Source organism: Diadema antillarum, unplaced genomic scaffold (assembly GCF_040938485.1).
Source record: "Diadema antillarum isolate AM-2024a unplaced genomic scaffold, OU_Dant_1.0 seq00001829_RagTag, whole genome shotgun sequence".
Taxonomy (NCBI): domain Eukaryota; kingdom Metazoa; phylum Echinodermata; class Echinoidea; order Diadematoida; family Diadematidae; genus Diadema; species Diadema antillarum.
Genome location: NW_027272502.1, coordinates 305,121 through 449,299, shown reverse-complemented (window position 1 = coordinate 449,299; position 144,179 = coordinate 305,121). Strand labels below are relative to the sequence as shown.

The window sequence follows — 144,179 nt, the reverse complement described above, 5'->3', positions numbered from 1 at the left end:
TCCTTATATTATTTTGCTGCAAAGCTTCAATCAATAACACACCAGGAGGGACCTGACATCATTCTCCCCTGCTGCATCAGAGTCTTACGCCAAGAGTAGCTGCACCATGCCAGAATTATACTCTTTCATATTTTATAGGAGGTTTCTTATTATCTCAAAAAATAATCATCGAAAAAACGTTGGAAACCTCTAGACCCATCTCAGCCAAAAGTGTACCACTCATCTCATAGTCTACGCAATGTATTTAACTCTCAGTAATGAAGGGAAGCTAACGACACTAAAGATGATTGTTTGTTATCACTACTCTCACGAAATTTTCTGCATTCGTCCTGCAGCAGCATGAGAGGCAGGGTTGTCTCATTTTTTTTTTTTTTTATTTACTTCGGCTCATTTCTTTCAAACGTTTTTTCTAGTTTTCAAAACAGTTGTATCATAGACAATGACGTAATTGCATGAGATAGCAAGTCATTATTGTGTGTTTGTTTGTTTGTTTTTGTTTTTGTTTTTTGCCTTAAAAGCCCACTGCCCCCAGAATTAAGTGTTAGAAATGTTCGTACCCTCCTCTTGCAATCTCTAACCAAATATGTGCATTTCTGTCGGAATCAAAAGATTCAGTTATACTGGGTTTTTTTATTCTAGTGCAAAGGAAAATGCCAGAATATGAGTAAAATGTAAGGTATCATCTGTGGAATTATCAAGCACCACAAAGTGCCAAATTACTTTCCTATTATGTAATCGAGATTTTACTGGCAGTAACTTCTTACATGATGCACTATATCGATTTTGATCCTTAATTAGATCCGGCGAATGGAACTGCTCGGAGCTTCCATGTCGGCTAGTATTCTTCACTCCGTTTTACATCTACCATGTCTGAGTTCCCTTACTGTTCGAGATGTTAGGAACGAGGTAAGTTTGAAGAAATTTTACAAGGAAATCGGGTTTGCTTCAGGCCGTGAGATCCATCTGTAGTGAGATATTCGTCGGACCTTTTGTGACTGTAGCTGGACTGGCAATGTTTCTTTTACATATACATAATTATTATAGCTTTATGAACAATATTCATTTTCTAAGTAATTCTTCTTCTCTTCTTCTTCTTCTTTCCGTCTGGTACAGTCCGCCGCTGGCGTATTATCGTACCTTGTGCTTGTCAAGTGCTGAATGCCCAGTATGCAGTTAAAAATCCTCTACAATTTTGTATGTGCAGCTAAAAACAAAACAGAAACTCATCGGAGCTTTATGAGCTGCAACTTCTTCTTAAAGATTTCGAAGGAGGTGCAGCTACATTTTTACTTCACCTCTACTTCACTGTCTTGTACTTCAACTGTGAAGGGAAATGACTATCCTGCTCACTCTTAAAATAATGTTCTTTTGAATTTTACTATTGACAGATGCAAGCATATTTGCTGCCCACCATACTTCACTTTTGACACTGATAGGTGCAAGAGAGTATTATCAAATGTAGTTTACTAAGCTAGATTCTGTGATTTTCCCAAGAAGGGACATAGCGAAATAGATTCATACTTAGCCATCGCCAAGAAGGCCACTCAAGCTAGTTTAATACAGCAGTGATATTCATGTGTGCTTTGTTGTATAATGTATACTCTTTACTACTTAAATACTTCAGCGTATGGTATTTCAGCATCAGTTTACTTGAAGGTTAGCTGTTTTCTGTAAAAGTGCGTGAATTAAAGTGGGGGTCTAAATTAACGTTTATATTATATATGAATGATTGGTTCAGATAATGAGATTCAAGTGCCAATGCTATTCCTTATTGTCTGATTATGTTATTTTTCCTCATTTCTTTTTTTTTTTTTTGCTACTACAATGGTAATGTAAGGAGATGTTCGTCAACCTTCCACCCCACTCGGTAGCTGTTCATATATCTCGTTCTCTTTCCTCTTATTTGTCTTTTCCTTTCCCTGCTCCATTCACTTTTTCCCTAAACAAAGATGTTGCTCAATCTATCAGGTATTGCAACACTGTTTATAATATTTTGATTGTCTGGTTGTGATAAAATCAACATTTAGCTGACGGTATTTTAATTTGATTGCTGTTAATGTGAGAACAATGATTTTGCTACTTTAATTTGAACTTCAGATTTCCATGTCACGTCTTGGAAGCAACAAGGAAAAAACTGAAAATGAGGTTTGTTCTAGAATTTTCTCTCTTTCTCTTCGTCCTTAAAAACGACAACGAGAATCTTGCATGCACTTTTCCAAAACTGACTTTATCTACGTATATCAATGCTGCTCCCATGCGCCTTAACAAAGATCAGGAAAATAGATGTGTTTACCGTTGACTTTTAACAAATATAAATTCTGTGATGAAGGCAATATACTGTCACTAGTGAGGAAGAAAGGAATCATTTCTCTTTTGTGATCACCATCCATATAACGCTGGTGTGCAAAGGGTGAGATGAATATAGAGCAGGAATAGACAGTCATTACAAGGAATTTAATGACAATTACTACCCATTAAATACGTAAATATGTGTTTGAAAGATTGTATGTGCACTTCATACAGAAGTATTTATGACGGGAAATGCAGGATGTCTGGATTGTATGAATGTTCCATTTTTTGCTATTCAAGCACAGCGCTGAAAACAAGAGTTTGCAAATACATGTATTGTCACATTGTAGAATTCTATGTGGATCTGAATGATTTGTTATTCATAGTATTTGAAACATGAGTGCCCATTTGCGGATATACTTGCGAAATTCCTCAATAAGGGAATGAGAAGGTCAGGTTAGGAAGGATTGGTAACGTGGTATCCCCACTTTCATAACTTATACTTTTCATACTTTTTCTTTTATAAAAATGATAAACAGTTCACTGTTAGGTCGTCCTGCAACGTTTTCTGTGAATCTCATATGATTTGCAGGTAATTATCAAGGATAGGCAAAAACTATGTACACTGCAAAAACTAGGGTGTTAAATATCTAACACCAGCACAGAATCGAAAAATATTAACACTCTTGGTGTTGATTTTAGGTCCCGTTCAGAAAGAATCACACCAACTGGTGTCGAAATATTCAATTACAGGTTGATGTTAGAGTTTTGGTGTCATTAATTGGTGTTGAAATTGCACATGCGCATAAGTCAGAGAATTCGAGCAAAATCATTGGACGAAAGTTGTCATGTGACCTCGCTCTGCGCTCTCGGATCGCGCTGCTGGCCGGCATTTATGGCTAGCTAGCTAGCTGTGTGTGCGCGGTGCATGCATATGTTATGTGTATAGTATGCATTATCAAGGCCATTTTTTATCGATGAGGTTTCCTTCGCCTTCGGGCCGCGGGTAATGAAAATTCGACTCAATATTATCCTCATTAATCAGCAGTTAAACAGCACAATCATGATAAGTGTAAAGATTTGTTCTGGAGATCGCCGAATTAGAAAGTTGCTGCCATTAAATCCAGAAGACATTGTTGGATTCTTTGAACTGAGTAAGTGTACGGTACCTGTTTTTCAGGTGTTTGTCATGAGTCGACTGTACAATACTGCTAATGCATGTGGAGCATGTGGAGCTGCAGCTAGAGTGCGTGCGACAGACTAGACGCCATCTAGTAATTTATACAGAAACCGGGCGCTAGGTGCTAGCGTCCGGAGTGCGGTGCTAGCTCTTTCGAACCGTTACTTACGTAGCTGGCCTAGCTCTAGACTCGGTCTTATTCGTACTATACAACTATAACGAGTTAAGCTATTGGCACCCATGATATAGTCATTCTATTACCCGAGGTCTGTTCAAAATGACCACTTACCGAGACGTTAGTCTCTACTCATAGTCTAGTCGAAGTTTACCGGTACTCTTAACTCTAGTTCACTTAGGCCTACCGAGACGTTAGTCTAAACCTGTTAACTAACGTTAGACTTCTACCCTAACGTTAGTCGAAGTTAATTGCCATTTTGATAAACCGACGATAAACAGTGAGACCTAACGTTAGACCTACACCTAGTTTAGACTCGACCAGGTTCTAGTAACTTGGAGTAGATTCTAAAGCCTAACATTAACACGTTAGGTTGTTAATGTTACTTGTTAGGTAGCGTTAGAGTTTTCCTGTTGTTGGTCCGTCGGTGTCACTAGCTATTCACATTAACGCTGTCGCAAAGCGACAGCGTTGCACCCAAAAGTACTTCTCCTACTATCCTAGTCTACAGACTACAGGTAGTTTTCTAGACTTAGAATCTACGTAGGTCCTAACGTTAGAAACTAAATCATCCCATTAAATTTAGAGTCTAACTGCTACAACGAGCCTTGGGCTTGGACCAAGCCTTCTTGAACTTGAAGCCTTGAGCCTGGGGACCACGCAAAATACTTCTTTATAAGCGAATTTTGTTTGGCAAGAGGAGTTCATATCATGTGCAAATGTACAAAACTACAATTGAAACCTTATCTACTGGTATGTAATATGTGATACAATGCATAGATCTATAGATCTAGGCCTAGCCATAGAGTCTAGTGTTATGTAGTTTTTAGATGATAACTATTTCTCTATTTGTGGTAGGTGTCTATACTTTACGTTAGATCTAGACTCTGTAGTCTAGTCCAGGTCTACAGAAATTACATTATCTTCTTGGATAATCGGTGTGCTCTCCCGATGTGCTCCGCTTGTAGTGGGTGCAACGCTGTCGCTTTTGCAATAGTATGTGTGTAGCTACTGTATAGTGTAGAGTTCTAGTCTGTAGCTAGTCTGTGCAGCTAGTCTGTTACTAGTGTTAGTCTGTTGGTCTGTTTGTTACTTTAATATTAGTCTGTAGTGTTGGTCTGTTACAAAAATGTGAAAGTTTTTGTTGAACTTGCTCTCATTTAATTCTTTCTTTCTACATCAATTTTGTTCTATCTTGGAACAAGTGATCCTTGGGCTTGGCCGGCCTTGGTAATACCAGGTGTAAGTTAATGAGGTCAAATGTCATCTAGGGGGTCAGAGGTCAAATGATAGTCTGTTAGTCTGTTACAAAAATGTTAAAGTTTTTGTTGAACTTGCTCTCATTTTTTTATTTCTGCATCAATTTTGTTCTAACTTGGAACGATTGATCCTAGTTGGGTTAATATCAGATTTGAGTTGATAAGGATATTGTCAATGGTCATCTTGGGGTCAAAAGGTTACTTGTTTTATTGATTGCAAAATCAGGCGAGACTTGTGCCGGCCATGGTTCGAGAACCACCTTGTTATTACAAAAAAGTTCTTGGTTTGAATGTTTTGAATGATAGGATTTGATAAATTTTATGGACATCTTCAGTAAAAATGTAGGGACAGCTTAAGCCCTAAGGGGGCCGCTCACTTGGTCTAGCCTATCCTGGTAAGCCCAATTCTCATCTCCACTAATACTGTACCATCCCTTTAAACTCAGCTTCATGGACGAGGTAGGCCTTAATACTGTCACAGCCGGGTTCAAAAAATTGCATGGCTATGTAATTCTTTCACCTGGGGTGGCAGTAAGGCCTACCTCTAGACCAGAATAGGCTAGTCCAAGAGCTAGTCTCTAGGTCAATAGGGTTAGAGCACCAGCGAACGACTCCTTTAGGCCTAAGCTTTTCTACATTTTTACTGAAGAAGATGTCCAAAAAATTTATCAAAACCAGTCATTCCACTGGCATTAATCGGGGGGGGGGGGGGGGGGATAAAGTATGTGATAAATGAGATATGTGTCATTGTATTAACATCATATACTTAAAAAATTGTAAATGTCTTTCCCAAAAACACTGAAAATTGCCAGAATGTTCAAACACACTAGCGGTATAAAAGTTATAATGCTACTACAACTGTAGCTATTATCCTGTCATGAAACCATACAAACTGCAAAGTATACTTAAGTCATTTTTTATTACATTTGTAAATTGTAATAGTTTTTCTCTCCCCACGCCCCCCCCCCCCCCCCTTACAGTCAGAAGAAAATTCAGCATCAGAGATGGCGAAGATCTTGTTTTAGTGGATGAACATGAAGGCTTTAGTATCGACGATGATGTATTGGGAGATATTGTGACCAGCCAGCCTGATGTTAGCCTCATGGTCCTGAAAGAAGATGAAGAATGGTCCAGTAAGTTTTTAATAAGAGCATTACATTTCTGGAGAAGTAAGCAGTATGCGAACAATGATAGGAATGTTCCTTTGAACATTCTCTGTATTTGCAAAAGGTGCTACTGGATACAGCCACTGTGTTAAAATGAACAATTCATTGCAAATTAAAGACAAAGGAAGCTAGTCTTCAGCATTGCAAACTTGCATTTTTGCAGAAATGTTTTCAATGCGATCATCTTGAAATTTGTTGGAAATTTCTATCTATATGTCCTACCCATTCAAGGATGGTATTTATTCATGAATGTACGGCTCACAGTTTCCTGGACCTTCATGTGTCTTGAAGACACCTCAATATTGTGAATGTTTGATTTAAAAAACATTTTGGTGTGATGTTTGAGTTGAATGATACTGTCCAAAGGATTACATAAACAAGAATCTACAAAAGTCTGGAAACTTATCATTGTTCTTCGGTGTTGGGTATTACCAGGGAGGTGGCCATCTCCCTGGTATCACCAAGTCCCTGGCTGGTGTAAATTTACTCCTAATTCAAGAAGATCTAGTAATTGCAGTGTTTCTAGTATAGTACGCCTTTTTAGTTATTTGTTGTGCCTAGCATTCTTATGCTATAAATGTATGATTACGTATTTCAAATCTGGGCGGACAACTCTGTCAAAGTTTACAACAGTAGCATATGACACGAGTGCTGTTTTTCCCATGGTTGGCCCCAGCTGATAAATACTGTGGGGTAAATACTGGTCTTTGCCGGATATTACCGTCTCGCTATTTATGATGAGAATGGGAAACACAGGGGAATAATCAATAAGTCATTTCATGAATTTTGTTAATAAAGGAATACACAAATCATTGTACATGAAGTATGATTAACCAAAATAAGAATAATAATAATAATAATAATAATTTATGGCAGGAATTCATTCTTATTGCTGGGACAAATTTTTGCGCAACGTTTTCTGATCTATGTATCTGATACCATTTTTGCTGTGTACAAGAATTCGAAAATTGTAGCAGTCACTTGGGAAGGAATTGCTTCTATTGTAAATGTTTACTCCAATCATTCCGTATTCATTTTCATCAATTGTGAATTTCAAATTTCAGACAACTTATTGTAACATACGTCTTGTAATGGTACACTCAGGTGGCATTTTGAATTTAACAAACTTATGTCATTTTCCCCACAATGATTGTAGTAGAAGCATTTTCTTAATATATTGTGAATTATGAATATCATGCTTGAAGCTTACAACCTACATTCAGAAATCAATACTTTTCATTGTATCCCCCGAACAGAGTTCGGAAGATACTTTGGATTTGGCCTCGTTGCGCCGCCGCGTCCGCTGCAGAGATTTTCTTGTGAGCGCTCTAATGGCTGCAGTTCTTCTTATATCATCAAATTTGGCATGAAGGTGTATTATGGTAGAACAAAGACACCTATTGTTTTTGGTGATGGCACCCTTGCTTGTTCCGCTTTTATACATTGTACATGAAAAGGTAAATTTAACGGGGTCTGCTTGTGCCCTCACTTTTCCACCCTTTAGAGGGTCAAGGGTCACCCTGATCATGTCGATTGATCAGAATTTGCAAAAGTGCTTATTTATGCAATGACTTGATTGTTACTCAACAGATTGTATTCAGACTTGCTAAGGAGGTGTATGGATGGTCATTCAACATATAGGACACAACAGTTTGTGGTGACGGCGCCCTCAGTGTTCCGACTTGGATGCAATGTTACAATTCTTGTGTGCTCTCTGTCAGCCCCATTTCTTATCAGATTTTCTTCAAATTTGGCAAAAAGGTGCATTATATCTCTGTAGTGAAATGAAGATGCCAATTGTTTTTGGTGGTGGCGCTCTTGCTTGTTCCGTCTTTATACACGAAGCGGTAAATATTTCAGGGACTGCTTATGGGGTATGGGGGGGGGCGGGTTCGGGGGATACATGTGCTCGATCGGGTCCCCCGGCCGAGTGCTCTAGTTTAGAGCCAATCTCAAAGAATTTAGAAGTATGGATTACATAGTTGATGTGCAATAAAAAAAATCTGAAGATACATGTATCAGTATGTACCATGAATACTTGTGAAACTTTCCACTTTCAGAAACTAAGAAGTTGATGCTTTAACAATTAATGTCCATGGTCCAAGTAGTAAAAAAAGTCATGTAGTTTAGTGAAATAAAACAAAATGACTGTTTTTTAGTTATGCCTTAAACTTAATTTCCTTTATTAAAATACAAAAAGAGGTTTTAAACATCTATTTTCACCAAAAATTTATCAGAAAGGTAGTTTTGTTGAATAAAATACTGCCAGTGGAGGGCATTAATGACTGTTTGCACTTTAGGTTGAACTCATACAACTTCCACATATATACAATGTACGCAATTTGGAATTGCCAAGGTATTTCCCAGTATTTCCCGGTATTTCCCAGTATTTCCTGCCTGGGGGGAGGAACTCATTACTGATATTTGCCGGGAAATTGCAAGTTACCCTGGTTTTCCCACAAAGCAGGGTATTCAATTCTAATTACCCTAGCTGCTACTTGGAATGCATTAAAGTGTTTGAATACATGCTAGTATTCATTGTGTAAAAACTGTAAGTCGTCTTCTCTCTTTCATTGCTAAAGGTTCAGATGTACATAGCATCGCTAGTGCAGACACTGTCAGAGTGGATACCAGCTCCTCTTCCCAGAGTAGTACAGAATCTGAATCAAGCATTGGCTTCCGTAAAAAAAGACCACGATTAGATGCCATCAAAGAGTCAGATACACTGACTGACTCTCGTGAGGTAAGGTTGGGGAAAAATAGTTTACCTTTGCTTTATTTCAGTCTGAGCTACATGCATCAGAACCAACGGTTAATGTGAGGGACTCATCAGACGAAGAATGTTATTATCACCCAAACAGATTTCATATGTCAGTTAAGGTAGGGCATCCCCTTTGCAAGTCACTACAAATCTTCACCAAAATTCTTCTAGAGATGGCTTTATCTGACCTCAGAACAACACCTGTGATTTTTTAACTGCCAGTATTTAACAAGTCAGGAATAAGAAACAGAAATGTATCCCAGAGTAGGTACTTTTTGTTTTTATTGTATCCCCCAGCATGTAATGCCGTTACGCCGCTGCTGCTGAGTCACATTCTTGTGTGCGCTCTAGCAGCCACAAACCTTGACGGATTTCTTTGAAATTTTGTACGGAGGTTTATATTGTTAATAACGCCCCCCCCCCCCCCCATACCCTAAGGTGATGCTGCCCCAAGTGTTCCGTCTTTTTTTGGTAAAATGCCGATTTTTGTGCATAGCTTGTGTGCGCTCTAGAGGTCACATTTGTTAACAGCTAGATTTTGTTCAAATTTGGTATGGAGGCTTACCATGATGTAATCTACAAGCCCATAGATTTTGGGTGTGCTTCCCCCAGTGTTCTGTCTTTTATAGGGTCAAAGGTAATTTTGGTTAATTTTCTCATGCCACATTCTTGTGTGCGCTGCATTTGTTTTTCATTTCTCTCAAATTTTTATGACGTGTATCTTGGTAATTAAATCTACCCACCTAGCTTTTTTAGTGGTGCTGCCCCCAGTGTTCCGTTTCTTATAGGGTCAAAGGTCATTTTGGTTGACATTCTTGTGTGCCGTCTCTCATCAGCTTTTGTGGATGGATTTCTTTCAAATTTTGCATGAAGGTGTATCTTGGTAAAATCTACCCACCTAGGTTTTTTGATGGTGCTGCCCCAGCGTTCCATCTTTTAAAGGGTCAAAGGGCGTTTTTGTGTGTGCTCTAGTCTATTAGCTATGTATCCCCAAGGGGAAAAACATTGCAAAATTCAGACATTTCCAGATCTAGAAGTACAACAGTCAATTAAGTTATATCGCATGTAGTTAACCTTTAATTATACTAAAAGTGACAAATATATATGTAAGTTAATTGTTATGACAGTTGCTGGGATGGCCCCCTGAGGCCCCTGAGGGGGAGGGGGTAACAAATGTGGAGGTGGGGCACTCCAAGGGAGAAGCACTAGCTGGTATTTTCTCTGTTTTAAATTGCATGGTTAAATTTTATCCAAACTGTGTAGGAATGGGTAGGGGTTGATATTTGTTTGCATGGTGCCTGCGTGGCTTCCATGGGCTGCTAGGGGAGGTTCCTCCAAGGGTAAACCTCTGGGAAATTTCGATCAATCATCTTCTTTTCCAGATTGAGATGTACATGTAGAAGACGAGATGTATTGATTGTTAGATGTATACTATTTTTTATTGTATTCATTATGACAATTCCTGGAATGACTCCTTTAGGTGGTGGTGGGGGGGGGGGGGGGGGGGGCACCCAGCAGGAAGTGGCACTTTTTTCAAAATGCGCAAGGTTTCATGTTATCCAAACCTGCTAGGAATCTTGCCAGTGGGTATGGGATGGAAACCTTGTACAAATAGTACCTGTGGCCTCCATGGAGACTTGTGCGGAGGGGGTGCCGGGGGGCCGGGGGGCCGGGGGTGAGATCCAAAAGTTAAAAGTTTTAAATTTCACGTGCTCACCTTCTTCTTGATCCTAAAGGGTAATAGTTACATACTGCCTTGTTGTATCAAAAGTTATATGGTGTAAAAAGTGCCTTTATAGGTCTGGAACGGAAACTGTTCATGGCACTTCAGAGGGTCTCCCCATGGCCATGAGGCCCACATATAGGTATGTAAATCCTGAGTAGGATGTCACAGTTCTAACCTTGACTTTGTTTCCAGTTAGCCCATAAGGAGCTTGCATTAAATGCGAATTTATCCTCAGCTCAGGTGAGCATTAACCCCCTGAGGCTCTTTTTATGCCTCCGCCACGAAGTGGTGCCGGAGCTAGGCATTATGTTTTCGGGTTGTCCGTCCGTCCGTCCGTCCGTCCGTCCGTCCGTCCGTCCTTCCGTCCGTATATAATGAATTTTGTGGACAGCGTAACTAAAAAACCTTTTGAGGTATCCTAATGAAACTTGGCATGTATGTGTATTAGGGGGTGAAGTTGTGCCTATCAACTTTTTGGTGCACATGCTCAAGGTCAAAGGTCAAAAGGTCAGGGTCAAATACGGAAAAATTTCACTATTTCCACCATATCTATGTAATGCCTGAAGATATTTTCTTGAAACTTAGTGTATACATGTATTACCCAATTAAGATTCTCTGATGAAAGTTTGGGGTCATGAGATCAAAGGTCCAAAGGTCAAGTAAAAATATCAAAACTTCACTTTTTTCTCCGTATCTTGGAAATTGTTCAAGGTATCTTCATGGAACATACTATATATACATGTACTGACTGGCAGTGATTATCCAGAGAATTTAGGGTTCATGGGTCAAAGGTCAGGAGTCAAAGGTCAAGGGCAACACTTCAAAATTTTACTATTTCCCTCATATTTATGCAATGCCAGCGGGATTTTTTTTTTTTTTTAACACTTGGTGTACGCGTGTATAACCTAAGATTTTTTGGAAGCTTTCTTTTTTCTTCTTTTTTTTTTTTTGTTTGCCTCAAAGGTCAAAGATCAAGGGAAAGTGCTGAACTAACTTTTTCCTCCATATCTCAGAAGTGGCTCAAGTTATCTTGAAGCTTACTACGTATTTATGCATGTTGTGCCTGACAGTGATTATTCTATGAATTTTAGGGTCAAAGGCCAGATGAAAATGGTAACAATGAACTTTTCAATACAGAAATTGCACTCTTTCTCCATACCTTGAAAATTTCTCAATGCATAAACTTATGAATGGGTCAAAGTCAAGTTAAAGTCCTTAAATCCCCAAATACATGCTCTCCTATTCATCCAATTAAACCTAAGTCAAGGAAGGTGAACATTCAACACATTTGTGACAAACTTGTCATTTTAATATTTTGCCAATTTTGTGAAAATGTAATCACACATTGTCTACATGTACTATAGACCTATTAGGAGAATCATGCATTATGGCGGAGGCATACCAGTCGCCTTAGCGACATTTCTAATTTTTTGTGCAATTCACTTATGGAAAAATTGAAGGTATAATATGTTACAAGTGTACATTAAAATTGATTTTAACAATATTTAAACCAGGCGCGTTTTTTTTTTTTTCTGGAACTAATTTTCTTTTTTCGTTTCACTGATCTCAATAGGGGTACATAACCGTACATGATGGGTCACCCTTCTGCCGTAGATGACAAGCTAAAAAACAAAAAACACAACAAAACAAATCAAAATAAGGCTAAAACGGGAATGGGGGGAGGGGTTGAGCGATTTTTTTTTTTTTTTTTTGGGGGGGGGGGGGGGAGTTCAACCCCCAAAGCCCCCCCCCCCTTCTTAGAACTGCCACTGATTTAAACCTTACAACTATACAACTATCAATGTATTCCATCGCCTTAACTCCATGATATACATATATACTTATGCCTTCTTAATTGATTTGATTTCATGTACCTTTCACAGTTTGTACGTGGAATTTTGCGGAACAGAGGTGATGCCATTCTCCAAGAATATGAACTGAACGGATCCCTTCAGGATAAAACAAGACGGCAGATGGTTAACGTATTGGTAGCCCACATGCAAGAAACCTATGGGTATGTGCCAGCAAAATTTCCTTTCTCATAATGTAAGCCCGTAATGAAACTTCAAATTCACATTTCAAGATATTCTACTTTTTAAAAATCTCTTTCATCATTATGAACCATTGAATTCAAGAATTGCAATTGATGATTAGTGATTACAAATCAGTTTATTTTTACTTTAAACTGTTCACAAGTAAGGGACATGAAAGTAGCAAACAATTAGGGAATTGGCACATGATTCCTTAATCATAAAGAAACAAAAAAAAAAAGCTTGTATCGTGCAAGTGCAACAAAAGTATCATTTTTATGATTTCTTTACTTTTCTCAATTATCAAAATGAAGAAAAACATTCAAATTAGAAAATTTATGAATGTCTTATTTTAACAACAATGAATGAGCAAATGTGAAAGAAATTCTAGTCGAGTGAGAGGAGAGGGCCTCGAAATGCCCTAATGATTAAAAGATGCAACTGGCTCTGTCAAAACAGATCTTACGTCAAACAATATGATATTTCAGATTTGTATCAACTTAAGTTCTGTTTTGACAGAGCCAGTCACATGTATACGATTGTTCAGATCAACTGCAGATGTGCATCCTTTGCATACTCTTAATTCTTAGCAAACATCCGAAGACAGGGACGAAAACCAAATACGCCATGGGGATAGTCACTCTGTTTCCAAGCCTTAAGGATCCATTTACTAGCACTGGTCATGTAAGTATTATAATGTGGTCTTTCTTCTCAGATATATTCAAATATTACATGTGGGAAACAGGAGGAAAAACAGGGCTTTAAAGATCTAATAATTATATGCTTAACCTATAAACTGCTAAGATTTCTGACTGTTTCATAAATGTGCACTTTATGATGAAGCTAATGGTTAAACCTTCTCTTTCCTGGGTTCGCAAAGGTGGCCCGTGTTGGGCAGGTATGTGTTAAGCATGAAACTTCATTCCCAATTTTTTTATGCCTCTGCAATGAAGTGTCGCCAGAGGCATTATGTTTCCCAGTTGTCCGTCCTTCCGTCCGTCCTCCCGTCTGTCCGTAATCAATTTTGTGGACAGCATAACTAAAAATCAGTTGAGAGTATCTCAATTTTGGCCCATCAAGTAAACACATTGACCGAGTTAATGTTCCTTTAAAAGTCATGTTGGCTTGTGCAAAAGTAGTGAGAAAACTGTTTAACTACACCCACGCCAAATGAAGTTTTAAGGGGGTACATAGGAATCAGCATGATGTCGGGCGGTCCGTTGCAAATCTTGTGTCGCGAACTACCTCATTTTTTGACCGACTTCCATGAAACTTGACACAGATGTGTGCCTTGGGGTGTAGGACTCTGTGCATGACACATTATTTGACTGTCTGGCAGAAAACTTGGGTTGCCATGTGCACAGCATACTTTGGGCAAAATGGGTAAAATATCTCGTGTTGCAAACTTCGTCCTCAGTTTTTGACTGATTTTTATGAAATTTGGGTTAAGGCGGGCTCCCACGATGCAGCTTTTTATGATCGTGGTGCTTGCGGATGGTTGTGGTCACCCAGTTGGAATTGTCAAGTCACATTGTGTGAAAGCAGCGAACACAAGGCTTGTGGAAATCAGCTGATCACAAGCACTGCAGCAGATGACCGCAACGTTATGAACATGTTCAAAATTTGCCGCTTGCGGCAGTGATCGCTTGCGATTTCTTGAACCGCAAGCACTGCGATCTCAACAACCTATTGTGGGAGCTCGGCTTTAGATGTATACCTTGGGGTGAACATGTGGAAGACATATTGTTTTGTAATGGGAGAAAGTGTGTTTGCCATGGTAGCTGCATGCATACTTTTGGCAAAAAAGCTGGGGTTTGTTTTGGTTGCAGTTATTTCTTTGCAATGTTGTGGATTTTACAGGGATTTTCTGCATTGCTTGGCATAAAAATGAATACTGTTTTTGGATAATTTCGCAAAAAATGAAGACTGTTGATGGATAATTACGTAGCTGTATTGTGGTAATTACATGGATTATAAATAAAACCAATATCAATATTTCTCCTCCAATTGCATTTTGACATGCATTTTCAATACTTACTTTTTGAAATTTCCCGCTGGAGGGGGGAACACCCACCTCCCATACCCACTCTTAGGAGGGGTACAGATCAAAGTCCACAGAAAAAAATCAGCTGATTCCAAGATTTCCCAATCTCATCCTTGCAGCATACATATTATGGGCAAAGTGGGAAAATATCTTGTGTTTTGAACTTTATCCTCAGTTTTTTGTTTTTTTTTCTGATTTTCATGCAATATTGGCAAAGATGTTTGTCTGGGGATGTATATAATGTACAGGACATATTTTTCATTAGTGGCAGAAAGTGTTGCCATGGTAATGGCATACTACTTTGGGCAAAAATGGGGAAAAATCCTGTGTCACAAACTACTTCACCAGTTTTTGACCAAATCTCTTGGAATTCAGCGCAGATGTTTGTCTCGGGGTATACAATGTAGGTGTACAAAACATATTTTTCAACAGTGCCAAAATGTGTGTTGCCATGGTAACAGGATACTTATAATGGGCAAAAATAGGGGAAAATCTTGTGTTGTGAACTTAAGTTTGTTTGTTGGTTTTTTTTTTTTAGATTTTCATGAAATTTGGCATGGATGTTTGCTTGGGGTGTACATTTTATATGTTTTCAATAGTGGCAGAAAGTGGTGCCATGGTAACAACATACTACATCATAAAGCAATACTGCCGGGCGGGGGTATTAATCACTTTCAGTGATAGTTCTAGTTGTACTCTCGTGTCTGATTTCTGATGCATTAAAATCATTAATGTGAAAATATAACTCCAAACCAACCCGATAGCTGAGAAACCAATATAAATTAACATGTAAACAAATGGAAAAAGTGATGTAGCACAAAGTTCACTCTCAGGCAGAAAATCTTATCTTCTCTGTTTCTCTCATGATTTTTTATAATTATTTTTAATTGATTGGTGTTTGTGCAGTCAATGGTAAGGTTTCATCACTGTTCTAGGTTACTATTTATAACCACAAAAGGGGGGATCTGCCCCCCCCCCCAACATTCTGTGAGATAATAGTGCGTAATTTGCAATGAATTCACCGCAGCGTTTTATTACTTTTTATGCCTCGCCACGAAGTGTCGCCGGAGGCATTATGTTTTTGGGTTGCCCGTCCGTCCGTCCGTAATCAATTTTGCGGACAGCATAACTAAAAAACCGAGTAAGGTATCCTAATGAAACTTGGCATTGACTATGTATGAGGGGGTGAAGTTGTGCCTATCAACTTTTGGGTCCAGATGCTCAAGGTCAAAAGTCGAGGTCAAATGCTCAAAATTTCACTATTTCCCTCATATCTCTGCAACGGATATCCCTGGAGGTATTTTCTTGAATCTTGGTGTATACATGTATTACCAGACAAAGATTCCTTGAGGAAAAAATTGGGCCATGAGGTCAAAGGTCAAGGGTCAAAGGTCAAGTGAAAGTGCTAAAATTTCACATTTTTCTTCATATTTTTGAACTGGGTCAAGATATCTTCATGAAACTTAATGCATATACATGTATTGCCTGACTGATTCTTTTGAGGGGGCTTGGGGTCAAAGGTCAGGGGTCAAAGGTCAGGTTAAACTGCAAAAATTCTATTTAATGTAGAAATGAGATTTTTTCTCCATGTCTTATGAGTGCTCAATGCATATATAACTTGAGTCAAACTAGGTGTAAATAAGCATTGCTGTACAATGATTCTGTTCAGAAAGGTTTTGGCTGTGGGATCAAACATCAATTAAGGGCCTACATTGTACTATGAAAGTGGAAATTTTCGCTTAATTCCATATGTTGAAAGTACTGGCTCTAAATATACCCCTAAAACTATATAATTAACAGATCCATGTAATGTTTATATGCCCATCATGTCAACTTGTGGTCTCTAGTTGGCAATATATTCACTGTACTTATTTGGAGAATAATGCGATATGGCGGAGCCATACCAGTCGCCAGAGCGACATTTCTAGTTTCTTTCTTGCACAACTTTTATACCAAATTTGCTATGACCTTACCAATACAAAGCCATGGCCCTTTTTATGAATGCATAGGGGGGGGGGGGGCGAGAGCACTTGTGTAGATTATAGTACTGGGATGTGCTGCTTTGACCGCCTCCTTTTGTGGGCTCTGATACACAAAAATCACCATCTGTTCTGGTCGGCTTCCGTGATGACCGTTCCCAAGATACCTGAAATTGACAACCCAGCTTCTCTGTGTACTGTCCTAGCCCCGGGACCGTCCCGTGATTAGCGAGCTCATTTGGTGAGCTGCCTGATCACAGCAATGTTCGTCTGATCTATAATTGCTGTTCTCACGATTCCCGAACTTCTCTCTTCCTTTCTCTCTGTTTCCTTTGTTCACTCTCGGCTCACTCACACGCACGTACGTCCAGCATGCACAGAGTACATGCACTCATCGACTACGCTTGCTTCGTAACGTGCAAGGCATTGCCAGACCGGCCGGGAGGGGAGTCTTTACTGGCCTACGTACTCGAGTGATAGTGATACTCAGTGACAGTGCCTTTTGAATTGCGTGTGTTGATTGTAATGTTATGTTCATCGGGATAGTGACATCATGCTAATCAAGGGATCTCCAAAGGGCAGGGTGTGGGGTTAAAATGATGGATTACAGAATTCTCCGAATTAATTAATTTGGAGCTCTCTAATGATGTAATTGAGGATTATTAGTTGGCAGCTCTGGATATGGGTCTTAATAAAGAACTGCTATTTTAGGGTTAACACTTGAATTTTGATGCACATGTTCCCTAGCTAGTTCACTGAAAAAGTTCTAAGGGCCAGTGAATTAATAAAACTTCAGAAACATTCACGTAAAAGGATTAACAGACTATTTTTCTTTCTGAATTCTAAGTAAGATGAGGGTATTCATCTCAAAATATATCTACTTTTCAATGAATGTTGTACTTTTCCTTTCACTCTAGGAAGCTTTTTTTGATGCACGAAGCAATACAGGGTTCCTGGCTGCTAGAATAAAGAATGTGAACCGCACAACAGATGAGAAAGCATCCATACCCAAGCCGTCAAGGACAGATGGTGGTCCGGGGAAGGTCCGAGAAGGTACCCAACAACCTGCTGCAGGCTGCAGCTATGATGAGGACCTCAACTGGCTACAACACTGCCCGACATTAGCACGTGATTCTAGCCTGGTTGTAGAAAAGATGCAGTCTACTTTCCCTGTCAGACAACATATGGTCAAGGAGGGACGCACTGCATCAGACATCTTGGAACAGTTTCCTTGTTTTGAAACTGTTCCTGGTTTGGTATGTATTTCAAAATATTTTACCTGTCTTTTAACACTATCGGGCCCATGGGCAATCTAACATGGCTAGCACACAAAATATTTTATTTATAAGCCATTGATAAAACATAGGCATTCAAAGAATTAAGACATTACTATCATAATCATTATTGTTCATATAAAACACCTCTCAGCTGGACTGCTCCACTTTTACATTGCCCAGCAATTAGGTTGAAGTAAACACTAAACAAGGTACTTAAAAGCTAATGAACTCCTTTGTAGCACCTTGATTGTAACTCTGGCTAGACTTGACCTAATGAATAAAGTGTGAACACTTCTTTGTGCATGGCACTTCTCAATACAATGGACAATGTAAGCTTGGTTAGTGAGTGGGCATCTTAATACAATGCCAATGGCTTTTACATAGGTTTAGCATGTAATGTATATACTGTACAGTAACATATAGCAGAAACCTGTTTAAATAAGATACTTCTGCCCTATGTAATCAAGATGGAATACTAAATTTGCCAAATCAACTTGAATTCCCAAACTTATCAATGTCGTAAAATAAATGAAATGTGCAACTTTGTCAAGTTTTGTAATGCAAGAGTGACTATGATTTGGGGCATTACAATAACAGCTACACTCTCTGTGTCGAATTAAACTTTATGTGTACAGAAATTTCATAAATTTCCTCAAGACTGGCAGGTACGTGGGCAAGTACATGGACTGTGATTCTCCTGTTGTGATGGTGCCTCTTTCCAAACGAGGTGGTCTTAAAAAATGTTATGCCTTTTCTAGAATAGAAAGTTGTGTTGTAACAATGGAGTCTGCTTTTTAGACTGCAGTGTCTTACTTGCCCTAAAATCAGAATCAGGCCTGGACTAGAATATTCCTGCTGTGAAATTATGGATAGCTGTTGATTTTTTTTTTCCTCTCTCCCTTTCCCCTTTTCCTTAAAATATATTCCGGCAGATTGAAGAAGATTTTCGAAAGATGTTTCCTGAGAATCACTCACGTTTCCTGATCAAGTGGCCTGAATTGAAGCCCAGGGTTGTGGCACTTGCTCGACAACTTCTGAAGCAGAATGGAAACTTGACAGTCATGGAGCTCCTGTCATCTTTTGACAGTTCTGACCAGAACAAAGAAGGTATTTTTGCACATTCCCTGGAATGCACCCTCTAATTTCATAAAGAGTCTGAAGTGTCATCAGAAGTTAAAATTAAACCAACCTTATCATTGAACATTCTAGTGATGGTCAATTTTTCATGGAGCATAATCACACTCCCACATAAACACAACACAAATGTGGGCCAGGAAGCTTATTTTCGAGTAGCCATACAAAATTTTCCCCATCCTGAGAGGGGACTCCCTCCCGGATCATCCCCTCATCTAGTTATTTCACTCCATAGGATTTTTTTTTACAAAAAACAATTTCCAATACTCTGAAAGTATATTGTACTCACATAAATGTGCATCAGAAAAAGTTTATTTCTAAGATGCCAATTGCTAAATTTTCCCTACCCTTAGATGGGGCAGTCCCTTCCAAACCTTCCCCTGCATTTTTACCCATCTAACTTTAACTTTTAACATTTTTAAGTCGTCCAAAGGAAAGATCCCTTATGCCGTCATATTTGTCCGTCTGTGTCTCTCCGTCTGTCTGTCAACAATTTTGGTATCCCACTTTTTCATCGATCTATATCTTGGCTCCGAGTTAACCAAACAAGTTCATATTTGGTATCGGTATCCTTTAGGACTTTTCTGATATTAAGCTCATTTTTGTGTTGAGGTTGAGCTTAAAGGCAAAGATCAAAGGTAATTCAATGTCACATGGGTTATATAAAACAAATGAAAATAGCTCTTTCTCGTAATATCTCAAGAAAGGTTTGGAGAAACAACTTCAATCTTGGTATATGTATACCTATGGACGTGGCAATGATCTGTGACATCAAGCTTTGACCTTGACCTTTGACCTTGATTAAACATGAAAATGGCTCTTTCACGTAATATCTCAAGAAAGGTTTGGAGAAACAACTTCAAACTTGGTATATGTATACCTACGGACGTGGCAATGATCTGTGACCTCAAGCTTTGACCTTGACCTTTGCCCTTTGCCCTTGATTATTTGTAGACAACATTTTGAATACTGTCCATATTGGCACGGTTTTCAATTACTCGACATTGGACGACTGCTTTGGACGTCGTCCATATTATTATACACTTGGCTTGATTTCTGCTATTCTGATGGCAGAACCCCTTCCCACACACTCCCCCTGCTTTGTCCCTTCACTCCCTCACTCAGTGCCCCCCCCCCTCCTTTTTGTCTCACCTGAACAAAGTTCTGGCAGAGATTGACATAGTAATCGCTTTTCCTGTTGCTGTGTTAGAAAAATGTTAAAGGCTTTTGTTGAACTTGCTCTCATTTCTCTATTTCTGCATCAATTTTGTTCAAACTTGGAACAAATAATCCTTGGGTATTACCAGATGTGAGTTGATGAGGATGATGAGGTGAAAGGTCATCTAGGGGTCAAAAGATCAAATGATGCGAGGCCATGTGCATCATTTTTAGCTCACCTTAGCCGAAGGTTCAAGTGAGCTGTTGCCATCCGTTTTTGTCTGCCGTCCCTTGTCCGTTGTGCGGTGTGCGTCATCTGTAAACTTTTATATTTTCATCTTCTTCTGCAGAACGAATGGTCGGCTTTTAGTCAAACTTGCAGAGAATCATTCTGTTGGGTAGAGTTGTTCAAATGATAACTGTAGCCCCATGGGGGCCCAGGGGGAGGGCCCCCAGGGTGCAAAATTCTCAAAATTTCAAACATCTTCTTCTCCAGATCCACAAGAAGATCAGTCAAGTTGTTTTGTGTGTAGATACCTTTATAAGTAAAGAATGAAAGTTGTTTATGACAACTCCTGTTGTGCCCCCTCCTTGGATTATTCTGTGTCAGTTTTCCTAAGAGTTTTCCCATTCAAATCTCAAAATAATTATATTGCCCTAGCGCCCTCTAGACAACTACTGAAACTCCCCTTTAAATGAATGTTGAGTAAAAGTTGCCTTCAGTGAGTTTGTACACAAATTACCAATGAGATTGATAACTCAAAGTTTAATTCATGTCAAAATGAACAGAGCCCATGGAAGTACAAGAATTGTATATTTATTAAAGGAAAAAAAAATATTTTAATCTTTTACAAAAAGGGAACAATTAAGCTGTGATCATTCAGAGCATTACAAGTTACATTTCAATGATCACAGCAAGTTCCTAAAATGACCACAAATTACTCACTGGACCATCTCTTCATGCATGAATGATCAAGGTTTTTAATTATAGACAATCAATGACTACTAATCTGATACATGTGATTGTAATAAAGTATCTGCTCACCATGCACTTGTAAGATTTAGGAATAATCTGCATGTGTATTGTTACTAATTGTTTTGCCAGAGTGTCCAAATGGGGGGGGGGGGGGGGGGGGGGGGGGGGGTAAATGATTTTACATGCAACTGTAGTAACTCAGTGAGCAATCATTTCAGGTGTTCACAGTGAATTTGACTCTTCAGCACAAGGTGAGTATTGATGGAAAACTCACAAAAAAGTGCATGTCCTACTTTTCTCCTACTTTTACTGAAATTTAGCTCCTATTTTTTTTCTCCTACTTTTTCACCATGATCTACTAGAAAGCTTGCTTGATTTTATTATTTTGCATTTTGAAATACAGGATGGAATTCTGGTACATCTTCCATCCTCCTCCTCTTGTGCCTGTTGCCTCCTGCAAGCCAAGGGAGGTCTAAAGCTGCCTCAGCAAAAGTATCCATTTCCTCAGCAATCTCAAGGATTATTCAGTTTCAGAAGGTATGTAGCTTTTCAGTATAAAAGTGGACTATAAATAAATAATGTTATTAGTACCCTCGTCACACCTTGCATGTTCTCACTGCATTCTAGAAAATGTTGCGAAAACTGACTAAATGTGTGTACACAGGGAGTAGATGTAGCAATGGTCTATCTAAGAATTTCATGAATGTGCTTAGACTGGCTTGGACTAAGAGGGTGCTCAAGAACTTTGGGCCTGTTCAAAAACTGAACCTATCCTAAGATTATTAGGAGTGACAATGCGCTAGAACGAGATGGACCTACTGCAAACAGGGTTGCCATACTTCAATCCTACTAGGAATATGTTTCAGCGTGACATTTTCACAGCCCTAAATGTAGAGTTATATCAATAAACAAAAGGTCAGTACTTTTTGCCTCGATATTGGAAATTGATTACAAATTTGCAGCAAGAAAATAATTGTGAAGGAAATTTTAAAATCCTTATTTTCACAGTGTCTCCTTTTGTGTGAGTTGAAATGACTCAACCATATTAGAAAGACTCTTCTCAATCAGATACTTAAAACCTGCTTTGAAAATACTTGCATTTTTTACCAGGCCTCTACAGCCTACCTCTATACGTTTATAAAATTTTCTGTGCAAAGTCCTGGTTGAAGAATGTAGCTACAGTGTATATCTCTGTTCAGTTCATTAACCATAAAGTGAATTGAGCGAGATACAAGTTATAGGGGAGACTACGCTGCACATGGATGTCACCATCATGTACAAGCCCTGTGATTTATGCACTTTTCCTATTTGCTCAAGAGTTATGATGGAGCATCACTTGCAGCCAAGCCTTGATAGTCTGCAACATGCAGCCTGAAGGCCACTGCATATCATACAAATCTTTGGTCGCACAACTTGCCGACTATCATATGTGACCGTGCACCTCAAAACGAACATAAAGTCGCACACCCTGATTTTTCGTGAGGACTGAAAATAAGTGAAATGGGTCAACCTAGCCGAACTTGACTTTTTCATATTTTCTGAAAGAGCGGGTCTTCTTTTACATTATGCTAAAATTTGGTATCATAAAACGGGCAGGAAAGTGTGTGTTTTTTTTTAGCAGTTTATCTCCAACATTTTTGGTAGAGTAGTGTGATTAGGTGTGTTTTTAGAATCCCTTTTTCATTTCTGAGAAACCTTGTCCACACTCCTCACTTTCAACTCTAATAACTTTTGAAAGGATAGTGCTACTGCTTTTAAAGTTGGCGTTAATTGTGGACAGAATGTGTTAATGAGGCATGCTTAATTTCAGTTTAATCTGATAATCCCTTCATTGTTGTTACTCTGGCGGTTTACTTCCCGTTTTTTGTCCCATTCATCGCACAGCCAGCACGGTTTGGTAAAGATTAAGCACTTGAATAGACACTGTACTTCAGAGCCTCTTTTCTCAATTCACACTTCTCCTGAGTTTGTGCTTTCTTTCCAATATTTAGATATGTTAGGAGAGTCCATTTGATTTGAATCATACATCATTTTAAAGCTTAAATTCTGCTCTTTCAGAATATGGTCTTAACTAAAAATTAATGTCTGGCGACTTTTTGTTTGTTTTGAGGTGCAGGGTCACATATGAAATAAACAGTGCGTATTATTCTGTTTTATTTCAGATCTTAAGTCGCTGAGTTGTGTGACAGAAAGTCATATCGAATGCGGTGGCCTTTAGTCTAATCAGGCCTCTTAAATTGAGAAAAAAGTCAGAAAACGTTGTGCTACTTTGCACATTGCAGACATTTTCCACAAAACATCCAGATCCCCCCACTATATATGTATGTATGTATGATGATGGTAACAGTGATGATAAAGATAGAGTTTTGATAGAATTAACAAGTGGGAAAAGGGTAACTGCTAGTTTCATCGTTTACTAGTACATGTAATTTGTTTCAAACACAGAGTGGAGGGAGCATTCAAGATTTTCTGGATGGCACCAAACAGACCCAGAGCCAACCGTTCCTTCTTGGAATTGGAAATTCTAAGGCCTGTATCAGCAGTGACTTGCTCATTGTCGATCACAAGGCCATTCCATGTGGTGCCCGTACGGTGGAAGGAGCAGTAGATGAACTCTTCAAGACGCACTTTGTCTTTGGCTTGCATTACTGCCAGTCTCTTCATCAGTTCTGGACCTTCATCCAGACAGCTGTTTTCGAGATTGATGTTGGAGTTTCCTGCGAATCACCGAGAGTGCGTGAACTAAGATCCAAATTATTCACACCATGATTTGCTTCAAATGCAAGAGAAATTTTGCAATACCAAAGTTGGTGCAACATTTAAGATTAAGTCATGGACTAAGTGAAGGAGGAAAAGAGGTGTTAATCTGTGGACAGGGAGCTTGTGCAAGAACATTTTATTCTTTTCGTGGATTTCGAGGGCATTTGCAGACTCACCTTAAATCTGGTTTGCCAGATAATCAAGAACAGTTTACTGAAAATGAGAAAGCTGGTGAATCATTCGAAGAGAGCTTTGCAGGAAACAGTAATGATAACGACGACAGTGATCAAGATCAGGATATAAATGCAGAAGATGACATTTTATCCGCTGAAGATTTGAATAGGCAGTGTGCAAAAGTAATTTCAAAATTTTCAGCAAACAGTGCAAACTCTGGAAAAGTTGTAAATGACATCGTGGAATCAACCAGTTTGATTGTAGGTGATGTAGTAAAAAGTGCATCAGCGGCAGTTAAGGCTACTTTCTTGAAACATAAACTGCCCATTGAGTCCGAAGCTTATAGAGAAATACAGACGCATTTTGCTATGCTTGAAAAGCCATTTGAAAATTTGAACTCAGAATATAAGCGGATGAAATATTGTGCAACACTTGGACTTGTTGAACCACAAGAAATAAAGTTAGGCATCCGGTATGAAAGTCGTCTAAATAAAAGAAGTAAGCAGTATGAACAGATTGCTATTGAAGATACCTTTGTTTATATACCCATTTTAGAATCTTTAAAGCAACTTTTGAGCAATGAAGATAAATTGCATTTTGCTACTCATGACCATAGGAGCACTGATGGTGTAATGAGAGATTACTGTGATGGTGCACAATTTGAGAAAATCCCTCTTTTCCATGAAGATGAAAATGCCCTACAAATTCACTATTTTTATGATGACTTTGAAACTGTAAACCCCATCGGTTCAAAAACAAAAATTCACAAGTTAGGTGCCTTTTATTTCATTTTGAAAAATCTGCCACCAAAGTATAATTCTATTCTTTCCAATATCAATCTTGTAGCTCTGTGGTATGCTGAAGATGCCAAAAAATATGGATTTAATGCTATTCTCAAGCATATTGTGAAAGACATTAACATTCTGTCAACAGTTGGCATTACTCTTCCTAATGGCATTGTGAAGAGGGGAACCATTACTCAAATTAGTGCTGATAATCTAGGTGCAAATGCCCTGTTTGGTTTTGTACAGAGCTTTTCTGCTAATTATTACTGTCGATTGTGTGTGACAAGCAAGGAAGAGGCGCAGAACACATTAAAAGAGGTGTTAATGGAAATGCGCACCATGCAGACTTATGAGCAACATTTACAAGAAGCTGAAGCTCAAACTACACTGTCACATGTGTTTGGAGTTAAACAAAAAACTGTATTGAATGATTGTATTTACTTTCATATCTTGACAAATTTTTCACTTGATATAATGCATGATCTGTTGGAAGGCATAGTTCAGTATGAGCTGAAACTTGTACTAGAATATTTCATCTATGAAAGGCAACCACCACTCTTGACCCATGATGAACTGAATCAGAGAGTTGCCAGCCATTGCTTAAACCGTACAGATAACAAGAACAAACCATCCTACATTAAACTGAGAACAGCTGGCAATGATGTGGGTCAAAAGGCAATGCAGGCTTGGTGCTTGATAAGAAATCTTCCATTCATCATAGCTCATGACATTGAAGAAGGAAACGTCTACTGGGAACTGCTGCTAAGATTACTAGATTGTATGGATATTATTTTTGCTCCCCAATTAACAGCAGGCTTGATAGCCCAGTTGTCTGTTCTCACTGAAGAACATCACACACACTTTCAAAAAACATTTCCTGCCAATAGGTTGTTGCCAAAGCATCATTTCATGGTGCATTATGCTACATGTTTGAGAGAAGTTGGGCCACTCGTACATGTATGGTGTATGCGGTACGAAGCGAAACATCACTATTTTGGCCGTGTTGCAGAATCTGTACGTAATTACAAAAACATATGTAAATCACTTGCAAAGAAACATCAGACAGCACTAACGTTCCATCTTCAGTCAAACCATCCTTTGGAGTGTCTCGAGGTTGGGCCAGGTACTTCACTTTTATTGTCAGATTTAGATGAAAATATTAGACAGACTGTGCAAGAGAAACTCCAAGTAGAGGAACTCTCTTCTGAAGTCTTTGATGCCAATTGGGTTAAAGTGTATGGTACACATTATCAGTTGTCTCTTTTGGTCTGCCATGATGTCGATGAGCTTCCACTGTTTGGTCAAATAGAGCATATCATTGTACACAACAATGACATTTTTTTTTTTTTGTACTTCTCTTGCTAGATACATTGCATTATAATTCACACTATCATGCCTTTACAGTAGAAATAAGTTTTCCACGTGGTCATGTTGTCAAGAATCAAAAGGAACTTGTTGACTACAAACCACTAGATTTAATGACAAACTTGTCAAACACAGACTCGAGGAAGTACGTGGCACCAAGGCATGTTCTTTTCAAGTAATTTAGACCTGTAGAGCCGATGTTATGTATGGTTTTGGTAAATGGTAACAAAATGTTCAAAAATAACTTCAATCAATAAGATATTGTGGACTCTTGTTAACCCTATGTAGCCCGGGCTATATTTATCTGTAGCCCCCCCCCCCCCCCCCCCCCCCCCCCCCCCGATCTTGGCCGCCGATCATTAATTTAATCTTAAAGAATGCTAATTTTTGGTACATTTTTCCTTTTGAACATCTGACCAAGTGTGCACTGAAAAATTTTATAATATTTTTGTAATGTAATATATGTAATATTTTCCATCTTTTTTTCTTTCGGGAAAAGCAAATTTATGATGCATGTGCATGAAAGCCAAGGATTTGGAAATGCACAGATTGATTTGTTGTTGCTTATTTCCTGGAGGAAAAAGAGAAAGGAAAATGCATGTTTTGATGTACAAATAGCTTTTTGTTAACTTGAATGACAAATTTGTCAAACACAGACTCGAGGAAGTACGTGGCACCAAGGCATGTTCTTTTCAAGTAATTTAGACCTGTAGAGCCGATGTTATGTATGGTTTTTGTAAATGGTAACAAAATGTTCAAAAATAACTTCAATCAATAAGATATTGTGGACTCTTGTTAACCCTATGTAGCCCGGGCTATATTTATCTGTAGCCCCCCCCCCCCCCCCCCCCCCCCCCAGATCTTGGCCGCCGATCATTAATTTAATCTTAAAGAGTACTAATTTTTGGTACATTTTTCCTTTTGAACATCCTGACCAAGTGTGCACTGAAAAATTTTATAATATTTTTGTAATGTAATATATGTAATATTTTCCATCTTTTTTTCTTTCAGGAAAAGCAAATTTATGATGCATGTGCATGAAAGCCAAGGATTTGGAAATGCACAGATTGATTTGTTGTTGCTTATTTCCTGGAGGAAAAAGAGAAAGGAAAATGCATGTTTTGATGTACAAATAGCTTTTTGTTAACTTGGTTGAGGAAAAAAAAATGAGAAAGAGACTCAAGACAACCAAGTACCTACATGGGTATTTCTTTTCATATGGGTACCAGGAGTAATTGTGTGATATCATGTGATGTCATGTTCATGTTACACATGAAACATTTAGGGGCTAATTGTGAATGAACATGTTACCAAAGAAATATGCGAGTGTTTGTGAGTGTAATGATTATTGGCTTTTATCTTAGGTATAACACAGTACAAAACAGCTTAGTTTCATTACGTATTAACCAATTTGAGGTCATACTTTGGTACCCATATAAATAGAAATACCCACATGCATATTTTTTGCCTTTAACTACTTTAGTATACAGGGTGGCTCCCAAATTGGGCAAAACTTTGTACATTTTAACATTTTCTTCTCTTGATCCAGATGTAGAATACAAGTTGTATTCTTTAGGTGTAAGTTGTGTATTGTTCATCATGATAATTCCTTTTTCCAGTTTCTTGAATAAACCAGAACCAAGTTTTGTTTGTCAAGATAATTTGGTTTGTTCCTTTTCCCTTCTCTATGTGTAATGTGTAATGAATTTCTGTGTTTGATTCTAATGCATTGATAGAGTGAGTTGGATTGAATTGTTGGTGCTAAATCGTTGGTTTTTGTTTTAACAACAATTTGGGGTTGAATTCTGCATATCACTGTTGTTAAAATAATGGTGTTAAATTTTATCACCGAAAATAGAATTGAATTGCAACACCAAAGATTGGTGTTGGAATCTTTCTTTTTTTTTTCTTTTTAACACCAAAAATAGAATTGAATTGCAACACCAAAGATTGGTGTTGGAATCTTTTTCTTTTTAATACCACAAATAGAATTGAATTGCAACACCAAAAATTGGTGTTGGAATCTTGTTTTTTACACCAAAAACAGAATTAAATTGCAACACCAAACATTGGTGTTGGATTTTTTTTTTAACACCAAAAACAGAATTAAATTGCAACACCAAAGATTGGTGTTGGACTCTTCTTTAACACCAAAAACAGAATTGAATTGCAACACCAAGAGTAGGATTGAATTGTTTAATTCCAGAACTTGGTGTTAAATAACACCAACCGGTGTTTTCCGATATAGATACCGGGAAAGTGTTAAAATCAACACCCATGGTGTTGGATTTAACACCATTGTTTTTGCAGTGTAGTCAGTTATTTGTCATACTACACTCTTCCTAGTATAAGATTTCAGTGACATTGGGCTGCAGCTGAAAAATGTTGTTATTTGGGCACTTTATGTCTACAGTATCTAGACCTACTGAAAAAAAAAAAAAAGTGGAGGGGGATATGTAGATATAGCAAGCCAAATAAAGTTCTCTCTTGAATTGAATGTGATATATTATTAACATATCTGTGTATTTCTTTGTGCGTGTTTACAATATGTTATAACACCAAAGCATGTCTACTGCATTGATAGATGAGCGACCAAACAGAATAAAGCAGGATTGATAGAGTGAGAAAATAATGATCGATGATGCCTCTCATACAACCCACATGTATCACTGTTAGGATGGTGAAGATAACTGGCATTTTGTATAATATACATGTTTTTATAGACCGTAATTTGCTTTGTGTTCCTATGACTATTTAAGCACTGTGGGTAAAGTTTGTAATTTCTTGTCATTTTTAGTTCGAGGTGTAGACACAAACAATTGTGACATAAGTTTTATGGGAGCATGCTTTGCATGTTTGCGTCGCATCGAATTGATACGATTCGAATATATAATTAGGCTAGGGATGTATGCAATGCTTACATTGTTTTCTTCACATTTTCTTTGAAATGACAAAATTTACGACTACAAATGTATAAAATTCAAAAGATCGTTCTAACTGTCATCTCATTATGAGACCTGTGACTAAAGCAGCAGTGAGTGCATGTAAACGCATCCATTCTTCTCATCTTTTTTCCTTCCTTTTCTTCAGAGTGGCTTTGTGAGGAGTCCTATCGTTCATCTTGGTGGAGATCTCGAATCCCTCTCACTTCTCAAACAGCTAAATGTGGTCTCCCTGTGCCCCAATGTGGAGAAGGTCTCTGTTTACATAGATGGTAGAAGCTCTACCTCATACATAGACAATGCGTGGCCGCTCTATTCTCACAACTTGGAGCTCAACCTGCAGGGTGACATATCAGAGTTTCTAAGCAACGGTTATTTAAGCCATTCCTTACTCGCACCACCTACAGTAATTAGGCTGTCTGTGACGGACGATTATGTGGGCAATGAAAAAGCCAAGAAGTTGATCAGATCTCTGAGCTCTTACCCTCATCTCAAGCATGTATCGTAAGTTTTAATAAAACCTAGTATCTCAAGCTTACTTTCATACAGTTGTTACGACCAAAATCACTCTGAGAATGATCGCACAAAAGAAACAATCAACTGATGTTCAGGCGGTTTATTAACAGTAATATTGTGGGTACAGACTGGTAATCGGCGTCACATCAGTACAACAATGATCAATAGAAACAGTTATTAATCGATAGTGGAATCACTTACACGTATTAAATAATCCTTTGAAAGTGTCCAAATACGATGTTCGATGCACAGACGAATGATCCTTGACGCACCGATGAATGATTCCTCCGACGTAACTCCAGAGGCGCAGGTTACGATAGTCCACGGTATAGATCCGGGGTAAAATCCACGATATATGTCCACGGCGAAACGTGCAGAGTCCAAACGTTATGACGACCACGTCCAGTTGATGCGTTGAATGATGATTCACTTAATATTGTCCAGCTAGGAATCCAGCCCGTCACAGCATTTCCGTAGCAATGTCCATTGACCCAAAAACATGGAGTCTATCACCAATGAAGGCAAATTAATTATCTGCAGGCAAAATGTTTCCCAGGCCAAGTATCTCCACAAACATAACAGGTCAGCAGGTAACACAGGACTGGCTATAACAAGTCGCTTCAGAGCCAGAAGTGACGTAACTCTCAGAGCAGAGGTGTTGGGTACTCTGCCTACTGCAGAGTTTCTCTGGTTTATATACTATCCATTCACCCCTTCTAGCACATTCTGTAACTCTCTCCAACCTGGGGCCACACATTCTAGCTAGTCCAAGTTCCAGGAATCCTGGATGACTCACTGCCTAACTATGTACAAAACATCATTACCACAAATAACTACCAATCACATTGGGCTACAGGGACAGTGCCTCACTCAGCCAAACATGTAAGCACTTCCCATAACTTTCTGGAATGGGTGAAATCATTCTAAATTGAGTGAGCTATAATGTATTTCCTGTTACATGCATGCACTGTATAGCTACATTGTATACCACCTAGAAAATTCTCCACTGATCTGGTCAGCCTGTATGTACTATATCTATACCACATAGAATGTTCTCCATTAATCTGGTCAACCTGTGTACATACACATTAAAACAACCATGCATACAGTACATCATACATGTACATAACTACTAGTGTGTACATTTGTGACACAGTTTATTCACTTGACTTCAACTGTAATTACTTTCCATCCCACAGAAGGGTGAAATGAAATACAGAGCATGCATTACGCAAATGATATCAATTTGTCAATTTCCAAGAAATATGTGTACATGATATAGCTTTGTTAAAGTTGTATTCCTCAAACTATTTCCATCTGCACAAACTTGCTTCGTTGGATATCACTTGTGTATGATAGATATCAATTCCACTTTTAAAATCTGATCTGAAAATTAAACACAAATTTTATATAATCATGCTCCAGAGAATTCTGTGTTACATAATTTTGAATGGAGTATGTCACTTTCTGCGGAGGAACAATCAAGGGAATAGGATGGAAAAAGTAAGAATTCATGTTGCGTTCTAACATATCTTTTATGTATTAAAGAAACTACAGAGAAACCACGATGTTGCATGTGTTCCTTTAAAATAGAGTTCCTTTAATCAAGGAACATATAGCTGGAAAGGTGTGAACTTTTTTCGTCTTTTGGGGAAGAGATTGGTTTTCGCATTAAAAATAATGTTTTAACAAACAAGAAAGAAAAGAGCATACATGAAAAAAGAGGGATTGCCATTGGATATTGATATAGGTTTGTGATGCATAAATATTGTTACGAAGCAGTTAAACGAGCGCATCAATATTGACTCGCTGGCTTCTTGTAGACACTGTTTGCTTATCATAAATACCCAGCATCACACGGATCAATGTACACATTGCTTTTGTTGTTTCTTTCTTTGTTTGTCTTAATTCAGGCTGATCAGGTGTGATACCTCAGAGGATCTTGACCCATTCTGCAGAGAAGTCAACGCAGAAGGGAGGCTTCTCATTTCAGTTGAGCACGGAGAATCAAGTATGCATCCCAGCAAATATACAATGTGTATATAAAAAAGTTAATCCAACTTGGGAAGGCTACCATTTCATACGTGTCAGTTATGGAGAGCATAATGTTAATTGTGAGGAAAGAGGAATTCTTCCTCTTTCCATTGATACCTAACTATGTTGACAAATGTCATGTATGACGAGCACATGACCTTTACAGCAAATAATGACAAATTGCTCCTTTTCCAAGTTTGAGTGCCACATGAAGAAACAATGCAAGTCTCACTGAATGGATGAGATCTGTCAATGAAAGTTACCAAGTAAACAGGCTTGCCTGTCCGAATGCAGGTTTGTGTTTAGTGTTCCTTCTAACATGTTTTTATTTTTGTGGTCCACAACCTTTAACATTGTCACCTGTCCAATAACGTTGTTACTCCCACTTAGGCCACACAACACAGTCCATTTTTCTCTGTTTATACTCAACTTATACCTTGCAGCACAAACCGTGTCTTAAATATGAAGAGAGATAATGGATAATGAGTTAGCCTTTGTGAGAGTGACCAAGATATCTACAACGGTGGCCATGTTGAAGGTTATGGGCCATAAAACATGGGCGTGACCAGGGGGGGGGGGGGGGTGCACTGGGTGCGAACGCACCCCCCTTCAGAACCTTAAAAAAAAAAAAAAAAAAAAACGCTTCAGTTTGCGAGCGATCTCAACGCCGGACGCTAAATAATTGTTCTTTTTTTATTTTTCTTCTTATCTTTTTTATTTTGCACCAGGAGGAAAAAAGAAACAACAACAAACCAAACCAAAACCAAAACAAAACAAAAACAAAAACAAAAAACAAAAACAATCGCACCCCGGCTCAGGCAGCACTGATGCTATACATACATCACGTGTTTACTATCTATCGCCCGTTTACTGTATACGTAAGGTATATTTCATTCATTGTGCAACGGATTATCAATTCAGAAAATACAAAAAGTCCGTCGCATGGGAGGGAGATACCCCGCCCAAACCCTCCCCATTTTAGGTCTCCAATCAGTGGCGTAACGGGGGGGGGGGGGGGGGGGGCACCCCCCCCCCCCCCAATCCGCTGGTTAAAAAAAAAAAAAGATCAGAATGGTAATTCAAGGGTTGGTAAACTGCTTTTGAAATTGACATGAAAGGGTGAGCAAGAAATTATTTTTTTTCTCTCTCTAAGATTGCTTTTAACCATAATTAAAGAGGCAACAAAAGTGTGAAACATTGTTCAAAAAGCCCGGAGCCGACAACAGATTGTGATTCAGCGTGATTCCTGGTTGGCATTCTGAATGATAAGCAGGATGGAGCAGTGTACTCAGAACATCCGAACGGCAAAGAGTCGCTGCAATGTTGCGCCATGTGATGTAGAATGTACACTTCTGTACCTTACACTTTGTTATATCAAAGCTAGATCACTGAGTGTTGCTTTACACACTATAGTTTATATAGGGCTCACACCCATAAATATTTCCCCATAGGGATGTGTGTTAAAAATCAAATTTCAAAAAATTCTGTAAAATTGCTGGGAGAAATGAGTTGTTTCAGCTTCACTAACCTGGATAAGTTAGATGTACCCTTTCATCCATCAAATTCTCAGGGTGGATAATGCAGTTCAAATTCCGTCCAGGGGTCCGAAAAGCCAGACTACGAGTTCTTGTCAGTCAAAAATCACCCATTTTCCGTACACGTATGTTACGGTCTTAAATTGTAACCCGGTCTTAAAGTGCAACTCGATGCCTAGGCTTCTGAAAATGTGTCAGAGCGATGCGTATGCAGCGGTCGAGCACACATTTCGTTGTGCCAATCTCCCATGGGAGAGAGGCTCAGTGCCAGTGGTCCTGTGGTGCAGACTCATTTACGACCAACAAGGGTGTGTGCCTGCAAATTAGCGGTATATCATGATAAATAATACATTTGTCATCATCAAGCACGTTCATTTCAATTCAATTCAATTGAATTCACTTGTTCTTCAACATGATATAAATGAAATCTTTAAAGAATATAAACTACTTAAAGGCAAAGGACCTTACCTTGTCACCAACGAAATAACAAAATTCATGTCAAACTATTACAGATTAATAACACGTTCTGAAGAACGTAGGAGTTCACTAGAAAGCAATAGCTTGACATGTACTCCTCAGAGTATAACCTTTCTAAAGAAATAGATTAGAGGGCAACTGGAGAGAGGAAAAGAAAGGAAACAAACTTCTTCTTTTTTGCACAAAGAACTAAGGAATGAAAATACAACTGTAGTTACTATACAACGCAGCACACCACATCTCGAGACATACGAGCACGGACGATATTAGGACAAGATGCCTGTACTTCAGAATATAATAGGAAGGGGGATGCAGACATGAGCTATAGGTTTGATACATTAAAAGAAAAAGAACAAAATGAAGAAAAAAGTGCAAAATCAACGATAAATAGAACAATTACGATTTTTTTTCATAATGTATTTCTTATTTTGTTTGTAAGATTTATTAATTTTTCTTCAACATATTTTGCTATAAATTATGAATCGAAATCATTTTCAGCGTTCAGCGAAATCTCAGAAAATATCAGATTACTATGTACATGATTTAAAGGGAAAAAAGAATGAATGTGCACAATAATTCTATTATCAAAATATATTGCATTACCAAAATTAATGTGCAAATAATTACATAAGAAATCATGGATTTTTTTTTTTTGTATACCTTCTTCAATAACAAGAACCAAATGATAGAGCTAGGCAAATAGTATAGTTAAGTTAGAAGCTTCATGTTTATATGGCGGTATCCAGGCGTGTCCATGGTAGGGGGAGGTGGAATTTTCACATTTCCATCTTCTTGAAAAATATGACATATACATCTCCACTAAACTTAAATTTGGGAGGATAAAGGAATCCCACTTTGTTTGAAGGGGCACCGAATCCAAAGACCTCAACATACGGGACTGTTTGAACAAAATACACCCAAATCTTCTCCAGAACCAGAAGTAACAGAGCTGATGCAATGCTATATTAGAAGGGGAATGTATGAATGATTTCTTTTTATTTGCTATGTCGGATGGGGGGGGGGGAGGAGGAGGGCGGCGTAATGTTCATATTTTTGACATCTTCTTGAAAAGATTTTTACTTTACATGGCAGGTAGCATCCCTAGAGTAATTCAACACCTAACACTGTATTGTTACATAAACAATGTAACGGTTTTGCTGGCTTGTAACTCTTTTTTTTTGTGGACTTTTAATATGTATCTGCTCAAATTTTGCCTATAGCACATTCCTGACTGTTTTACATCCCAAGTTGAGGAAGGTCCTCTAGGGTTTTTCACTTTAAAAACCACAGATGGTGGCCACTGATGAAGCGAAGGAAAGTGATTTCATCATTTTTATTGCCTTTCTTTTTTTTCTGATCGGTGAGGTATCTACTGCTTGTATGGTAAAATCCACAATTTTATCTGGAAATGCAAACTTCATTCCCCATGCTTTCACTTTTCTTTTTATTTCATCTCTGCTTTCTGTCTTGATGATTTCCTTATTTCTCATTTGCAAAATTAGCCATGATTAATGGTGAACAAATAAGTATGTTTTCGAAGGTGTTTGTTGATACATTATACCAAACAGAAACAACAATAAATGATATGAAAAGAACTGCTCACATGGGACCTGACGTGCAGGCCTACATATTGGTATCTGCTCCACGTAATGTGCGGTTTATTGCACATGATTGTTCTCGAAAACACCCCACAAAATATCTTGCATACAGAAATGATCATCCCTATTGTGATTTTTTAAGTGAGCAAACATTTTACAAATCACTATGATAAGGAAAAGTTGCTTGGTATATCAAGAGGTTTTAACATCTACAAGACTAGTATATCATATTGCTGTTTAAAGTCATACAAGACACTCGCACATCACGCGTTAACAACACACTGACACGAGACACTCACATATGCAAGTTATACAAAGATTAGCTACCAAACCAAATTGTGAAAAGATGGCAATTTTAACTTCTTGAATTTAGGTTGCCAGTATGATGGTTTGCACACATACTTGTCATTCCAACCCCCCCCCCCATTTCAGTGCTATTCAATCCGTCATCTCCTCATCTGTCATCCACCTCTTCATCTACAACGCCTCTTAAGAAATAAGCGCACTTTATATTATAATGATGGAATCTTGTAAGTAGGGAAGAAAATGATAATATTTCTTTATCTATGACATGTTGAAATACAGGCATACAAAATAAATGTATTTTTTCTATTCTAAAACCAAAGCAAATATAAAAGTTCTGATATGAATGAGTTGGTAAGCTTTGAAAATAATTATAACGTGATTCTGCTGACAGTCGCTTATACACACTGCACAGTATACCAAATCCTTTCCGAGCAATATCTTGACATGACGTGCATCATACATAAATAAGGTTGGTCACCTCAGAGTGACAATACATGTGTATGTACGTTTTACAGTGTGCAATAATCTACTTGGATAGTTCAAGGGAAACATTGCACACACGTATGTTATGGAGCCCATTTCACAGTCCCCTCCTGAGCATTGTTTGGGAGGGGAGGATTACCACACTATTCTTTTGAATTACACATCGACAGTATTGCGTCATATGCCATCACTGATAATGCCCTTTTCGACAATGCAATGCATATTATATGTTTCTAAATCTGCCCTCAAAGACTCTAATGTGTAAGATTCCATTATGATTACTCAATAGCTGAGAAAATATCTTTAGCGAATATCTATTAAGGCACTGAGAACAAAAAGAGCAAAAACCCAGCCTATTACAAATTCCGAATTTGCTTGTGTCTAATGGTAACAGTGAACATTTACATACAATATTTTTGCACACTAATGCATCAAATGAAAAAAGGAATTATATGAATAAACAAATACTTGCTGATAAAAAGCTGAAATACCCGTGAAATCGTGAAATAAATGACTATAGAAATGGCAAGATTGAAACCTTGTCACACTCCCAGGTACAATGACTCTCCAAAGTAGATAGTATTTTATCAAATGTTTAAATAGAAAACCTTTCATGGAGGATACTTTGGCAACTGAATGCAACTTACATTGTAAATTTTGACGATCATAGAATATGTACAGATTATTAGTTTATTTAGATACCGTCACACATTGACTACAACAAATACAATACTACAGCTTGGAATACCAGAATGCTGAATAGGTCAACTGGCAGTGGAATAGCTGGAATGTAATTAACATATACATGCATGTATACATCAGAAATGGCAAGATTGGTAGACTTGTTACAGTCCCAGTCAGAATGACTTCCAAGTCACAGAGGTTATTAGGCAACTGAAAACAACTCAAGTTGAACAATCATCGAAATCATCGATATGATTATAGTCCTATGTACAATCCATTGCTTTTTATATAATCACACACTACTACAACAAGTACAAAAAATGAGTCTGGAATGCTAACGCTGAGTAGGTTGGATTTGAAATACTGCAGCTGGAATGTCAGCATCACCACTGCCTCGACACGCAAATGACTGTCCATCTTCTTGCCATTCGCCGAGCCTTTCTTCGCCATCATCATCTGATTTTCTGCCTGGACGTGGTTGACACTGACACTCAAATAGCGATGTAAACAGGAACAAACACCACAATAACAATACTCTGCAATTCATTTTCGAAACTTTCAAAGTGCAATTGGTAGCAAGCGAGCGGAAGACGGAAAGAACTGGCTGATAACGTACTCAAAACCACGGATGGTGTGTGAGCAGACGACAGAAAGAACTGGCCTATAAACTTATCCAAAACCACAGGTGGCGCTCTATATGCGAGACACACTTTCAGAAGCCTAGGCACCGAGTTACACTTTAAGACCGGGTTACACTATAGGGCTCACACCTGTAAATAAAATGGACTGTCCCAGACCCCTTCACAAATTCGTACCAAAGATACCAAAATAAATGAAGAAAAAAAATTAATTAAAAATCAATGATGTAGTTTGGCAAAAAACTGAATAGCTGTAGATATTGAGTATGAATTCCTCTACAAACTGCATTTTGGTTGGAAGATGAAAGCTTTTCTGATGGAATTTGAGGGGACTATATTTCATTGGGTACATGTACGGAAAATAGGTAATTTTTTGAGTGACAAGAACTCGTAGTCTGCCTTTGCGGACCCCTGGACAGAATTAGAGCAGAACAACCCACTCTGGCAATCTGATGGATGAAAGGTAATATCTCACTTATTCAGGTTAGTGAAGATGAAACACCTCATTTCTCCCAGCTATTTTACAGAATTTTTTGAAATTTGAATTTTAACACACGTCTCTATGGGGAATTATTTACCCGTGTGAGCCCTTTAAGACCTTAACACACGTACCCAATGAAATATAGTCCCCTCAAATTCCACCAGAAAAGCTTTCATCTTCTAACCAAAATGCAATTTGTAGAGGAATTCATACTCAATATCTGCAGCTATTCAGTTTTAAGCCAAACTACATCATTGATTTTTAATCAATTTTTTTCTTCATTTATTTTGGTATCTTTGGTACGAATTTGTGAAGGGGTCTGGAACATTCCATTGTATTTACGGGTGTGAGCTCTATACACCCATAAATATTTCCCCATAGGGATGTGTGTTAAAAATCAAATTTCAAAAAATTCTGTAAAATAGCTGGGAGAAATGAGGTGTTTCAGCTTCACTAACCTGGATAAGTTAGATGTACCCTTTCATCCATCAAATTCTCAGGGTGGATAATGCAGTTCAAATTCTGTCAAGGGGTCCGAAAAGCCAGACTACGAGTTCTTGTCACTCAAAAAATCACCCATTTTCCGTACACGTATCCAATGAAATATAGTCCCCTCAAATTCCACCAGAAAAGCTTTCATCTTCTAACCAAAATGCAATTTGTAGAGGAATTCATACCCAATATCTACAGCTATTCAGTTTTTTGCCAAACTACATCATTGATTTTTAATCAATTTTTTTCTTCATTTATTTTGGTATCTTTGGTACGAATTTGTGAAGGGGTCTGGAACATTCCATTGTATTTACGGGTGTGAGCCCTATAGAAATGCCTTGCATTGCCAATAATAAGACTTGACCTGGCCTATATTTCCCAACTTTTCCATGTATAAAACACACACACACACAAACACAAACAATTAGGGGATGCTCTAAAGTGCAGATTTTGGACGTCCTTCCCCTGCTTGGTCACTTCGACGCCACCTCGCTGGTCATACCTCCCCTAATCATGAACAACCGAAATCCTTGACTATCAGTGGCGCACCCCCCCCCCCTTAATTTCCAAATCAAAAAAAAAAAAACCATAGCTACAAACGACAGTTTTTGGACTGTAAAATGTCAAAATCAGTTCAAACTTTATTTCATTTTTCGAAAAGAACATAAACATTTCACTTTCTTTGGTAGCATAGAATAAGGTTGCATAATCAAAACAAAGTAAATTGAGAAAACATAACTGCGGAACCTTGGGGTAACAAAAACGTTGTAAGGAAAATTGATTGACTGAAGTGATACAGACGATATAATCGTTATGCCATTCTCCTGATGTTGCTGCCAGTAATTGCCAGCAGTTGTGCCCGGTGCGCCACCCCCCTTAATTTCGAAAACGAAAAAATATAGCTACAAACGGCAGTTTTTTGACTGTGTCAAAATTTTCAAAGCTCACTCGTTCTGTTCGCTCGCATTTAATTTCATGCCATTCTCCTTATGTTACTGCCAGTAATTGCCAGCAGTTGCTCCCTGTGCGCCCCCCTTAATTTCAAAAGCGAAGAAATATAGCTGCAAACGGAAGTTTTTTTGACTGTAAAATGTCAAATTTTTTAAGGTCGCTCGCTCCACTCGCTCGCATTTGAATCGTTATCCCATTTTCCTGATGTTTTTGCCAGTAATTGCCAGCAGTTGCGCCCGGTGCGCCCTGCTTGATTTCCAAAGAGAAAATATAGCTACAAACGGTAATTTTTTTGAATGTAAAATGTCAACATTATTTTTCAAGCTCGCTCGCATGTAGTCGCTTTGCCATTCTCCTGATATTACTGCTAGTAATTGCCAACAGTTGCGCCCGGTGCCCCCCCCCCCCCCCACCTTAAATTTTCAGAACGAAAAAATGTAGCTAAAAACGGCATTTTGAAAACTGTGAAATGCCAACATTTTCGAGCCCGCTCGCTTCGCTCGCTCGCATTTAATCGTTGTGCCATTCTCCTGACGTTGCTGCCAGTAATTGCCAGCAGTTGCGCCCGATGCGCCACCCCCCCCCTTTAATCTCCAAAACGAAAAGATAGAGCTAAAAGCGGCAGTTTTTGGACTGTAAATTGTCAAAATTATCAAGCTTGCTCGCTCCGCTCGCTCGCAATTCCTCGTTATGCCATTATCCTAATGTTGCTGCCAGTAATTGTAAGCAGTTGCGCCCGGTGCGCCCCCTTCATTTCAAAAGCGCAAAAAATATAGCTACAAACCGCAGTTTGAGATTGTAAAATATCAAAATTTTCAAGCTCGCTCACATTTAATTGTTATGCAATTCTCCTTGCTTTTTCCTTTTACAAAAACTAAGGTCCCTCCGTGGGAGAGGTATCCCCCTCCTACACCCTCTCCCGCTCGGTTTCTTCGCTCCCTCGCCGAGGATCTCACACCGTCACATAATGTACCCCGTAATAGTCCTTCATAGTATTTTTATTTTCACCATGCTCGGTAAACGCGACCTTTACACTCTTGTTTTTTCAAAAAGTTCCTACCGTGGGAGTGGGTATCCCCCTCCAACACCCTCCGCACTGAAGGAGCGGAATGGATCATCGCCGAGGATCTCACACCGTCACATAATGTACCCCCGTATAGTCCTTCATAGCGAAAGATTCGTGCATGTATACAATCACATGTATAATAATATACTATATATAGAGTATGTGTAAATGTACATGATGACACAGGAGCCAATAGATCACATTAAAAAAAAATCTCACAGTTTACATTTACTGTCAAAACGCACCCCCTTTAAAAAAAGCTGGTGACGCCACTGTAAAAGGTTAGAACAACCCCAAACACAAATCTGCATTCATACAGGCCAGCCTGTTAATTTGGTCACTTTTATTGACAGATCTCATCTATTTATCAATAAGACTTCATTATTCCTTCATGTGACACTCAAACTTGGGAAAGTGCAATTTGCCATTGTTGTCTCTAAAGTTCATGTGCTCAATCACGCAAGGCATTTGTCAACATAACCAGGTAAGAGAAAGACTTCTTCTTTCTTCACAACCACCACTGCACTCTCGATTAGTGACAATTATGAAATGGGAACCCTCCAAAGCTGGGTGACTTTTTTTTTTCTATAGGCTCTGTAGATGTAGTATTATACCAAATGCAATTCTGTGCAATCTGTATTTATCATCATCTTCGAACTTTTTTTCTCCATCATATCTGCGTCCTTCAGGCAAACTGATTTAGATATTCACATAACCACTTCCCTAAATGTAAATGTGTATGCATACAATTGAAGACCTAAATATAAGAACGACCCAAGTGCAATTTTTGGTCAAATTCAGTTTGACATTGGAAATTGTAGCTTATGCAAGGACTCATCTTGTGTATGAATGATACGTCCTAATTACCCCCGGAAGTGCCTGAAATGAATGAGTAAAATCTTATATGAATGTAAGACTGACCCAAGTCCAGGACTTGGGGCATTTTTACATTCATATTATAGCGCCCTCTCTCATCGCTTCTCTCAACTGCTAGCCTATCATGATGATTCAAAGAACGACCCAAGTCCATCGCACGAAATGACATCTCCACAATTAATGTAAATGTTAATCGTCATAATTATATATATTCTAATTTGTTTATACAATGTTGCCTTCCCATCACAGTTGAATAGAATATTATTGGACAAATAGAAAAGATATGATTTTTTTTTTTAAGTTTACTCGAAATGGCCTTCCATGAACTTGGGTCGTTCTTTATGCAGATTTTCAATTACATGTTTGTGTGTGTGCATAGTGTTTACTCGTTCATACAGTAAAAAAAAAAGAAAAAAAAACACAAAGTGTTGTAGTCATGACATGACGGGGTGTGCCAGCTAAAACTTTGCTCTATTTGAAAATCTTTTATTTATTTATTTATTTTTTTGTAAAGTGTTGTCACAAAAATTCATAGAGAGCTTTATGCAAATGATTTTTTTTAATGTCTTCTGTAACTGCTGAGTAGAAAGTGTCAGCATTGATATAAATATAGATTAAGAAGTCAGACTTCAGGATACAATGACTCAGGTGCTTTGCATCTAATGTTGATATCGCAAACTAACTATCATCACCATGTAATTCAGTACTGCATCAGAAAAATACAGGTGCAAGTGGGATATCAAACAAATGTAGAATATTTATGTGTTTGCTTTGTGCTGCTGTATTCAGTTTAAATTCTAACGTAACCAAGCGAATCCTTGTGTGTGTGTGTGTTTGTGTGTGTGTGCGCGCGCGCGCCCGCTAGAAATCATTCAGGGCTCACCATTAGGTTTAGGTATGATCTATGAAGCATCCACATAAAGACAATTTGTAAAAAATCCCTGACTGCCCTCAGTAGATCATAGGTTCTCAAAGAAGACTTCATTCTTTCCCCCTGCAGACCATATGTGACCCTGCACCTCAAAACAAACAAAAAGTCGCCAGACATGAATTTTGAGTTAAGACCATATTCTGAAAGAGCAGACTTTGAGCTTTAAAGTGATGTGTAACTCAAATCAAATGGACTCTCCTAACCTATCTAAATATTGGAAAGAAAGCACAAACTCAGGAAAAGTGTGAACTGAGAAAAGAGGCTCTGAAGTACAGTGTCTATTCAAGCGCTTAATCTTTACCAAACCGTGCTGGCTGTGCGATGAATGGGACAAAAAACCGGAAGAAAACCGTCAGAGTAACAACAATGAAGGGATTATCAGATTAAATTGAAATTGAGCATTCCTCATTAACACATTCTGTCCATAATTAACGCCAACTTTCAAAGCAGTAGCACTATCCTTTCAAAAATTATTAGAGTTGAAAGTGAAGAGTGTGGACAAGGCTTTTCAGAAATGAAAAAAGGATTCTAAAGACACACCTAATCACACTATTCTACCAAAAATGTTCGAGATAAACTGCTAAAAAACACACTTTTCTGCCCGTTTTATGATACCAAATTTTAGCATAATGTACAAGAAGACCCGCTCTTTCAGAAAATATGAAAAAGTCAAGTTCGGCTAGGTTGACCCATTTCACTTATTTTCAGTCCCCACGCAAAATCAGTGTGTGCGACTTTATGTTCGTTTTGAGGTGCACGGTCACATATTTAACATCTCTTTGTATTGTCCGTTTAGACCAGGCGTCCACTAGGGCGCGGACAAGATGCGGACAAGCCCCGGAATGCAAATTTGGTATTCCGCACTCCTTCGGGAACCTGTCCGCACGTTCCTGAACGTGTCCGCTGACTGTCCTAAACATGTCCGGGCGTTTCCGCGCCTTCGGGAGAGAGAAAAATTTCCGCGTCCAAATTTTGATCGAGACCAAAATTTGGACGCGGAAATGAACTTCCTGACACCTTCGGCGACTTGTCCTGACGATGTCCTGACGATGTCCCGCCTGTCCGGAAACCTTCCGCTCCTTCCGCACACGCTCCGGAAAGAATCCCGCGGTGTGGGGAAGCTTCCCGAATGAAAGCGGAAGACACCAGGAATGGTTTAGGACAGCGCGGAGCCGATGCGGATCTAAATATGCAAGTGTCCGGAACCGATGCGGAAATTTTGTGATCCAGACACGAAAATGTCGACACTTTCCGCGAGCGTCATGCCAATGAAACGCAAAATAAGCAAGAAGGGAGGCGAGGCCCCCATGCAAATATCCCCATCACAGGCACGCCTTTCGTCTAGTGATGAAGAACAGGTAAATCTAAGGAATTTCCGGTCCCACAAGGCAAAGAAGAAGGTAGTAGAGACTGTGCCAAAAGCAACCAGAAAGAAGTGAAATCAGCCCAATAACTTCCTAGTAAGTTTGTTTTGATTTGATCTTTTCAGAAATTATTTTTCATCTGAGTGACTTTCCTGGTTCCTATTGCTTACTATAGTACATTTTCCTTTATGTTGTTTTCGTATTTTATTTGCAAACAAACTAGGTTGTCCCATGTGACAGCCCAGCTGAAAAATCACAAAAGTAGGTGGAAGTACACTCAGAAAAAAAGCATAGAATTTTTGGCTAAATGTTAATGTTATAAACATGAACAAGTTGTTATTCATACGTAAATGCTTTCTAATGATACAACATATTAGAATAAAAGACAAATTCATCACACTACAAAGCATGAATTCAATTGCAAAGATATACCTGTGGCCTCATTACAATGTAATATCTTTGAAGCCCAAAATAACAATGAAAGGTAAAGATGATGGAGGAAAATGAAGAATTTTCTGTCACTTCAAAACTCAAGTGAAATGAAAGAAAAAAAGCAATAAATCATGAACTCGAAATAGTGTTAAATTTCTGTCTTTCTTTTGCTTTGTTTTTTGCTGAGTGTATATATTTAAGTACACATTAAGCATCACAAATCATTTCAGAAATATTCTTTACCTGAATGATTTTCGTAGTTGTTATTACCTAATATTTTTTTTCTTCTTTTTGTTTTAGTTGCAAACAAACTCGATGGTCCAATTTGACAGCCCAGCTGAACCCCCCCCCCCAAAAAAAAAGTAAATTAAAGTAGGTTACAATTATTTCCCCATTTTTACACTTCATTGGCAATAGGCTAGTAAGCTCTTAGCATGAAAAAAAAATATTCGGACTTGAAACTGTTCAAAAGTGATCAAAATAAGAGAGGGTTAGAGAACGAAAAACAAATTTAATGATTAGGATCATTTTGGCATGCTCTACAGAAGTATCAGACAAAACATGTATATACTTCACGATGGATAAAGCACATGTCTAAAAAAAGGGAATAAAGAATATATATATATATACATATATATATATATATATATATATATATATATAGTAACATAAGTAACAGTTAGTAATATAAGTAACAAAACTGCAACAAAGTTCATGCTGTATTCACCATGGGTTTATTTCTTGTGAAGAAAACCGTTGGTGAATACAGCATGAACTTTACAAAGTTCATGCTGTATTCACCAACGGTTTATTTCTTGTGAAGAAATAAATCGTTGGTGAATACAGCATGAACTTTGTTGCAGTTTTGTTACTTATCTTTTTATCTTGCCCACACGTGGACTACCTTATCAACATGATTATGTATACATATATATATATGTATATACATTTACATTTTTATGTATATTATATTTTTTATGGTTCAAAATGTTTGAGAATATCATCCATGTGACTGTAGGCAGAGAAAAAATTGTTCTCCCAGATGAGACAAATCAAAAATAAAAAAAAATGAGTCGTCAGTCGACATGCAGACAATCCTATTCTTCGACTTTTGGTGGTCACATTTATCAAATGATATTGACCAATCATATTAATATAATATCAGCCGCTACTGCGGAAGCAAAACAAGGAGCTTCAATGACGGCTAGCAGTCAAATGAGGAAAAGTCAAAGTCAGCGCCAAATTTATACCTTTCCATTTTCCTGGTATTGTCCGCAGTTTGTCCGCATGCCTAACTTTTGTTGTCCGGAAGGCATCCTGATTGTCCGCGTTCATTCCTGGTGTGATCCTAGATGTTTCCGCGCTGCCCGGCTACGATTAGCATATTCCGAAGTATTTCGCGCTCTTCCGGAGTGATTCCTAGGAATGTCCGCAGTCAGTCCGCGGACAGTCCGCGGACAGTCCGCGGACAGTCCTAGGAATGTCCCAGGACAACTTGATTCACAAAGTTATTCCGCGCTTGTCGCGGACAGGATGCCGAAATAACAAAATTTGCTTCCGCAACCCTTCCGGGGCTTGTCCGCGCCCAAGTGGACGTCCGCCCTTAATAGTATTCAGCTCTTTGGGTTCATCAGTCTCTGATTTTAACCCCAATGCAAACTCTGCTAATAAGATTGCTAGACAAGATGGAGATTGTGGGTGAAATTGTATACAATATTGTGCTCCAAGCTCAGATATAATTCACTGTAAGAAATCAGAGATGAAAGACAGCTATACAGTGGCGAATCCAGGCATTGCGTAAAGGGGGTTGGAGTTGGGGGCGCAAACAGTTTTATCTGACATTGTCTGATGCTACTTCCGGGTTTCATTTCATTTTTTTTATACCCCCGCCAAACGAAGTTTGAAGGGGGTATATAGGAATCAGCGGACGGTCGGGCGGTCGGGCGGTCGGTCGGTCGGGCGGTCGGTCGGGCGGTCGGTCGGGCGGTCGGGCGGTCGGTCCGTTGCAAATCTTGCGTCGCGAACTACTTCCTCAGTTTTCAACCGATTCCCATAAAACTTGGCACAGATGTGTGCCTTGGGTTGTAGATGTGCAAGACGTATTTTTTGACAGTACCCAAAAGTACGTTGCCATGGTAACGGCATATTATGGGCAAAAATGGGTACAAATCTTGCGTCGCGAACTCCTCCCACAGTTTTTGATCAATTTTTATGAAATTAGGTACAGATGTTCGTCTGAATATGTTAATGTGCAAGACACATATTTCCGCAGTGGCAAAAAGTGCGTTGCCATGGTAACGGCATGTTATTGGTAAAATATAGGGCAAAATGCTTCATGGCAAAACTGCTTCATCAGTGTTCTTCCAATTCTCATGGAATTCATATTGAATGTTTGTCTTAGGATATAGGTCAGCATGACACATTTCTTGACAGTGACAAAAAGTATGTTGCAATGGTAACAGCTCACATATTATTATGAGCCAAAATGATGGAAAATTTTGTGTTGCAAACTACTTCCTCAGTTTTTGCCCAATTTCCATGAAACTTGGTACAGATGTGTGCCTTTGGTTGTAGATGTGCAAGACGCATTTTTTGACAGTACCCGAAAGTACGTTGCCATGGTAACGGCATATTAATGGCAGAAGATCAAGGAAAGATCTTGCGGGTTTAACTACTTCCTCAGTTTTTTTACCAAAGCTTATGAAATGTGGCACACACCTTGATCTTGTTGGGAAGATGTGGAAGACATATTTTTTGGACGTGTCGGAAGCTGCGTTGCCATGGTAACGGCATATAAATGGCAGAAGATCAAGGAAAGATCTTGCGGATTGAACTACTTCCTCTGTATTCGACTGAAGCTCATGAAATGTGGCACACACATTGGTCTTGGTGGGAAGATGTGCAAGACATATTTTTAGGACGTGTCGGAAGCTGCGTTGCCATGGTAATGGCATATTAATGGTGGAAGATCAAGGAAAGATCTTGTGGATTGAACTACTTCCTCAGTTTTTGACAAAAGCTTATGAAATGTGGCACACACAATAGTCTTGGTGGGAAGATGTGCAAGACATATTTTTCGGACGTGTCGGAAGCTGCGTTGCCATGGTAACGGCATTTAAATGGCAGAAGATCAAGGAAAGATCATTCCTTGGGTAAGACTGTCGTCACGGGGCGGGGGTATTAATCACCTTAAGTGATATTTCTAGTTTTCATTTTATTTCTGTTGTTTTAACAACAAACACAGAGGTGGAGCGTGCCAGGTGCGCCCCTTTGGATCCGCCACTGGCTACAAATTGTATGCAGACTTTTAAGTCTGTTTGTTTGTTTGTTTGTTGTTGTTTTTATAGATGTGCATACTGTTATATGTTGGAACACCTCTAATCATTTTCATTTTGCTTGCATACAAACTTTCAGAGCGCCCGAGGCGGTGGTGGGAATGGTAAAATTCAACGACGTAGATAGAATCTCGTCACGGACATTGCTGTACCGGACAGACGTTCTACAGCTGCTCTAGGTGAACTTTGGTAATACACCAGCTTGTGACATTCCTGCCTCCGATGTTGGCCAGAATCTTTCATTTCTTTATTGCTTTTGAGTATTATTGTATCCTAAGATGTAAAGATGTTCTTTGTAATGCATGTGCTATCATTGTGTGTATAATCAGTTGCTTTATGGAAATTTTCATTGCCCAGTGTAATTGTTATCAATTGTGGTTTTATATGTTTACAGTCAATCATTTGTTGACGATGTGTCTCATGTCGGTAAAAAAAGCAAAGAAAAGAAAAATGTGCTCAAAACAACTTATACGTTGGATGTGATGGTTTGATGTTGAATTATTCAAACCAAGACAAATTAAGACTCTGTGTTCGGCTTTTCTGCAATGGTGTTTGACTTGGTTCCATGATATTGCCACCGCTGTGCTCTCTTTGAACACAGAAGGAGATTAGACCTCTAACCTATGTAAATTGTCAGAACTCTTGTTATTGTTTCATTCTCCTATAGGTGAAAGTATGGTCCCTGTTTCATAATGTGTGTTGAGCATGACAATTAATATAATGGTTACTTGGAATGTGTCAGGGCCGGCGGAACCGGGGACCGGGTAGATGAAGAAACCCGGAAGTAGGAACACTTTTTTTTTTTTGGGGGGGGGGGGGTTGTGTGTGTGGTTTTTTTTCTTCTTAGCTGATGATTGCCATGGGAACTATTATTATGTTATTGTTGTTTTTTGTGTTTGTGTTTGTGATGTAATGTATTTTGTAAGGCAGCTCAGCACAAGCTCTGCTTTTTTGAGGTTCTGCCTTCCTTGTAAAATAATTTCATGCATGTGATTTCCTACATGAAAAAGATGGAAAATAAAGGTTTCACAAACTTGAAACTTGAACTTGAAACACGGAAGTGACATCAGAAATGATAAACTGTCCCCCCCCCCCCCCCCCCCCCACACACACACACAGACACGCAAACACTTACAAAAAAAAGAAGAAGAAAAACGTGGCGCTGGCCGTGTACAATTTGTATGTTAATAGTGTCATATGTTTTCGGGGGAAATGATTTCAGACATTCTTGAGACAACTGAGAATTTGATAATCTCACAATTTCCAGTTACATGCAAATGTACAGGGTTTTTTTTTTTCTCGTTCTATACATTATTTTCTTTTCTGTTTAGTCACACATTATGGAGGTTTGTTCAGCTTTTTGAAATGAAGAAATGAAAAATAAAAGCCCAATTTATCATTGTAAATTGACACATATATATCACTTTTAGCTGCACTGTGCAATGGTTTCACAGTATCATTAACTCTTTCCTTTATCGTAAGCACTTGATGATTTTAATATTCCAAATCTGTTGGAGACTATAAAAAAATCAAAAAATACATGTGTTTAGTGTGATCAACTGCAATCACAACGTTTACTGTTTGAAAGGAGGTCATCACCTATGATTCTTCTATCTATCTTAATCTATTTGACATTATGCTGCTTGGACGAAACATTGTGAAAGCAGTATCCCAGTTTAGGTGAGTTGGCAGCCTTTTGTTGGTATTGCTGAATGCTGCATGTTTCATTGTCATAAGACTTTAACGTTGATCATGTTAATATCTGAATGCAGAGCTGTAGATGGAGGTTTGAAATGGAACACTTTGTTTTATTCTCTCGTATACATCCGACACGAACTTGCAATGCACATATTACATGCCAGGTTGTAAACTATATTGTAATCTGATAAGTTTTCACTCTGTGAATATGCTAATTTTTTTTTGACATTTAAAGGTGTTGTCATGTGACATATTGTTATTGGCATATAATGCAAACTCCAACCATTCAGACTCCGACCATTCAGTTTACTCTGTAGCTTAGCTTTGTTCTGTGGAGAATGGTAATGTGTATTTTTTTCTCTGAAGATTGTGTACTTCTTTAAATAAAGAGTAAACAACTATGACTTGATATAATCAAATCATACACGTACGCGTTCATGCTGGTACTTAAAGTTTACACAAGTATAGGTGTAAATTTCTAAAAGCATCATGGCCGCAATATATAAACAACCATTCATAATACCTATATCTCCACTTCTGCAGAAATGTTTATTTCAATGCACTTATTACTGTACTGTGTGTTATTTGGATGAATGGATGGATATTGAAAGTGGCTGCATTTGATTATTGGAGGTACACTGTACGTCATCTCACTGTCTGTGTTAATAATGACTCTCTCACATCTCTGCTGCTCTGTCAATCCAGAGTGTCTAATGCATTATGCATGGGATTGGAGATCATTAAATTTTCATTATGGTCTATTTGAGTCACTTGTACATGTATAATATGTTTTGCTATTTCTCTTTGTTATGCAAATACTGTTATATAGTTACAACTGTACATGTGTCAAGTTAAAGACAACATTGAATATGTTTAGAATATCTCCCCCTTTGGTGCAAGTAAATGTAGGTTTTTGCACTAGACAGTGCATTTTATAAAGTCAAACTGGTGATGTGGATGACACTTGTAAATTGTGATCTACAAATTTTGTTGAAAGTTCTGACTCACTAAGCTGATAAGTAGACACTGAGAAATTATAGCCCATAGAATTTCACATTCTTCTTCACAATGTATGCATGATATGCCTAGGGTAATTTGAATAGGTTTTCCATTTTCATGATGTTGATATAATGTATTTTGTATGATTCAAAACTGAAAATATCAGTAACTGATATTAATCTGCAATGAATATGTATTATTCAAATTTATGAAGTTCTTCCGTCGTGATGTTTTCATTGCAACTGATTGACAAATTGCCCTTCGAATCCTGCTCGAGTATGTACGCCCATGATTTTTTATCATGGCTACTTCTAAAACACTGATCAATTCAGTGCTTATTTACGTCGATGTAGGGCAATTTGTCAATCAGTTGCAATGAATATGTATTAGTAAAAACTGAGCTGAGAAGTGAAACATGCTCTTTTTGGAAGTTGTTATTGTCTACTCATTGTCTATGCGTTGTTATCATATATAGTGGAAGTAGTTTGTAAGTTTACATCAAAATGTGTAAATAGCATATTAATCTACTGTAAAAGATTTTGATTAATGTCGCTTGAGTGAATGTAATTTGTAATACAATTTGTATAACTTTCTCTCTCTCAACGACAGCAAGAGGGAAATGTGGTAATAGAAAATACAAGAAATTGCAGTATGCGGCAATAATACCAACTCTGAAGTGGAGGTAATCGTAACACCATTGTAACATGGAATTAAGTTATTCTTCTTTGTATAATACCAGGTTGTGATACATACATGTATCATTTGGCGGTATACACATTTTTATTTGTGATCATTTAGCGATATGGGTTTGAATTTAGAAGTCCGCCGAATGGGAGGACACAGGAAAGACGTAATGCAAATGTGAAGTGTTTGTGACTTAGGACAGACAGATGCTGAATTCATTTGGTTAAATCCAGAGCTAGTAATGTCCTCTTGCTTACTTTAATAACACATTTTTTCCATATTTTTTCGTAGATTTCATATTTCTGGCTGTGATAGAATATCAGAGATGATCCATTGTACTCGTCAAATCGTCACCATGAGCTTTTAGCAATAGAAGATAATTGTATTTGAAGGATAGAATGGAAACGTTGCACTTTATTACAGTCTTCCTAGAAATTTAAGCAGAATGTGTTATGGAAATAATGATTAATGCCGTCATTTCCTTCTTATATATAAGGAGAGGACTGTGTTGTATATTATGTAAATGTGAAGTTACTTACGAGTAATTTGATGTTATAGAACAATCGGACATCATGTTGAAAATATCTCTCCGTGTGTCTGCCAGTTTAAAGAGGTATATCAAAAAAAATGTAAATGAATTTTGAGGTTGTAAATTACTTGTTATGAGTTAATGTGTTTTGTGAAAATCTTCACAAGGGTTAGCAATTATCAAATGAATTTAAGCAATGTATCCAATGTAAACTTAGCCTACCTTGTTCCATCACGTGAGGTTCATTGTAGTGTATTTTACATGATTCTAAATTGTAAACAAAAACAATGTTGATAAGTGATATCAAATGTCAATGATTATATATCAGCCGAAAACAAAATGAAACATCCTTTTTGTATATATATTGCTGTAATTGATTCAATGATTTTCTACACGTTTGTGAAGTAGTACACTATAGATTTCAATTTGCATGTTCATCGCTTTGTGTTGATAGCATCTAAAATAGCCATTGTATGCTCATTCGTATATAAAATTTCTATCATTGAACGCATAATAATCGGAGTTTTTTTCAGTCATAGTCATGTGTAATAATCATTTCAATAGGGAACAGTAGAATGACGAAATCAAGAGTAAATAATGCAATTCAATAATACATTTTCCCAGTACATGTAGTAATACGCAATCGCTAAGCTCATTAAACAAGATTGCTCCAGCTAATTACCTTCGTAGCATCTCTACGATATACGTGTGGGATGACACCATGAGTGAACGATGCGGATATTAAACCAATGTGTATGGTTTGTTCAACCACTATTTTATAGTAGCCATGGTGATACATTCAATTCAAGCTCGATATCTGATGGAGGGGCAGGAGGGTGTTTTAATAGTTTGACAAACGCATGACTATGAAGTGCATGCCTTATTATGCCACGGAAAGAAACACACAGGACGCCCTGCAAAGACGGACTTAATCCCGTATAAAGAATTTAACTCAAACACGTTCATTATGACTGTTTATCAGTATACTTCAACAAACTGGTTAGCATTTTAGGAATTTCCCTTGTATGCGAATATGACTGAATTTATCACTTTTTATCGACATACTGTAACCATTTTTCATTGTAACAGGAGATTTTATGTCCTTATATATGTATCGCGCATATTTGGGTATTACAAATTGAGTACATTTATACATGTAGTCACTTTGATCGTATGTTGTGAAAACGATGAAAATGCATACTCCCATTATTCAAGAGAATGTAGCGTAGTAGCTCGTAGTAATAAATCTTTTGATCATATATGTTGTGGTCAACTGGTTTTGATTATTAACCGAATCAGGTTTTTTTTCCCGTGATATTATTGTTTTATGACTTTCTCTATATTTTGTAAACCAAGAAAGTAGCCAATGTGTTCTTGTTTTGTCTATGACTTCTGTATACATAATCAGTCTACCAGTCTATTTACTGTGTTTATGGTATTGTGCATAGCTATTCATACAATCACTGAAAACTCACTAGTTAAAACAACTATGCTCAAGTGTTATTTGAAAGTAAAACTCAGACTTATACTTAAGTATCTATAGGTGTAAATTTCTAAAAGCGTCATGGCCGCAATATATAAACAATCATTCATTATACCTATATCTCTACTGCTACAGAAATGTTTATTTCAATGCACTTATTACTGTACTGTGTGTTATTTGGATGAATGGATGGATATTGAAAGTGGCTGCATTTGATTATTGGAGGTACACTGTACGTCATCTCACTGTTTGTGTTAATAATGACTCTCTCACATCTCTGCTGCTCTGTCAATCCAAAGTGTCTAATGCATTATGCATGGCATTGGAGATCATTTCATTATGGTCTATTTGAGTCACTTGTACATGTATGATATGTTTTGCTATTTCTCTTTGTTATGCAAATAATGTTATATAGTTACAACTGAACATGTGTCAAGTTAAAGATACCGTTGAATATGTTTAGAATATCTCCCTCTTTGGTGCAAGTAAATGTAGGTTTTTGCACTAGACAGTGTATTTTATAAAGTCAAACTGGTGATGTGGCTGACACTTGTAACTTGTGATCTACAGATTTTGGTTAAAGTTCTGACTCACTAAGCTGATAAGCAAACACTGAAAAATTATAGCCCATAGAATTTCACATTCTTCTACACAATGTAAGCATGATTATGCCTAGGGTTATTTGAATATGTTTTCCACTTTCATGATGTTGATATAATGTATTTTGTATGATTCAAAAGTGAAAACAATAGATTTCAGTAACTGATATCAATCTGCAATGACTACATATCAGTTGAAATTGAAGTGAAAGGTGGAATGCGGTCTTTCCGTAAGTTGTAATTACCTTCTTATTGTCTAGTCGGTATACTCATATCAGGGCCGGCGCACTGTTTTCAAAAGTGTGGGGGCCCACTTCCGGGTTTCATGAGCTAACAAGCAAAAAAAAAAAGGTCCTCAGCTCATCTCTACCCGTCCACTTCGGGTTTCTTCAGCTGACAAGCAAAAAAAAAAGGTCCTCAGCTCATTCTCTCCCCTCCCATTGTAGTGCCTCTTACGTACTTCCGGGTTGAAAAAAAGTATGGGGGCCCAAAAGTGATGACACCTTATGTATTCCTTTGTATGGTGCACAAAAAGTGTGGTTGCCCGAGCCCACACGGCCCCCACGGCTGCGCCGCCCTTGCATATACATGTATAGTGGAAACATTTTGTAATTTTTATATCAAAATGTGTAAATAGAACAATTTTCTGTTAAGATTTTGAACGTAATTTGTTATCGAATTTGTATGACTTCCTCTCTCTTCAGACAGCAAGGGGGAATGTGGTGAGAGAAAATATATAACATGATGAACATGAAGAATATGACAACAGAGCAACTCTAAAGTGCAGCTAATCGTAACACCATTGTAACATGGAATGAATATGTTGTTCTTTGTCTAATTTACTAGCTTGTGATACATAATGCATCGTTAGGCGGTCAACACATTTCTATTTGTGGTCATTTAGCGATATGAGTTTGAATATAGAAGTCCGCCGAATGGGAGGACACAGGAATGACGTAATGCAAATGTGAAATGTTTGTGTATTAGGACTGATTGATGCTGACTTTATTTGGTAAAAACCATAGCTAGTAATGTCCTCTTGCTCATATTTAATAACACAGTTTTATTTGCATGGTGTATGTGTAGATTTCATATTTCAGGCTGTGATAGAATATCAGAGATGATGCATTGTACTTTTGAAATCGTTAACATGAACTTTTAGCTAGAGAAGAGAATTATATTTGTAGGAAGGAAGAGAAACGTCGCACTTTATTACTGTCTTACTAGAAATTTAAACAGAAGTGTGTTTGTGAAATAATGATTAATGCTGTGGTTTCTTTCTTGTTTAGGTGAGGACTATGTTGTACATTATTTAAATATGCTGTGACTTATTTTGATGTATGATGTGACTTATTTTGATGTTTTAGGGCTGTTGTACATCATGCTGAAAATATCTCTCCGTGTGTCGTTAACGAGGTATATCAAAAAAAGAAGAATGTGAACGAATTTTGATTTGGTGAATTGCTTGTTATGAGTGAAAATGGTTTGTGAAAATCCTCACAAGGGTGAAACATTATTTCATCAGATTTTAAGCAATGTAACCAATGTAAACACATAGCCTAACTTGTACCATCACGTGAGGCTTATTGTAGTGTATTTTTGCATGATTCCAAATTGTAAATAAAAACAATGTTGATAAATGATGTCAAACGTCAATAATATCTCAGCCGAAAACAATTATGAAACATACTTTTTGTATGTTGTTGTAATTGATTGAATATTTTTTACAAGTTTGTATTATGGTGCATTATAGCTTTCTATTTTGTATATGTTATATAGCTTTGTGTTGATAGCATCTAAAATAACCATTATTATGCTCATTCGTCTATATACAAAGTATCTTTATTATTGAATGCATAATGATCGAATTTTTGTGCCATTATAATCAGGTAGAATAATTATTTAGTAGGGAACAGTGGCATGACTGAATTAAGAGTAGATGGTGCAATTCAATACATTTTCCCAGTACATATACGCAATCTCCAAGCTCATTATCTAAACAAGAGTGCTCCAGCTAATTCCCTTCGTGACATCTCCACGATAAAGGATTGACACCACGAGTGAACGATGCGGACATTCGACTAATTTGTAGTACACTGTGGTTTCTTCACCCATTTTTCTATAGTAGCCATTGTGATACAATAAATTCAAATTTAATATGTGATGAAAGGGCAGGAACGTGTTTTTATAGCTTGACTAAGACGTAACTATGAAGTGCATGCCGTATTATGCCATGGATTGCAACACACAGGACGCCTTCCTGTGACGGACTTGATCCCGTGTGAGGAATTTTACTCAAACGTGGTCATGACTGTTTATCAGCATACTTTAGTGAACTGGTAAGCAGGAATTTCCCTTCTGGGCGAATATGAATGACTTTATTACTTTTAGCGGTATACTGTATTGCCATTGTACATTGTAACAGGAGATTGCATGCCCTTATTATGGCGCATATTTGTGTAGATTACAAATTGAGTGCATTTATACACGTAGTCACTTTGATCGTATGTTGTGAAAATAACGAAACTGCATACTCCCATTATTCAACAGCTTGTAGTAATAAATCTTTCTAACATATTTGTTGTGGTCAACTGGTTTTGATTATTGACCGATTCAGATCTTCTTCTTTTTTCGGTGATATAATTGATTTTTTACTTTTTCTATATGTAGTAAACCAAGAATGTAGCCAATGTGTTCTTGTTTTGTCTATGACTTCTGTATACATAATCAGTCTACCAGTCTATTTACTGTGTTTATGGTATTGTGTATAGCTATCCATACAATCACTGACACTACTCTAGTTAAAACAGCCATGCTCAAGTTCTATATAGAAAGTAAGACTTAGAATTGTCAGATTTGATCACTGAATGCTGACGATCAAAGATCTTTATTTTTAATCAGCAATGTCTATTCTCGGTATGATTGATTACTGTACGAGCTGAAATTTTCGCGTACAGATATTTTCGCGAATTGCTACATGGAGGACATTTTCGCGTGTTGTTAATTTCGCGGTTGCGAGGGTCTAACTGAGCTTAGCTATTTGCGCGTTGTTATTTTCGCGTGTTATTTTCGCGGTTCAAAGGCGATTCGCGAAATTCGCGAAAATAAAATCACCGCGAAAATTTCAGCTCGTACAGTGTACGAGTATGACGGCGCACAATACATGTACATAGTCATGCACTTCATCTGGAAGTTTCATGCAGTGTGTAATGCTATCCATCTATTTGGGGGGGGGGGGGAGGAACCTAGTTGTAACTCTTCATAATTTTTGTTAACGCTACATGTGAATTAAAATCATTCTTTGCAGAACATGTGTAAATAATTATTCCTTTACACGTACATGTATATCTTAATTGTGCTTTTGACATTTCAATACGTTATCATTTCTTTCACTTTAATGCCATGAATGATTAGTGATTGATAATGATTATTAGCCTAATGGAAATACAAAATAAACAAATGTGTTAAATCACATGATGTGCATATCCACATGTATGTTTCCCTATGTGTGTTATATTTCGAATTTGTCTTTTGCATTGTTCAGTGGTAATGTCAAATATACAATATCAATTCTCATATAGACGTAAGTTTAGAGGAGCGGTGTGGCGTAACTAAATTCAGCGGGCACATGTATTTTTTGTTTTTTAATTTGCTGACCTTTGATTGATTTGATTTTATTGTTCCACATCTCAAACTCAAATAACATGATACAATCGATTGAACATTAAAGACGAGACATAGCATCGTAATTACAAAGAATATAAGAAAAGACAATTTTACAAACATGAAATGTGACGGACCTCCTAAAAAGCTGAGCTTGTTATAGGTCCCTATATTGATATATGTATAGGTCCATTTAGGCAAGTATATATATATTATATATATATATATATATATATATATATATATATATATATATATATATAAATATGTATATATGAAGAGTCTGTTCGCAAAAACCGATAAGTCCATATTTGCCAAATGGAGATATTTGCGATTAAAGGTCAAGAAAAATAGAGAGAATAATAAGAAAATTTGTGCTTCTTTTGACCATAACTTCAAAAATTTACTTTTATGTGTAGTGACCAATATATCATTTAAAAGATATTATTTTGTACTTTATGACAGAGACCATACTTCAAAATCTTCACAAATGGACTTATCGGTTTTTGCAAACAAACTCTCCATATATAGACAGAAGTATTGGAACAAGTTCACTCGGTTGACAGCAGGTTCAACCGTGTGAACTTGTTCCAATACTTCTGTCAAGCTCTTCCTTTGAGGATATCGAGCACTCTTCATAGAAGGATAGAATCACCAAGTGTATATATATATATATATATATATATATATATATATATACAAACATATATTATATAACACACACAAACACACACACACATACACACACACACACACACACACACACACTCTCTCTCTCTCTCTCTCTATGCTAACACAACACAAAGCAGATGGCCAATAGCCTAGTCCAATGCAGGTCATCAAAACATGCAAGTATGACTTTCTATACATTACACTATGCGAATGCGTGTGTTCTTTATTTTTTTTTTATTACTGTATACACTATGAATGGCATACTTGTTGCGTAGACGTTACTGAAAATATCACTGTCACAAGACATTGTATTTTTAGTGTCAGACCCCGTCGAGGGATTCGGGCCGAAAGCTTAATCTATACGAACTAACAGTTAGCCTCACCACAAAAAAAAAGAAAAAAAAATATATATATATATAAATATAAAAAAAATAATAAAATAACACACACCCATCATGCCCATCTGCCAATCAAGTACACTGTACTGAGTCAATTACACAAAGAAACATGAAGTTTATTTCCGCTGGTTGGTTACACTGTGTTATATGTTGTCTACTTTAGGTATATCCTCCATCATTTCATTATTATATAATCGTCAAAAGGTGCTATATTGTGTCTTCTTGAGATTCATCTTCCATCAATACATATTTTGTAATCTTGAAATATGTTTCAGAATTGTTAGGCTCAATCGCGTCCATTCCAATTTTCATTTTATTTATTCCATAGCTTGTTATCTCACTTCATATTCCATCCTATCCCATACCCCTCCGTCTGTTTATTCCTATACATAATTCCAGCGGATTTTGCACACCAACACTGCAAAAAGTCCGGTGTTAAATAGCGAACACCGAGCTGGTGTTAAATTTTCGGTGCTCATTTATGGTGTTAAATTAACACCTACGGGTGTCATTTCCAAATTTTAAACTAGTTTTTGAAGAGTTTCTTAGTAACTGCACTTCTTGTTGATTTTTAATTTAAACAAGACGATCAAGAATTTTACATTAAAATACTAGATTTTTTTTAAAATGTGAAAATAAATTTACACCAAAGTAACACCAGCTGGTGTGGTCCCTTACTGAAGCTGGACGGGTGTTAAACCATTGATATTAACACCAGCAAATATCAAATCAACACCATGTGGTGTCATTTTTTAATTAACACCAGTACAGTGTCAAAATAACACCAGGTACAGTGTCAAATTAACACCACGGAGTGTCAGGTGAACACTTTTCAACACCATCACAGCGCATTTTTAACACCTGTGGGTGTGGTACTTTATTGAAGTTTGATCGGTGTTAGATTTAACACCCGACGTGGTGTTAAATCTAACACCGATGTTTTTACAGTGAATAAAGCTGATATATCCGGCAACCTGCGACATCATTATTTTGTCATCATTGTGTCACCCATAATACGTTCCAAACATGACATAAACAAACGTCCTGTTCATCGGCATAATGTTACCACTATAATTACACATGTTCATTGTGATGTACCTTTATATTTACATGTGGCAATAACGCAAATCAGTTGAATTGCTGTTTGCAGCTTTATTTGGCTTGTGTGTTTTAGTTTTGATAAATTTACAGACACATTTTTAGCGCGAGAAAATGCACTTCAAGATCGAGTTTATACTAAGATCGAGAAAATGCACTTCAAGATCGAGTTTATACTAAGATCGAGTTTATACACATTTACTGTGTTTTGACTATGCAACCTTATTCTCTGTTACCAAAGAAAGTGAAATATTTATGTTCTTTTCGAAAAATGAAAGAAATCATGAATTGAATTGAATACTGCTGAAGCGGTTGCTGGTGTCTCGGGAAATGACATATCATCCCCGTGGGATGTAATGTTTATTTTGTTCTCTGGAATTCAGGAGTGTACCATGTCGAATGCCAGAAAAGCATGTTATTATTGCTGGGTCACGTTATTGTTACGTTACTGCGAATTCATGGCGTCTAGTACTTGTACTATCACTCAGAAATGTTAGCGTGTAATATGGGCACTCTGTGATTTGATGCGTGCATTTATCTCGGTATAGATACGGTGAAACTCTCTCCGATATATAGATAGGACCACTATGGTAGAGGGACGGTGTTAGGTTCTTCATTCAAAATGAATTAACACACATGCACACAGGCAGACAGGATGAAACCTGACTGATATCTAGTCCAAATATAAGTTAGTCTGATAAAAAAAGAATAAGATTTTACGAGTTCAACGTTAAGAATTTGACTGAAATCGGATGAAAAATAAGATATGTTATGAAATTTTCAAGTTTTGATAATTTCTCCCAAACAGTTCTTGTACAGTAGGTATGAATATGCAATTGAGTGAACTAACCATGTTTTACCCTCACAATTTTCCATTGAACGTGTACCCAAAAAAAAAAAAAAAATGAAAAAAAAGTCAATGTTTCTGTCATTGAAGTCTGAAACATGACGTTACTCATGGTTGAATAGCTTCGGAGTAGTGATCAGTTAGAGGTATGAGGATTTGAGCCTCGGGCATAATTGCGTTTGAATGAAAAACTACAAATTTCAAAACTTTATGTACAAAATATATGATAGGATGTAAGAGCATGACATGGTCACTTTGCCCTTTGCATATTTATATTGATTGTTGATGAACTGCCCCACCCCCCCCCCCCCAACAAAAGGCGAAACTTCTAAATGTCATAACCTCCTTATTTTTCATCCGATTTCGATCTAATCTACACCGTTGAGCTCGTAATATTTTGTTCTTTCTTATCAGACTAAATGATACTTGGACTGGATTTCCCCTTTAATACTTCAACGATATTTCATTGGTACCTTCCTCGGATCGTTACAGTTACCTTTATTGTAATCTAATTTATGTAAGTGGCATTTTCATTTGCATATCCTTCAGAGACACCTTTCATGGTTCATAGAATTTGGAGATATTCATATACCGTAATAACATTACCAATATCAAAACTTTTCAAGATATAATTACAACGACCCTTTTTCTATCCCTTCCCTTCATTGTTTGTTCTCTCTGTATAGAGAAGTGTGGGATTTCTGCGGTCTTTTCTCAAGGGTACATCCCAGTTTGCACTTTCAGAAAGTTGTGATGAATGTACTTCTTATAACTTCTAAACGAACTCATTTTCGTTACGTGTATGTCCTTTTCTTTCACGCAATTGAATAAACATCACGAATTGACTCCATTTGTCTATTTATTCAAAAGAATCATTATGATCCAATGTACGCCTTTATACGTGCTCGTCGCAACGCTTTAAAAAATGTTGTACAGTGTATTCTTTCTTTCATGTAAACATTTCAACTATATAATCACAAAGCAGCTTATGTAAACATTGTTTTCTCAAGCTCATTATATGATAATAATGTTGTTTTTGTTTGTTTAGAATTGTTTAAGAGAAATTCGTCCTGCAGATTGAGGCCACTTGATTTCCTTAAGATGTTCACAAAGAAATGGGTTTACGTAGTTAGTACTTATGAACGTTAGCTTGAAGATAAGTTGTCTCCAATATTGCATTTAGGTTGGCTAATTATTACGCTGTGAAATATTTCAATTATTATGAATGGAATATGTACAAAACAGCTTGATCAGTTTAAGAAAAAAAAAAGGAAGTATTGTTTGTGTAAACTGTAAAAATGAGAAATTACTGATTTTCAAGTTTTTGAACACTTCTGTAAAGACTCTGAACGAGTTGATTAGACCGAGGATCTTCACCCAGAAGATATGGAAGCATGGTGCTACTGACGTAGGCGAATCCAACCTGATGCCCCGGGTCTGCACAGCCGTGTTGTCCGCCAGCTCCTGGGTGCCCAAACATTGTCACCCCGTCCTACAAAAAGAAGAATAAATCAGGCTAGTTTATAAAAGACATGCAGTAAAACTCATTCGGCATTACAACACGGGGATGAATCCGATCCTGCATATACGTTTAGAAATACATGTAATTATGAACTAAAAGTTCTTACACGTATATATTCATTTCCTATAGCTATACATACAGGCTTTGTAACCAGAATGTTATCGTACGCCATGGAGAGCAAATAGGCTACTCTATAGGTGTTTGCCAATACCTGTCGTAATCAGGTTCAAGATTCAGTTGATATTCTTATATCCATGAAGATAATGAAACACTCAACTTCTTAAAAAAAAAGAAAATCATGTGTAATATCCGCTCCTCCACAGCACATTTTTTCTTCACTTCATTCCCTGTATGTCAATCGTAAATGATTACAGAAATATACTGAGCAATAAACTAATACAACAACATAATTATTACCTTACATAACAAGGAATAATTCAAGACCTAAATGCATGCATTTTGTTATTAATATCTCATTTCTCTAAGTTAATATCAACGCCTTGATAATATCAGGTCCTTGAGAAATAATATCAGGGCCTTGATATTATTTACAATGGTCATCAGAGACAGTTGTTTACTTGAAGGCTATTATTATAGCTGAAGTATATCCCAACTTTGACGAACCAATGTGCGGAAAAGCGTAGAAAATAATGTAAACAATAGATATCACTGAAATAGATAGGGTGCATTACTTAATGATTGACAAAATTTAGTCACTCTCGGGGGACATTACGTTCAAGCACGAAACTAGCAATAAGTAACATAAGTCATTTGCTAAGAACTGATTGACCACTCACAACAAACCTATCAATTTTGATCATCCCGCGACTGAAGGAGAGAGGAATGCCGAGAGTTCTGTCGACAGGAGGAGGCTCGAAATTCAGAAAATCGTCGATTCTCTCCTTTGACAGCAGAGTTCTGTTAGTAACTGGGTCTATGCCACCAGATGATAATTATTATTCCATAGAGCTGAAAACAGAACGTCATGACATTAACATATACAAACTGTACACATCAGTACGTTTTTAGATTCAAGGATTGAAATGGAGCAGATATGAGATTCATATACATTGTCCCTGCCGGAAAGAACACAGCGTCAACACAGTGTGTTCATAGAGTGACCACACAGTTGACTGTATGAACACATAGTGACCACAGTGTGGTCATACCTTTGCCACATTGTGATTACTCTCACTATGTGTATCATCATGGGTTGTCACATAGTTTTCATACAGTGGAATGGTAACAACTGTATGAGCAGCTTCGTTCACACAGTTTCACAGAGTCACCACAGGGTGATCAGGACTTTCACGCAGTGGAATAAAGCTAACACACAGTAGTCATAGAGTCTCACATAGTGTTCACTATGTGGAAGTCGTCGTCATACAGAGGGAATGCATGGACACACAGTGGCCACACTGTGGAGAGATCTGTCACACAGTGAATATGTAGGGACACATAGTTGCCACACTGTGAATAAATCTGTCACACAGTGGAAATGTGATGGACACATAATTGCCACAATGTGGAGAGATCTGTCACACAGAGGGAATACACGGACACATAGTTGCCACACTGTGAAGAGATCTGCCACACAGTGGAAATGAATGGACACATAGTTGCCACACTGTGGGAAGATCTGCCATACAGCGGAAATGTATGGACACATAGTTGCCACACCGTTGGGAGATCTGTCACACAGTGGAATGGATGGACACATAGTTGCCACACTGTGGAGAGATCTGCCACACAGCATATGGAAAGGTTGTCTCTTTTAATACACACAGAACACGCGCGCGCGCACCCTGTGTTATAACTTATGGAGACGCACAAGCAAAACCCGACTTATTGTCATTAATGGAAAAATATCATAAAGTAAGTAATGTCCGTTGACTTGTGGCTAGCGGTTTTCTAGTCTTAGGACATTTTTCTGTAGAATACTAAAATTAGAAGATAAATGGACTTCTAATTACGTCGGACTGGCTGCTCAAAAACAGCTTTGTGAGTTCACTTCAGAATAACTGCCCCATAGGATTGTACACACTTCCTGAAGTATTCGCCGTGTGATGCAGTGATACCTCCCTATTTGAAAGGCTGTATCTCCGCAACCGAATGGCACATGAAGCTGTGGCTTCTACCATATTACGCGCCAAAAAATTCTCTATCTTATATGTCAAACTCATTGTGATTGGATTGTAGGTCTTGTCGGAATTGGCAAAAAACTGAGAAGGTCCCGTCCTCAATCCAATCACAATCAGCGACTCAGAGAAGCTCATTATCATATGAAACATGACGTCACTGTTTATTCGTGGCTGCATTTGGACGAGTTATGATTTCATATACCGTGAGTTATAACGTAAATTGGATATGTATTTCTCATTTCTAAGTTTCCTGAAGTCAGCGGTGAACCCTTGTATTAACTGACCACCTACTGTACCAGTTATGACTTTATATGTTGCTGAGAAGATATAGAAAACGGGAATTTTCTTCTTCGATGATGTTCGATGATCATATCTTTCTCGGCAAGCACATATACGCAGAGTGCACCATTGTGTAATGGGGGTGAACGTGCCCAGGTAACCGCGAGTGGAGCATGAAACACAATGCAGTGCAGTGCCGGTGGAACTTGCAGTGGTCAACATTCCAACATGATTGTGAATCTACACTACATCAGCTTTCAGTTTCTATTCGTGCATCTTTTAGAGTGTACTTGGGTTTTGCTATTAATTTACTGAAGTTGCTGCACATGACCAGAAAGCGACTGTCAGCAATATAAGATTGATACCTCAGTGAGTGTGTGCGTATATGTGTGTGTGTGTGAGTGTGTGGTCAGTTAAAAAGCAGATGATGTAAACAATTTCATGAAAAGCATGTAATTCATGTTGTCAATGTAGATTGAACCCATATAATGCTATGTTTATGACTGCCCCTATGTTGTTTCTGCAGCATTTTACCCATATTGCGCGCCCGGTGGCTGCCCGCCAGCAGAGCTCTTAATTCTTCGCTTATTTCTCCTGTTGTAAGTTTTTCATTGAGTGTGTATTGTATTCTATCTCTGAATGTTTGTCTTCAAGCACTTGCTGGACAAATTGTAGTGATTTCTGTACTGTTTTTGCGCATTTACAGTGGATTGATTTTTCAGTACAGCTACAGTGTATACAGTGCAGACAACCACAGCCATTTTATACCTGTTATAGCATAGGCTTCACTGCACTTGATTCTGTGTGGTTCACTCTCACTGACACAATGTTACCATTGGCATTGCATTCTTTTGTATTTGTTGCCCTTCTTTTGTGTAATAGCACTCAGCTATCACAGACCTATTGTATGTGTGCTACCCAGCCTGGTATGTCCCATGGCTCTGCTGTACAACCAAAGGGCAAGTACATTGGGAGCCCCATACTGTACTACTCCAATACTGTATCAACTTATCGTGTAAAGTTGCTTATGTGTGGGGACATTAACCCGAATCCAGGCCCTTCTGAAGATGTGTCTGATTCTATAACTTTTGGCACACGCAATTCTAGGGTTCGATATTCTAGTGAGCTTCTTCACTCATACAACTGTGGCAGTAAATCCCCAAAATGGCGTGAAGAAAACAAGGAAGTATGGAGGAGTATTCTGTCCCTGGGTATCGGTCGGAGGTCGAAGACACATCGAGGGAAAAGAGGAGGTTATGACAAATTTAGTGATCATCTTAGATTCTGTACAATCAATGCCCGATCCCTTTGTAATAAGTCAACAATTTTTCAAGATTTTGTTGTTGATAACAAGTTTGATGTAGTTGCAGTGACTGAGACTTGGCTGACTCCATTAGATGATGCAGCCATCACAGATCTCACTCCACCCGGTTTTGTATTTCTGCACCAGCCCCGAGCCTCCAGGCGTGGTGGAGGTGTTGGGTTCTTGTACAGGGACAATCTCTCTGTAGTTCTCAATCCATCAGATCACCATTTAAGTTTTGAATCTATGTCAGCCGTGGTCTCTAACAGCACTACTAGTCTTGAGATTGTAGTTATGTACAGACCACCAGGATATCGTTCTTTTTCATCTTTTATTGATGAGTTCTCGGATTTGTTAGATGAAAAGTTGTATAAGTTATCTTCTCTCGTAATCACAGGAGATCTTAATATACACTTAGATAAGCTCTCATCCCAGTACACGCAGAAGTTCAACGACCTCGTCGATGGCCATGGACTCCGCCAGTTGGTGACTACACCTACACATGATCATGGCCATATTCTCGACGTCATCTTGATACGGCAATCTGACAGACTGCTATTTTCCAACACACGAGTTATTCCCGGCATCTCCGACCATTCCGCCGTAACCTGCTTGTTTCGTTTTAACAAGCCAGAGAGGAATGATGCTACGTTCTCATCTCGCAACATAAAAGGCATCAACAGGACTGATTTCGCCAACGACGTGTCTGACAGTAACATTTCGTCCTTGTCAACAGCCGACGTTGATGATGCTGTGAACCGCTACAATTCAGAACTTAGCAGGTTACTGGACATTCACGCACCAGCCAAGACTCGGAAAGTGAAGTCTCATCAGTACAGTCCCTGGTATGACTCTGGTATCTCTGAAGCAAAGAAAGAGCGGCGGCGACTTGAGAGGAGATGGCGCAACAATGGAAAGCTACAGACAGACAGAAAGTTGTTCTGTGATCAGAGAGACCGAGTAAACTACCTTGTGTCCAGAGCCAAACGCATCTATCACACCAGACTCATCGAAAACTGCGGAGATGATCATAAGAAGCTTTTCAACGTCGCCAATCGACTTTTGAACCGCAAACAGTCATCTCCATTGCCTAAACATGTCGATGGCTGTGCCATGGCTGAAACTTTTAGTCAGTTTTTCATTCGAAAGTCGAAAAAATCCGAGATAATTTCAATTGTAATGTTGTACTATTTGAATCTGAACCTGTTACCTCTTCCACACTGGAAACCTTCCAACATACAACTACTGATGAAATACTTCTCCTTCTTCGTAAGTTGCCTCCTAAATCCTGTCCATTGGATCCGGTTCCAACCATTCTCTTAAAGGACTGCGCACCCACGTTTGCCCCGATTATTTCTCAAATTGTTAACCTCAGTATCGATCAAGCTACCGTACCCTTATCTTTAAAGAAAGCTCTGATCCGTCCTTTGCTGAAAAAACCTTCATTGGATAAGGAATCATTGACAAGTTATCGTCCTGTATGCAATCTTTCATTTTTGTTCAAGATTTTAGAGAGAGTTGTGTTCTCGAGACTCTCAGACTATATGCTGGAACATGGTCTATTCGATCCTTTACAGTCGGCTTATCGCCCTCATCATAGTGTGGAGACCCTTTTGATAAATGTTTCTAGTTATATTTTAAGGGAAATGGATTCCGGATCCGTCACAGCAATGGTTTTGTTGGATCTGTCTTCGGCCTTCGACACTGTAGATCACAGAATTCTTGTCAATACACTTAGAAGTTTGGGTATCCAGGGACAAGCTCTCGAATGGTTTAAATCATACCTATCACACCATTCACAGTCTGTTCTTTTGAATGGTGTCACATCGTCTTCAAAGCCATTAGGCTGTGGTGTACCTCAAGGCTCTGTTGGCGGGCCCACCCTTTTTTCTATCTATTTGATCGGTCTGCGGAAAATATTTCAAAGGCATTCTGTTCGGTATCATCTATATGCAGACGACATACAAGTCTTTGTATCTTTTCCACCACATCAAATCCAAGCATCTCATGCACTGCGCTGTCTAGAAAATTGCATCATTGATATTGATGCTTGGATGAGGTCTAATTCATTGTTTCTAAACCACAGCAAGTGTGAATTTATTCTTTTTGGTTCTAAATCTCACTTGAATAAGTTGGATATTAATTGTATTTCGATTGTAGGTAATGATATTCCTCTGTCAAAGTCATGTCGCAATCTGGGTGTTATGTTTGACTCTCACATGGCTATGTCCGATCAAATCACCAACATTTCTAAATCAGTCCGTTATCAATTGCGCAATATTGGTTTTATTCGCAAGTATTTGACTCGCTCTGCCACGGAAAAACTTGTTCATGCACTTATTTCTTCACGCCTTGATTTCGGTAATGGTTTGTTTTTCAATCTACCAAACTCGCAAATTGCCCAATTACAAAAGCTACAAAATGCCGCTGCACGTATTGTTTCTTTGTCAAGTAAACGCAGTCATATCACACCTATCCTGAAGAGTCTTCATTGGTTGCCTGTACAGGAGCGTATTCGGTTTAAGATACTTCTTTTGGTTTATCATGTTATTGAGGGAACAGCTCCTGATTACAATGTTTGTTTGTTTCGTCAATACCAACCTTCACGAACTCTTCGATCCTCAACTTCAGGTCTCTTACATATTCCGTTTTCTAGGAAATCTTGGGGGGAACGAGCTTTCGCTCACGCTGGACCAACACTGTGGAATTCACTTCCTCGTGAGCTGAAAGACTCGAGCTCTATAACATCTTTCAGGAGTAATTTAAAATCCTATCTGTTTAGCAGTGCATTTTGAAGACCAGTGTCTTTTGAAGACAGACTTTCATGTCTTTTTTTTCTGCTTCTTCATCCTTCTTCTATTACTGTGATGTACTTGTATTTTCAATCTGTTTGCTTTGATGTACAATTGTAAAGCGCCTTGAGCATTTAATCAAAGTGGAGAACGGCGCTATAGAAATTGTATGTATTATTATATTCGACAATGGACCAGTCCGTATCACTGCTGTGTGCACGACGTGTGTGGCAGACCGTCTAGGCTCATGAATAATTCAAAGCGTGCACCTTGGCGTTCTGTGTGTGCGGGCAGCGTGCGCTCTCAGCTGTAGAATGATTTTAGTAGACTTTTGGCCAAAAACCTTTCCATATGGGAAATGTACGGACACATAGTTGCCACACTGTGAAGAGATCTGCCACACAGCGAATAGTGTGGACACATAGTTGCCACATTGTGGTAAGATTTTTCACAGAGTGGGAGTGGATGGACACATAGTTGCCACACGGTGAAGAGATCTGTCACACAGAGTCAGTGTCAACACGCTGTGTTCACATAGTCACAGTCTCCACCCTGAGGAGATATCTCTCACACAGAGGCATTACCTCGCAGTGTTCACATAGATACACACAGTCTCCACACAGAGGCAAAATCTCTGAGTCACGCAGAGACAATGTGTCTTTTTGACAATGTGTCTTTTTGACAATGTGTCTTTTTGACAATGTGTCTTTTTTGACAATGTGTCTTTTTTTGACAATGTGTCTTTTTGACAATGTGTCTTTTTGACAATGTGTCTTTTTTTGACAATGTGTCTTTTTTTGACAATGTGTCTTTTTGACAATGTGTCTTTTTGTGTCTTTTTTATCGTACACATTAAATCAACACATAAGATTTTCAGTAATCTTCAGGACTGAAGGATGCAGAATAAACATAAGAAGAAGACACCCAGGAAAATTTATATTACAGAGAAATAGCGTCAAAACTAGGGATTACTGAAATGGTATGATTCTGCAATGTAAATAATTTATGCCAGAATTAATCAATTGAAAGAAACAACACAAGCTTGCAATCGCACAACATTTAATGAATCTTTTGCCGGAAGGTGATTGCAAGAATAATTAGTCCGGATATAACTCTCCAACAGGTACGAGTATAGAATATTAACACAGATACAACATAATGCATTCGCGATTGTGTTCTTCAATATCTTTCTACGAGACTTGGAAGACATAATTGTGATTACAACTCAACTTGCGCTTTAACCTGAAGGCAATACTGCAGCCTGACTAGAAAACCTCATGGGATTTGGACGCACCGCACTCACACAGCAACACCCCTCATAGTCGTACTCACACACAGCACATACACCCTGCATATATAGCGAAGACATAATATCTGCATGATTACGGTTCTGGTGCGGTGGACCTTGGTTCTAGTTTGTTTGACCCACCGCTGACCTCTATGTACTTATCTCTACGCTGTACGCTACGTAGAGATCTTACAGTGGTTTGACCCCTTGACGTATTAGGAAACAAGCGGCTCGGCAGAGATTTAACCGTCATTTTGAACTGCGTACCTAGTCTAACCACTCCGTATACAGGGAGGTTGTCTTTCTTCCACCTCCCTGGTATGCGTACAGTGTACGTGTCGTCCTTGGCCATTGATGAACGCACGCGAATTATAGTTTGTTCATGCGTTTGATGGTTTCATCGTGTTTTCGTTCCTTTACAAACTTGGACAGTGTGCAAATGTGCAGTGCTAAAGCTAAAGAATCAAAAGTGAGTGGTAATTTTAACCGAGCAAAACTAAAAGCAAGTCATGTTGCATGTGACGTTCGGATACGGCTGAGCGACAGCGACAGGTATGCCAGGCAGCCTGGCAACGTATACAGGATGCAACCATGCGAGTGTTTTCATGTGGCCTATACATGAAATGGTGAGTCCATCAAACGTTAGAATTTATTAGTAATCTAATTAAGAACCCCTAGCTATAGTTCTCTACTTCGTCATCATAATATTGCCGAGTATATACTCGGACAGGTTTCAATAGGAAAACGTGTGTTATTACCAGAACGGTTTGATACGGGCTGTCACATGTTAATTCTGTAACATCTTTTTTTATCGGATTAGACTCAAGCTGAACCTTTTTTTTAATGTGATCAATCTAACTACAAGAAGGAAACTTGAGTACGTCTCAGGAAATATATGCTGCGATGTTAAGAAAATATTTTTTAGACTCTAGTGAAAAGACAAAAAACGGGGACGGGGGAGGATGATACCGATAAGTTTGATTAAAACCACTGTCAGAAAGTAATGGACAGAATGCCAAGAAAAATTAAGTAACCACTGGTGTTGTTATGGTGTGATGTACACCAGATACCATTGTGCATTGTGTGATGTGGCCTAACAGTTACGTATGAATGGAGGGTGAATGCATTAATATGTGTGTGGCTGCATAATCTGCAAGTGCAAGAAAAAAAAGCGATGTTGAGAAGATGGAAAAGAAAATGAGCCTCAAACCTAATAGCGCAAAAATGTGTTATTGTTATTATTTCAGTCCTGGAGGAAAATACTTTGTCTGCTCTGGAGAAAGCACAGCCGATAGAAGCAAAGAGATCACCGGTCTTCTGCAGCACGTACAGCACCCATACCATCAAAGAAAAGTAAAGATGATTTTGCCTTCTCCGGCTCAGCTTCTGTTCCGTTCTTCAGAATTACAATGACACCACCCCTCCCTTACTAGTACCATCACGGACTGTCTGGTTCTCCACAACAATGTTCTCACTCCACATATGCCTGCCTCGATCTCGACCCCATCTACGTCCCCAAATGACCAGGAGATGCATTCTTATGAGTCAGGTGGTGACTCAGTTAAGAAGGTATTGTAATTCAGATGGTTCATCATTTCATTTTCTCCGGACATATGTAACAAAAGAGGTCTCTTTTTTTATTGAAAAAAAAAAGATATTCATTACCGTGTGACTCTTGTAAAGCCAACATTACTCGTTAATGTGCTAAGTTTTGGTGATAATTTGTTTTGCTGTTTTTATTTGTGTAATTCAAATGAATTCCCGAAGGCAGTATACCATGTTCTACGGTATGCTAAAGCATTTCACCTCATTGGCAACGGAATGTCCAAGACAGGATTTCGAGACAAGTACTTCGAGGGAAATCGAAGTATTATTGATTGAATACTTGCGAGCAGAATCTTCAAAAATTTCAATTACAAGATGATAGCTAAGAGAGAGTACACCCTGGAAAGTTATACAAGAAACATCCATATGAGAGAAATAATGATAATACCATATTTAAAAAAAACAAAAAAAAAAAAACAACGTTGAACATTGTATCAGAAATTAAACTGCAATCTCCAAAAGTTTTAAATGACTTCTCACTAAATTGTTTGAGTCGAGTGTGGTACATATGCAATGAAGTTTGTGCAAAACATAGATACATTGTACATTTACTTTGACTTTGATTGTTCTGCCTTTCACTGGCTTTTTGAAAACGTATAAAGTTGTGATTGATTGCAGTTTATGGATATTGTTTGGTTGTTTGTTTGGTTGTTTAGCATTGTAAAGCGCTTTAAAACATTTATTAAGTGCTAAATAGATATTTCATATTATAATAATAATAATTATTATTATTATTATTATTATTATTATCATAATTATTATTGTTACTTTTACTATTAAAGAGGGTAAATACCCCTGTAGACTAGCAGCCATTGCAGTGCACCAAATATAACACCTGTGATTAAACAATTTTACAAAACTTTTCCTTTTCCTGTTGTAGTAATATGGTACATATTTTTATTACTGCTTTACATAACTTTATACAAGCAAATGAAATTTCGTAATAAGATTTAGATAATGAAACATGTAAACCTAATATCGATTATTTTATATGCTAATAGTACATGACACTGCGTGCGTTTATCATCATTAATACTGTCTTCAATCTTTCTTTTTCATTCTGTACAGAAGATTCGGACATACTGAGCGATGGCTTGGCTCAACTGGGAATGCTACAACCGCGCCAGCAATCCTGATCAAAGGTAGTCCTGGCCCCGGTGGGATACTCTTCACCCAAAAGGAAGTGTGATTTGTACGGCTTCGCGGCACATCCAAATCCATCGCAGTAGATAAACCAAATACAACTCGAATTTTGGTAACTATACAATATCTCAACATTCCTTCCTGGAACACCTATACAGTTCAGTGAGTCATACCAACCCTTTTGTTGAGTATAAGGTGATCTAGCATGCCTAGTACAAATGGCTTTTTTCCTTAGCGTGTTTTTTTTTCCCTTCTTTTTTTTTGGGGGGGGGGGGGGTAGATGTCTAGGGTGGTTATGAAGTCAATTTCTGGTTTCGGGCCCAAAAGTTAATAACATTTGTAGCCTTGACTAGGTATAATATCGCTAAAAAGAATGCATCTAGCCTAACTTTTTATTGATTATCAGTGATTCAAATTGTAATCATTAAACTTGCCTGCAAACAAAGCTGGTTACCAGTCATAGTACCTTAATTGGTGTTGAATTGTGCACAGATCTCAGTCTTACTGATAAGATCACACCTCATGTAGAAGTCATCATCTGTGATGATTTTAATCAGTCAAATCAAGCCCTATAACATACTTGATTGCACCAAGAAACCATCATTAAAAGGTTTTCGCTCGCCCAGATGTGGCTGTTAATGAGGTAAATGTACCAAAGATTAGTCTGTTAAATTGTTATTGCCCTGAAAGTAAGATCATTTTTGTTTGTTTGTTTGTTTGTTTTGATAAAGGAAATATGAAGATATATGCTGCGAGAGCTCGCTGCTGTAACATATTCCTAAATTGGTTTGTAATAACAGGAAATGAAGCAAACTTATATTTCATAATAGTCATGCAAATTGTCATTGATACATAGCTTTTTCTTTCATAAAACTGAAATAAATATTTTGTGGGCAATTACAGAATAAAGTACGTTTTGATATTTGATTATATTTTTTTCTTATTTTTGTGTGATATAAATTATCATAAAAGTCTTGTCCTGGCAAGTTTGTACCTTGAAGCTTAAAAAACTATGATGCCGAGATACATTATAGATATTACAGCGAGCTGTATTATTTTGTAAATCATTTATATTGTGATTGATTTTGTATTATAAGAGAAGTGTTTTTGATTTTGATATTAAATTAGTGTATAAATGCAGAATACATATTTTCTCACTTTTGTCTTCTCCTTTAAGGTGTAAGTAGTGCTCTACAAGACTGCATCTTAACAATCTGGGGGGTTTGACAACATGAAATGTCATTAATTAAAGGACAAGTTCACCTTCATATACATGTGGATTGCGTGAATGCAACAATATCAGTAGAACAAATCAGTGAAAGTTTGGGGAAAATCGGACAATCCGTTTAAACGTTATGAATTTTTAAAGTATCTGCGCAGTTACTGCTGAATGTGAAGACTGCTACAGTGTATGATGTCACAGCTTACAATACATAAAGAAAATAAAAAGAGAATTTCACAAAATTTTACTTTTTGAAAAAAAGTGTACATTTCCTCACCTTGTCACAGACGTATGTTAAGGGTAATATTATTCTTCTTGCCTTCTAAAAGAGTTGAATTTAAAAGAACTTTTATTAAGCGAGGAAAGTGAAAATATGATGAATTTTCTTTATGTTTTCTTTATATCGTTGTACTCATGAATGTGACATCACAAGCTATAGTAGTCTTCTCATCCAGCCTTCAGTGAGCAGAAACTTCAAACGTTCATAACTTTTGAACGGATTGTCTGATTTTCCTGAAACTTTCACAGATGTGTTTTACTAATATTGCTGCATTCACTAAACACACATGTCTGTGAAGGTGAACTTGTTCTTTAAAGCGGATCAAAGTATGCAGGAATCGCCCGGGCCATAACCAAGAAAGCTTGTCATTTTCATAAAATTTTCTGTATTTCTATTTCTTCACAACGAATGAATTAATTATTGGAAATAACTCATTCAGTAAACTGCACTAGAGCTACTAGACAATGTGACAGCACTGGAAGGAAACTCACCACGGAGTGTTCACAGTGTGAAGACTGGATGGAAAATCACATAGAGTGTACACGGTGTTGAGTCTGGATGTAAAACTGCCGCAGAGTACTCAGAGTGTGGTAACTGTATGGAAAATCTCCACAGAGTGTACACAGTGTGGTGTTTGTTTGGATGGAGAGCTCACTGAGTGAAAGATACCACATTGTGCAGAGAGATCACTATGTGAAAGGTAACGGTGTGGCAGTAGAGGTCACTGTGTGAAAGGTACCATAGTGTGGCAGGAAATTCACTGGGTGAAAAATACACAGTGTGGCTGAACAGTCATTGTGTGAAAGAAACCACAGAGTGACGGAAGTTAATGTGTGAGAGATAAAAAGTGACTTCTGTCATAAAACATATGGTGAAAACACAGTAAAGCATATAGTGAAACATACAGGGAAAACACACAGTGAAACATACAGTGAAACACACAGTAAAACACACTGTGAACACACAGTGAAGCATATATTGAAACACACAGTGAACCACGTAGTGAAACACACAGTGAAACACACAGTGAACCACGTAGTGAAACACACAGTAAAACACACAGTGAACCACGTAGTGAAACACACAGTGAAAACACACAGTGAAACACATAGTGAAACACACAGTGAAACATATAGTGAAACACATAGTGAAACACTTTCACCACAGTGTGAAACACACTGTGTTCATACAGTCATTCCACTGCGTTGAATTGGAACACTTTTTAATACAGTGAACCACACAGTGAAACACTCTGTGACTACACTATAAACCACACTGTGGTTGATCGGTTGAATCACACTGTGGTAACAGTGTGGTTCATAGTGTTGTCACACTGTGTTCCACTGAGTGGTTCACTGTATTAAAAAGTGTTCCAAATTAACGCAGTGGAATGACTGTGTGAACACAGTGTGAACACAGTGTGTTTCACACTGTGGTGACTATGTGGTGCACTAGATTAATATCCACCTAGATATATCCAACCAAGTGATCATTTTGGCAGGGAATCCAGTGCATCGAAAATCAGATCGCAAATTTGAAATACAGCACTGTACATCCTGATAACCTACCTCCGCCAATTCTATAACGAACACAAATCATTTAAGGGCATTATGCATTTTATAACCATCATCTAATATAACTGGTAATTATTAGCATTTTGATGAGCAGGATTATTAGGTTATCATTCTCCTTTTCATTATCTTGACAACATTATAGTGATAATGATTACAGTTATTAGTCGTCATCGTTACCTTTGCATGGCCAGCAGCAGACCCGATCCCATTTACTGACGGCAACTCGATGGCTCTGTAGGCGGGATCGTTAAAGACTCCCAACTGTTCAAAACAACAGAAACATTTATAATGCAATATACAGAAGAGCGTGTGTGGATGTGAATGCATACTTCGTGGAATTATAGTTTCATAGGCGCACCTCTCCAGAGTAGATATGTCATGCAAATTACTTTCTTCATACTTTAAAAGTTGACGCAAAAATTAATTCTCTTATCGTGGCTAAAGTGCAACGCTAACGTGGCACACTCTCTGTCAGTACTAAGTCATTATAACAGTACATGTTTCATCGATATCTGACGGAATATGAGAAAGATGTCAATTGCTAGGCAGACGTTGTATTCACATATTTGTACGAGACTGTTTTGAGTAATTGAGGTTTTCGGTAGCACGATACCCTGCTAGAAAGAACAGTGTCCCACAGTGTGTTCAAAATGTTTTCATAAAACGCTCAGATTTAACAGTGTGAAGATAATTTCACGTTGTGGTCTCGTTTTTCACACCGTGTTCACGTAGTAATGTTCTGTTTCACACTGTGACTTGATGATCCACAATGTGTTCGCAATGTTAAAACAATCGAATTTAGCAGGATGAAGAGATTTCACACTGTGTTCGCAATGTTAAAACAATCGAATTTAACAGGTTGAAGAGATTTCACACTATGTTCGCAATGTTAAAATGCTCGAATATAATAGTTTGAAGAAATTTCACACTGTGTTTCACATAGTGTTTCACGTTGTGGGACACTGTGTTCTTTTCAGCAGGAATATTCTGCACAAAAAGAGAGATTGACGGAAGAACAAGCTGTAAAAATACGAAGTTTCCTCAGGAGAGATGGGGCTGCCTAATATAAGTTTGTGATAGTAAACCACTCCTAGCCTCTGGTGTAATTGTGGCATGTATACCCCATTCAGATTTCTGAAATATACATTTCGTAACTTGAAATACGATCTGTCATCAAGTTTTTGAGAACAGAAAATGGATTGAGAAAAGTGAAAAAAGAGTGATGTCTTACCTAACGATGGCAGACAGCGCTTGTAAACAAATCGCAAATCATTGGCCTTCCCTACTGCAAAAAACACTGTCCCACAGTGTGCTTACATAGTTGACTAATAATGTCAAAATGCTCGAATCTTACAGAGTGAAGATGATTTCACACAGTGTTTTTTTTCTCAGTGTTCACACAGTAATGAGTTGTTTCACACTGTGAATTGATTATTCACAATGTGTTCAAACTGTTAAAATGCTCGAACTAACCGTGTAAAGAGATTTTGCACTGTGTTTTCACTGTGTTTAACACTGTGTTTCTGACACTCTGGGACACTGTGTTCTTGCCAGCAGGGTTTCCAACAATGCATAATGTGTGTTTGTGTTTTCCGCAAATTTATGCTTTCAGTCTACATTCTCCCTACTCACATCTTCCATTTTGTTTGCATTACTCATCATATTTCCAATGGCGTTCTAGTTTATCATATGAAGTATAGTTTGTCTTCCAGCCGAGATTTGTATACTGTCCAGGAATTGTAAAAACATCGGGCGACGGTCGACGAGAAGACGGGCTACACGGTGGTTCCTTTCGAATGGAAGACCGATGTGGAAATCTATGCCTGCAAGAAAATAATAATTACGGGTACGGATCATCAAGAATTGTGCATGTATGGGAGAGAGGGTGCGCGTGTGCTTGTGAAGGCATAATTATAGACATTGTACTTTTGAATGCCAGGAATTACAAAAACATATATAGGTCTAGATTAAAGTTTGATTAGTGAATGAATCCCGAGGACTTAACTATAGGTATGAAACGCGATCGCATTTACGTACGTCTACTGCACAATGGGGAATTTGGCACAAATGGCAGCGGGAAATCACGAAAGACCTTTTTCATCTCAGAGATATAATGAGCTATAGGATAGCATGTTCTTATGATACATACAGCTGGCTACAAACACCATAAATCCCCCTTTCTTTTTCATTGCCTTTTTTTTACTAGTCTTGCTTTCTTTTCTTTTTTGTATCATGCACGGCATACTGTTCTTCGCCCTCATTAATTTCCTCGGTTGCAGTTGCATTATTCCGATGATTCGTCATTCTCTAAATGAAACAAAGAAAATGTAAATCCGAAGGTTCGTTATTCAGAAAATTAAACGAGGTTCGTTATTCCGAACGTTAGTTAATCTGAAAAGGAAACAGAAATAATGGCTAGAAATTCTGAGGGTTTGTTAGTAGGCACTTTTTTTTAGAGTTAGGATTGACGAACTTTATTTCATTTTCGCAATAGCGAACCTTCAGAATAACGAACCTTATTTCAAAATCGACATTACCATTGATTACCGAAAGGTTCTGCTATCTCCTTTTTGAAAAACTGTCCCAGAGTTCGATGTTGAGGGTCAACTCGCCGCAAAAACTAATTGGCTAGTGGTCCAAATGTGAAACCATGGTAACCATGGGTGTAGCCATCATACTCCCATTGTGGCCCTGTTCTTGCCTTGAGTTCACCCGCCTTGGCAACGTCTTATACGAAGTCCAGGCTCAAGCCAGGTGGTGCGGATACGGCAAGCCCCGCCTGAAGGATGGGTGAAACGACTTTAATCATACGTCATCACTAATTTCATACATGCCATTTTTTAAATTCATCCACGTAATTAAGTATCGGTTAAATCATTATAATGTGATACAGTAGAAAGATCAATGCGACCTACCTTATACAATCTAGTGCTCCGTTCCATGAATATGTTCATAAAGTTGCGCATGACTTTACGAACGAATGGAATATGAAGTACAAATATGTGTACACATTTCCCCCCTTACGTTTTGACAAAGTACAACTGTACACCTGCGTGTATGTGATAACGATTACACCTATAGTTCATCTCATTGGGGCAAAAATCACTCAAACTAAAAACATGTTTTAACATGTAGGAATAATCATTATCATCCGCAAATTTCAACTTTAGCTATTGAAAGTCACAATGATAAGGAAACTCGCTTGGCTTGCCATATTCCTGCCGTTCGTAAATTTGTGCGTAACTTTAAAGACATTTCTATGAAACGCAGGGCCTAGCTGGCCTCTTATTTTCAATTGAGAGTAATGACGGAATGCCGAATTTGTTTACGGCGTTGTCACGACGTTATCCGTTCTTACTGTGAGGAAGATTCATCAAATTTCGGATTTTTCACGGAATTGCTCCAAGTGCTTGCCCTTCAAACATGAGGAATGTGCTGTGGTGACTATTGATACTGTCTGTGATCAATTTGTGGACATGATGAGATCAGGAAATAGGACAGCAGGACAGAGAAAACGGGCAGAGGTAGCTCATCAAAAAATGTCGGCAGGTACGAGCCTCTAGCGTCCGACGATGGGGAACCCTCCGGCTGCCGAGACGAGGATGAAGAGGGTACCAAATTGGGTGCTCAATCTACCATGGAAACGGACAAGGGTGCAAGCAACACAATAGATGATGCGACTCCGGAATGCGCGTCATTCAAGTTCGACGAGAGTCACACAGTGAAACTCAAAGACCAGATAAAAGAAGTGATTTGTGCCGAGCCAATCCTTTCAACGTTGGTTGACCTCCTCGCAACGGCTCTGATAGACCGGGTATCTCAAAGTGTGTATGCGGCAGTCAACCTGGACGTCGAGAAAAAGCAACAAGAAGTGAATGAACTTGAGAAAAAAGTCAAACAACTGGAGAAAAAGCTCTCTGACAGCGGAAACCACCAGGAGGAACAAGAGCAGTACTCCAGGCGAAACTGCCTTCGAATATACGGCGTGCCGGAGAAGAAGGACGAAATCAGCGATGACGTTGTGCTCGATCTTCTCAACTCCAAACTCGACCTCAGTTTCAACGTGGGGGAAGGCGACCTGGACAGAACACACCGGATTCAACCGAAAAGACCTCAGACAGGAAGAGCTGATCAACCACGGCCACTGATTGTCAAGTTTGCGCGGTACAATGTTCGTCAAAAAGTCTATGCCGCCAGAATGAAGCTGAAGAGAACCCCGATATACATTCGCGAAGACCTGACATCATCTAGGCAAGAACTCGTGCGTGAGGCTCTGAGATGCGACTCGATCACCAAGGTGTGGACCAATGACGGCAGAATTCGTGCACTGACAAGGGATAGCAAGATAGTGAACATTCGACATCGGGCAGATCTTGAAAAGTTGTGAGGTATCAGAACACTTGTGCATATCATTTTCGTATATTGTTATATAGATGGCTGTTAAATTTCCGTGTTTATCATGTGACAAGTCAGTCAGGTCTAACCAGAAAGGTATACTTTGTGTCTCTTGTTTAAAATGGGCACACTTTCGCTGCTCAGGAGCTTCTCATGAACTTTTCAATTCTGATGTAGATTGGATGGGCAATGCATGTTTAATGAATGAACTGCCTCAAAACATAGATAAGTTGAATGATAATGACGATGAACATGTAAGTATCAGTCAGGAAAGTTTTGATAAACTGTCTCCAGATACATATATCAGTCATCAAAAACCTGAAGTTATATTTCAGCACGTAAACTCGCATCCTGGTTTTAATATTGCACATTTGAATGTATGCTCTCTTTTGAAAAATTTTGATGAAATAGCACATGTAGTGAAAACAAATAAAATTCATGTTTTGTGTCTTTCTGAAACAAGATTAGACCAATCTATTACTGATAATGAAATTTTTATTGAAGGATATGCAAGCATTAGAATGGACAGAAACAGAAATGGTGGAGGTATTTTGATATATATTCACGAGTCTGTAATATACAAAAAGAGACAGGATATATCTGATGATAAACTGGAGTTATTGTGTATCGAAATTTGTCTACCAAAACAACAGCCATTTCTTGTGCTTTACTACTATAGACCCCCAGATTCTTATATCGATATGTTTGATAAAATAGAAAATCTCTTAGAGAACATTGAAACCCAGAGCATTGATTATGTTTTTTGGGGTGACATGAATTGTGATCTTAGCAAAGTGCCATCAGCACATCACACCAAACGTTTATTGCAAATAGCGGAAGAACATGAGCTGAAACAATTCGTTGGATTGCCAACTCGGATTACATCTAAAACCTCAACTCTAATTGATGTTCTGTTTTCCTCAAATCATGAGAAAATGTCGTTTTGTGATGTAATACCCCTGAGTTTAAGCGATCACTTTATGGTCATGGCTACTTGGGGTAATACCAAACCACCGCCAGGTAACCATAGATATGTAGTCAGCCGAAGTGTTAAGAAGTTATGTGTTATTGAAGACTTACAGCAGGTGTCTTGGAGTGACATGCTTGCGGAAAGTGATGTAGAAAAAGCATATGAATTATGGGTCTCTAAATTCAGGGAAAAGGCGAGTCAAACAGAAAGAGACACCATGGATGAATAATGATGTATTAAGTAAGATTCGAGAAAGGGACCAGATGAAAAAGCAAGCTAAAAAGTCTGGATCTGAGCTTCACTGGGACATGTATAAAGACAACGAAATAGAGTTACATCCATGATAAGAACGGCCAAACGATTATACGTGTCTAAAATGATCGGAGACAACAGGGGTAATCCCTCCGCTATGCGGAAATCTTTGCGTTGTGTTTTTGCCGAACAAAAAGAAGAATACTTCTATTAATAAGTTGGCTGTCTCAGGTAAAAGATGTCAGTGGATATAGAAAATATTGCAACTCATTTTGAATGACCATTTTCACAAGTATTGCAAAACAAAACGTAAAGAAAACACAACTGTTTTGGTAATAAACATGGAAACAATTTTATGGAAAAAAAGCATCGTCTGTGTTTTACTTTTCAGGAGATCTCAGAACAAGACATTCTAAAAGCATGTCAATACACTACCTTTGAACAAGGCAACTGGTCTTGATCATATTCCTGCAAGCATACTTAAGATATCAGTAAGTCATATGTTTACGGCCTTTAGCACATTTGATCAATTTATCTCTGGTGAAAGGTGTAGTACCAAGCGCATGGAAAATTAGCACGTATCACGCCACTTTATAAAGATGGTGACCCAACCAATGTAAACCAATTACAGGCCAATTTTCTGTTTTACCTGTGCTTTCTAAGGTATTGGAAAAAAAAATAGTGTTTTCAGCAGGTCACTGCGTATCTAACGGAAAAATCGTCTTTTATGTTCACAAACAACACGGTTTTTCGACCAAAAACGTTTCCACTTCGACTGCTGTAATCAATGTCATTGAAGACTTGTGTGTGCCATAGACAAAAGGTTTATGCTGTTTGGTTTAATCTCATTGGATCTTGAAAAAAAGCGTTTGATCTAATTTCGCATGACATTCTATTAAAGAAAATTAGTTTTACTATGGTTTTTGATGAGAAATGTGACCAGATGGTTTAGACATTACCTTAGTCAAAGGGAGACAGATAACTGTGGGTCAATGGAAAATGAATCATCCTGTTCTTTTGTGCAATGTGGTGTACCGCAAGGCAGTATTATTGGGTCCCCCTCTTATTTACATTGTTTCTTAAAACGATCTCGCAAAAAGCTGTTTGAAAAAGTATCGCCTGTCTTTGTATGCGGATGACACCTGTGTGTATTTTTGCATCCAACCCCCCCCCCCCCCCCAAGAATTACAAACACGTTTTGAACAATGATCTTTTCGCTGATGGCTAACTGGTTTTTCACATAACCATATGATATTAAAATGTACAAAAAATGTAATTACATGATCTTAGGATCTAAAGCAAAAATTAAGGACCCTTTACCAACCTTTAATGTTTTGTATTGGTAATACAGAAACTCGAAAAGAGTTTTATCAATGTAAATACCTCGGTGTTATTATTGATTGTAATTCTAAACCTGGTCCTCAGCAAAATTGAAAGTGTATGAGTTAAGGCCATACGCAATCTTTATTTTACTCAGAAGGGCAAGGGGTTTTTTATTGACAAAGCAAACAGCTTCTTACGCTGTACCACACTTTAATCCAAAGTCACTGTGACTACTGTTGTACTCTGTGGGAGGAATGGTAATTCAGTGCACTTAAGGCGATTGCAGAAAATACAAAAACAGGGTGCTGAGAATCGTGTCGCCAAGTTGATAATCTTTTTTAGCCGCCAAAACATTATATAGTACACTTAAAGTTGACTGTTTAATTGATCGTTGGAAAAAAGCAAGCATTGATTTTTCATCTTCAAACTGCTGAAATAATTTTTTCTACCAGAAAGTTTATGTGAACGTCTCGAGAAAAGAGTAAGCCAATACAAATCTACGTAATCATGAAAAATATTCTTAACCTCCCTAAGCCCAAAATCAAACTATTCTTAAAGATAGCACTTTATATTCGGCATCGAGATTATTCAATACATTTACCAACAGAAAACAAGATCTTTAACTTCAATTACTGCATTATTTTTCAAGAGCAATTCGTCGGCTGAGAATGATAAGGGCGTTAAGTTGCCACTAAAACCCATAGTGTTTCACGACCACTTAACGCCCCTTCTCATTCTCAACAGACGAATTTCGCACATCTCCTTTGCTAATCATTCTACCTGATTATATCGAATTTATCAAAGTACACAATGCTTATGTAATTTACTATCTCCCAATAACTTGTCACATGTTTTTGATTTTTCCTTTTTTTTGTGTGTGTCTGTACTTACACAATGTATACTCTGTGACTTTTTTTTTTCTGTTTTCATTTTTTTTTTTTCTGGCGTTCGTTTTGTAATGATTATTTTGTGTTTTTTTTATGTGAATTCTTTCTCATTGTATGATTTTCTATGTTTTTGTTATCAATTTCACGGCCTTGCTGAAAAAACAGCTTATAGCTGATAGCAGGCTTTTTTACCGTGGTTAAATAAATAAATTCAATTCAATTCAATTCTATTCTATTACATTTGTGATTGAGCGTTTTCAAAAAATATAATTTTTGCTGTTCTATTAAACTTACAAAAAAATTAATGTTCATTATTGTTTATCAGTTTGAATCGTAATATCATGCATATAAAAACAGGAAGTATAGGAAAACTTGATTGTTTTCCTGAAAACTACGGATTTTGGACACTAGTCTGCCCGGCGGAGACGTGCCCCACATACGAAAAAATTCTTTTTTCTCGCTCCTTTAATTTTTTTGGTTGTTTCGGATTTTAGTTTGTTTGTTTTTGCTTGCTTGCTTACTTGTATCAGGAAAACGGGATACTTAGGCAAGACAATTAAGTTAAGTGCACTGGAAGTGTTTTCTTAAGTTTAGTGTCAAGATACATTACATCTTTTTGTCCGGCGTGAAGGAACTTTTAGTACAAGAAAAAAGACCGCTGACCCTCACCCCTAATAAAAATAAAATATAGCATAAAAATCAAAATACACTAAAAAACATGCTACTCTATCATCTTACACACATAACGGGAGTTAAATCTTTCAGCGGGTTAGAAGTAAATATCTATGATAATAAGGTAACTTTCTACATGGGTATGTGACATCGATTCCTAGACACTAGATTTTGAATTTAAGACCATTCAACAAATTAGTCTCAGAAGAATAAGCCACAATAATTGATGATAACGATAGTGTCACTTTACAAGATTTGTCCCATTGATCTTGCAAAAAAACAAACAAAACAAAACAAATAAACAAATAAACCTTACCTAAGAAACCTGTTTCTCCTGGTATAAAAGTTAAAAAGAAAGCGGTTTTTCCTTGCTGAATAACTTCAAAGATCAATCAAATATAATATGATTTAAAAACTGGGTCCCTTATAACGTGTGAACAAAAAAAACTGGATGTTTTTAAAAATTTTTGTTTACAAAACCATAATATACAAGTTTTTGAGGTGATCTTGAAAAAAAATTAACCCACTAATTTGCATATTAATAATTATGGACTGTTGAAGAGATTGTTTTAGGAAAATTTTATAAAATCTTAATAACTTCATAAACTTCTCTAATTTTTCATCCGATTGTAATAAAAATTTCCCCACTGTTATTGTTTATAAAAATATTACTCCTTAAACGACTAACTGTTAAGTGGTAGGAAAATTTCTGTCACGTATTTTGCATCAGGCCCTTCAGGCACACACACACACACACACACACACACACACACAAACACACACACACACACGCACACACACACACACACACACACACACACACACACACACACACACACGCACACACACACACACACACAAAGTTTAATTACATTATGCTTCATCATACGGTAATCTTCTCTCTGCCATTCTGTGCGAATTCCGGCCAATAGAGGGCGACTGGTTTTGTTTGTAGTCCAGCAAACCTCGATCTACAAGCATGGCAATGCACACTGACGTAACTCCTACGTCGAGAGAAAGAATGATAAATATTATGTACAACAAGGGAAATGTGGATCTAAGAAAACAGTGGTCTTTGACTGATTGATGAGATGGGTCATATCCAGTGATTAAATGAATGCAAAACCGATCAAACTGTTCAAATACTGCACCCGGTCCCACGTGGAGATGTAAACAAAAAACATCAAAATAAGAAACAGGGGGTATTTTCTTTTATGCAGTAAAAGACAACGAGCAAGAGTCTCAGGCGCAAAAGAGGGATGAGGGGATGGTGGGCTCTGGGGCTTCATAAAAACCTGAAAAAGAAGCAACAAAAAAACCAACTGGAACCCACCGTTCTCCCGGGCCCCCGGGACCCCCATGAGGGAGACGAGGCCGGGGTGGGATATGAGTAAAGAGGTGTTGTCCCTTTACCCCACCGAACAAGTGCAATAAGACTTTCCTTCTCTGTCCCCCACTCCCCTCTACAATTTTTGGAATATAACTCCAGGCATGCCTCTTCACTCCCAGCAGGGGGCAGCAGGGTTACACTCCCCACCCCCCCCCCCCCCACCTCAATTTCAAGAATTGGCCTATGTGTGAGAACGACACTGCTCACTATTTGAATTAGAATTAGAACGCTAGTTTGGCATGACATGATTGCACACAGTTCATGGGGAGAATTTTTTCTTCTCTCCTGAAATTTCCTGCAGCTTTTCCTGCTACAAAAGAAAGAACAAAACAAAAAAGGTCATTTGTATCGTTTGACGTCACTGTTGTCATGGTTGTGTTCCTGAACTTCAGCTCAGTATTTCCGATCAAGATCCTTTTGATTTCCAAATTCTGTTAGCATGCTTTATAAAGACATGTTTACCACAATCATCATGCATGAAACTGTAGAGTCTGTATATACAGTGCGGCTATTTTGATTCTACATGAATATTATCAATTGAAAACCATACAATCAATAATGTTTTTGTGACCATTTCAACTATAAAAAAGAATGGAATTCACCTCTTGTTGATGAGAAGAAAATGGAGATAGTGTCTTGCAGCCATTTCCGCTTGCTCTCATAATCCGCGAATCTACCCCAAATGTCGACGATTTTCTTCCCCCGATGATAGGCAGCAAATGCCGCTTCTCCAGTACAGGGGTCTCGACCACTCTCAAAGTTTGCTCTGTATCAAAGATAGAACAAGTAATTCATTTGAAAATAATAAAGTATTTGAATTACAGCTGAACTGTACGGTATATGATCCCCAACTTTCTGTTAACTATTCATTCACATACTTGTGTTTCAATGCCATTTTCTTGCGCTGATGTGCTTTTAGAGATTTCTTCTCCTGCAACTACATGCATACTGATCCCTTGTTACTTCCCATGGGTGAAGCTGCTAAAATCGATGCTAAGTGGCCGTGTTGTCATCTTTATTCGAGTGTACGCGGGATCAGGATGACAAGAGTCGATTTTACTCATAGTCAGTTGTTCCAAACAGAGTACAGTGCACTCCCGTTATAACGAAATGCTCGGGACCGGCAGTTTTCTTTCGTTATAACGAAATTTCGTTATAATCGAACAAATACAATATGAAGAGTTTGTTTACAAAAACCGATAAGTCCATTTTTGAAGATTTTAAAGTACGGCCTCTGTCATAAAGTGCAAAACAATACATTTTAAATGATATATTGGTCACTACATATAAAGGTATATTTTTTAAGTTATGGTCAAAAGAAGCAAACATTTTCTTATTAGTCTCTTTGTTTTTCTTGACCTTAGGCAAATATTGACTTATCGGTTTTTGCAAACAAACTCTTCATATATAACGAAATTGAGGAAGCCAGCATATAAGATATTCTGTTTGTTGAATTCTCGTCAAACACTGGAAAGCTATGTGAACAATTAAGCAAATGGTTAATCAATTTCAGATTATTGTAGGGCCTATTAAAATAGCGCAAGTTCCCCTCGGAAAGTGTGCGTGACACACCAAGCGAAAACACACAATTAGCATTTCGTTATAACGGGGCGCATTTCTTTTGCTTTTCTATGTCAGCGGTGCTCGGAAAAGACTTCGTTATAACGAAAATTTCGCTATAACCGTGTTCAGTATAAGAGATTTTTGTATCGTAGACTTTAATGGCGATAATTTTGGAACCAGAAGTTTTACTTCGTTATAATGAAATTTCGTTATGTGTTCGTTGTAATGGGAGCGCACTGTATCAGCTCATTTAGAACTAATTCTAGAGTCATCTAATTGATATGCCTTTAAATATAATTCCAGATCGAGATAGGTTTGAAAACATGCTGGTAGTCAGTGGTACTTGAAAGAAGTAGGCAGATATAATTTATGTATTTCTTTTTTCAATTTCTTTCTTTGAGATGTCCATGCTCTATAATACAAACAACACAATATACATGACAAAACGTAACATGTGACCTTCGATACTACTTTAAACCGAACTCCCCTTAGTTTTCGTATCTTTTGCTTGTAAAGAAACCAATTATTGTGCTACCATAAATTATACGAGGTGAATAGATACTAACGTGAAAGGTGTTCAGGAATGAGTGGTTGCGAGAGCAGGAAGTTCTGCGGGTTGAGCGTTTCCCCTCCAAGTCGGGTTACAGTTTTCACAGGCACGGAGCAATGTTTGATCAGTGGTAGTCTGACTTTCAGCCCCTTTGTTACTACTATTTCGCCATTCAGGATATTGGCGTCCTCAACGTCAAAAACTAGTATAGTTTAAGGTGGTTTTGTCCTGTGCCTTTGACTTCGGCAAAGGCGGCGACTTCCGTCGCAGAGTCCAGTCGGCAAAGGGTCTGGAAACCAGACTACTGAGTAGCTCGGTGGTGGAAGTTTGCAAACTTGTTTTCAGATGATGATTTTCTATGCGCAGCGAAGTAGGGAGTGGCTGTGTTGTTTGTAAATTGTAAAAAAAAATATTACGTTTTACTGTTAGCACTTGGGAGAGAGTTCCTACTAGCCGAACAACTATCTTCTAACTTGGAAACTGCATGATCGCATGTCACATGAAGGTAGTTGGATACCACAAAGAAGATTTATGCCGTGACGGTCATCTAGTTTTCTGCACCTACTGGGAAAAGATTACGGGTGAAAGTGGTAATGTTCATCAGTTTTCCCCCACTTTGATATGCTTGCGTACATTCCTTTGCGTCATTCTTTATAATGTGACATATGTCTCTGTCATAGCCTCAATAAGATTATCTCTCTTAACACAAAAAACTGCATCACTAGTTGCAGGACCCATGTTTCTGTTTGACAACTCACCACTCTTTGACTGTGTATAATGATGGTATATTTAATCAAGTTTTAAATTTCAGTTTCTGTGTCTTATTTCTCATGCATGAAACTGTATCTCTTCCTGAATATCAAAAGGTCTTCCTTACCATTTTGTTTCAGTCATTCTGCCCCACTTGGATGTTGAAAAGACCAGTTACAGCAGTTTAACAAACAATCAGAGCAAATGCTGCTGTAATGCTAAAAAACCGTGAAAGTTGCTCAGTTATTTTATAATTATTAATGGTGTCATTGTAAGTTACCATTCTATTAACTAAGTAGTCTCTTATAGAAACACAATGTGGAAACATTTTCTACCATAGACATGTACATGCCTTCTATAAGCAACAATGTTTAATGTTAATGTTTTTTTTTTCTGACTCTTTAGTCCATCACACTGTACGTCTTTATTATGCAGTGCATGCAAACCAGCACTTTTATGTTTATAGTCGAACATGCACTCTTTCAACAAGAAACACACACTTGTTTTTAGCCTCATGAAATGACCGTAACAACACACAGACACTCAGACACTTCCTGCTACAGCAAATAGTCAACATAGAATGCAAATGTTACAGTTTTGATGGAAGTCAAGGTCGAAAACTTGCATCCACACGTATTACCGTTTCTTTATCGTATTTGTAACCGGAAGCAAGGCTTGTCAAGTTTATATGTAAGCTGCTGAGGGAGTTTAAGATGAATAATGTACCCCAGTATACACAAAATGCATAAAGGGGAATAGGAATCGCCGTGTGGTCGGGCGGTCTGACGGTAGGTCGGGCGTCAGTTGCAAATCTTGCGTCGCGAAATCCTTCTACAGTTTTGAAGCACTTGGGGTACAAGATGACATTGAAGTGTAGATGTGCAGACATGTTGTGTGTGTGTGTGTGTGTGTGTGTGTGTGTGTGTGTGTGTGTGTTTGTCAGAAAAAGCGTTGCCATTATTATGGTGACCATTTTTTCCAAAAACCTTGTGGATTTAACTACTTCCACAGTATTTACGCGATTTACTTTAAATTTGGGTGGTATAATGATCTTTTGGTGTGGTTACGCAAGACACACTTTGGCCCGAATTCACGAAGGTGGTACAAATGAAACCATGGTTAAAACCATGGACAAAAACCATGGAACGCCAAGTGTCGCACGGAATATTTCGTTACGAAATTGGTTATTTCGTTGACAAAATGACCGTTTCGTTAACGAAATGTTCGTATAGTTACAAAACGTTGTCATTTCGTTACAAAATAATCATTTCAGTGACGAAGTGACCAATTTCATAACGAAATATTCCATGCGACACTTCGCGCTCCATGGTTTTGTCCATGGTTTAAACCATTGTTTCATAATTTGTACCACCTTTGTGAATTCGGGCCTTTGTGTTTGTACGCGGCAAGGCATTGCCATGGCAACGGCATATTCTCTTGAAAATATTGTGCAGTGAACTACTTCCACAATTTGGAAGCTATTGAACTCAAATTTTGTGTACTTGATGACATTGAGCTGGAGACGTGCAAGACATGTTTTTTGTGTTTGTCGGAGAAAGCATTATGATGGTAACTTTGTGGAGTGAACTATTTCTGTCCAGTGTTTCAAAATTGAGAACAATTGTTTTTGTTTTAATGGCTCTACCCTACTTCGATTTCAAATGGCCGCCCAAATCGGAAATTCAAGTAATGTGCAGTTTATTGCCCCGTCTCTGTACAGGCAAGCTAACCTGGAAAACATCAAAACTGCAAAATTATTTGAATATGAGACCATTCCGAAGCAAATAATTTTTCACACAAACACTATGTATATAACGTACTCTTGCATGAATCCCACAAGGATTGGAAACGATCATCCCCCAGCATTCCTACTGATTCCCACTGATCAGTTTACTAGCCATCCCCTTTAAAACTCATTCTTTATTGGCGAAATAATGCATTACTAGTTTTATTTCTTGATTCTTCGTTTATATTGGAGCCAATACGTTAATTTTGCAAACATTATTACATATTACGAACAAACGGTAAAAAAAAAAAAGTGGCGGGCAAACGCGCCGTTAAAATAGACAAACACTAAAGCAAAACAAAAATGACCACAGTAGTCATGTATGGTAATAGTTCATTTTTCCGGTTTCTTACGAATATCATAATCACGCAGAGTGCTTTTTGAAGTTATTGATATGTATTATAGTGGTCACGGATGCAACCATTTTCTAATGACGAAAATCAGAATATGCAAACAAGCTTCAACACCAAATACCAGCATGCCATATTTAATTTGTACTCTATTGATAGCCGAAAAGGATTAATTTTCACATCTGTGGAGACATTATAATCAATGACCACAAGCATTACTTTATAAACCATTATGCCTTTAAAAAAAAAAATTCACTCGTATCTTTGTGTTTTGTACGTGTCAGTATGATGTCAATATCATTTTTCTTTTCAGTACGTGTTTAAAGGTCCGTTTGAGATATATCGGGATATCTTAGTTTTATTACAAAAAACATTGTGACAATCATTTTTGGATGCCATTAATTTTGGCTGATTTGACAAATTCGCTCAACTGAGTTGAAAGGTGTTCAGGAATGAGTGGTTTGCGAGAGCAGGAAAGTTCTGCGGGTTGAGCGTTTTTCCCCTCCAAGTCGGGTTACAGTTTTTCACAGGCACGGAGCAATGTTTGATCAGTGGTAGTCTGACTTTCAGCCCCTTTGTTACTACTATTTCGCCATTCAGGATATTGGCGTCCTCAACGTCAAAAAAACTAGTATAGTTTTAAGGTGGTTTTGTCCTGTGCCTTTGACTTCGGCAAAGGCGGCGACTTCCGTCGCAGAGTCCAGTCGGCAAAAGGGTCTGGAAACCAGACTACTGAGTAGCTCGGTGGTGGAAGTTTTGCAAACTTGTTTTTCAGATGATGATTTTTCTATGCGCAGCGAAGTAGGGAGTGGCTGTGTTGTTTGTAAATTGTAAAAAAAAAAAATATTACGTTTTACTGTTAGCACTTGGGAGAGAGTTCCTACTGGCCGAACAACTATCTTCTAACTTGGAAACTGCATGATCGCATGTCACATGAAGGTAGTTGGATACCACAAAGAAGATTTATGCCGTGACGGTCATCTAGTTTTCTGCACCTACTGGGAAAAGATTACGGGTGAAAGTGGTAATGTTCATCAGTTTTCCCCCACTTTGATATGCTTGCGTACATTCCTTTGCGTCATTCTTTATAATGTGACATATGTCTCTGTCATAGCCTCAATAAGATTATCTCTCTTAACACAAAAAACTGCATCACTAGTTGCAGGACCCATGTTTCTGTTTGACAACTCACCACTCTTTGACTGTGTATAATGATGGTATATTTAATCAAGTTTTAAATTTCAGTTTCTGTGTCTTATTTCTCATGCATGAAACTGTATCTCTTCCTGAATATCAAAAGGTCTTCCTTACCATTTTGTTTCAGTCATTCTGCCCCACTTGGATGTTGAAAAGACCAGTTACAGCAGTTTAACAAACAATCAGAGCAAATGCTGCTGTAATGCTAAAAAACCGTGAAAGTTGCTCAGTTATTTTATAATTATTAATGGTGTCATTGTAAGTTACCATTCTATTAACTAAGTAGTCTCTTATAGAAACACAATGTGGAAACATTTTCTACCATAGACATGTACATGCCTTCTATAAGCAACAATGTTTAATGTTAATGTTTTTTTTTCTGACTCTTTAGTCCATCACACTGTACGTCTTTATTATGCAGTGCATGCAAACCAGCACTTTTATGTTTATAGTCGAACATGCACTCTTTCAACAAGAAACACACACTTGTTTTTAGCCTCATGAAATGACCGTAACAACACACAGACACTCAGACACTTCCTGCTACAGCAAATAGTCAACATAGAATGCAAATGTTACAGTTTTGATGGAAGTCAAGGTCGAAAACTTGCATCCACACGTATTACCGTTTCTTTATCGTATTTGTAACCGGAAGCAAGGCTTGTCAAGTTTATATGTAAGCTGCTGAGGGAGTTTAAGATGAATAATGTACCCCAGTATACACAAAATGCATAAAGGGGAATAGGAATCGCCGTGTGGTCGGGCGGTCTGACGGTAGGTCGGGCGTCAGTTGCAAATCTTGCGTCGCGAAATCCTTCTACAGTTTTGAAGCACTTGGGGTACAAGATGACATTGAAGTGTAGATGTGCAGACATGTTGTGTGTGTGTGTGTGTGTGTGTGTGTGTGTGTGTGTGTGTGTGTGTGTGTTGTCAGAAAAAGCGTTGCCATTATTATGGTGACCATTTTTTCCAAAAACCTTGTGGATTTAACTACTTCCACAGTATTTACGCGATTTACTTTAAATTTGGGTGGTATAATGATCTTTTGGTGTGGTTACGCAAGACACACTTTGGCCCGAATTCACGAAGGTGGTACAAATGAAACCATGGTTAAAACCATGGACAAAAACCATGGAACGCCAAGTGTCGCACGGAATATTTCGTTACGAAATTGGTTATTTCGTTGACAAAATGACCGTTTCGTTAACGAAATGTTCGTATAGTTACAAAACGTTGTCATTTCGTTACAAAATAATCATTTCAGTGACGAAGTGACCAATTTCATAACGAAATATTCCATGCGACACTTCGCGCTCCATGGTTTTGTCCATGGTTTAAACCATTGTTTCATAATTTGTACCACCTTTGTGAATTCGGGCCTTTGTGTTTGTACGCGGCAAGGCATTGCCATGGCAACGGCATATTCTCTTGAAAATATTGTGCAGTGAACTACTTCCACAATTTGGAAGCTATTGAACTCAAATTTTGTGTACTTGATGACATTGAGCTGGAGACGTGCAAGACATGTTTTTTGTGTTTGTCGGAGAAAGCATTATGATGGTAACTTTGTGGAGTGAACTATTTCTGTCCAGTGTTTCAAAATTGAGAACAATTGTTTTTGTTTTAATGGCTCTACCCTACTTCGATTTCAAATGGCCGCCCAAATCGGAAATTCAAGTAATGTGCAGTTTATTGCCCCGTCTCTGTACAGGCAAGCTAACCTGGAAACATCAAAACTGCAAATTATTTGAATATGAGACCATTCCGAAGCAAATAATTTTCACACAACACTATGTATATAACGTACTCTTGCATGAATCCCACAAGGATTGGAACGATCATCCCCCAGCATTCCTACTGATTCCCACTGATCAGTTACTAGCCATCCCCTTTAAACTCATTCTTTATTGGCGAAATAATGCATTACTAGTTTATTTCTTGATTCTTCGTTATATTGGAGCCAATACGTTAATTTGCAACATTATTACATATTACGAACAAACGGTAAAAAAAAAGTGGCGGGCAACGCGCCGTTAAAATAGACAAACACTAAAGCAAACAAAATGACCACAGTAGTCATGTATGGTAATAGTTCATTTTCCGGTTCTTACGAATATCATAATCACGCAGAGTGCTTTTGAAGTTATTGATATGTATTATAGTGGTCACGGATGCAACCATTTCTAATGACGAAATCAGAATATGCAACAAGCTTCAACACCAAATACCAGCATGCCATATTTAATTTGTACTCTATTGATAGCCGAAAAGGATTAATTTCACATCTGTGGAGACATTATAATCAATGACCACAAGCATTACTTTATAACCATTATGCCTTTAAAAAAAAATTCACTCGTATCTTTGTGTTTGTACGTGTCAGTATGATGTCAATATCATTTTTCTTTTCAGTACGTGTTAAAGGTCCGTTTGAGATATATCGGGATATCTTAGTTTATTACAAAAACATTGTGACAATCATTTTGGATGCCATTAATTTTGGCTGATTTGACAAATTCGCTCAACTGAGTTGAAAGGTGTTCAGGAATGAGTGGTTGCGAGAGCAGGAAGTTCTGCGGGTTGAGCGTTTCCCCTCCAAGTCGGGTTACAGTTTTCACAGGCACGGAGCAATGTTTGATCAGTGGTAGTCTGACTTTCAGCCCCTTTGTTACTACTATTTCGCCATTCAGGATATTGGCGTCCTCAACGTCAAAAACTAGTATAGTTTAAGGTGGTTTTGTCCTGTGCCTTTGACTTCGGCAAAGGCGGCGACTTCCGTCGCAGAGTCCAGTCGGCAAAGGGTCTGGAAACCAGACTACTGAGTAGCTCGGTGGTGGAAGTTTGCAAACTTGTTTTCAGATGATGATTTTCTATGCGCAGCGAAGTAGGGAGTGGCTGTGTTGTTTGTAAATTGTAAAAAAAAAATATTACGTTTTACTGTTAGCACTTGGGAGAGAGTTCCTACTGGCCGAACAACTATCTTCTAACTTGGAAACTGCATGATCGCATGTCACATGAAGGTAGTTGGATACCACAAAGAAGATTTATGCCGTGACGGTCATCTAGTTTTCTGCACCTACTGGGAAAAGATTACGGGTGAAAGTGGTAATGTTCATCAGTTTTCCCCCACTTTGATATGCTTGCGTACATTCCTTTGCGTCATTCTTTATAATGTGACATATGTCTCTGTCATAGCCTCAATAAGATTATCTCTCTTAACACAAAAAACTGCATCACTAGTTGCAGGACCCATGTTTCTGTTTGACAACTCACCACTCTTTGACTGTGTATAATGATGGTATATTTAATCAAGTTTTAAATTTCAGTTTCTGTGTCTTATTTCTCATGCATGAAACTGTATCTCTTCCTGAATATCAAAAGGTCTTCCTTACCATTTTGTTTCAGTCATTCTGCCCCACTTGGATGTTGAAAAGACCAGTTACAGCAGTTTAACAAACAATCAGAGCAAATGCTGCTGTAATGCTAAAAAACCGTGAAAGTTGCTCAGTTATTTTATAATTATTAATGGTGTCATTGTAAGTTACCATTCTATTAACTAAGTAGTCTCTTATAGAAACACAATGTGGAAACATTTTCTACCATAGACATGTACATGCCTTCTATAAGCAACAATGTTTAATGTTAATGTTTTTTTTTCTGACTCTTTAGTCCATCACACTGTACGTCTTTATTATGCAGTGCATGCAAACCAGCACTTTTATGTTTATAGTCGAACATGCACTCTTTCAACAAGAAACACACACTTGTTTTTAGCCTCATGAAATGACCGTAACAACACACAGACACTCAGACACTTCCTGCTACAGCAAATAGTCAACATAGAATGCAAATGTTACAGTTTTGATGGAAGTCAAGGTCGAAAACTTGCATCCACACGTATTACCGTTTCTTTATCGTATTTGTAACCGGAAGCAAGGCTTGTCAAGTTTATATGTAAGCTGCTGAGGGAGTTTAAGATGAATAATGTACCCCAGTATACACAAAATGCATAAAGGGGAATAGGAATCGCCGTGTGGTCGGGCGGTCTGACGGTAGGTCGGGCGTCAGTTGCAAATCTTGCGTCGCGAAATCCTTCTACAGTTTTGAAGCACTTGGGGTACAAGATGACATTGAAGTGTAGATGTGCAGACATGTTGTGTGTGTGTGTGTGTGTGTGTGTGTGTGTGTGTGTGTGTGTTGTCAGAAAAAGCGTTGCCATTATTATGGTGACCATTTTTTCCAAAAACCTTGTGGATTTAACTACTTCCACAGTATTTACGCGATTTACTTTAAATTTGGGTGGTATAATGATCTTTTGGTGTGGTTACGCAAGACACACTTTGGCCCGAATTCACGAAGGTGGTACAAATGAAACCATGGTTAAAACCATGGACAAAAACCATGGAACGCCAAGTGTCGCACGGAATATTTCGTTACGAAATTGGTTATTTCGTTGACAAAATGACCGTTTCGTTAACGAAATGTTCGTATAGTTACAAAACGTTGTCATTTCGTTACAAAATAATCATTTCAGTGACGAAGTGACCAATTTCATAACGAAATATTCCATGCGACACTTCGCGCTCCATGGTTTTGTCCATGGTTTAAACCATTGTTTCATAATTTGTACCACCTTTGTGAATTCGGGCCTTTGTGTTTGTACGCGGCAAGGCATTGCCATGGCAACGGCATATTCTCTTGAAAATATTGTGCAGTGAACTACTTCCACAATTTGGAAGCTATTGAACTCAAATTTTGTGTACTTGATGACATTGAGCTGGAGACGTGCAAGACATGTTTTTTGTGTTTGTCGGAGAAAGCATTATGATGGTAACTTTGTGGAGTGAACTATTTCTGTCCAGTGTTTCAAAATTGAGAACAATTGTTTTTGTTTTAATGGCTCTACCCTACTTCGATTTCAAATGGCCGCCCAAATCGGAAATTCAAGTAATGTGCAGTTTATTGCCCCGTCTCTGTACAGGCAAGCTAACCTGGAAACATCAAAACTGCAAATTATTTGAATATGAGACCATTCCGAAGCAAATAATTTTCACACAACACTATGTATATAACGTACTCTTGCATGAATCCCACAAGGATTGGAACGATCATCCCCCAGCATTCCTACTGATTCCCACTGATCAGTTACTAGCCATCCCCTTTAAACTCATTCTTTATTGGCGAAATAATGCATTACTAGTTTATTTCTTGATTCTTCGTTATATTGGAGCCAATACGTTAATTTGCAACATTATTACATATTACGAACAAACGGTAAAAAAAAAGTGGCGGGCAACGCGCCGTTAAAATAGACAAACACTAAAGCAAACAAAATGACCACAGTAGTCATGTATGGTAATAGTTCATTTTCCGGTTCTTACGAATATCATAATCACGCAGAGTGCTTTTGAAGTTATTGATATGTATTATAGTGGTCACGGATGCAACCATTTCTAATGACGAAATCAGAATATGCAACAAGCTTCAACACCAAATACCAGCATGCCATATTTAATTTGTACTCTATTGATAGCCGAAAAGGATTAATTTCACATCTGTGGAGACATTATAATCAATGACCACAAGCATTACTTTATAACCATTATGCCTTTAAAAAAAAATTCACTCGTATCTTTGTGTTTGTACGTGTCAGTATGATGTCAATATCATTTTTCTTTTCAGTACGTGTTAAAGGTCCGTTTGAGATATATCGGGATATCTTAGTTTATTACAAAAACATTGTGACAATCATTTTGGATGCCATTAATTTTGGCTGATTTGACAAATTCGCTCAACTGAGTTGAAAGGTGTTCAGGAATGAGTGGTTGCGAGAGCAGGAAGTTCTGCGGGTTGAGCGTTTCCCCTCCAAGTCGGGTTACAGTTTTCACAGGCACGGAGCAATGTTTGATCAGTGGTAGTCTGACTTTCAGCCCCTTTGTTACTACTATTTCGCCATTCAGGATATTGGCGTCCTCAACGTCAAAAACTAGTATAGTTTAAGGTGGTTTTGTCCTGTGCCTTTGACTTCGGCAAAGGCGGCGACTTCCGTCGCAGAGTCCAGTCGGCAAAGGGTCTGGAAACCAGACTACTGAGTAGCTCGGTGGTGGAAGTTTGCAAACTTGTTTTCAGATGATGATTTTCTATGCGCAGCGAAGTAGGGAGTGGCTGTGTTGTTTGTAAATTGTAAAAAAAAAAATATTACGTTTTACTGTTAGCACTTGGGAGAGAGTTCCTACTGGCCGAACAACTATCTTCTAACTTGGAAACTGCATGATCGCATGTCACATGAAGGTAGTTGGATACCACAAAGAAGATTTATGCCGTGACGGTCATCTAGTTTTCTGCACCTACTGGGAAAAGATTACGGGTGAAAGTGGTAATGTTCATCAGTTTTCCCCCACTTTGATATGCTTGCGTACATTCCTTTGCGTCATTCTTTATAATGTGACATATGTCTCTGTCATAGCCTCAATAAGATTATCTCTCTTAACACAAAAAACTGCATCACTAGTTGCAGGACCCATGTTTCTGTTTGACAACTCACCACTCTTTGACTGTGTATAATGATGGTATATTTAATCAAGTTTTAAATTTCAGTTTCTGTGTCTTATTTCTCATGCATGAAACTGTATCTCTTCCTGAATATCAAAAGGTCTTCCTTACCATTTTGTTTCAGTCATTCTGCCCCACTTGGATGTTGAAAAGACCAGTTACAGCAGTTTAACAAACAATCAGAGCAAATGCTGCTGTAATGCTAAAAAACCGTGAAAGTTGCTCAGTTATTTTATAATTATTAATGGTGTCATTGTAAGTTACCATTCTATTAACTAAGTAGTCTCTTATAGAAACACAATGTGGAAACATTTTCTACCATAGACATGTACATGCCTTCTATAAGCAACAATGTTTAATGTTAATGTTTTTTTTTCTGACTCTTTAGTCCATCACACTGTACGTCTTTATTATGCAGTGCATGCAAACCAGCACTTTTATGTTTATAGTCGAACATGCACTCTTTCAACAAGAAACACACACTTGTTTTTAGCCTCATGAAATGACCGTAACAACACACAGACACTCAGACACTTCCTGCTACAGCAAATAGTCAACATAGAATGCAAATGTTACAGTTTTGATGGAAGTCAAGGTCGAAAACTTGCATCCACACGTATTACCGTTTCTTTATCGTATTTGTAACCGGAAGCAAGGCTTGTCAAGTTTATATGTAAGCTGCTGAGGGAGTTTAAGATTAATAATGTACCCCAGTATACACAAAATGCATAAAGGGGAATAGGAATCGCCGTGTGGTCGGGCGGTCTGACGGTAGGTCGGGCGTCAGTTGCAAATCTTGCGTCGCGAAATCCTTCTACAGTTTTGAAGCACTTGGGGTACAAGATGACATTGAAGTGTAGATGTGCAGACATGTTGTGTGTGTGTGTGTGTGTGTGTGTGTGTGTGTGTGTGTGTGTGTTGTCAGAAAAAGCGTTGCCATTATTATGGTGACCATTTTTTCCAAAAACCTTGTGGATTTAACTACTTCCACAGTATTTACGCGATTTACTTTAAATTTGGGTGGTATAATGATCTTTTGGTGTGGTTACGCAAGACACACTTTGGCCCGAATTCACGAAGGTGGTACAAATGAAACCATGGTTAAAACCATGGACAAAAACCATGGAACGCCAAGTGTCGCACGGAATATTTCGTTACGAAATTGGTTATTTCGTTGACAAAATGACCGTTTCGTTAACGAAATGTTCGTATAGTTACAAAACGTTGTCATTTCGTTACAAAATAATCATTTCAGTGACGAAGTGACCAATTTCATAACGAAATATTCCATGCGACACTTCGCGCTCCATGGTTTTGTCCATGGTTTAAACCATTGTTTCATAATTTGTACCACCTTTGTGAATTCGGGCCTTTGTGTTTGTACGCGGCAAGGCATTGCCATGGCAACGGCATATTCTCTTGAAAATATTGTGCAGTGAACTACTTCCACAATTTGGAAGCTATTGAACTCAAATTTTGTGTACTTGATGACATTGAGCTGGAGACGTGCAAGACATGTTTTTTGTGTTTGTCGGAGAAAGCATTATGATGGTAACTTTGTGGAGTGAACTATTTCTGTCCAGTGTTTCAAAATTGAGAACAATTGTTTTTGTTTTAATGGCTCTACCCTACTTCGATTTCAAATGGCCGCCCAAATCGGAAATTCAAGTAATGTGCAGTTTATTGCCCCGTCTCTGTACAGGCAAGCTAACCTGGAAACATCAAAACTGCAAATTATTTGAATATGAGACCATTCCGAAGCAAATAATTTTCACACAACACTATGTATATAACGTACTCTTGCATGAATCCCACAAGGATTGGAACGATCATCCCCCAGCATTCCTACTGATTCCCACTGATCAGTTACTAGCCATCCCCTTTAAACTCATTCTTTATTGGCGAAATAATGCATTACTAGTTTATTTCTTGATTCTTCGTTATATTGGAGCCAATACGTTAATTTGCAACATTATTACATATTACGAACAAACGGTAAAAAAAAAGTGGCGGGCAACGCGCCGTTAAAATAGACAAACACTAAAGCAAACAAAATGACCACAGTAGTCATGTATGGTAATAGTTCATTTTCCGGTTCTTACGAATATCATAATCACGCAGAGTGCTTTTGAAGTTATTGATATGTATTATAGTGGTCACGGATGCAACCATTTCTAATGACGAAATCAGAATATGCAACAAGCTTCAACACCAAATACCAGCATGCCATATTTAATTTGTACTCTATTGATAGCCGAAAAGGATTAATTTCACATCTGTGGAGACATTATAATCAATGACCACAAGCATTACTTTATAACCATTATGCCTTTAAAAAAAAATTCACTCGTATCTTTGTGTTTGTACGTGTCAGTATGATGTCAATATCATTTTTCTTTTCAGTACGTGTTAAAGGTCCGTTTGAGATATATCGGGATATCTTAGTTTATTACAAAAACATTGTGACAATCATTTTGGATGCCATTAATTTTGGCTGATTTGACAAATTCGCTCAACTGAGTTGAAAGGTGTTCAGGAATGAGTGGTTGCGAGAGCAGGAAGTTCTGCGGGTTGAGCGTTTCCCCTCCAAGTCGGGTTACAGTTTTCACAGGCACGGAGCAATGTTTGATCAGTGGTAGTCTGACTTTCAGCCCCTTTGTTACTACTATTTCGCCATTCAGGATATTGGCGTCCTCAACGTCAAAAACTAGTATAGTTTAAGGTGGTTTTGTCCTGTGCCTTTGACTTCGGCAAAGGCGGCGACTTCCGTCGCAGAGTCCAGTCGGCAAAGGGTCTGGAAACCAGACTACTGAGTAGCTCGGTGGTGGAAGTTTGCAAACTTGTTTTCAGATGATGATTTTCTATGCGCAGCGAAGTAGGGAGTGGCTGTGTTGTTTGTAAATTGTAAAAAAAAAAATATTACGTTTTACTGTTAGCACTTGGGAGAGAGTTCCTACTGGCCGAACAACTATCTTCTAACTTGGAAACTGCATGATCGCATGTCACATGAAGGTAGTTGGATACCACAAAGGAGATTTATGCCGTGACGGTCATCTAGTTTTCTGCACCTACTGGGAAAAGATTACGGGTGAAAGTGGTAATGTTCATCAGTTTTCCCCCACTTTGATATGCTTGCGTACATTCCTTTGCGTCATTCTTTATAATGTGACATATGTCTCTGTCATAGCCTCAATAAGATTATCTCTCTTAACACAAAAAACTGCATCACTAGTTGCAGGACCCATATTTCTGTTTGACAACTCACCACTCTTTGACTGTGTATAATGATGGTATATTTAATCAAGTTTTAAATTTCAGTTTCTGTGTCTTATTTCTCATGCATGAAACTGTATCTCTTCCTGAATATCAAAAGGTCTTCCTTACCATTTTGTTTCAGTCATTCTGCCCCACTTGGATGTTGAAAAGACCAGTTACAGCAGTTTAACAAACAATCAGAGCAAATGCTGCTGTAATGCTAAAAAACCGTGAAAGTTGCTCAGTTATTTTATAATTATTAATGGTGTCATTGTAAGTTACCATTCTATTAACTAAGTAGTCTCTTATAGAAACACAATGTGGAAACATTTTCTACCATAGACATGTACATGCCTTCTATAAGCAACAATGTTTAATGTTAATGTTTTTTTTTCTGACTCTTTAGTCCATCACACTGTACGTCTTTATTATGCAGTGCATGCAAACCAGCACTTTTATGTTTATAGTCGAACATGCACTCTTTCAACAAGAAACACACACTTGTTTTTAGCCTCATGAAATGACCGTAACAACACACAGACACTCAGACACTTCCTGCTACAGCAAATAGTCAACATAGAATGCAAATGTTACAGTTTTGATGGAAGTCAAGGTCGAAAACTTGCATCCACACGTATTACCGTTTCTTTATCGTATTTGTAACCGGAAGCAAGGCTTGTCAAGTTTATATGTAAGCTGCTGAGGGAGTTTAAGATTAATAATGTACCCCAGTATACACAAAATGCATAAAGGGGAATAGGAATCGCCGTGTGGTCGGGCGGTCTGACGGTAGGTCGGGCGTCAGTTGCAAATCTTGCGTCGCGAAATCCTTCTACAGTTTTGAAGCACTTGGGGTACAAGATGACATTGAAGTGTAGATGTGCAGACATGTTGTGTGTGTGTGTGTGTGTGTGTGTGTGTGTGTGTGTGTGTGTGTGTGTGTGTGTTTGTCAGAAAAAGCGTTGCCATTATTATGGTGACCATTTTTTCCAAAAACCTTGTGGATTTAACTACTTCCACAGTATTTACGCGATTTACTTTAAATTTGGGTGGTATAATGATCTTTTGGTGTGGTTACGCAAGACACACTTTGGCCCGAATTCACGAAGGTGGTACAAATGAAACCATGGTTAAAACCATGGACAAAAACCATGGAACGCCAAGTGTCGCACGGAATATTTCGTTACGAAATTGGTTATTTCGTTGACAAAATGACCGTTTCGTTAACGAAATGTTCGTATAGTTACAAAACGTTGTCATTTCGTTACAAAATAATCATTTCAGTGACGAAGTGACCAATTTCATAACGAAATATTCCATGCGACACTTCGCGCTCCATGGTTTTGTCCATGGTTTAAACCATTGTTTCATAATTTGTACCACCTTTGTGAATTCGGGCCTTTGTGTTTGTACGCGGCAAGGCATTGCCATGGCAACGGCATATTCTCTTGAAAATATTGTGCAGTGAACTACTTCCACAATTTGGAAGCTATTGAACTCAAATTTTGTGTACTTGATGACATTGAGCTGGAGACGTGCAAGACATGTTTTTTGTGTTTGTCGGAGAAAGCATTATGATGGTAACTTTGTGGAGTGAACTATTTCTGTCCAGTGTTTCAAAATTGAGAACAATTGTTTTTGTTTTAATGGTTCTACCCTACTTCGATTTCAAATGGCCGCCCAAATCGGAAATTCAAGTAATGTGCAGTTTATTGCCCCGTCTCTGTACAGGCAAGCTAACCTGGAAACATCAAAACTGCAAATTATTTGAATATGAGACCATTCCGAAGCAAATAATTTTCACACAACACTATGTATATAACGTACTCTTGCATGAATCCCACAAGGATTGGAACGATCATCCCCCAGCATTCCTACTGATTCCCACTGATCAGTTACTAGCCATCCCCTTTAAACTCATTCTTTATTGGCGAAATAATGCATTACTAGTTTATTTCTTGATTCTTCGTTATATTGGAGCCAATACGTTAATTTGCAACATTATTACATATTACGAACAAACGGTAAAAAAAAAGTGGCGGGCAACGCGCCGTTAAAATAGACAAACACTAAAGCAAACAAAATGACCACAGTAGTCATGTATGGTAATAGTTCATTTTCCGGTTCTTACGAATATCATAATCACGCAGAGTGCTTTTGAAGTTATTGATATGTATTATAGTGGTCACGGATGCAACCATTTCTAATGACGAAATCAGAATATGCAACAAGCTTCAACACCAAATACCAGCATGCCATATTTAATTTGTACTCTATTGATAGCCGAAAAGGATTAATTTCACATCTGTGGAGACATTATAATCAATGACCACAAGCATTACTTTATAACCATTATGCCTTTAAAAAAAAATTCACTCGTATCTTTGTGTTTGTACGTGCCAGTATGATGTCAATATCATTTTTCTTTTCAGTACGTGTTAAAGGTCCGTTTGAGACATATCGGGATATCTTAGTTTATTACAAAAACATTGTGACAATCATTTTGGATGCCATTAATTTTGGCTGATTTGACAAATTCGCTCAACTGAGTTGAATTTGAGAATACGAATTGCTGCTCTTTACCCTGGGCTTAATACCCCGCTTCGCGTTAGACCATAATATTTCACCATTTATAACAACATAATAGAAAATTTCCTTTAAGCGGGATATTTATAAAAGTCCCCAAACCTTCAAAAACCATCAGCGCCCTCGAAATGGGGTAACACCATCAATTTACTTTCAATTTTTCACCATTAAGAAAAAAATATTAACATTGGAATTTCAACTCCTGCCAGTTATTTTGGCGGTCATCTTTAACACTTCAAAACGCTAACACAAAAGTGGCATCAACCAGGCTTGGATCAAGCACCCTCGAAATAGGCTAAAACCATCTGTTGCGACACGGATTGTCGCCCCTACACGGATTGTCGCCTCCTGCTCGGGGCGACAATCCGTGACGGGCGCTGGCGGCACGGATTGTCGCCCCCGTCACGGATTGTCGCCTGGCGACAATCCGTGACGCTTTTGCAGTTCCCAGTTTTTGACCTCGAAGGCGACAATCCGTGTTGGCAAAAAATTTGTTGCGACACGGATTGTCGCCCCGTCACGGATTGTCGCCTCGGGCTTGGGGTGGTTCCTCCGGTGTTACGCTTTGGTGGGATGGGTATGACTGGTAAGTTATGCGTATGTGTGTGTGTGTGTGTGTGTGTGTGTGTGTGTGTGTATTGTGAGCTGCATGATATGTGATGTGTATGATTTGATGTGTGTGTGTGTGTGTGTGTGTGTGTGTATTGTGAGCTGCATGATATGTGATGTGTATGATTTTTGTTGTGTGTGTGTGTGTGTGTATGTGTGTGTGTTTGGAGTATAACAATACAATATGTAGGAAATGTGCATGTGTGGTGGTTGTATAGTGGTAGTGGTTTGTTTGTCTGTGTGTATACGTGTGCCTGTATGCTTGCGTGTGTATGTGGAATATAGTGGCGCTACTGTGGCAATACAAACGCCTTCAGAGTGTATAAGCACGTGTTTAAAGAATTCACACCAGCGTTGATCTAAAATAGTATGGGTGTGTCAACCAATATCAGCGGTGAGGCGGGCTAGGCGAGAGAGAGACCGAGAGAAAATACATACGAGGGAGGTACCCTCCCCAAATGTTATTCGTCTTTGTTCATTTTTCACTGCAGTCATTTTCTTCCATCAGTCTTATAAACTAGAACGTCCATACCACTATTCTTTGTCCCAGAATAGGTTTGGCATGCTCTATGCATGAGCGAATAATTTCCACACGCCGTAAAAAATTTGTCAATCGTTAGTTGATTTTAGCACAAACGAACTGCCATTGCACACCGCTAATACATACGTAATACAAACAAACACCAACAAACACTCAAACAAATCTTCATAATGCAAATAAACCAACTCAACAATTTTTCTTTGATATTTATTGATTTCATTCAAATCATTCATGAATCCACCCATTCTGGGAGTAACATGAACAAAAAAAAGTTACAAATGGCAATTCGAAACACAAACAAATCCATTTGTCAATTTATACCACAAATAATCTCACTTCAACATAGATAACTCGATTATAGACCAACCCTACTAATAATTTCTTCACGAGAAAGTTTTGACATGTATAGGGCCCTACCAAACCTATATTCCTTTAATATATTGATTTGGATCATGTAACACGGAACACCTTCTTACTTACAAGGGCATATACATAAAAAAAACACAAATACATTACACAAATCTAGAATGAAATCAGTCATAAAAAAACCCGACCACCCCCTCCTGAGCGTTCGGACGAATGAGCCTTCAGAATAACAAACTTTTGCAATAACGAAATGTACCCCCATTCCCACATACCGACGCACACGCGAACCGATACCACATTCCTTCCTGATGAAACAATTTCCCAATGTTGATGAATAAGACATAATGGACCGTATGCAGAAAAGCAGCATCCGCCCGCACGCAAGCTCCACTCCAAATTCATATACAAATCTGCCAAACAAACTCATCAAATTCAAAGCTGCTGATAAAATCAATATCAACGTTTATGCCAGCAACAGCTTACTAGGTATCCCTCCCCACGCGCAGCTAAAAAACACATACGCAAAAAACTGACATAATAAACACATTCTTCCATCACACACACACACACACACACACACACACACACACACACACACGCACACACACACACGCACAAACGGACACTAAATTATCATGTGCACGCGCACATACACACTTCCTTGAAACCTCACCATGACTTTTTACATGGCATGTTTGCATGGATGTAGCCATGTAAGTTATGTGTTAGTATTTCAATGATTATGTCCAGAACGATATTACCAAACAAAATGTGCTTCGAGGGCGGGCGACAATCCGTGCCGCCAGCCCTCGTCACGGATTGTCGCCAGGCGACAATCCGTGACGGGGGCGACAATCCGTGTCGCAACACCATCAATTGCTTTTTATTTTACACCATTTACAAGGAAATGGGGGCTTACGTAGAAATTGTCTTTTTTGACGGCCATTTTGTGGGCCATTCTGGCTGCCATCTTTATCATCTCAAAACCCTTAAGGATGAAAGAGCTGTATCCTGCAGTTTCAGATTATGCAAACTTAAAATAGGGTGAAACCACCAACCTTTCTCAATTTTACATCGTTTACACGGAAATAGGGGGCCTACATGTGAATTTTCTTTTTTGGCGGTCACTTTGGCCGCCTTCTGTATTATCTAAACACATACAAAATAGAATATATACAAACCACCAATTGCTTTCGAATTGTCAAAATTTAGAAGGAATTGATACACAGGAATTTCAGTCTTTTGCTGCCATTTCGGCGACCATCTTGAATATCTCAAAATCTTCAAGGATCTGGTGTTGCATCGTCCCGAGTCGGATTCCGAGCCTCGTAATAGGGTAAAATCCATTCAATTTCTCACTATTTAGAAGGAAATACGTGAAAATTAATTCATATTTTCAATTTCCGGCCATTTTGGAGGCTAATTTAGCGGCAATTTTGGCGGCAGCCTTGAATATCTCAAAACCTTCAAGGATGCAAGAGTTGCATCATCCAGATTCTGATTTAGCACCCTTGAAATAGGGTAGAACCATCAAATGTTTTCAATTTCTCACAACTAGAAGGAAATACATGAGAATTTCCGGTTTGGGCGACTATTATTGGCAGCCATCTTGAATATCTCCAAACCCTCAAGGATGCAAGGGTTGCATCATTCAGATTGAGATTCAGCACCTCAAAATAGGGTAAAAGCATCAAAATAATTTGTGTAGACGATAATACAAGGTTCAGCCTCTGGCACCCAGACTAAAATTTCCGTTATTCATACATGCATGCATGGCAAAAAGCAATGTTTCTATATAAATGTATTTCAATTTGAATTTCAATTTCAATATCACTTTGTGTTTCTCGATGGAAAATGCATAAAATATAACAAAATATGATCATACAAAATGTCCAGCTTGGATATATACAAAAAAAAAAAACCAACAACATTGTACATACCGGTCGATGTGTCATTTTCAATCAAAGTAAAAGAATGCTAAAGAGAAATACGATTTAACCTACTAGAAAGCAAAGCTTGTTGAGCGTAGGTCTTAACAAAAGCTGAGTGTGGAGAACAGGATGAGGAGCACGGGTACAACTAAAGACCGAAATAAGAATAAACAAAAGAGAATGACTATCAATACGAAGGGGGCGCAGACGATTCTTCTCACATATAAAATGAGAACAAGTATCCACATGCTGCACACTATATAGCAGTTCTTGCTCCAAGAGCAATTTGACAGGGGAGTGATGATGTGAATACGACATAATTCTATGGTTGTAAAATTCCTGCTTCCATTGAAAAATTAATACACTGGGAAAGAGTCAGAAAATGGAAGACATGAATTAACAATGTGTATTATGTGATAAACCAGCCAGCTGCAATGCCGCATGAAAAGAGTTAGAAGAAAGAAGGGTAAACTATGACGGTATGTGACGTGACCGAAGGTTTTATACCAGAAGTGGAAGGAAACACACCGATAGACAGGAATCTCCAGAGAGCATGCAACTATACGTATGCATAAGCCTGTTCACATGGCAACACTTGGAACCGAGCAGTATATAGCAGAGCATCCATGAGCATGAACATGATAAAAAGGAATGTTATTGCACTTGTGTGTCGTAACTATTCAATACATGCTGTCTGAGTTTACGTTTGCAGGATAATGACAAACAGCTTGCAAGACTTCTGTTGGGAGATCATTCCAATATTTTGGACCTGTATACATAATTGTGTTTTTAGCGAAAATTGTTCGAGTTCATGGAAGGTGACAAGCGTCACTTTGGCGAGTTGGATAGTCGTGGTGGACAAAATTGCTTAATTTTTATGAACATCTGTAAAAAACAAATCTGGAAGATCTTTTGAGGAAAAGTTAATACATTAAAATACCTAAGTTATAATCAAACAAATCTGTCAGTTTGAAAATTTTGTGACGCTTGAGTGAGATAAATACCCGGCGTGGTTAATAATTCTGATCGCTCGCTTTAGAAGAAGAACAAGCGAATCCGGCAAATATTTGGAGGCGTTACCGCAAGCAAGAATTCCATAGTTGAGATATGGGGAAATCATGGTGGAATATACATGCATAATCTGCAAAATATGTTTGGGCAAAAAATGTTTCAGTTTGTTTAGGATTCCTGTGTTTTGTTTTTCAGGAGAGTTCGTTATCGATGTAAAATCCTAAAAACTTTGTACTCTCTACTCGGGTTAGATTAATACCATTTATCTTAACATCATCAGGAATAGCTTGTAGAGAATTGAGTATCTGAATATACGAACGATCCAAGTCAATGGAAGATCATTTCGAGAAAACTTAAAAAAAGACTTCATATCTTTTTTATTTCTCCAATAATATTCTATTTAACTGTGATGGGAAGGCAACATTTTTAAATACAAATTAGTACATATATTACTATCACAATTAACATTTACATTAATTGTGGAGAGGTCTGTTTGCGTGATGGCCTTGAGTCGTTCTTTGAATCATATGGACTTGGGTCGTTCTTTGATTCATACAGGATAGGCTGCTATATCAATGGTATGGTTAAAATTAAGCAAAAGATAAGAGAGGTTTGTTACTTTTTTCAGCTTTTAGTCCGTATGGAATACAAAAATGTAGTTGTCTACCATAGTATAATGTCCCTCATCTCTATACTATATAATTCATCATGTGTGTGCATCTGTGTGTGTGCACGTCTATGGGTATACATGGAGCTATAATGTGTATTATGTATATGTGTTAAATGCGTGGAAATGTCTTCCATCTGTCTCTTATGAGGAATAATATGTGTACGATATAACTAAGGAACCGCAGCTGAATATTTGCACATGCATAAATAAGTGGATAAAGCTGTCGCCATGAACCCATGGTTGCACATAACTAAGGTCAAGGGTCAAAGGTTATTGGTAAAGTTAAAATTGCAAAATGTCACAATTTTCCCCGTGTCTCTGCAGTGCGGGAAAGTAACTTCTTGAAGTTATAATACACACGTATTACTAGACATCAATTCTCTGAATCTGTTGGGCCATTTGTTCAAAGGTAAGGTAAAAAATGCTGCCATTTCACTAGTTTCCCCATCCTCTAAAATGGTTTGATTGCTACATTTTTAGTTACTCCTAAATGCAGACCATACATCGTCCTATAACTAACATGCGAAATGAAAACACAAATTTCTTCATTTTTCCCCAATAATTTTGTGTAATTCAAATGGCAGGAACTTGGTTCTTTTGCATTTTTTGTACCTTTCTCCAACTGCTCTAAAGCCTTTTGCTCTTATTTTGCTTCCATTCTAACTAATTCCTTTGTTTTTTCCCAACATAACTCCTCATCACTGTCCAGCAAGTCATGTTCATTTTTTGTATACATGAATAGGCCTGGACAAGGAGTGATGAGAGAGGGCGCTATAATATGAATGTAAGAATGGCCCAAGTCCTGGACTTGGATCATTCTTTCCAGGTAAGCATGCCTGTACAGTGACAGGGCGATTAAACTGCACATTACCAGAATATGAGACCATTCTGAAGCAAATAATATTTTCACACAACAATAGATATAAATAATGAACTCTTCAATGAATCCCACAAGGATTGGAACAATCATCCCCCAGCATTCCCACTGATTCCCACTGATGAGGTACTAGCCATCCCCTTTAAGTAGGGACTTTGATATCCACGGTTGTCTTGGTACTTTCTTATAATTCGATCTGGATTGACTTGACCATATAAGCATTACGTGTACAAGTATCTATAAGGATGTTCACGAAAACATCAAAGGACGAATTTACATTTCTTTGATTATAAACAGAGGACCAATCAACTGACCTCAATCCCACGATTACATTCGGACGTGTCACGAAAACATTAGTTAAGGGTAGGCATTTTCATAGTAGAAAAGTGTGGTACAAGCGCATATATCGGAAATGATCGGTAAGATCAGAAACTACCATACCAGAAGTAACATCAGTAAATAGATTATTAACGAATATATTATCGATGAGAGTAGAAGTAGCATCAGATATCCGACTAGGTTTCCCGATAAGAGGAATGAATGATTTTGACAACAAAAAATTAAGAAAGTCTTGACAGATTAAAGTATCATTACAATTTAGAAGATTTATATTGAAGTTACCCATAATGAAGCATGTCTTATTGTCAAAGTGATCAACAGAGAGAAGATTGTGAAATAGCTCAATGAATTCAGAAAGGTTGGAATGTGGAGGTCTATAAATTTCCCCCAAAATGATTTCCCCCTTGTTTGGGGTCATGACCTCAATGAAAATACTCTCAAGGCATTCAGACATAATACAATTTTCATTTAACAGTTTGTGGTTTAAATTTTGCGTGACGTAGAAACCTACAACACCACCACTTTTGAAAGTCCTGTTTTTGGTAACTAATTTAAAACTGTCGATGGTAAATAGAGAAGAAGTTGACGTTTCCTTGAGCCAGGTTTCACTGAGACCGATAATGCTGTGTTTAAATTGTAATTCGTTGAGAAATAAGAGTAATTGATCGAAATTCTTCTAATGTTCAAACAGTGAAACAAAAAGTTCATTGCAGTGTGAATGAGAAAATGTAATTATTTCTTTTTCCAAGTGGTGGTGAGAAAGTTGGCTTTCATTTCGAGCAGACGCACCATAAGTGTCAAAATCAAGCTTCAGATCTTTGGTTTCTGTGTGTAAAGAAGTAATAAAATCGGAATCTTCAACTTCTTCACTGTCATAAGAATTTAGGGGGGGGGGGTTAGTGCAGCTGATTGATAATCATTTGCATCGTTATCAGGAGAAAACATAGCGTTTATGAACTCATCCGTTATCAAAGGTGAACGAACACAAGTTGAATAATAACTTGATTACCGGAAATACATGTTCATGACTTAGAACACCGTAGGTCTCTTAGAAACGAGTTTCAGGAATAACATTCAGTCGGTAAGCATAGTATATTCATAACACACGGCGTTCACATTGGGGGGCTTTGGACGAAGGGTGGTGTTCCCATTAACGCGACGCGCCACCACCCAACCCACTCTTTCGGCACAAGCCCTTTCTGGACGCCTGTTCAATCTAAAAAAAAAAGAGGGTATCAACATTCTACGAATCAAACTGCAGATCCGATCGGTTTTTAAAAACCATCGCCTCTCTTTTCTCTTGCTTTATAAACAAAGTTATATCCAGCTAAATTGTACATCGCAGCAACACTTTCATCAAACCATGTTTCGGTGAATGCATATATACTGAATTGATGAGTTAAAGTCTGGAGGTGATCTTCAACTCGGTGGAATTTTGAGGCAAGACTTCGAGCATTCAAATGAAAAAGTGAAAAGGTGTGTGGCATTTGTAAATTCGAAACTTTAGCATTAAATGTGTCACTGAAGTAATGGTGACAGGGACTGTCTAAATCTTCCAAATTGCAATCAGATTCAATATCCTGTTCATCAACTGAGAGGACATTCACAATAGACAGATAGAGGCACTAAGTTTAGAGGTATCAATGTTAACATTGCTATAAAAAAAATTTCAGTGTACACTGGAATTCATCATCATCTACTATTCTGGTTGGGAACTCTGCTGCCATACAGAAGGAGCATAACCATATTCGAGAGGACAATTTCTCGGCATCTACGTCGGAAACACAATTTTCATGGCACACATTGCCGCATTTGCATTGGCGTTATACTTATCATTCTTGTTTCGTACTACTTTCAAACATATGTTACATTTAATTATAGCTCACGGACATAAACAAGGCAAGTGCCAAATTGTGTCTCGCCCATTCGCATACAAGGAATTAATATTTCTATAACTCCCAGAAGTTAATTGACCTGCTTATGACCTTTGACCTTGTGGTGACCTTCAACACCCCAAGGGACATTTACCATCCAAGTTTGGTCACAAACGGACAAAGGGATCAAAAGTAATGAGCCATAATCGAATTAAAACGCGCCATAAAAACTTAACATTGGGCCCTAAAAATTTGTTGACCCCTTTCTGTGACCTTTGACCTTGTGATGACCTTTAACTCCCCAAGGGACATCTACCGTCCAACTTTGGTCACAAACGGACATAGGGATCAAAAGTTATGAGCCACAATCAAAACGCCCCTAAAAACATAACATTGGGCCCTAAAAGTTTGTTGACCCCTGTCTGTGACCTTTGACCTTGTGGTTACCTTCAACTCCCCAAGAGACATCTACCATCACCCAAGTTTGATTGCCATTGTAGCAACATGTGCTGAGTTACATGTGATAAGAGAGTCTTGCAAGTAAACTTTAACGTATGACCTCAAATGACATTTGACCTTATCATGTGACCTCTTACAGCACCCATAACATGAAGGTACCCCCAGTACATCCATCATCCAAGTTTGATTGCCATTGTAGCAATATGTGTCGAGTTACGTGTGATAAGAGAGTCTTGCAAGTAAACTTTAACGTATGACCTCAAATGACCTTTGACCTTATCCTGTGACCTCCAACGGCACCATAACATGAAGGTACCCCCAGTGCATCTATGACCCAAGTTAGGTTGTAATCCAAGCAACTTATGTGAAGTTATTTGTCAAAAGAGAGTCTTGCAGGTAAACTTTAACATAGAAAAGAGAGTCTTGCACATACTCTTTAGTATATGACCTCAAATGACCTTTGACATCATCACATGACCTCCGACAACACCATAACATGAAGATACCCCTAGTGCTTCTATCATCCAAGTGTGGCTGCCATTGCTGTAACAGTTGCCATGTTATGCATCATAAGAGAGTCTTGCAGGTAAACTTTAACATTTGTGACGGACGACGGACGGACGCCATTTGGATCCCTTAGTCTCGCCTTCACCTCCGGTGGGCGAGACAAAAACGGTACAAATAATAAAGAAAATTGAGAGTTTCTTAGGACAATTACAATGGTTACAAGGATTGAGTAATTACCGAAGTGCAAAGAAAGAAAAATGTTATGCACTATTGGGATTGGAACGTGCATGGGTTCAAAGTTCCGGAAGTCAATGATTTTCTATCTGATATTCAGCTTTTTGTAGATCTGCTCTACACACGACCATCAGAAGTTTGTTGTTTATCTTACCATTCTGTGACCACACTTTGTTGGTTGGTGCTGGGTACGATATTCGTTCAGCCATCCTTGCCTTTCACCGGTGAGACTCTCATGAACAGATGTTCGTACCCTTCAGCTCTTTCCTGTTTGCATAGAAGAGCGCTCGTTGATCGTATATTTTAGGCTTCATCACCCAAACTTTATATGATAGGATGTTTTGTGGTACAACAGACCTACACATATGCATAATGTCATATCTTGAAAATATTTTAAATCACTGCTCCCAAAGGTAAACAGGACCTTTAACATGGAAGCACACATCACAAATGTGTGTAAATCATTATACCATAATTATGTCATATAATCTTATACGTATTGTACAAATATACTTGGCCTTGCGAGTTTCTTGTTAAAACTGTGGGCAGAGGTGACTCCAAAATAGTACTATTTTGGAGTCACCGAGGCCCATAGTTTTAACAAGAAACTCGAAACTAGGCAAAGTATATTTGTTTTATATTTTCGATCAAAAATTTGAATAAAAAGTGAAAATTATTATATAGGCTTAGCCGCACTGCGGCGGCAGCGCAGCGCCTTCAATACGCAACAGTGCGAGAGATCGGAAATTGAAAAACGTAGTAGCCGTGACACCGCTAGAGTTGGCCGTCGCATGTATCCAAGCGATCGTATGGCCGCTGCAAACCTGAACACTAGAATTCGGGACCGGACGGGTACACTATTGTAAAGAAGGGTGATTGTGACATCATTTTGCAAATAGTATACTATTTGCAAAATAGTATACTATTTGCAAAATGTCATCATAAAAGTGACGTCATTTTGCAAATAGTACTTCATGGAGTGTCAAACACACCAACATTCTAAAATAGTTTAAAATACCTATAATCACGTGAAGCTCTTTTAACCAATTAATGGAAGACAAATTTATGATCCAAAATATAATAGGAATATTTCGATGAGAATAGTATGAAAATGATTGTCCAAGCATGTATTATTAGTAAATTGGATTATTGTATATATACTCCCTGATTCTCAAGTTTGGGGCCTGCAGCGAGTCCAAAACTCCTGCGCAAGGCTTATTTGTAACAAATCCAGGTTTTCAAGGATTACTCCTCTTCTGAAAGACTTAAACTGGCTTCCGATTCGTAAACGAATATTGTTTAAGATTTTGTTGATTGTATATAAGTCACTCATTGGTCAAACCCCCAGGTACATATCCGAATTATTCGTATTTAAATCCCATAGACACACTCACAATTTGCGCAGTTCTAAGGACACTCTTCTCTTACAAATTCCAACATGTAAAACAAAAGTAACACTGGGAGACAGAGCATTTGCCTGTGCAGCCTGTGCAGCTCTACCAATAGAAGTCCGGAAATCCCCAACCGTCATAATAGCAGTCTTTAATTTACGGCTCAAAGCACATCTTTTCATTTAACTGTTCGTTATCATCAAACACATCAGAAGCTTTTGCAGCGCAGAAGAATATATATATATCACTCGAATTAAAAATATGCCGTTTTTAGCTCCCAACTCCTGAACATTAAATACGTTTTCTTCCCCTTCCCTTCTTTCCTCTTCTCTTTACTTTTGCTATGTGAGTACCCTCTTATTCTTGTCCCTTATTCTCGTTTTTCTTATTTTTCCTTTTGTATTTTCCACCTCGTGTTGTCCTTTTCGGTCAAGTGACATTCAAAATACATGAAAGTTTTGTGTTAGATATTCTATATATACGTATGTGTTGTGTTCCTTCTGTTAAAAAAAAAAATGAATTGTTCCAAGTCGTAATTCTTACGCGCCCTTGTCCAATTCAAGCGATTTGATAATTGACGAACGGACTCCTCCACCTTTATACAAATAAATCAACAAACGGACTCCTCCACCTTTATACCAATAAAGATTTGTCGTCATGAAATATAGAATGTATTATTTACATAATTATACTGCGAACCCCTGGTTATATGTCCATGATTTTCGAATATGTGATATTGTCATACTTATTTTTGTTCTATACAATGGATAAATAAAACTTACTGAAACTGAAACTGAAACACATCCATGCACACACACACACAAAGCACACACTCACATACACACACACAAGTGAGCGCAGCACGCAAACAGAAAAGGCTCCGGGACTATGATTAGTTCCTGAGTGTAATCGGCCTTCTTGATCGATTTTTTTTTTTCTTATTCGTTTATTTCTTTACACAAACGATGCAGGTAGGTCTAAACCGGGTGTCCCAAAAAAAGCGGAACGGTGGATTTTCAGTACCTTGCTTTCTAAAACTGATATATTTTTTGACATTATTACCAAGAGCATCTTCCGCAGAAGACCATGATACCAAAATCATTAAATTTGGTTCAGTACTTTTTATTCTACGCCAATTTCTGTAAATGCAGTCATTTTAAATTTTTTGCGACTTATGAGATTATAATTTGGGTGCGACACGCGTTCCATACGGTGAATTGTGTAAGCTAGTTGATCCATGTCAACAAAAGATAACGCTTTCATATTGGGAGCGCGCGCGCACACACACACACACACACACACACACACACACTGTTTTTTTCCTGGCCCGTGCCCAATGTGAAAGTTGTATCTTTTGTTGACATGGATCACCGAGCTTACACAATATCCATCGTATGGATCGCGTGTCGCACTCAAATTATTATCTCATAAGTCGCAAAAATCCGGCGAAATTTGACAATGACTGCATTTTCAGAAATTGGCGTAGAATAAAAAGTACTGAACCAAATTTAATGATTTTGGTATCATAGTCTTTTGCGGAAAATGCTCTTTCTAATGATGTCAAAAAATATGCAACTTTTAGACCGCAAGGTACTGAAAATCTACCGTTCCGCTTTTTTTGGGACACCCGGTATACAACTAAAAGTAGACTTCATAATCATGATAGTAATCAAACTATTCGAATCCATTTTTTTTTTTAATTCTGCGTTCTTTTGGATGAGCACATGCAGTCAAATGCAAGTCAGAATATCTTACTCAAGTCAGATATTGGTCAATCAGAATTTGGTACTTAGATAATTATGTATGTTTAATGTTTTATGTTTAATGAAGATCTCAACCTTTTTGCAACAGTGCCCAGGAGACAGTTCTCTATCCTACACAAATATAAAGTACACTGATCAATGACAGCAAAAAGAGTGATCATATGCCTTTTTCATTCCAGGTCATGAACTAAGAATTCAGTCCGGTGAGGTGTTCTGATGATCAGTTCATCGATTAACCACGAACTTCTCCCAGTCTAACCACCTTACGACGTGAAATCGCCAGTATAGGACAAACCTACTACAACCCTGCACCATCCTCCATTTCGACTTCATGCATTATGGGCGGCAATACTTCGCTGAAAATCATGCCCAAACAGCGTGAGAAGGAAGAACAGCCAGCTAAGGCTGAAAAACATGTCACGTTTCAACACCAAGTTCATGAGAAGAGGTAAACCATATCACAGTCAAAACAGGAAATTTTAATCAGATAGGAATGTCTTCAAATCGTCCGTATGACTTTCAGTTTTGATGGCAGGCAGGATAGTGGATAAAGCTTGCATACCGGGTTTCTTAAAAAAAAAAGAATGGAAAGTTCCAAGTGTATGTTTCTGACCTTTGTAAAATCATGTTCAGTTCAGTTGAAAAACATTTTGCAATAATTGCTTCACAAAAGGAAAACCAGTCGGGAATTTTCACCGTGATTGACATGAGTTTTCAATAGGCACATTTCGACTCATGATTACAATGATTCGCAGACTTAACTGATCATCTGCATTAGGGCTGGTTTTATTCTCTCAGCCATTCGAACTTTGTTTTGCATTGTACAAAATGATCGACTACTTTGATTGCATGATAAGGTTAGCATCTGGGAAACCTATATCCATTTGTGTACGTTACATCGACTTTCTCCTGTTTGTGATTCGTCACATAGGAGATTGCCTAATTGTCAGGTATTCACGAAGAAGGGAAGATCTGGTTATGGCCTCCATCGAGGGTTACTCAGTTCAAAGTACTAGTGCACAAAAAAAAATGATTAAAAAGGAAAACAACAACTACAAACTTGGTTCATTGATGATCAGAAATTTAAAAAGAAATGTCTGAACTACCTCCTTGCATGCCAATAAGTCTCCGAATGAAAATGAATGAATAGCTCGAACACACAAAAGATGCTCATCATTAACAGAAATAACCATGTGATACCTTTAATCACTGCAATGTAAATGGATGTGCTATTGTCTATTGTGGTGAGTATACCGGCCTACTCGATGGTGTAGGCCTTGATTTTGTAGTCTCATAATTGTTAGAAAGGTACAATAAATGGATGTTTAAATTCGTTATGTTTCAGTCATAACACTCTGACGAAACACTAATGTAAGCTGATTATACGACAGAAATGAATACATTTTAGTTCACAGAGCAGATCTTGGATCACACATCTCCCTTATTGCAAATTGAGAGGCATAAAGTAACCCCACCGCAACAGAAGACTGGATCTTTTCCATTAGAAATCTCTCTTTTGTAAAGCTCGGTGGTCTAGTGCAGATAACGCCTGTCCGGATTTCAGGGGGTCGTAGGTTCTAATCCTGCTCGAGTACGTACGCCCATGCTTGTCCATCATGGCTACTACTGGAACATTGATTATTTCAGTGCTTATTTTTGTTGATGTAGGGCAATTGTAAATCAGTTGCAATAGAAATATATCCCTGACGACCCAATATAACAGATTAAATGAATTTACTGCGACCCGTGATTGTTCACACTTAGGGCTTAATCCCCTTTAATAGTGCAGGGACTCAATCAGGGATAAAATAGGATTTGCATCAAACTTGAACAAGCAGAACTGATAGAGGCACTTGATTATTCACGTAATAAATGTATATAATTAGACAGAATTCAAAATGGGCCCATTCCTCTCAATTTATCACAGGATGTCAGATGACGTGGATATCCTTCTGAAAGGTATTGCCAGAGATATTTCAAGCATTGACGACATTGAGAACCTTGGGACACAGTTGGGTTTCTCTCTGGGAGAAATCGATACCTTTATACAAACTAACAGTCGCTACCATGACATAACGAGCAGAGGGACTCTCAACATGCTTCGTAAATGGAGTATGGGAGTGAGCACGTCGTCACTTCGATCAGACTTGAGAGAAGCTCTGATGAGAGCCAAGCTTGTCCGGATTGCTGAGAAGCATCTACCCTCTGGTAGGTCGTCACACTGTAAAGATGAAATGATGAAAACCATTGTGTGCACTGTGCAGACTAAAAACGATGCATGGAGTAATCTTCCTATAGACGGATTGATACAGGAGACAAACATGATAGTGATCATTAAAAGAGTAGTCCTGATTAAATATGTACGCCGTAATTATTGTCATGATCTAAGTTAATTTCTCTACCATTTTGTGTTACATGTATACAGTTTGTGTGGTTATGTTCGCTTTCGTTTTTGCTTCATGATTGCAATGTTTATGTTATGTAGCCTAGATGTAATTTATATGGTCAAATGAATAAATAAATCAATCAATAAATAAAATTAATAATGATAATGATAGCTCATGGGAGAACAAATAGTCATATACGCACTTTTTGCGGCATCATGTCATCATCTCAAGCTCTCTGTTTCCTCTCATCCACCTGCCAATTAAAGTTTAGTCTAGAAGTACTTGAATAAAATGCCAGGCTGCCAGCTACTAGCAGCATTCTGCTGAATGAGCCAAGTATTGGTACATAAAATAATTCGCCACTTTCTGTGTTGTACAGGGACAATAACAACAACATTATTATGAGGCCTCCATCCATTTCAAGCTTAATCGCTTATGATGGTGGTCTCCTGCATTCAATTATCTCTGTTGTTTACTGAAAAATACTGTATATTTTATTTTATGTTTCTGTGTATCTACGTTGCTCAATGCAATCACCTATGTGAATCTATTTATGTACTGTTATCGATTTATTTCACTGCACTTGTTATTCTTTGTCTTTGTACTTTTTGAAGTTTGCATTCAAATTGCATCTGATTGAATGCAGAAATAAAAGCAAACAAACAAACAAACAAACAAACATTATTATATTCTGGCTTTATGGCAATAACCTCAGTGGCTACGTAGCATCAATATGAGCAAAGATCCGAGGGGAGGGGATAACTCGTAACAGGGGCAATGACGATAGGTCACGATAGGGGTTACTCCCAATTCTCTTAGATTCTGTACTTTTCAAATAGTTTACTGTACAATTTATTCCCCGAAATCAACCTTCATAATCCTTCTGCCCTATTTTATTTCTTTACTTACCAAACTTGTATGAATGCATATATTTCGTGATCTCTTGTCATCGAGTATTTTGAAAGAGATTTTGAAATTGTTCAAACTGTAACTTGATAGGACTTTATTTATAATTCAGCTAAAAAAACTTAATTGTCTGCATTAACTTGAATGACAAGTAAAGACATTCTTGCAGCAATGTATTAGGAAAAAATGGTAACGTGTCATACCATTAAGAATACTTTCAATATACTATAATGAATATTCTAATCATCTGCAGTAACTTTGTGTGATTTTGATTAAAAAAACACAAATGTTGAATGTAAGCTGTATCATAACTCCCAGCATGAAGGAATCATGCTGAGAGAATATGCTTAAGATGAAATTGCCAGTGTTATTTCAGCTTATCACTTGACAGTTGCCTCAGCTATTATTATAGTAACCTGTCATTTGTCTTGAGGATGACATTGTGAGTGTTTCAACTACGAAAATGTAGGAATCGATTGACAGAATCCACACACTTTTTACAGACGCCTTGTCTACCTAATTTATACTCTGCTAGACATATTTATATTTTTCTCTCATCTCTCATATTCAGATATCTTTTCCCAAAGGTACACAGTTGCATAATGATGTATACTTGGTAGTACATTGTATTTATTGGCACTCATTTGGGAGTTACAGATTAGAAATTACATCATAGTAAAAATGTGATAATAGGAATTGACTGGCAGGCTTTCCAATCTGATTGAATATTACATGTGTAGCCATACAATCAGATACTGAATCTTTGAATTAAGTCTGCGGCAGCATAGTGTGCGAAGGTATTTACATTAAAATTATGTGCCTGTTTGTTTGATTTTTTTTTTTAAAGGGGATTAGCGTAATGTTGCTCCATTCGACCACACCTCTAAAGATCAATTTATTCGGAACTGGCCAAAATGGTTTTTGATTCCAGTCGATATTTTTTCCCTTTTTATGTGCTTGTGTGGTTATGATTAAAATATGGTAAAACAGTGAATGATTGTGAATGACTTTAGACGTTAGATTACAGTCTTCTTCTTCTTGTGTCCACGCTGCACTATGTCAGTAAGAAGATGTTTAGAGGATTTCAAGGGTTTTTTTATCAATCAAAGGAGGGTAATGGTACAACAAATGTTAAACGGGTGTTAGAAATGGCAGCAATATTTTGTAGCCCGTTATCCTCCCCCCCCCCCCCATTCCCTGCGCCGCAGGAGGAGGGTCTGTGATTAACAATGTGACATCCGTGAAGTCTAATCATTTTAGCGTTGTATTGGCCTAATAATGAGATGACTAAATCCCTGATTTGGTATACATAGAAGAATCCTTGTTGCATTGTCCATTCCAGATTTAGTTGGAATTGATGATCTCAAATTTGCTTTCTTTCAGATTCATCAGGCTCACCAAGTTCAGTCTCAGCCAGTAAAGGCACTATAAATGACAGAATTCAACAAATCAAGGAGGGGCTACAGGAACATTATGTCAGCATGTACAGCAGTGTGTGCACTTCCCCTCTTTATCCGGAATCATCAGTGAAGCTGCAGGATATCTACACAAATTTAGTGATGCTCTCTAATGATAAGAGGGATGAAAAAAAGGAAATCAGTTATGATAATTTCATTAAACACTTGGAGCAGATTGGCTCTAAAAAAGGTATGCGCAAACGTATTGCAGTTTGTGGAGAAGCGGGTGTTGGCAAGACAACTTTCCTTGCTAAACTTGCACTTGACTGGGCTTTGGGAAGATGTCTGCAGACCATTGATCTCCTTTTCCTAATTCATCTTAGGGAAATCGAGGAGAGTGCATGCTTTAGTCATACCATCATGAACAATTTGTCTGACGACCTGGACTGTGATTGGGTTGAATTAGACGAATACATTCGAACGAACCAGCAGAAAGTACTGATTCTCTATGACGGTCTTGATGAGTACGGTCAGGATATTAGCGTAAAAGCTTCAAGAGATGCCACCCCTGCAGTGATCAAGTGCGAGAAGTTCAAAAATTCCAGAGTTATTGTTACAACTAGACCGTGGAAAGCTGATCGAATAAGAGCCGATGAGAAATTGAAGAAGCAGTACGCATTTGTTAAGATTGAGGGCTTCCAGCCAAGTGATATTTCCTGCTACATTTCGAAATTCTTCCAAAACGACGAAGAGGCCAGAGAGAGTCTCATTAGATTGATGACAGAGAAGGACAGCCTTGTAGCAGAGAATATGGCACCCTACCCCATTTACTGCAGCATGCTTTGTTTCATTTGGCAGAACGAAGGAAGCCGCAGTGTGATTCAGGAACTAAAGACATTTTCCAAACTCTTCGACCAATTGATCCTCCTTCTTAAAGAGCACTATGCTAGTAAGGTGACTGACCAAGAAGACCAACAAAAGAAATTAAAGGAAGGTGGCGACTGTTTACAGAATTTTGGCAAAGATGCTTTGTATAGTCTCCTTCGTAACGAACTTGTATTCAGAGGAAAAGACCTCACTGCAGGTGAAAATGATTTACAGACGGCATGTGATATTGGGGTCCTCACAAGAGAGAAGCGTTTTGTTTCAAAGTGCGAAAACAACAAGAGGAAAACAGAACTTGTAGTTGAATACCGAATACCCCACAAGTTATTTCATGAGTATCTAGCGGGAATACATCTGGCATGGCTGTATGAGAACAACCTGGAGGAGTTCAACAAGCTGACAAAGCAGCTGATTGATGACTACCAGTTGTATCGATACCTCCTCTACTTCACTGCAGCACAAGGACTAGATGTTGGAACGGCTGTCCTAGGTTTCTTATGTGAGATGTTGAATGTTGAGGATAAGGACGAACTGTTGTTTGTCATTAATGTCGCCTTTGAATGCAATTATCTGGATGCCGCCAAGCCTCTGATTCTTCATCTTAACACACTTTCATTATTGCTGATTAGAGGATCTGACCATACAACTTCTGGATGGATGTATGTACTTCAGGCCTGTAGTTACTCTGTAAGCATTGTTCACCTTTCCTTCACATCACTACGTTTCTATATTACTGTTATGCCGCATACACAGCAGCAGGGTACATCATTATAGCTTTATTTTCACGAGAGTTATGATTATACGGGAATTCTTATAATTCTCATGACCTGTTTTAATTCTGCAGTCAAAGTTCATTTGTTGTATTTTGTGTGCCTCACACACACATACACACACGCACAATGAGAGGCCGGATCAAAAAGAAAACGAGGATGTCAATCGCATACCCAACTTGTGACATTCAACTGATCATGCATTCAGAATTGATATCTCTGCAAGTTGTTAGCACAATTTTCACTGAAAAATACCAAATATTCCTCTTTCCATCATTTCTGTTTAGATTATTGCACATTTCAAGTGTAACACAAACGCAAAACTGAATGTCTTAATGTTCTACTTCTTCAATCATCAGGCATCGGAGCGTTCAGATAAATGTGATATAGCAGACAAGGACGATAGTCCTGCTTCTTCTGCTCGACTTGCTGGTCGAGGCATTTGCTCACTATCCAATCTCATGTCAATGGAACTGGACGACGTCCAGCTGCATGACGCGTTCTACACAGGAATGGCTTCTATGGCCTCACAATCAAAGGTTAGAATCTTCTGTTCAAAGAGTATTACTATTTTCTTTACTTTTCTTTGTCGATTTTGGCATCAGCTGTGATTGCTGTAAGAAGGTTCGAATGAATCTATTAAAGTGCTTGTATGATACATTATTATGTGTTTTTTTCTCTAATTTTAACAGCGTAGAAATAATTTGTAAGAATTGAGTTAACTTCCACTCAGGAGATGATGATACACAGTTATAAGATCAAAGATGATTGATGCATAAGTATACGTTAGAAGAATCATGTGCTGTGGAAACAGTGGAACCTTATGGACGCCTTATTAAATGAAAGAAAAAACATAATGTTTTAGAATCGTGCTTTCCAACCTTAGAGGATCGTTTGTTACCCTGCATCACAAAACAAACAGAAAATCGCCAGACATAAAATTAAGAGCATATTCTGAAAGAGCAGCCTTTAAGCTTTAAAATGATGTATAACTCAAATCAAATGGACTCTTCTAATCTATCTAAATATTGCACAGAAACCGCACACTCAGGAAAAGTGTGAACTGAGAAAAGAGACTCTGAAGTACCGTGTCTTTTCAAGCGCTTATCTTCACCAAGCCGTGCTGGCTGTGCCATGAATGGGAGAAAAAACAGGATGAAAACCACCAGAGTAACAGCAACGAATGAATTATTAGATTAAACTGAAATTAAGCTTGCCTTATCAACACACTCCGTCCTTAATTAATGTCAACTTTCCAAGTAGCAGCATCATCCTTTCAAAAGTTACAGGAGTTGAAAGTGAAGAGTGTGTACAAGGTTTTTAAGAAATGAAAAGAATAATCTAAAGCCATATTTAATCACACTTTTTGCAAACAAAAGAAAATTAGATAATATGCCAAAAACACACTTTTCTGCCCGTTTATGATCCCAAATTTTATCATAATGTAGAAGAAGACTTGCTCTTTCAGAAATATGAAAAAGTCAAGATGTTTTCAGTCCTCACACAAAATCAGTGTGTGTGACTTTTTGTTTGTTTTGTGATGCAAGGTCATTTTGCTCACAATCGGTAAAGCTTGTTTTGTCATGAAAAGAGGGGATATGTATTTACTCGTTGTTCCATGGTCTTAGACCATCTCAGGATTTGCCTCCTTGGTATTCCATGTGGTATGTAGTTTGCGTTCAAAAGAACTACAGTCACAAGGTTATGTTGTTTTACCCCAATTCCCTTCTCTCCCCCCCCCCCCCGACTTAATAATTCATTCCTTTAAACTATATTCATACAATTCGTCTGTGTTTATGCAAGAAAAAAAAAGATACTGAAAATTAAAATCATTCATATACTGACAAGACTGACGTGTACAACAACAGACAATAAAAAAACTCATCATAATTATATATCAAAGATGTAACTTTTTTTTTACAGTACACTTGAGATCAAATTTTTAGGTGTTCTGCATAATCATAGAAAATATTAGGCCTATGTTGAGAGAGATAGGAAAAGAAGAGTTACAGAATATTCTATGTTATTATATCACAAAACCGTAAAACCAGATGATTTGGGCATGTGTAACCCTATTATCTTGTGAGCCCCATGAACGTTGTGAAATAATGCTATCTAATCCGTTTGAAAAGAAAAAAAAAATGTTGCTGAATTTAGAGGGCATAAAAGCGGTATTGAATTTGACTGTCTATGAATCTATTCGTGCTATATCCGGTCTGTAATCGTCGGCTATCCATCTTTTTCAGCAGAAAAACCTAAGTAGACAGGTTAAAGTTCATTTGTAGCACAATATACAGATCATACCAACCCCGGAGAGAAAAAAAGCACTAAAAGTGTACAGGTCTTTGCCATATCTTCAATTCAGTTATCTGAGAATGTTCTTTTCGGAAAAAAAAAAATACATTTATTTATTCTTCTCCCTACGCCTTATTTTTTTTGCCGATTTTTTTTTCTTTTTACTTGAGCTCATTTTTATTGAAGGAAATGTCCAACGCATGTCAATGCTAACTGCCAAAAAACAACAACAACAACAAAAGAGGACGAGGCAGTGTGTAAAAGTAAAGGATGAAAATGTTGCAAAAAATCTGCAAAAATATAAAATGGTAGTTTTTAATGTTTTCACAACGGTGGTATCAGTGACAACTGAATAATGAAAATGAGATACAAAATGATCTTTTTTTTTCATACCTCTGCCATGAAGTGTGTAGCCCTCATTCATGGGGAGCCTTGTATAATACAAACACGAAGATTTGTACAACGGGAGGGAAATGAACTAACGCCTCCCCGGGAAATGTACAAATTTTGGAAATGGCATCGACGGAAATTGTAAAAACATTGAGTTTTGACGGGAAATGTAGAAACTTTGCCGGGAAATTTACGAATCATTTATTTCAACGGTATTATGACGTATCGATGGTTTATTAAGTTAAATCAATGTGCATCAAAACTGCGCATGAATCTTTATACTTATACCGTTTTCATATAACTTGGCAGATCGCATAGTTAGGGCGATTACGGTGGTTGTAATGGTCATATCATTATTGTATTCCTTGGTCATATCATTAATGTATATATTGATGCAAAAGCTCCAATCAATAGAACACACTTAGTTAGTGAGGGAATTGGAGAAGTGGATTTATGAGGTCATATAATTTATTTTTGTAAGGGTCATATCATTAGTGTATTCCTTATATCGGTAATTTCCCCATCTCTCTGCCAAAAAAGAAAACCTCCCTATCTATATTCGTAATTAAAGTATTGACAAGTTCAAATCACTGTTGAAAACTTATCTGTTTACTCTCAATCCTAATTTTGTTGTTTTTGTTGTTGCTATTGTTATATCATATGCACATGATGCTGTTTCTTACCTCATTTTTTTCCCGGATTAATGCGCTTATAAACGTCAGTATTACGCGCTATATAAGGAATCAACTTTAGTTTCATCAATAATAAATGCTACATTCATAAAGCGCTTTAAAAACACATGCTTCTATATGCGCTGTACAATTCAGAAATACAAACAAACAAATGAATAACAAGTATAACAGTAAGGGGTTACAAATATGTATCTTAATGATGGAAAACGAAAAAAGCGGGTTTTCTTTCCATCCCTTCATCATCTCATTCGCATTGAGTGATTGTGTCCCATATCAACCTGTCATATACGTATTAAGCTGAAAACGATAAACATGAAATACTTTGCTAAGGCTATGTAACATGGAAAGAAACAGACTATTCTTTGAAGTCCAACCCGGCGAAAATATCGTTTAGTATCTCAATCACGTGTTTTTTTTAATTCCTTATATTTTGTTTCAGCAAAGCTTCAATCAATTACACACCTTTGCGGACCTAACATCTCCCCTGCTGTATCAGAGTCCTACCCCAAGAGTATCTGCACCATGCCAAACCTTCAGACGTTACACCTATACAAAGTCAAAATGGCAGATGGTTTTTTTTTTTCTTGCCCTTGTTACATCAGAGGAGGAGCGAAGGTATCTTCTTTGCCTCATTTAGTTTCTAATGCATGGGAAACCTTCCTGCAATTAAAAACAAACAAACAAACAAACAAACAAACACGTGATTGAGATGCTAAACGATGTTTCACCGTGTTGGACTAAAAACAATAGTTTGTTTCTTTTCATGTTGCATACTTTTAGCATAGTATTTTATGTTTATACTTTTTACCTTTCTACATTTATGACAGGTTGATATAGAACACGATCACGTAATGCAAATGAGATGATGAAGGGATGGAAAGAAAACCCGTTTTTTCCGTTTTCCATCATGAAGATAAATATTCATAACCCTTTTTGTTAATAATTGTATGTATTAGATTGATTGTTATACTTGTTATTCATTTGTTTGTTTATATTTTGTATCTCCATTGTACAGCGCACATAAAACATGCGTTAGCTTTATGAATGTAGCATTTATTATTGATGACACTAAAGTTGATTCCTTAGCGCGTAATACTGATGTTTTTAAGTGCATTAATCCGGAAAAAAAATGAGGACAGATACAGCATTATGTGCATTAAAAGCAACAACAACAACAACAATAACAAAATTAGAATTGAGTAAACAGATAAGTTTTCAACAATGGTTTGAACTTGGTCAACACTTCCATTACGAATATAGATAGGGAGTTTATTGCAAAGAGATGGGAAAATACTGTAGTAACCGAAAAAGCCCTATCACCGTACATGTAGCCGCTGCGGGTATAGGTGCGGGGATCACATGATAACTGGAGAGTGAAGGAAGAACGGAGAGAACGGGTTGAAGTGGATGAGCAAAAGGAAATCAAATCTTTAAAAAAATATGAGCAAGATTATTATATATATATTTATTAATGGTCATATCAATAATGTATTCCTTATATTATGTTGCTGCAAAGCTTCAATCAATACACCACGAGGGAGGACCTGACATCTCCCCCTGCTGCATCAGAGGCTTACGCCAAGAGTATCTGCACCATGCCAAACCTTCAGTGACCCTGCACCTCAAAACAAACAAAAAGTCGCCAGACATGAACTTTTAGTTAAGACCATATTCTAAAAGAGCAGACTTTAAGCTTTAAAATGATGTATAACTCAAATCTAATAGACTCTCCTAACCTATCTAAATATTGGAAAGAAAGCACAAACTCAGGAAAAGTGTGTACTGAAAAAAGGGGCTCTAACGTACAGTGCCTATTCAAGCGCTTAATCTTTACCAAACCGTGCTGTCTGTGCGATGAATGGGACAAAAAACAGGAAGTAAACCACCATAGTAACAACAATGAAGGGATTGTTCGATTGAGCTGAAATTAAGCATGCCTCATTAACACATTGTCCATAAGTAATGCCAACTTTCAAAGCAGTAGCACTATCCTTTCAAAAGTTATTAAGGTTGAAAGTGAAGAGTGTGGACAAGGTTTTTCAGAAATGAAAAAAGGATTCTAAAGACACACCTAATCACACTATTCTACCAAAAATGTTCAAGATAAACTGTTGAAAAAACACACTTTCCTGCCCGTTTTATGATAACAAATGTTATCATAATGTAAAAGAAGACCCGCTCTTTCAGAAAATATGAAAAAGTCAAGTTCGGCTAGGTTGACCCATTTCACTTATTTTTAGTCCTCACGCAAAATCAGTGTGTGCGACTTTATGTTCGTTTCGAGGTACACGGTCACAAATAATTAATATTTTCCCTGAAAATTCACCCCCTGATCTCCCTCCGAGCAATACATATGTTGTAAGGATGTCAAATTTCTTATAATTTGCATTGACAATACCTTTTAAAATTTTTGAAAGAGTTAGGAAGGCTAGGTACTCTCTGCCGATTAGTTATCAGTCCTGGAACATGACCCTAGTAGCAGAACGAACGTCCGTGACAATTCCAGCGAACGTCCGTGACGTATGCAATCCCTCCGATAGGGATAACTTGTCCCGAAAGTGTCCTATATTCTTTAAAACCTTTGGCTCCAATAGCGACAAATAAAGTTTTACAAAGTAAACAAAAAGTTTAGAGCAGTAGATTCAGAATTTTTAAGGCGTTATGTGATCATGAGGAACAAATAGTTGACAATTTACTCACAATTTTACGCTTGTTTTCCCTCTAATTATACAAAAACAGCTAAACACTGAAAACAAAGTTATAGGAAAATGGAATTTTGCGTAATCTGTAATTTCTGTCCATTTAAATTTCTTTCTAATGAGGTTCTGGAGACAATTTGAACTGTTACAGGTTCTGAAAGTTTCGCTCACGGACGTTCTGTCCGAGAAAGGAAATTTCTGATAATTACAAATACATCACTGCACATAAAGTTAATGTTAGTTGAAAATATTACCAAATCACGGAGCCGCTCTTACCCAAAAGTGAATAACGTTCATCACTCAATTTACCTGTAATAACAAACGGAAAACGTTTTGGTCACGGATGTTCGTTGGTAGAATAAGTCAGTGGATTACATAGTAGGAGAAAGAGGATCAGTGCCACTTTTTAGTGACAGGTGCTCCAAGTGTTTATCTTTTGAGTATGGTATCTGCCGTCTCAAACAGAACACATCTAGTTTTGGTCTCCATAACGGACGTTCGCTGTAATTGTCATGATATTAAATGCCTTAATTCATTCTTATTTTTCTCTTCATGACGATTTTTCTCTCATTCCCTCAATAGCCTGAACATGCTGCGACCAAACAGAAAACAAAAACAAAACAAAACAAACGAAAACAAATCTGAAAAGTGCTACGCAATCACATTCAGGATAATGACGGAAGAAGTCTGTAATGGGCATGTGTTGAATAAGAAACGGAAACGTTTCAAAAGGACGTGGAAACAGTTGAATGAAAATGACTGAGAAACAGAGAAGGGATCGAGCTCCAACACACAGAGAAGAGAATTGCCAGTGCACTCCCGTTATACCAAATTCCTCTGGAGAAGTTTTTGTTTGTTTGTTTATGTTTTTTATTCATCGAAATGCCGTCACAAGTGAACAAAAATAATGCAGTATACAATATACTCCGCTTATCATCACATGGTGTTATTTTATACTCATCACTGAAAAGCAATGTTCATTTGTAATTCTTTCCAAGATTTTTTTTTTCATTTTACATTCAAAAGACAGAGAGATAGTCAATTTGTTTGTGCTTTTGTGCTTACTTTGAAAACACGTGTTAAAAAAAGTAATGATTAAGAATAGGTTTAAGGTTGCACTTTGATACGCTCGCTCTTCCAGAGATTCATTACTCCGATGTCCAAAGGTTTGTTATTCCGAAAATGAAAAAAAAATGTTTGTAGGTAATTCAGGAGGTTTGTTATTAAAAATGTTCTTATTCCGAAAGTTTGTTAGTCCGAAAAATAGATAGGCCTATTAAGGATCACTATTTCTAGGTCTGTTCTTCTAAAAGTGGAATGGGCCTGATATTCGTTTAGGTGAAAGCGGTTATTATGAGATTTTGAAATTTGGAGGATTTTAGTTGTTAATGTGTTTCTCCACATTTGGATAAGCGAACATGATTTTTCATGTTCCAATTAATAAACCTTTCGATTAACCTTCGGAGATTCCTATCATTTACCGAATAAAAAAGCTTCATAATTATACGAACTCTATCAATTTTCGTATTGACAAACTGTATGAATAACGAGCCTCCGAAATGACGCGCTACAAAATGTTTGTTATAACAAACCATTTTGTATAATATCGAAGTCACAAACATCCATCCTAGTTATATGGACTTATTGTGTCTTGTTATGACGAAACTTCGCAATATGGAACCTATTATCATTTCTGACTAATATAATAACACAAATTCTCCTCGGTACAGTGTGTAACTCAAGGAGCAAACACAGAGGGATTTCTTCCTAACGTGTTCGTTTGCCCTCCCCAGCTAAACTTCGTATTTCTATAACGGAGCACATTTCTGTTGTTTTTCTATGTTTATTCTTTGTCATAATTCTAGCTGTGACCATGTGTGAACATTATCAGCAAATTTTGCATTGTAGACTTTATATAACAAGTTTAGGACCTGAATCTTTACTTCATAATTACGAGATTTCCATAAATATATTCGTTCTCAAGGATGGATTACGTCACTGAGATTACACGTACGTTTGTACGTTCATTTACGAGAGATGGAAAAATTGTTTTCTTTGATTCCTTAGTATGAGAAGATCAACAAGCTTATATAATTGAGAATTGGTAATATCTATTCAGGATTTTGCAGAGGAGTTTGTTCTCGACATGAAATTGCTGTTTGTTGTGAGTAGAATGCGTTTCCAACTCAAGAGAGCTGCATTGTTCAATATCTTGCTTGTTCCGAACGTCCGTGAGCTACATGCAAACCTCCGTGATGAAAACTATGCCATGGTTGTTGGGTTATAGAGACTGCCTAGATCAGATACATCATAAAAAGGTATGTTATTATTTGGGAGTGAGGATTAAAGTATGGGATAGTGAAATAAGAGGTCAAAATATTGAGTTTCTGTAAAATGCGCTTAAAGTGGAGAAAGTGTTTAGCGGGAGAGCAATATTTCAACAGAAATGACGAATTTAGTTAAATCATCAGTTGTCTACCATTACGTACAGGTTAAGAGTACAAGTTTGATATTCTGCAAGCACGTACACATGTCCCTTAAAATATTTCGTTAGGATTTTGAACTGAATCAGATCTTTGCAAACTATGTTAAATGGTATTCAAATGTATGTGCAGTACTATTCCTCACGGACGTTCGCTGCTCTGGACATGGTAAACTTCAGCGGTGAATAAAAACTTGTTCCTCTGGGAAAATCCTAGTATAATTGGGTTCATATTAAAGCTTGAGTTATATTCTTTCAGGTAAGATGAATGATTTGGAGAATTTCCTACTTTTTAAATTTTGCCTTGTTTTGGCTCAATTGTACATCGATCAAAATTCTGACCCATATGTATCTTCTTTGCTTCATTTGGTTCTCAATGCATGTTGAAACCTTCCTGCAATAAAAAAAACATCAACACAAAAACAAACAAACAAACAAACAAACAGATGATTGAGATACTGAACGATATTTTCGCCGTGTCGGACTAAAAAGAATAGTTTGTTTCTTTCCATGTTGCATAGTTTTAGCATAGTATTTTATGTTTATACTTTTTACCTTTCTACATTTATGACAGGTTGATATAGGACACGATCACGTACTGCAAATGAGATGATGAAGGGATGGAAAGAAAACCCGTTTTTTCCGTTTTCCATCATGAAGATCAATATCCATAACAAGTTTTGTTAATCATTGTATGTATTAGATTGATTGTTATACTTGTTATTCATTTGTTTGTTTATATTTTGAATCTCCATTGTACAGCGCACATTAAACCATGCGTTATAATAAGCTTTATGGGGGCGCTGTGGCATAGTGGATAAGACTCCCGACTCCCGAACGGAGGACCGCGAGTTCGAATCCCGCCCAGTGCTTACATCCTTGGACAAGATGTTTTTACCCACAATGTCCCTCTCAACCCAGGTGTACAAATGGGTACCTGGCAACGCTAGGGTAATAATAATAGCAGGGCCCTCTGGTAGAGCAGTGGCAACACTGAAGAGGTTACCCTGGGTAAATAAGACCTTATTATTATTATTATTATTATTATTATTATTATTATTATTATTATTATTATTATTATTATTATTATTATGAATGTAGCATTTATTATTGATGACACTAAAGTTGATTCCTTAGCGCGTAATACTGATGTTTCTAAGTGCATTAATCCGGAAAAATAAATGAGGACAGATACAGCATTATGTGCACATGACATAACAGCAGCAACAACAACAACAATAACATAATTAGGATTGAGTAAACAGATAAGTTTTCAACAATGGTTTGAACTTGGTCAACACTTCCATTACGAATATAGATAGGGAGTTTATTGCAAAGAGATGGGGAAATACTGTAGTAACCGAAAATGCCCTATCACCGGATGTAGCCGCTGCGGGTATAGGTGCGGGGATCACGTGACTTTACTGGAGAGTGAGTGAATAACGGAGAGAACGGGTTGAAGTGGATGAGCAGAAGGAAATCAAATCTTTAAGAAAATATGAGCAAGATTATTATATATATTTTTTTTAATGGTCATATCAATAATGTATTCCTTATATTATGTTGCTGCAAAGCTTCAATCAATAGAACACCGTTATGGACCTCACATCTCCCCTGCTGCATCAGAGGCTTACGCCAAGAGTATCTGCACCATGCCAAACCTTCAGAGGTTAGAGCTTTACGATGTCAAGATAGCAGACGATTTCTTTCTTGCCCTCTGTACATCAGCAGCAGGATCGAAGGTATATCTTTCTTCTTTGCTTCATTTGGTTTTCAATGCATGGTAAACCTTCCTGCAATAAAACAACAACAACACAAAAACAAACAAACAAACAAACAAACAAACAGATGATTGATATACTAAACGATGTTTTCACCGTGTTGGACTAAAAAGAATAGTTTGTTTCTTTCAATTTTGCATAGTTTTAGCACAGTATTTTATGATTATACTTTTCACCTTTCTACATTTATGACAGGTTGATATAGGACACGATCACGTAATGCAAATGAGATGATGAAGGGATGGAAAGAAAACCCGTTTTTTCAGTTTTCCATCATGAAGATGAATATTCATAACCCTTTTTTGTTAATTATTGTATGTATTAGATTGGTTGTTATACTTGTTATTCATTTGTTTGTTTATATTTTGTATCTCTATTGTACAGCGCACATAAAAGCATGCGTTATGATAAGCTTTATGAGTGTAGCACTTATTATTGATGACACTAAAGTTGATTCCTTAGCGCGTAATACTGATGTTTCTATAGAAGTGTGCAGCAAGATTATTATATATATATATTTATTAATGGTCATATCAATAATGTATTCCTTATATTATGTTGCTGCAAAGCTTCAATCAATAGAACACAGTTGTGGACCTGACATCTCCTCTGCTGCATCAGTGGCTTACGCCAAGAGTATCTGCACCATGCCAAACCTTCAGAGGTTAGACCTTTCCGATGTCAAGATAGCAGACGATTTCTTTCTTGCCCTCTGTACATCAGCAGCAGGATCGAAGGTATATGTATCTTCTTTGCTTCATTTGGTTTTCAATGCATGGTAAACCTTCCTGCAATAAAAAAAAAACAACAACACAAAAACAAACAAACAAACAAACAAGCAGATGATTGAGATACTAAACGATATTTTCGCCGTGTCGGACTGAAAAGAATAGTTTGTTTCTTTCCATGTTGCATAGTTTTAGCATAGTATTTTATCTTTATACATTTTACCTTTCTACATTTATGACAGGTTGATATAGGACACGATCACGTAATGCAAATGAGATGATGAAGGGATGGAAATAAAACCCAGTTTTTTTCCGTTTTCCATCATGAAGATAAATATTCATAACCCGTTTTGTTAATTATTGTATGTATTAGATTGATTGTTATACTTGTTATTCATTTGTTTGTTTATATTTTGAATCTCCATTGTACAGCGCACATAAAAGCATGCTTTATAATAATCTTTATGAATGTAGCATTTATTATTGATGACACTAAAGTTGATTCCTTAGTGCGTAATACTGATGTTTCTAAGTGCATTAATCCGGAAAAAGAATTGAGGACAGATACAGCGTTATGTGCACATGACATAACAGCAACAGCAACAACAACAATAACATAATCAGGATTGAGTAAACAGATCAGTTTTCAACAATGGTCTGAACTTGGTCAACACTTCCATTACGAATATAGATAGGGAGTTTATTGCAAAGAGATGGGGAAATACTGTAGTAACCGAAAAAGCCATATCGCCGTACATGTAGCCGCTGCGGGTATAGGTGCGGGGATCACGTGATAACTGGAGAGTGAAGGAAGAACGGAGAGAAGGGGTTGAAGTGGATGAGCAGAAAGAAATCAAATCTTTAAGAAAATATGAGCAAGATTATTATATATATATATATTTAATGGTCATATCAATAATGTATTCCTTATATTATGTTGCTGCAAAGCTTCAATCAATACGACACTGGCAAGGACCTGACATCTCCCCTGCTGCATCAGAGGCTTACGCCAAGAGTATCTGCACCATGCCAAACCTTCAGATCTTACAGCTTGACGATGTCAAGATAGCAGACAATTTCTTTCTTGCCCTCTGTACATCAGCAGCAGGATCGAAGGTATATCTTTCTTCTTTGCTTCATTTGGTTTTCAATGCATGGTAAACCTTCCTGCAATAAAAAAAAAACAACAACACAAAAATAAACAAACAAACAAACAGGCAGATGATTGAGATACTAAACGATTTTTTCGCCGTGTCGGACTAAAAAGATTAGTTTGTTTCTTTCCATGTTGCATAGTTTTAGCATAGTATTTTATGTTTATACTTTTTACCTTTCAACAATTATGACAGGTTGATATAGGACACGATCACGTAATGCAAATGAGATGATGAAGGGATGGAAAGAAAACCCTTTTTTTCCCGTTTTCCATCATGAAGATAAACATTCATAGCCCTTTTTGTTAATTATTGTATGTACTGGTATTAGATTGATTGTTATACTTGTTATTCATTTGTTTGTTTATATTTTGTATCTCCATGGTAGAGCGCACATAAAAGCACATAAAGCACATAAAGCATGCGTTATGATAAGCTTTATGAATGTAGCATTTATTATTGATGACACTAAAAATGATTCCTTAACGTGTAATACTGATGTTTCTAAGTGCATTAATCTGGAAAAAAAAATGAGGACAGATACAGCATTATGTGCACATGACATAACAGCAACAACAACAACAACAACAGAATTAGAATTGAGTAAACAGATAAGTTTTCAACAATGGTTTGAACTTGGTCAACACTTCCATTACGAATATAGATAGGGAGTTTATTGCAAAGAGATGGGGAAATACTGTAGTAACCGAAAAAGCCCTATCACCGTATGTAGCCGCTGCGGGTATAGGTGCGGGGATCACATGATAACGAGGGTCCCATATCGTACAAGCTTTGCTTCATAGCTTCTTAGTTGGACCCTCCACTTCCATTCTTATCCTTAGTTGACTTGTATTTTACGCTTTATGTATTTAACAAAGATGTAATCGCATCTACTTCTCGTTTTCATAATTTTCTTATGTACCTTTTCAAATTTTGTTCTGTATCACAAATATCCCGTGCATATGCAATTTACATAATTTCTTTATTCATTTTGATGGAGGTGAAAATAATAGTGAATCTTGAATCTTGAAATAACTGGAGAGTGAAGGAAGAACGGAGAGAACGGGTTGAAGTGGATGAGCAAAAGGAAATCAAATCTTCAAGAAAATATGAGCAAGATTATTATATATATATATTTATGAATGGTCATATCAATAATGTATTCCTTATATTATGTTGCTGCAAAGCTTCAATCAATACACCACGAGGGAGGACCTTACATCTCCCCTGCTGCATCAGAGGCTTACGCCAAGAGTATCTGCACCATGCCAAACCTTCAGACGTTAGAGCTTGACAATGTCGAGATAGCAGACGATTTCTTTCTTGCCCTCTGTACATCAGCAGCAGGATCGAAGGTATATCTTTCTTCTTTGCTTCATTTGGTTTTCAATGCATGGTAAACCTACCTGCAATAAAAAAATAACAACACAAAAACAAACAAACAAACAAACAAGCAGATGATTGAGATACTCTACGATATTTTCGCCGTGTCGGACTGAAAAGAATAGTTTGTTTCTTTCCATGTTGCATAGTTTTAGCATAGAATTTAATGTTTATACTTTTTACCTTTCAACATTTATGACAGGTTGATATAGGACACGATCACGTAATGCAAATGAGATGATGAAGGGATGGAAAGAAAACCCCTTTTTTCCCGTTTTCCATCATGAAGATAAACATTCATAGCCCTTTTTGTTAATTATTGTATGTACTGGTATTAGATTGATTGTTATACTTGTTATTCATTTGTTTGTTTATATTTTGTATCTCCATGGTAGAGCGCACATAAAAGCACATAAAGCACATAAAGCATGCGTTATGATAAGCTTTATGAATGTAGCATTTATTATTGATGACACTACAAATGATTCCTTAACGCGTAATACTGATGTATCTAAGTGCATTAATCTGGAAAAAAAAAATGAGGACAGATACAGCATTATGTGCACATGACATAACAGCAACAACAACAACAACAACAGAATTAGAATTGAGTAAACAGATAAGTTTTCAACAATGGTTTGAACTTGGTCAACACTTCCATTACGAATATAGATAGGGAGTTTATTGCAAAGAGATGGGGAAATACTGTAGTAACCGAAAAAGCCCTATCACCGGATGTAGCCGCTGCGGGTATAGGTGCGGGGATCACGTGACTTTACTGGAGAGTGAGTGAATAACGGAGAGAACGGGTTGAAGTGGATGAGCAGAAGGAAATCAAATCTTTAAGAAAATATGAGCAAGATTATTATATATATATTTTTTAATGGTCATATCAATAATGTATTCCATATATATTATGTTGCTGCAAAGCTTCAATCAATACACCACGAGGGAGGACCTTACATCTCCCCTGCTGCATCAGAGGCTTACGCCAAGAGTATCTGCACCATGCCAAACCTTCAGACGTTAGAACTTCGCTTTGTCGAGATAGCAGACGATTTCTTTCTTGCCCTCTGTACATCAGCAGCAGGATCGAAGGTATATGTATCTTATTTGCTTCATTTGGTTACCAATTCATGGTAAACCTTCCTGCAATAAAAAAACAACAACACAAAAACAAACAAACAAACAGATGATTGAGATACTAAAAGATATTTTTGCCGTGTCGGACTAAAAAGAATAGTTTGTTTCTTTCCATGTTGCATAGTTTTAGTATAGTATGTTATGTTTATAGTTTTCACCTTTCTACATTTATGACAGGTTGATATGGGACACGATCACCTAATGCAAATAAGATGATGAAGGGATTTAAAGAAAACCCGTTTTTTCAGTTTTCCATTGCATCATGAACATCAATATCCATAACCCGTTTTGTTAATCATTGTATGTATTAGATTGATTGTTATACTTGTTATTCATTTGTTTGTTTACATTTTGAATCTCCATTGTACAGCGTACAAAAAGCATGCGTTATAATAAGCTTTATGAATGTAGCATTTATTATTCATGACACTAAAGTTGATTTGTGTAATAATTGTGTAATAATACACTTGGAGGGACCTAACATCTCCCAAGCTGTATCAGAGTCCTACCCCAAGAGTATCTGCACCATGCCAAACCTTCAGACGTTACACCTATACAAAGTCAAAATAGCAGATGTTTTTTTACCCTTGTTACATGAGCAGCAGGAGCGAAGGTATCTTCTTTGCCTCATTCCCAATGCATGGGAAACCTTCCTGCAATTAAAAAAACAAGCAAACAAACAAACAAACACGTGATTGAGATACTAAACGATGTTTTCGCCATGTTGGACTTAAAAGAATAGTTTGTTTCTTTCCATGTTGCATAGTTTTAGCATAGTATTGTATGTTTATAGTTTTCACCTTTCTACATTTATGACAGGTTGATATGGGACACGATCACGTTATGCAAATGAGATGATGAAGGGATCGAAAGAAAACCCGTTTTTTCAGTTTTCCATCATGAAGATAAATATTCATAACCCTTTTTGTTAATTATTGTATGTATTAGATTGATTGTTATACTTGTTATTCATTTGTTTGTTTACATTTTGAATCTCCATTGTACAGCGTACAAAAAGCATGCGTTATAATAAGCTTTATGAATGTAGCATTTATTATTCATGACACTAAAGTTGATTCCTTAACGCGTAATACTGATGTTTCTAAGTGCATCAATCTGGAAAAAAAATGAGGACAGATACAGCATTACGTGCACATGACATAACAGCAGCAACAACAACAACAACAGAATTAGAATTGAGTAAACAGATAAGTTTTCAACAATGGTTTGAACTTGGTCAACACTTCCATTACGAATATAGATAGGGAGTTTATTGCAAAGAGATGGGGAAATACTGTAGTAACCGAAAAAGCCCTATCACCGGATGTAGCCGCTGCGGGTATAGGTGCGGGGATCACATGATAACGAGGGTCCCATATCGTACAAGCTTTGCTTCTTAGCTTCTTAGTGGGACCCTCCACTTCATTTCTTATCCTTAGTTGACTTGTATTATACGCTTTATGTATTTAACAAAGATGTAATCGTATCTACTTCTCATTTTCATAATTTTCTTATGTACCTTTTCAAATTTTGTTCTGTATCACAAATATCCCGTGCATATGCAATTTACATAATTTCTTTATTCATTTTGATGGAGGTGAAAATAATAGTGAATCTTGAATCTTGAAATAACTGGAGAGTGAAGGAAGAACGGAGAGAACGGGTTGAAGTGGATGAGCAGAAGGAAATCAAATCTTCAAGAAAATATGAGCAAGATTATTATATATATATATATATTTATGAATGGTCATATCAATAATGTATTCCTTATATTATGTTGCTGCAAAGCTTCAATCAATAGAACACCGTTTTGGACCTGACATCTCCCCTGCTGCATCAGAGGCTTACGCCAAGAGTATCTGCACCATGCCAAACCTTCAGAGGTTACAGCTTGACCATGTCAAGATAGCAGACGATTTCTTTCTTGCCCTCTATACATCAGCAGCGGGATCGAAGGTATATGTATCTTCTTTGCTTGATTTGGTTTACAATGCATGGTAAACCTTCTTGCAATTAAAAAAAAACAACAACACAAAAAGAAACAAACAAACAGATGATTGAGATACTAAACGATGTTTTCGCCGTGTTGGACTAAAAAGAATAGTCTGTTTCTTTCCATGTTACATAGTCTTAGCAAAGTACTTCATGCTTATAGTTTTCACCTTTTATACGTTTATGACAGGTTGATATGGGACACGATCACGTAATGCGAACGAAATGATGACGGGATGGAAAGAAAGCCTGTTTTTCCGTTTTCCATCATCAAGATAAATATTCATAACCCCTTTTTGTTAATTATTGAGTGTATTACATTGATTGTTACTCTTGTTATTCATTTTTTTGTTTGTATTTTGTATCTGAATTGTACAGCGCATAAAGAAGCATGTGTTTTGATAAGCTTTATGAATGTAGCATTTATTATTGATGACACTAAAATCGATTCCTTATAAAGCGCGTAATACTGATGTTTCTAAGTGCATTAATCCGTAAAAAAAAATGAGGTAAGATACAGCATTATGTGCATGATATAACAGCAGCAACAACAACAACAATAACAAAATTAGGATTGAGTAAACAGATAAGTTTTCAGCAATGGTTTGAACTTGGTCAACACTTCCATTACGAATATAGATAGGGAGTTTATTGCAAAGAGATGGGGAAATACTGTAGTAACCGAAAAAGCCCTATCACCGTATGTAGCAGCTGCGGGTATAGGTGCGGGGATCACGTGATAACTGGAGAGTGAATGAAGAACGGAGAGAACGGGTTGAAGTGGATGAGCAGAAGGAAATCAAATCTTTAAGAAAATATGAGCAAGATTATTATATATATATATATTCTAATGGTCATATCAATGTATTCCTTATATTATTTTACTGCCAAGCTTCAATCAATAATACACTTGGAGGGACCTGACATCTCCCCTGTTGTATCAGAGTCCTACCCCAAGAGTATCTGCACCATGCCAAACCATCAGACGTTACACCTATACAAAGTCAAAATAGGAGATTTTTTTTTTTGCCCTTGTTACATCAGCAGCAGGAGCGAAGGTATCTTCTTTACCTCATTTCGTTTCCAATGCATGGGAAACCTTCCTGCAATTGAAAAAACAAGGAAACAAACAAACACGTGATTGAGATACCAAAAGAATGTTTTCGGCGTGTTGGACTATTTTAGAATAGTTTGTTTCTTTCCATGTTGCATAGTTTTAGCATAGTATTTTATGTTTATAGTTTTCACCTTTCTACATTTATGACAGGTTGATATGGGACTCGATCACGTAATGCAAATGAGATGATGAAGGGATGGAAAGTAAACCCGTTTTTTCCGTTTTCCATCATGAAGATAAATATTCATAACCCTTTTTGTTAATTATTGTATGTATTAGATTGATTGTTATACTTGTTATTCATTTGTTTGTTTATATTTTGTATCTCCATTGTACAGCGCACATAAAAGCATGCGTTATGATAAGCTTTATGAATGTAGCATTTATTATTGATGACACTAAAGTTGATTCCTTAGCGCGTAATACTGATGTTTCTAAGTGCATTAATCCGGAAAAAGAAATGAGGACAGATACAGCATTATGTGGCCATGACATAACAGCAGCAACAACAACAACAATAACATAATTAGGATTGAGTAAACAGATAAGTTTTCAACAATACTTTGAACTTGGTCAACACTTTCATTAAGAATATAGATATAGGGAGTTTATTGCACAGAGATGGGGAGATACTGTAGTAACCGAAAAAAGCCCTATCACCGTATGTGTAGCCGATGCGGGTATAGGTGCGGGGATCACGTGATAACTGGAGAGTGAAGGAAGAACGGAGAGAACGGGTTGAAGTGTGTCAGGGGGAACTTTCTGCGCTACTTTACTCTAGTATAAACCACGTAAATAACACAACGTGAAGATTTTTGTTTTGGATTCAAAATGCAATAAACAAAATTTTAATTCCTCTGCGGGTTCTATGTTTTCTGACAGATGTCATCATAACGCAACACAACATAAATGAATTATCTGCTTATATACTTAAATCAAATATTCCCCTGAATTCATTAGATTAAGTCAACCTCATCCAACTCCCTGTTACAATTACACGATACTCGCACTATACTGCCTACAGAGCTCCTGTAACAATCAACTGTCAGGCGTTATCTTGCCGAGTTCTGTGTCCTATGACGTCACTGGAGGGCGCCCTCGTGCGTCTTGTAGATCGCTAGGGTGCAGCGTCGGTGCAGACGTCGACCAGTCTGGCCCGGCCAGTGATGACAGCGTCTCTGCTGACGACCGTGACTGTGTCACCGAGCAGCGGCTGGTCCCGGACTCAGCTCGTAGTAGTGCGGCTGTGTCAGCTCGTAGCACTGCGGCGGCCTCGGCTCGTAGTGGTGCGGCTGTCTCAGCTCGTAGCACTGCGGCTGTCTCAGCTCGTAGCAATGCGGCTGCCTCAGCTCGTAGCAATATAAGGATGCGGCTGTAAATTTACAATTAACCACCACTAACACAATAATGTCCATCCATATTAATACTGTTCTATCCTCACTTTGATATTCCCCGACTACACGGCGACTATTCTGTGTCACACCCATAACATCAATATCACAATCTTCTTAGAACATCAATATCAAAATCATCTTATAACCTCATGGCATTCGCGCTCTGTATGGCGAATATTAATACCTATTCCTACTGTAACTATTCCTTTCCATTCGCCCAAAAACATTTCTCTATACCCGAGAATTCTCTTCATCATGATTTATAACTTCCGAATTTTTTTTTACCCAATGTTTACAATGTGTGCATGAACCAAAACCAAGCTTCTTGGTTTACAGCTATAACACTGTTGGATATACTTCTGTACTTTATTTCTGCACACAAAATTACCACCCTACTTTCTTCCACATATCAATTCATTCTCACCTTACACCTCAAATCATTCTCTTCATACAAAAGAACTAATATTGTCATTTACTACCAGGCGCCTCGTTTTAACAGCGCCTCTATTGAGTCCCTAAACAAAAAACTAACTGGAAGAAAATTACTGAAATCAGCATATAAACTCCACTTACAGTTATTTCTGCCCTGCACCGCGCGGAGAGTTGCCGTCTGCCCTCGGAGTTGTCGTCCAGTACCCCGTCTGCCAATTCCGCTCAGCAGCAGGAATACTTTAGCCTCGGAGTATCACAGGTTCAATTTCTCTCTCGCTTTCTCCCTCACTGCCTTTTAGCTCGGATCTCAGCGGAGTCTTATCCTGGATTCCCCCCTATTTCGACGAGCCTGGATCCTTCCCAATGGGCACAAACGGTCCTTCCACTCTCGCGTCGGATTAGCTTCTCCTCTCTTATTCCTCCTTCACAGCTATTTATCTTCTCTCACGCTCCCTCTCTCGCTCTTAACCTTGCATACATTATCACTCGCCAATCAGTGCGATTCCCTTAATTCTAACCTTTCACTCCCATACCAATACAATAATAATTAACCTGTAATTTGACTACTCACTATCACTTACATTCTCTTTATTCAAATACTGGGGTGCGGCCTTTATTGATAACCAAATGAATCATAACAAAATTCGCGGGAAACCCAGCCAAGCATTTCTTCCCGCGCAGCGAGAAGGGTGCAGCTTGCAACCTCGATCTCGCCAGCTGTTGGCCTAAAAATTCCTTCTACCTAGACAGTATAGCCCACCGTAAACAAGAGGCTAGGAGAAAAGGAAAAAAAAAAAAAAAACCTTCTGTGCCGTTTACCTCTGACAAAGTGGATGAGCAGAAGGAAATCAAATCTTTAAGAAAATGTGAGCAAGATTATTATATATATACATTTATTAATGGTCATATCAATAATGTATTCCTTATATTATGTTGCTGCAAAGCTTCAATCAATAGAACACTGTGTTGGACCTCACATCTCCCCTGCTGCATCAGAGGCTTACGCCAAGAGTATCTGCACCATGCCAAACCTTCAGAGGTTAGAGCTTTACGATGTCATGATAGCAGACGATTTCTTTCTTGCCCTCTGTACATCAGCAGCAGGATCGAAGGTATATCTTTCTTCTTTGCTTCATTTGGTTTTCAATGCATGGTAAACCTTCCTGCAATAAAAGAAAACAACAACACAAAAACAAACAAACAAACAAACAAACAAACAGATGATTGAGATACTCTACGATATTTTCGCCGTGTCGGACTGAAAAGAATAGTTTGTTTCTTTCCATGTTGCATAGTTTTAGCATAGTATTTTATCTTTATACATTTTACCTTTCTACATTTATGACAGGTTGATATAGGACACGATCACGTAATGCAAATGAGATGATGAAGGGATGGAAATAAAACCCGGTTTTTTTCCGTTTTCCATCATGAAGATAAATATTCATAACCCGTTTTGTTACTTATTGTATGTATTAGATTGATTGTTATACTTGTTATTCATTTGTTTGTTTATATTTTGTATCTCCATGGTAGAGCGCACATAAAAGCACATAAAGCACATAAAGCATGCGTTATGATAAGCTTTATGAATGTAGCATTTATTATTGATGACACTAAAAATGATTCCTTAACGCGTAATACTGATGTTTCTAAGTGCATTAATCTGGAAAAAAAATGAGGACAGATACAGCGTTATGTGCACATGACATAACAGCAACAACAACAACAACAATAACATAATTAGGATTGAGTAAACAGATAAGTTTTCAACAATGGTTTGAACTTGGTCAACACTTCCATTACGAATATAGATAGGGAGTTTATTGCAAAGAGATGGGGAAATACTGTAGTAACCGAAAAAGCCCTATCACCGGATGTAGCCGCTGCGGGTATAGGTGCGG

General features: G+C 37.8%; 2 protein-coding genes and 1 pseudogene across 2 annotated transcripts; 2 read left to right on the top strand and 1 right to left on the bottom strand.

Annotated features, from left to right (window-relative positions):
* Positions 1-5,895: 5,895 nt before the first annotated feature.
* Positions 5,896-24,158, top strand: LOC139712618 (uncharacterized). The gene is made up of 8 exons (XM_071624429.1): positions 5,896-6,036; positions 8,652-8,812; positions 12,440-12,570; positions 13,177-13,270; positions 17,527-17,865; positions 18,819-18,993; positions 21,558-21,691; positions 23,600-24,158. The coding sequence occupies exons 1-8, from the start codon at positions 6,006-6,008 to the stop codon at positions 23,921-23,923; spliced, it is 1,389 nt and encodes a 462-aa protein (XP_071480530.1). The 5' UTR covers positions 5,896-6,005; the 3' UTR covers positions 23,924-24,158.
* A 52,717-nt stretch (positions 24,159-76,875) lies between these two features.
* Positions 76,876-113,303, bottom strand: LOC139712611 (beta-lactamase domain-containing protein 2-like; annotated as a pseudogene).
* Positions 100,786-130,540, top strand: LOC139712610 (uncharacterized). Its single transcript, XM_071624416.1, has 6 exons — positions 100,786-100,932; positions 116,428-116,696; positions 118,176-118,456; positions 120,925-122,510; positions 122,953-123,132; positions 130,535-130,540. Exons 2-6 carry the CDS (start codon positions 116,587-116,589, stop codon positions 130,538-130,540), a joined length of 2,163 nt encoding a protein of 720 aa, XP_071480517.1. The 5' UTR covers positions 100,786-100,932; positions 116,428-116,586.
* The last annotated feature ends 13,639 nt before the right edge of the window (positions 130,541-144,179 follow it).

Bases quoted from the DNA above. Each gene is read 5' to 3' on its own strand.
- LOC139712618 (XM_071624429.1), top strand. From the start codon at position 6,006: ATGGTCCTGAAAGAAGATGAAGAATGGTCCA. The intron at 6,037-8,651 runs GTAAGTTTTTAA...TCATTGCTAAAG, and splicing joins AGAAGATGAAGAATGGTCCA to GTTCAGATGTACATAGCATC. The intron at 13,271-17,526 runs GTAAGTATTATA...CTTTCACTCTAG, and splicing joins CATTTACTAGCACTGGTCAT to GAAGCTTTTTTTGATGCACG.
- LOC139712610 (XM_071624416.1), top strand. From the start codon at position 116,587: ATGGGCGGCAATACTTCGCTGAAAATCATGCCCAAACAGCGTGAGAAG. The intron at 116,697-118,175 runs GTAAACCATATC...AATTTATCACAG, and splicing joins CACCAAGTTCATGAGAAGAG to GATGTCAGATGACGTGGATA. The intron at 122,511-122,952 runs GTAAGCATTGTT...TTCAATCATCAG, and splicing joins TTCAGGCCTGTAGTTACTCT to GCATCGGAGCGTTCAGATAA.